The 144,179-nt window shown below is 42.4% G+C and overlaps 4 protein-coding genes across 21 annotated transcripts in view; 2 read left to right on the forward strand and 2 right to left on the reverse strand.

The window, feature by feature from the left end:
- Window positions 1–721: 721 nt before the first annotated feature.
- On the reverse strand, window positions 722–104,212 carry LOC114848352 (uncharacterized). Of its 5 annotated transcripts, none has more exons than XM_029138777.3 (5): window positions 104,074–104,212; window positions 61,752–65,582; window positions 33,726–33,849; window positions 27,670–28,542; window positions 722–4,756 (listed from the first exon to the last, which is right to left on the reverse strand). In XM_029138777.3, exons 2-5 carry the CDS (start codon window positions 65,074–65,076, stop codon window positions 4,186–4,188), a joined length of 4,893 nt encoding a protein of 1,630 aa, XP_028994610.1. In that variant the 5' UTR covers window positions 65,077–65,582; window positions 104,074–104,212; the 3' UTR covers window positions 722–4,185. The 5 variants fall into 5 exon arrangements, with proteins under 5 accessions (XP_028994610.1, XP_028994608.1, XP_028994611.1 ...); XM_029138775.3 differs by lacking the exon at window positions 104,074–104,212 and adding an exon at window positions 90,167–91,068; XM_029138778.3 differs by lacking the exon at window positions 104,074–104,212 and adding an exon at window positions 90,167–91,065 and having other exon boundaries at window positions 27,670–28,521.
- rin3 (Ras and Rab interactor 3) lies at window positions 97,056–118,577 on the forward strand. 11 transcript variants are annotated; one of them, XR_003784426.2, is made up of 15 exons: window positions 97,056–97,575; window positions 99,945–100,521; window positions 101,053–101,161; window positions 101,275–101,347; window positions 102,632–102,723; window positions 103,639–104,650; window positions 109,410–109,584; window positions 109,719–109,890; window positions 110,002–110,123; window positions 110,257–110,443; window positions 110,520–110,651; window positions 111,000–111,166; window positions 115,264–115,354; window positions 115,865–115,985; window positions 116,319–116,457. XR_003784426.2 is itself a non-coding variant. In XM_041069227.2 (15 exons), the coding sequence occupies exons 1-15, from the start codon at window positions 97,490–97,492 to the stop codon at window positions 116,573–116,575; spliced, it is 3,144 nt and encodes a 1,047-aa protein (XP_040925161.1). In that variant the 5' UTR covers window positions 97,057–97,489; the 3' UTR covers window positions 116,576–118,577. The 11 variants fall into 11 exon arrangements, 8 of the variants coding, with proteins under 8 accessions (XP_028994615.1, XP_028994616.1, XP_028994618.1 ...); XM_041069227.2 differs by lacking the exon at window positions 115,264–115,354 and having other exon boundaries at window positions 97,057–97,575; window positions 103,639–103,667; window positions 103,806–104,650; window positions 116,319–118,577; XM_055505851.1 differs by lacking the exon at window positions 115,264–115,354 and having other exon boundaries at window positions 97,058–97,575; window positions 103,639–103,667; window positions 104,556–104,650; window positions 116,319–118,577.
- Window positions 118,578–141,252: 22,675 nt separating this feature from the next.
- Window positions 141,253–143,837, forward strand: pth2 (parathyroid hormone 2). Its single transcript, XM_029139911.3, has 5 exons — window positions 141,253–141,403; window positions 141,856–141,960; window positions 142,225–142,425; window positions 143,262–143,273; window positions 143,337–143,837. The coding sequence occupies exons 2-5, from the start codon at window positions 141,857–141,859 to the stop codon at window positions 143,503–143,505; spliced, it is 486 nt and encodes a 161-aa protein (XP_028995744.1). The 5' UTR covers window positions 141,253–141,403; window position 141,856; the 3' UTR covers window positions 143,506–143,837.
- Window positions 143,044–144,179, reverse strand: part of tedc1 (tubulin epsilon and delta complex 1) — a 3,213-nt gene continuing 2,077 nt past the window's right edge. For all 4 annotated transcript variants that reach the window (XM_055505769.1, XM_029139908.3, XM_029139909.3 and 1 more), the window contains one exon: window positions 143,044–144,179. This exon is cut by the window's right edge and continues 41 nt beyond it. In XM_055505769.1, coding sequence (XP_055361744.1) covers window positions 143,870–144,179 — 310 coding nt within the window. In that variant the 3' untranslated portion in view covers window positions 143,044–143,869.

A 144,179-nucleotide genomic window follows, 5' to 3' on the forward strand; every position in this document is an offset into this window, starting at 1 on the left:
CAGAATGCCTTAACGCAGCCTTTTTTTTACTCCTTGGTTTGTTAGATTTATTTTAGTCTTTTTTGTTTCCTTATACTTGATTCTAGATTATTTTTGGTGGAGTGAGTTGTAGTTATGAAATAATGTCACATAATACACAGAATGTTTTAAGCAAATTTGTTTATTGTCTGTTAAATTTTCTCTACATCTTATTATTTTACATCAAAAGAAGGGGGGTGAAATGATAGCAAAACATTGTAAATTTATTTTAAGTATAAAGTTTGTCTCACATCCAGTGCGGTAATGTGAAAAGTTAAAATTGGTTTCACATTAGTTCAGAAATAGTAGCAAACCTAGACAAACAAACTGTGTCATCCGACCCAGTAAACCACACTTCCTGAGGTGGCTGTGGAACTAGCACATGGTTTAATTTTTCATGATGGCAATCTCTTTCTCTCCGTTTTTCTGGCCTTATTTAAAGTGCTCTAATTAATCAGCCTTAAATAGATGGACAGACCTACATTGCTAAAATTCCTCATACAGAATTAATGCACAGATGGCAATGTAGGCTGCCTATATATGTCTGCATGGACAAGGACCAAATGGATCTTTGAGTACAAGAACGATTAATTTGTGATTATTAATATGAAAATAATAATTAGTGCAGCTTTAAGATAAACCTATACTGTAATAATTTAAAATAATCCAAAAAAATAACTTACCACAAGACAGAGACAAATAGTCACGTTTCACCAAAAAATTGTCTTTATTTGTGCAAGAATGAATTTCAGCAATGCTTAAGAATACAGCACACAATAAGATTTCACATAAACAATTTCTAATAAGAATCCTTTTTTGGTTTTAATTTTTAATTAATACTAAGCTTTGACAGTGACCAGCATTTACAGTATGAGCAAAATATTACGTGTATGAGTGAATATAACACGATTTTACAAAGGTCAGTTAAAGCTGTGAAAGGAAATTACCATATTATCTCACAGTGAAACTAGATGTCTTGCCATAGATTAATGAGGAAGAAAAATCAAAGACTAATTACGTTCTTTATGTCATTTGGTGTCATTAATCAAGTTTAGCTACACAAAAATCCTTCCAGCTCATACAGAAAAATATGTATAACAATTAATAACATAATACTGTATGTCACCTTGTAATATAGGGTGATTTAATGAATAGGATGTCATCCAGAACCAGTGTGATGTAAGTTGGTGTAACAATTGGTGGTGTTTACCATCAGACGGCTCAGGTTCTGACCTAGGTATACAGCAAGAGAAACTAAAAGAACAGCATGGGTCTCCATGCACCATCATGTGAAAATGCCAGAGCCAGTAAAACATCTGCAAGAAAACTGCCTGAAGCCCATCTGTGGCACTGCAGGGTAAAACAGGCTATGCTAAACTTGTTCTATCATTTTGCAATGCTGTGCTTCCTATACAGTAAATTCAGCAGGATACCTACATTTTGTGGACCAACATCAATAGTATACCTGAACCCGCCCCCATGTAGAAACTGGAAGCAATCACGTGATTATGTGAACACATTGTCACAAAAAATATTACTATGTCGACCTGTGTTTAATCAAATTGCCACAAATGCACACTAATAAAACCTACTGCAATAGTAATTTAGCACAGGGGAACTGCAGTGTAATTGACTGTTGACTGTTCATGTTTTGAAACTGCTAACTGGGGAATGTCTAATGAAAGTGACAAAGTAAAAAGATAAAAATAAATTGGAGGAAAGTCATTTTAAGCCTATATCGCTTATAAACTCAGCCCCAAAACACTCACTCTATTCATTCTGATAGTCAAAAAATGCAGCTTCAAAAATAAAGCAATGCTAATAAACTTAATTCCTTTGTGGATGTGCTTATAGATCCGTGCTCAAAAGCATCAGAAATAAGCTCAAAAAAGCTCAACTCTATGCCAGAACCTTCACTCTCAACATAAATACACAATTAGTTGACCATGACTAAACCTCCTTGAGAGCTGATTTGCCAGTCAAGCTATTACTGTCCACATTAATTTCATAATGACATCAGTTTAATCTTATTGTGTAGCAGAAAATGTTTTGTTAATTTTTTTTAACATTCCCTTCGTCACGTTCATAGAGTAACTAATGTTATACTACTATAAATTCCTCTAAAGAAGGTACATATATGATGTTTAATATCAGTACCACCATTTATTTTGCGACATACAGTAAGCAGCAACAAGACCACTGCTGGGATGACTGCTTCACCAGCCTCCACAGTGCAGTCCCTTTATATTTATCACGAGATTTGCTCAAATAAAAGAGGAGTATATATAGGATTAAAAGGGTCATGGGGGACATTTATTTAGAGCAGGGTGTCCAAACATTTTTCACAAAGGTCCATATGTGGTAAAATGCACAGCCGGTACGTGTTGCCTCACCTAGTTTCTTTAAGTAAACTAAATCAATTAGCCTACAACACAGCAACATTTTTTTAGAAAAATAAGGTTGGCAGCTGCCTCTCATGGAAGCAATGAGAAAATTCTGTGATGTGAGATGTAATCACAAACACAAGACTGACCTTTGGAAACGCAGATCTGATTTCGGACAGTGTCGGGAACTGTGTGACATTAAAAGTGGGCAACTGTGGCTCAAATAGTCAAAGAGTCAAACTTTTCATTTGTGCTTAAAGCTGCGTTATGAATTGGTCTTTGCCTTATAGGTTTGTGTTAAGGTCAGCGTTCAGTAAGATCAACTAAAAACGTCAGGTCTGCCAACCAGAGAGGACCACTCAGCTAATGAAGAGGTCTGTCCTTTTCCTTTGAAAACTTGTCGACCTCTGATCTAAGTGGATAAAACCTCTGAAACGTGGAGCCGTGACTTAGCCAGCGCACTTCTGAATGGTAGAGCAGGGCCCCGTATTAAGCATCCACATCATTTAGGAAGTTTGAATTTCTTTGTGGTGGAGTGCTCATTTCACCAAAAAAATGCAATATCGGCAGGTTTCATGTGCGGGCCATATTCTGGTATATTTTTGAAATTTGCTGCAGGCCAATTAAAATGGATGCAGTTGGCCTACGTGCCATAGTTTGGACATCCCTGATTTAGAGAAACATTTAAAAGACCACTAGTACAAGCCAAAGGTTATCAATAATCTCAGCCATGGTCTCATTATTTATATGAATTATAACAATCTACCTGATAATGTGTCAATGTTTAAAAAAGGTACACAGAAAACCTATAAATAAAACTGCATTTAATATTATTACATGACTGTATAAAAATTAAGCCATCATTTTAAACATCACTCAGGCAACACATTCCACATAATAAACAGAATATAGAATGAATTTGTAAGCATATTGCTCAGTTGTTACATTCACATTTTTGAAATTGATAAATAAAACATTTAAATGCAATGTTACTACTAAATCCCTCTATCATTTGCTCTTCATTGCACACACACACACACACACACTGATTTGCTCTATAATTATCTCAAAGTTCAAAATATATCATTGACACATACTTTGTAAACTTGACTGCAATTATAAAATACACTGCACACTGTTTCACTTTTGTGGGTTTTTAAAAGTAAGTTTAGTACATACATTGTTATGTATGCCCTGAGTCACATTTACATGATTAAATAAAAGCAGCATAATAAAGCAGCCTAAAAGTAATTATGGTGTCCAACTGTAATTATTTTCTATATTATAGTAACTGAATTTAGCTATTGCAATAATATATAATATAAAATGCATGTGGTCTAGTCAAATTAGTATACTGGAAATGATATTGGAACTTCTCTTTAGTGGTGTGTATTTTGATGGTACATTCATATGAATAAAAATTAACAATAGTCTTCACACTGTTTCTATCTTACACAAGTGTTCTGTAGGTGAAAAACAATTCCATAATCTTAGCCTGTAGGTTTCTGATTTGCCTAAGTCTTACTGTCTCACACTGTCTCTATGAAAACATAGAACATTGTTTTATGTGTAAGCAATGCAAAAATTACCTAATTTTTATGGAGCCTTTATTTAAGGTCATAAAAAGGCAATGGCAGCAGCCAGATGCAGATGCAAATTGATATGCAAGAAATCTGTAGTTTAATCAGTATCTCCAATTCGGGGATGATTATCTACCTTTGTGCAACCAACTCAGCTCCAGCCAATGCGTGCAGCCAAACAGTCAAAAAATTATCTTTGCACATTACCCAGAAGATGATGATGATGATGATGATGAAGATGAAGGGGAGGGTGTGTGGGACTTGACTCCTCCCAGTTCCATGACCTTTACCAAAGATGATGATGTCACCTCCTTGTCTTTCCCCTTCCTGCTTCCTGTGCAGACTGACCTTTGGGCTGGTTTAAACTGCCATGTCACCTTCTTTGTTGAAGACTGTTCGCCTATTGTTGCAGCCTTTACTGGTGTACTGACAGGCTGAATTGTAAAGGGACTGCCTGATGTGGCTGCCTTGCTGGTGGCAACCCCAGTGGCCTTCCTTGCTTTTCCACTGTTGTTTTGGGCCTGCTCTGTAAAGAGCTCGCTCAGTACTTCGGGTTCAGTGGTCTCTCCAAACAAATCCCACTCGGGTTCAGAATGGAGCCGTTTGGATCGTACAGCACCAGAAGATTTGTTACCAGCAGCCGAGATTTTGGAAAAGTGGCTGGGATCAGAATCAGATAAATCTGAGTCCCAGTCACTGTCCCCTGCTACTGAGCCACAACCCAGTACTGACAAATCAACAGGGCCAGACCCTGAACTCTCTGAATCTGACTCCCTGGAAAAACACAACAGACAGAAACAAAATAACATTATAGCAACAGCATAACTTAGTACTCGTGACCAAACTGAAGCCTGGCATTTCATTTCATTTCATTTCATTTCATTTCATTTCATTTCATTTCATTTCATTTCATTTCATTTCATTTCAATTCAATTCAATTCAATTCAATTCAATTCAATTCAATTCAATTCAATTCACAAAAAGTGCCAGCAGGGCCTAGTTATCTCAAGGCACTTTACAGGATAAGGTTTATGACCTTACAGAACTGAAATCCCACATACAGCAAGTTTTAAATTATAATTAATTGCAATTTGACAGCAACCGTGCAGAGGAAAACCTCCCTCTCTAACAAGGAAAAGACCTCCAGCAGAACCAGGCTGAATGTGGACGGCCATCTACCTCGACCGGTTGGGGTGAGGGGATAGAAGAGAGAAAGCAAGCAACAACAGAGCACAGGCAGGATGGTATGACCAGGGACTGGGTAAAGGCAGGATGGTTGGATCCACAGCTGCCCATCACAGAAATAAAGCTCTTATATAGAAGAAAGTAGAAGAGCTCAATGTTTAAATAAAGTACCCCAGAATGTCTATGTCTATGTCTACTGCAGCTTAACTAAGAGATGGTTCCTGTTGACTAATAGGATGCCCAGACTTTCCTTTCCCCCCTAAGAAATCCCACAGGGACACAGATTGACTGCCAGGGTGTAAATGACATCCTAACTCAGGTGTTAGCACCTGCTTTAGTTACATAAACAGGGCCATGGCACACTAGGGGGGGTCACGCTGAGCCACTTCAACAAAACCTGTGTAAACCTTTGCCATCTTAGGAAGACATCTACACATGAGTTTTTTCCTTTATTGATAAAAATGAAAAAAAAAACATTTGCAAATAATAAAAGGCATGTGAAACAAACAACGAAACTGAATCTGTGAGGAAAACGGAAAAAACCCTGGAAGTAGCGGATGAATACGCTGGTGTATTGATAAAACACACATGCAAATAATAATACACATTGAGTGAGTACATTTCAATCACTCACAATCCTGGTGAGTCTTGGCACAGTCTCACATTCACAGGCCTGATGAATTGTGGAACACATAGCCATTTCTCTCGAAGTGCATGTAAATGTACGTGGAGCCATAGAGCCAGTCATACAGCTTGTCAAAGACGGTGGAATGGCCCACTTTTGTGTTCTGGCCGTATCTGTAAAAATTACTGCTTTTTTCTCTGTAAAAAACAAACATGAAATAGTCTCTAAAAGTCCCTGAAACAAAATGTTTCTGTGATAGAATTGATGGCACACCTGCTTGTATTCAATGCATGTAAATGTATGTTTTCAGCCACAGAGCCAGTCAAACAGCAGCTCGGTGGAATGACCCACATTTATGTTCTCACCTTTTATTGTTATTTACAAATGTGAAAGACATTTTGTGCTGCTTGTCAATCTTAAAGACCAGGTACGTTTTTATTTATTTTGTTTTTTTTAACAATAGTTTTTACAGATAAAGTCATGACTCAAGTGTGGCCCATTTCCCCATATGTGGGTGGGAAAACCAGAAGGTCTCAGGTTCAAGCCCACCATAGCACTATACCAAGTGTGTCCCGCAGTTTTACCCATACTTTGAGGATTCCAAACCCCCTTTCGTGGAGACATAAAAACAAGTACCCGCATTCAGTTACATTTAACAATGTTGGTGCTTCCAACAACAACCAGGCCTGTGGCAGGTTTGATGAACACAGGTTCACACAGGTTTTGTTGAAGTGGCTCTGTGTGCTCCCCCCTGTGGTGCGTCAGTAACGGCCCTATTTACATAACAAAATCAGCTTTCTACAGGATTTCAGCTACAGCAAGCTGGTCGATCGACTTTGCTGTAGGCATTCTGCCAAAAAAGCCAGTGGACTTTTCTGCGGGACTGCTAGTGCTAACAATAATTACCAGTGACTTGAACCATTTCTAACTATAAGCTTTATCAAAAAGGAAGGTTGATCTTAAAGGTGTGTTAGCTTTTCGAACCTGAACAGGGAGCTGAAAAGGAGCTTGCTAAAGGCACTGCCTCCCATTCTACATTTGAAGACTCTAGGAACCCCAAGTAGACCAGCGATCTGAGAAAGAAGCATTCTATTGGGAGTATAAGGCACTATGAGGTCTTTACGATAAGAAGGAGCTTTATTATTAAGTGCTTTGTAGGTGAGTAGGAGAATTTTTCTATCCTACATTTTACAGGCAACCAGTGCAGAGAATCTAACATAGGAGAAATGTGATCTCTCTTTCCCGCTAGAACTCTGGCTGCAGCATTTTGAATTAGCTGTAGGCTTTTTAAGGAGCTGTTAGGACATCCTATGAGTAAGGAGTAATACTGGTCCAGCCTAGGGGTAACAAATGCTTGGATCAGTTTCTCGAGAGGATGCTTCTAATTTTAGCTATATTTCTAAGATCAAAGTATTCATAGGAAAGTAGGTTCTGGAGATTTGCTTAATATATGATGTGAAAGAGAGATCCTGGTCAAAGATGACACCAAGGTTCCTCACAGTGCAATCTGAAGTTAATTTTATGTCATCCAAGGTAACTACATTGAACAAAAATATAAACACAACATTTTTGTTTTTGTTATTTTGTTTGTTATGAGATGAACTCAAAGATCTGAAACACTTTCTACATACACAAAATAACTAAAATAAAATAATTTCTGTCAATCTGTGACAGTCAGCACCTCTTCTTTGTCGAGATAATATATTCCACCTTACAGGTGTGCCATATGATGCTGATTAGACAGCATGATTATTGCACATGTGCTTTAGACTGGCCACAATATAAGACCACCCTGAAACTTACAGATTTGTTTTGTTGGGGGGTCTGGTGACTCAGAAAAGCTAGTATAAAAAAAGTTAGTATCTGGTGTGACCAGATGTTTGTGCATAACATATGCCTGCTCATATTATAACCTCACCATGGGCCAATCAAATCCACAACATTGACATCCGAAAACCGCTCACCAACATAGAGAAATGGTTAGTTTCTGTATGTAGAAAATGTTTGAGTTCATCTTATAACAAATGGGAGCAAAAACAAGTGTTTTTATAGCTGAGGTGCAGGCTGTTCATTTCTACCAGAAACATAAATAGATTACACCAAACCAATTTCATTACGAAGTATCTGCGTGGTCAAATGTGGCAAGTATTAAGTGCAATGGTTGTTGTGACTCGGCTTCCACGCCACCAGGGGCAGTCTGGTTTCACCCTTTTGGTTTTGTGTCATTGTTTCCTGTCTTGTGTTTCCTGTATTAGTTTGATTGGGTTCACCTGTCTTGTCTGGTATTTAAGGTCTCAGTTTGTGCACAGTCTTTGTTGGTGCATTACTCGTTACTTGTTACTAGTCACATTCTGTGTTACTGGTTACTGTGCCATCGTGCTCTGTCCAGGTTTGTGTGTTTGTTTGCTGATTATGTTAGATACTGTTGTTTACATGTTTTGTGTTTTAGGATAGTAATTTAGTTTCCTGCTCTGCAGTGATCTTTAGTTTACCTGTGAGTTTTGTGTTAGTTTGCATTTGTTTTCTGGCTTACCCTGCATACGCAGCATCCTTAGTTCGTGTTGTCCTCTGTCTGCATGTTTAATATATTAAATCATTATTTGTCAGTCCTGTCTATGGGTCGTGCATTTGGGTCCTACCTCCAGTTTGTAGGTCATTGTAGTCTGTCTCCCCGCTCTAGGAGCGTGGTTTAGAATACCTTTCACCTCAGTTCGACCCTCGTTTTAACCGTTCAGTCTAGTTTGACCCTCGCCTGTAACAATGGTTTCCTATTAAATAAATATAGTTGCAATAAAATCAACACATAACTACTCATTTCACATTCACAGTCCTCTGATAGCCCAGTGGTTATGATGAGTGATTGTTGTTTTGGCTGCTTGAGTTTGATCCCTCACCTTTGCTACATTTATGCAAGTTTAATTTTTTTTTGAAAAGCATAGTTTATGTCTTAGTTATTTTCTGATGCAAAGTTATAAACACTATGTCTATTTTTGCATTTTTGCAAATACATTCTTGTTTTGCTGCTCTTACAGCTCTACAACAGCTCTCTTACAGCTGCTGTAATGCTTGTTTTACAGTTGCTGTAATGGTCAAGCTCGACAAAAGTGAGCTTTCTCTTTAAATTCAAACACTGAAAAATCAACTTGTGACTAGTTCTCATATTTAAGTTTTTAGTTTGTGATGTAACACTGTTTGATACTATATACATAGTTTATTGTATGGCATAGTTACAGTATGTTTGGTTGGGAGTTACATTACAATGGTGGCTTCTGTTTATTATATTCAAATGAGTAATGCATGAGAAACCATGTTCTACTGTCTTTTATAACCTTTATTAGTTTGGTTAAGCTGCCGTTGTGTCATGGACTCAGTCACTGCACCACTGTTCATGTCATTTCCGGTTTTATGTTCTCGTCACTTCCTGCCTCAGTCATTATTAGTTGCTGCCAGCTTTACTTCCTGTTCCAGACTACACACCTGTTTCCCATCTAGACATCAGTAGCCACTACTTAAGCACCACCTCTCACCCCAGCCGGTTGCCAGATTGTCTACGAGCATTAGCCAGCAATCCAACGTTTTTGTATCTATGTTCTTGAAACCCGTGAATGACCCTGCTTCTCCTGACCTTGACTCTTGCTTTGCCTACGATCCTGCCCTGCCGTGAGTTGACCCTAGCCTGTCTTGTGACTACTGCTTCTAACCCTGCCTGTACTGTACCTGCCTACTCTGTGTATCGACCTTTGCCTGCCTGACCACGAGAACTAGTAAACTGCATTACCACCCAGTCTTGTCTCCGCTGTTGCATGTGGGTCCGCTACCTTGAGCGCCGTGACAGTACAATCTGGCCAAACATGGACCCAGCCAGCGCCGAGACCATCCGGACCGAGCTCCGAGCCCAGGCGGAACGAATCCGCAAGCAAGAGGAACAAACCGGAGTGCTGCTCCAGGAGTTAACTCAGCACGCGGCACGACAAGAGGCGCAGGTAAATGCGTATGGGGAACAGCTGAAGCTACTTACCCAGCAACTCGCCGCGGGGCTGACGCCGTCGCCCGCTCCAACTGCGTCCGCCGCTCCGGCTCCGCGTCCTCCTGCACCGAATGTTCATCTGGGAGCTCCAGCGCGCTTCTCCGGAGACTCAGGTGACTGTCGAGCGTTTATCACGCAATGTGAGATCCAGTTCGAGCTGCACGCGCCGAATTTCCCCACCGAGCGAGCCAAGGTGGCGTACGCCGTCTCCCACTTGTCGGGCAGAGCAGAGCTGTGGGCAACGGCCGAATGGCAGAATAACTCCGCCTGCCTGAGCACTTTCGTTGCCTTTTCCCAAGCGCTGAAGCGCATATTTCAGGAGATAACGCTGGGGCACGAAGTGGCCCAGAGATTAACGAGTCTCCGTCAGGGCGATCAATCCGCGGCGGCTTACACCATTGAGTTCCGCACACTAGCTGCGGAGGCGGGGTGGGATTCCACCGCTTGTGATCGACGTTTTCCTAGCAGGATTGGCGCGGCGGGTCAAGAACAGCCTGGCGGCCACCGAGCTTCCATCCGAGTTGGATGAGGTCGTCGCGCTCGCCATCAAGGTGGATCGCCGGTTGTGGAGCAGTGACCGTGAACGCAGGGAGGAGGAGCGGGCCACGCCCCCCCGCAATCCTCGACCGCCGTCTTGCAATGCGGCAGCCCCACCCAACCTGCCCCGGGATTGGTGGAGCCCACAGAAGCGGTTGCGTCAGGATCCGCCGTCGAGTCCATGGAGGTGGGGCGGATTCGGCTGCCCAAAGCCGAGAAGAGCCGCAGACGGGCACTCGGGTTGTGTTTGTATTGCGGCCAGCCTGGTCATATCGCAGTATCTTGTCCAGTAAAAGCCCCCGCTCACCACTAGTCCGGAGGATAGTGGTGAGCCAGTCATCTATGTGTCATGCCTCCGCCCGCCCCATGCCCACTGTCACCTTATCCGCGGAATCTCAGTCTGTCCAGCAAGCAGTTCTGGTGGACTCAGGTGCTGACACCAGTCTCATGGATTCCAGCCTTGTGAGAAGGCTAGGCGTTAGCACTGTTCCCCTACCCGCCTCAATGGAGGCAACAGCCTTGGATGGACACCGCTTGTGGAAGGTAACTCACCGCACCGGCCCTGTAACGTTGACATTTGCTGATAACCACTCCGAGCAGATTCACTTCCACGTAGTCGAGTCCTCCTATCACCCAGTCGTTCTTGGTTACACCTGGCTTCGCCGATACAACCCCCGTCTCGACTGGAGGACCGGAGAGGTGGTGGAGTGGGGTTCCAGCTGCCGCGATTCGTGTTTCGGGGCAGGGCCCGAGACCACGGCGGAACCATCCCCGGAGCCCATCATGGAGGAGACCGATCTGTCTGAGGTACCGGCCTGCTATCATGACCTCCGAGCCGTCTTTAGCAAGGTCAGAGCCACCAGCCTGCCGCCGCACCGGGCACACGACTGTGCAATCAATCTTTGCCCCGGAACCACTCCACCCAAGAGCCGACTGTACCAGCTCTCCGCTCCAGAACGCCAAGCCATGACGGAGTACATCAACCAGGCCCTGGCCGCTGGCCTCATCCGTCCGTCCTCCTCGCCGGCGGGGGCCGGGTTCTTCTTTGTGGGGAAGAAAGACGGGTCCCTGCGACCTTGCATTGATTACCGGGGGCTCAACGCCATCACCGTTCGGGACTCCTACCCCTTACCCTTGCTCTCGTCCGCTTTCGAGCTCCTAGCCGACGCCAAGGTCTTCACCAAGCTTGACCTGAGAAATGCTTACCACCTAGTTCGCATCTGAGAGGGGGATGAATGGAAGACAGCTTTTAATACCCCCACCGGACACTATGAATATCTAGTCATGCCATTTGGACTCACCAACGCGCCGGCCGTCTTCCAGGCTCTGGTGAACGATGTGCTAAGTTCTATGATTAATGTGTTTGTTTTCGTCTATTTAGACGACATCCTGGTCTTCTCTCGGAAAGAAGAAGAACATCGTGATCATGTCCGTCAGATCCTGAGGAAGCTGGAGCACCGGTTGTACGTCAAAGCAGAAAAATGCGAGTTCCATGTCTCCACCATCTCATTCCTAGGCTTCGTGATTTCCCCGGAGGGCATACAGATGGACCCTGCCAAGACCCAGGCTGTGACGGAGTGGCCCGTACCCCAGTCTCGTCGGGACGTCCAACGGTTCCTGGGGTTTGCAAATTTCTATAGGCGGTTTATCTTCCCCTCTTCATGCTCTCACCTCCCCCAGGACAGCCTTCCAGTGGATCCCAGAAGCCAACCAGGCGTTTCTCCAGCTCAAGGCCAGTTTCACATCGGCTGGTGGAGGTGGATGCGTCTGACTCCGGCGTGGGTGCGGTATTATCCCAGCTTGATCCCGAAGTTGAGCGACTGCATCCATGTGCCTTCTTGTCCCGCAAACTCTCCCCTGCAGAACGCAAATACGGCATTGGTAACCGGGAACTACTCGCGGTCAAGGTGGCTCTGGAGGAGTGGCGTCACTGGCTCGAGGGCGCCGAGCAGCCGTTCCTGGTGTTCACCGACCATAAGAACCTAGAGTACATCAATACCGCTAAGCGTCTGAACTCCCGCCAAGCCCGTTGGTCCTTGTTCTTCTCTCGATTCAATTTCCACCTCTCCTACCGCCCAGGGTCAAAGAACACCAAGCCGGATGCCCTATCCCGAGTCCACGAGTCAGGGGAGGAGGTGGAGACGCCATCAACTATCCTGCCCGCATCTTGCCTAGTAGGGGCGGTCACCTGGTCTCACCTGGTATCTATGTTCTTGAAACCCGTGAATGACCCTGCTTCTCCTGACCTTGACTCTTGCTTTGCCTACGATCCTGCCCTACCGTGAGTTGACCCTAGCCTGTCTTGTGACTACTGCTTCTAACCCTGCCTGTACTGTACCTGCCTACTCTGTGTATCGACCTTTACCTGCCTGACCACCCAGTCTTGTCTCCGCTGTTGCATGTGGGTCCGCTACCTTGAGCGCCGTGACACGTTGCACCAGTCTGGTAAATTCTGATTTTGAATTTAAAATAAAGTAGAACAAAAATACATTTGTTTTGAATGTATTTCGATTTTTATGATTTCAGTGGTCAGGTTTATTTAATTTAATTTGAAATTAGTGATAAAATGTTGCTTTGACTTAGCTTAAGATAATAAGTGAAGCCAGTGACTTATAAGTGTTTTTGGTTAAATCAATAAGTTAATTATTGCACTGAGTGTAAAGTTTTAAATAAAGTAGTCTAGCAGATAAGTTGATGCTAATAAAGATTTTAAGTTAACTTAATGTAGTGTATTTACTCAAAATAGACATCTGATTTGACCAAATATGCTTGGGGGCTCACTGACTCAGTGTTTCTACAAACAGGTGGGTAAAACTAAATAAGAGAAAGAAACTAAAACAAATAGATTGCTGTATTCTGACTGTAGATGACTTGCGCTTAATAATTAATAATCATGAGTAATTAAATATGAAGTATCTACTGCAGTCCATAGATGTTATTCAAGGGTTTCTGGTAAAGGTTTATTTGTTTTTCAACTGAACTTTCAGTCAAGGTGAGAATACATTATCATATGAATGTTTGTGGCTCCAGTACACATAGAATCGCGGGCTGAACTCAGTGCAAAGTAAATAAAAGTAAGACCGTACACATGAAAACACAGCAATAGAGATCTGCTTGTTCACGATTTAGTAGAAAAATGGCTCAGATTTATTTGCAACATCTGATTCTCCCACAGGAATAATTAAGTTTCAAAAGCGCTCAGTAGAGCAGAGCTGTCTGTAATGACACGCCCCAGCTTCAGCACATTGAGTTGGCCCACAGAAACACCAGCTGTAACAGAAACTCTGTCTTTCCCTTTACTTTAGAAACTGACATATTTTCTCACACAGCTCAGAAGATATATTAGTCATGTCCAGTGTGTACCCTGCGTCTCACCCGTAGATAGCTGGGATAGGCTCCAGCACCCCCACGGGACTAAGTGGTGGAAAATGGATGGATGGTTAGAAAATTAGAAAAGATTGCCACCACTGAGACATGAAACCGAGACAAAACTATTCAAGTGAAGCAAGTAAACCACTACACTAAGATTTAGGTTGACCAGCACCATCAACCGCATGGGGGAGTGTCTGATGCCTTCCCCCATGGTTACGTATCAACATGTAAACGCTTAATTCCCACCTTGGCTGCACTAGACAAATAGACTGATTCACTTTTATGAATTGCAGCAGAAAAGACTGTCAAAAGCGAACGCACACCTATATCAGCACCATGTCTGTCAGCAGCCTTTTCTCCCACAAATTGAAATCAAATGCTGCATAAGGGAGCGCACACCACCCAGTAAAGCTTGGTCTGTCTATGCATACAGCTTCATATTTTGGTTTTAAACTGACCCATATAATATAATGCTTATAATAAGCAACTAAATTGCTGCTACTCCTCCACCGCAACCTGTACAGTACTTCTAGGAACATTATAGTTGATGGGACTCATTGGAGTTGACTCATTTAAACTATCATATTCATCCTGCGGCAAGCAGGTCTCAGTGAGACTGAACAGTTGTCTGTGATGGTCACTTTTCAGGTCATTTAATAACAGGGATTCATACGAGAGAGATCTGATATTTAATAAACCACACTTTAACTTATTTGTTACTTTGTTTTGTAAAGGAATTGTTTTGATGTTTATTAAATTCTGATAAGTCCCTCCTTTTTGATTTGTTAGTAATGTTATATAGTCGGGGAGAAGACTGTCATGATTTGGGTTTCGTTTCTAGTTGTTTCCTGTCGTCACGCCATGTCCTGTTTTATTTTGTTAACTTCCTGTTCCAGTCAGCTGTCCACTTACCGGTTCTCAGTATCCACACCTGTCAGTAATTATGTAATCACTCTGTGTATTTAGCCACCACCTGTTCCATCGTCCTTTGCCAGATTGTCGAGTTTCTTGAGTGTTCCGAGTTCTTGTGTCTCCTGAGTGTTCCGAGTTTCCCGAGTTTCATTAGTGTCCCGAGTTTCATGAGTTTCGAGTTTCTTCTGTGTCCGAGTTTCCTGAGTTCCCGAGTTCCCTGAGTTTCCTCGTTCCCGTGTTTCGTGTTCCGTGTTCCGTGATCCTCGTGTTTTGTTCCTGTATTGTCTTGACCGTGTATCCTGCCTGATCCTCGTTTGTACCGCCGCCTGTAAAAGAACCTGGACTAACTAACCGACCGTGAGTTTTTGCCGTGACCTCCTGTGTATCAAACCCTGCGTGTATACCGGACTCGAGATTGCCTGCTCCCCTTTGTTCTTATCACTGAATCCTCTTGTGTATGACCTGGACCGTCTGACCTTGCCTTGAGAAATAAACCTGCGTTTAATATCCATCTCGCCTCCGTGCTGTGCATGTGGGTCCGCCGCCTGCTTCGAGTCTGACAAAGACAGTCTCTATATGATATCTACAGATGGAGCACCAAAGACACAATTCCAGGGTATAACCAAAAGGTGGAGCTTTAGTATCTGACCTATAGTTAGTTAGGGTCAAATACCAAGTATAGGCACAGTTCTGAGAACAGGAAATAGATCTGATCATTTCAGTTATACACTGCTAGGGCAGACAGACAACCAGACTGACAGACAATAGTCTGTCTAAACAGTCAAGTAAAAAGTTGAGAAAACTTGAAAAGTTGACTTCATGTCAGAGTTGAATATTGTACTTTTTTTAATCTTAGATAAGCATTGGCAGCTCACGCTGCCATAGCTGCCAAACTACCTTCTGGAGGTTTATCAGTTACTGGGTGTATTAGGTTGGACTTTACAAATGTACCTAATAAGATTCTTAAATTCTCATTCTTTATATTCTGCCATATTCACTTGGATGTAGTGCGTGTCAGTCGGCCTGCTTCAGGAGCTGTTTTAAATAAATAAAAAAAAAGAGTCTTCTAATCAAGTTTAGGTGAACATAACAATAGAGAGCCTCTCACATCCTGATGTGATGTAACCAGATACGTTTGTGATCTACTTAAACAGAAGATTCTTTAGAGATCCACCTCTTCAAAGAGCCTAGTGGTTAAAGCACCCAACGCTGTATTTTTATATTATTTTTATTGTAGAGTACACAAACCTTATGCACTTTCGCTCTACCTGTGGGCCTGGATTACACATTACTGCTTCATACAGCCTGTGGGCTGTATGCTGTGGGTGAATAATAGACTTGATAAATTAATAATAGACTAAAATAATGAACTTGCAGTGAGACTTGGATTTGAAGGGCACTTTTGTCGCAGCTAGCTTGAATACATTTTTAAGAATCTCTTGCCAGGTCACCCCAACTCGACAGACCTCGCTGCAAAACTGTCATTATTCATGTTACTTAGTCACGTTTTCTAGTCATATCCGGTTTTATTTTGTACTACCTTCTGTCTAGCATTCATATCCAGTTACCCAGCTTCACTTCCGTTTCTTGTTAACCTCACCTGTGTTTCATCAGCCATTAATCATTTAGTATTTAAGCACCACCTCTTGCCATAGTTCCCTGCCAGATTGTCTACGTTGATTACTCACTAGCATTCCAGCATTTCTTGTACTCGTGCCTTGTGTTTTGACCTTGCTTCGCCATCGACCCAGCTCTCGCTTTGCCTATGACAATCCAGTGCCGTAAGTTGACCAACCCCTGTACCTTGACCTCGCCTCTGCCTGCTCTTTGTTGGATTCTGATTGCTACCAGCCCGTGTATGACCTTCGCCTGCCTGACCTTGTTAATTAAACTTCTTATCATAACCAAGCCAACGCTGTGCATTTGGGTAACTAGCTTACAATTATTCGGAAGTCTAATTCTGTCTCTTCCGAAGCTACACTTCGGAAGAGAAGCTACACTAGATAACTGTGAAGATAAGCAGTACGTTTAATGAAAAGAGAAGATGCTTGAGTATTACAAGCTTGTTTTGCGACTCTGAGCAGTCACTACCAGATATAAGACAATAATATTTAGAAAAGAGCGGAGAGTAATGCCGTACACACGTAGCAGCAGCAAAACTTTTTTCTGAATTCTCAGCTTTTCCATTAGTGTATTGTGTGAGCTAGAGTGCGTTATGTCACGGCTAATTTTTTCATTTGTTCGTAGTCAAACTTGTCCTCTTTCTAATGATTCTAAGCCAGCAGAGCTTAGTCACACATGCAAGAGTTGCAAAACAAGCTTGAAATACTCATGCATCCTCTCTTTTCATTAAACGTCCTGCTAAACTTCACTGTTATCTAGTGTTTTCTCTGCTAGCTTGGCACCTAGCTTACTTTCCTGCTATGGCTTCCCCCTGTTCCTCTCCCTCTCGTTATGTTCGGTGCTCGGTGTGTCTTATGTTTAGCTTATCCTCTGCTTCCTTTAGTGATGTTAATGGTATCTGTAATAAGTGTACGCTAGTTGCAGGTCTGGAGGCGAGGTTGTTAGACTTAGAGTCTCGGCTTCGCACCTTAAAAAACAGGCTAGCTAGCTAGGCCTTGTTAGCCAGTGTGGAGGCTCCTAGCTTAGGTGCTACCAGTGCCTAAGCAGGCCCCAGGCGGCTGGGTCATGAGTGGGTTATTGCTTGTAAGAAATGTAGCTTTAGACAGGCGGGCACGGTTCACCACCAACTGTTTCACGTTTCAAACAGATTTTCCCCACTCAGTGACACACCCACTGAAAAACCACTCTGATCATTGGTAACTCCATAGTCCGAAAAGTTAGATTAGAAAATCCAGCGCTCATCGTTAAGTGTTTGCCTGGGGCCAGAGCGGGCGACATTGAGACCTATCATAAGCTCCTGTCTAAGGATAAGCGTAAATACGATAAGATCGTAGTACACTTAGGAGCTGACGCCTAGTTACGCCAATCTGAAGTCACTAAAACTAACATTGAGTCAGTGTGTTCGTTTGCCAAAACAATGTCGGACTCCATAGTATAGCCGGCTGTCATCGTTCCACCACTTGTTGTCTGTCTAGGTGGTTCCCTGCAAACGATGTGGGCTTTGTGGCTAATTGGAGCAGTTTTTGGGGAAAACTTGGGCTGATTAGAAGAGACAGCGTCCATCCTACGTTGGACAGAGCCTCTCTTCTCTCTAGTAACATGGCCATGTTGCTTAGCCTCCTTATTCCGTGACAACTCAGAGTGGAGCCCAGGATGCAGAGTCGCAGTCTTACATGCCTCTCTGCATGTACTCTACACCCGCCACCCACTCTTAGTCTTAGTCATCACATAGAGACTGTGTCTGCTCCCGGACCACCTAAACTTTACAGGTCACAAACAAATCAAAGAGAAGTGACTTACTAGAATTTAATAAACTTCAAAAAGGTTCCTCTTACAGAACAAAGTAAAATTAAGTTAATAAAGTGTGGTTTATTAAATATCAAATCTCTCTCATCTAAATCCTTGTTAAGAAATGACTTGATAAGTCATTGAACATCAAATAGATCTGTTCTGTCTCACTGAAACTTGTCTTCAGCAGGATGAATGTGTTATTTTAAATGAGTCGACTCCAGTGAGTCACATAAACTTGCATGTTCCTAGAATAACAGGTGGAGGTGGAGGAGTAGGAGCACTTTATAACTCAGATTTATTAATTACTCCCAAACTATAACTATAACTCATTAAAGCCTCACTTTGAGCCTTTCTCACCCAGACTCCTCCTGCTCCATATTCAAAGTTCTTAACTGAATTCTCTGAATTCTTATCTTTCTCTTGTGTGAGAAAATATGCCAGTTTCTGAAGTAAAGGGAAAGAGTTTTTGTTTGAGCTGGCGTGGGGCTTGACATTAAAGACAACCCTGCTACTTTGAGGGCTTTTATACGTAAATTATTTCTATCAGAAAATGAGATGTTGCAAATGAATCTGAGCCATTTTCCTACCGAATCCAATTTTATGTGTGCTAGAGATTGTTATCCTGCTATTTCATCACATCCCTTCCCCCACGAACAGGCGCATTCATATGATAATGTATACTCCCCTTTTTTGTTTTCTCACCTTGGCTGAAAGTTCAATTAAAAGACACATCAAACCTTTACGAACCCCCTTCAATAACATCTGTTAAGTGCCGTAAATACTTCATTAATTATTTATTATTGGAATAAGTGCAAGTCGTCAACAAGTAGCATCAACTTATCTGCTAGACTACTTCATTTAAAACTTTACATTCAGTGCAATAATTACCTAATTACCATTTAACGAAAAAAAAATTATAATAGTTTAATGACTTCACTTATCATCTTAGGCTAGGTCAAAGCATCATTTTATCACCAATTTCAAATTAAATTTAATAAATCTGACCACTTCAATTCATAAAAATCAAAAGACACCTAGAACAAATTTATTTCTATTCTTCTTCTAGTTTATTTTAAATTCAAAATCAAAATTTACCACACTGGTTCAACAGAGAGCTTTTAATCTTGCCTAACCAAAACAATAATAATAATAAAGGTTATAAAAGACAGTAGAACATGTTTTCTCATGCATTAATCATTTGAATGTAATAAACAGAAGCCCCAATTATATATATATAATTCACTTGATTCTAACCCTCCGCAGGTGGTCTCATCCACTTTCCAAGCTCGGGTTCTCTACCAGAGGCCAGGGAGCTTGAGGGTTCTGCGCAGTATCCTTGCTGTTCCTTGGACTGCACTTTTCTGGACTGAGATTTCGGATGTTTTTCCAGGGATCTGTTGTAGCCACTCCTCCAGTTTGGGGGTCACTGCCCCCAGTGCTCCGATCACCACAGGCACCACTGTGGCCTTCACCTTCCAAGCCTTCTCCAGTTCTTCTCTGAGCCCTTGGTATTTCTCTAGTTTCTCATGTTCCTTTTTCCTGATGTTGCCATCGCTTGGTATTGCCACATCCACCACTACTGCTTTCATCTGCTCTTTATCCACCACAACAATGTCTGGTTGGTTCGCCATTACCATTCTGTCAGTCTGGATCTGGAAGTCCCACAGGATCTTGGCTCGCTCGTTCTCAACCACCTTGGGAGGTGTTTCCCACTTTGACCTTGGGGTTTCCAGTCCATACTCCGCGCAGATGTTCCTGTATACTATGCCAGCCACTTGGTTATGGCGTTCCATGTATGCTTTTCCTGCCAGCATCTTACACCCTGCAGTTATGTGCTGGACCGTCTCAGGGGCCTCTTGGCACAGTCTACACCTTGGGTCTTGTCTGGTGTGGTAGATCTGGGCCTCTATGGCTCTGCTGCTCAGGGCCTGCTCCTGTGCAGCCAGGATGAGTGCCTCTGTGCTGTCCTTCAGCCCAGCCCTTTCAAGCCATTGGTAGGATTTGTTGAGATCACTTCAGTTATTTTCCGGTGGTACATCCCGTGTAAGGGCTTGTCCTCCCATGATGGTCCCTCTTCCAGCATGTCATCCTCTGTTCTCCACTGCCTGAGACATTCACTCAGCACGTCACCTGGCGGGACCTTATCCTTGATGTGCTTATGGATCTTGGATGTTTCATCCTGGATAGTGGCTCTCACGCTCACTAGTCCTCGGCCTCCTTCCTTGCAGCTAGCGTACAGTCTCAGTGTGCTGGATTTGGGGTGGAACCCTCTATGCATGGTGAGGAGCTTTCGTGTCTTAACATCTGTGGTCTGTATCTCGTCCTTTGGCCACCTTATTATTCCCGCAGGGTATCTGATCACTGGCTGGTAGCTGTTTATTGCCTGGGATTTGTTCGTGCCATTGAGCTGGCTTCTTAGGACTTGCCTCACTTGTTGGAGGTATTTGGCTGTTGCCGCATTCCTTGTTGCCTGTTCAGGGTTGCCGTTTGCCTGTGGTATTCCAAGGTACTTGTAATTGTCCTCAATGTCTGCTATTGTTCCTTCTGGGAGTGAGACCCCTTCTGCGTGGATTACCTTGCCTCTCTTTGTCACCATCCTCCCACATTTCTCGAGCCCGAATGACATCCCGATGTCCGAGCTGTAGATCCTGGTGGTGTGGATCAGCGAGTCGATGTGGCTCACTCTTGGCGTACAGCTTGATGTCATCCATGAAGAGGAAGTGACTTACGGTGGCCCCGTTCCGGAGTCGGTATCCATAGCCAGTCTTGTTTATTATTTGGCTGAGGGGGTTCAGACCTATGCAGAAAAGAAGTGGGGGACAGTGCATCTCCTTGGTATATGCCACATTTGATGGATACTTGGGCCAGTGGCTTCCTATTGGCTATATATATATATATATATATATATATATATATATATATATATATATAAGGGTATATGGGAAAGGGAGGCGTCACACTACAGTGATGCACAGTGGCTGGTGGATCTGAGGGAAGACCACAGCAACCTCCCTGAACAGAATCCAGTGACTATCACAGTGGCAGACATCCAACATAGAGTCTCAGGTATGAAAAACTGGACAGAACCTGGCCCTGACATGATCCACGCCTACTGGCTAAAGAAGCTCACTGCAATCCATGAGCGCCTGGCAGCACAAATGAACCAGCTGCTAAGGGATGGGACTCACCCTGAATGGCTAACCGAAGGGCGAACGATCCTGATAATGAAGGATCCCTCAAAGGGCACAGTCCCATCCAACTACCGGCCAATAACCTGTCTCTCCACAACATGGAAGCTCATGTCAGGCATCATCGCAGCTAAGATAAGTGGGCACATGAGTCAATACATGAGCGAAGCACAGAAGGGCATTGGTAAGGATACCAGAGGAGCCAAACACCAACTCCTGGTAGACAGAACAGTCGCCCAAGACTGCAGAATGCGACACACCAACCTGTGCACAGCCTGGATCGACTACAAGAAAGCCTATGACTCAATGCCACACACATGGATCACTGAATGCTTGGAGCTGTACAACATCAACAGAACTCTAAGGGCCTTCATTGCAAACTCGATGAGGTTGTGGAGAACCACCCTTGAAGCCAATGGGAAGCCACTTGCCCAAGTATCCATCAAATGTGGCATATACCAAGGAGATGCACTGTCCCCACTGCTGTTCTGCATAGGTCTGAACCCCCTCAGCGAAATAATAAACAAGACTGGCTATGGATACCGACTCCGGAACGGGGCCACCATAAGTCACCTCCTCTACATGGATGACATCAAGCTGTACGCCAAGAGTGAGCGCGACATCGACTCGCTGATCCACACCACCAGGATCTACAGCTCGGACATCGGGATGTCATTCGGGCTCGAGAAATGTGGGAGGATGGTGACAAAGAGAGGCAAGGTAATCCACACAGAAGGGGTCTCACTCCCAGAAGGAACAATAGCAGACATTGAGGACAATTACAAGTACCTTGGAATACCACAGGCAAACGGCAACCTTGAACAGGCAACAAGGAATGCGGCAACAGCCAAATACCTCCAACGAGTAAGGCAAGTCCTAAGAAGCCAGCTCAATGGCAAGAACAAATCCCGGGCAATAAACAGCTACGCTCTGCCAGTGATCAGATACCCTGCGGGAATAATAAGGTGGCCAAAGGAAGAGATACAGACCACAGATGTTAAGACACGAAAGCTCCTCACCATGCATGGAGGGTTCCACCCCAAATCCAGCACCCTGAGACCGTACGCTAGCCGCAAGGAAGGAGGCCGAGGACTAGTGAGCGTGAGAGCCACTATCCAGGATGAAACATCCAAGATCCATAAGTACATCAAGGATAAGGCCCCGACAGATGACGTGCTGAGTGAATGTCTCAGGCAGTGGAGAACAGAGGATGAGATGCTGGAAGAGGGACCATCATGGGAGGACAAGCCCTTGCACGGGATGTACCACCGGAAAATAACTGAAGTGGCTGATCTCAACAAATCCTACCAATGGCTTGAAAGGGCTGGGCTGAAGGACAGCACAGAGGCACTCATCCTGGCCGCACAGGAGCAGGCCCTGAGCACCAGAGCCATAGAGGCCCAGATCTACCACACCAGACAAGACCCAAGGTGTAGACTGTGCAAAGAGGCCCCAGAGACGGTCCAGCACATAACTGCAGGGTGTAAGATGCTGGCAGGCAAAGCATACATGGAACGCCATAACCAAGTGGCTGGCATAGTATACAGGAACATCTGCGCGGAGTATGGACTGGAAACCCCAAGGTCAAAGTGGGAAACACCTCCCAAGGTGGTAGAGAACGAGCGAGCCAAGATCCTGTGGGACTTCCAGATCCAGACTGACAGAATGGTAATGGCGAACCAACCAGACATTGTGGTGGTGGATAAAGAGCAGAGGAAAGCCGTAGTGGTGGATGTGGCAATACCAAGCGATGGCAACATCAGGAAAAAGGAACATGAGAAACTAGAGAAATACCAAGGGCTCAGAGAAGAACTGGAGAAGGCTTGGAAGGTGAAGGCCACAGTGGTGCCTGTGGTGATTGGAGCACTAGGGGCTGTGACCCCCAAACTGGAGGAGTGGCTACGACAGATCCCTGGAAAAACATCCGAAATCTCAGTCCAGAAAAGTGCAATCCTAGGAACAGCAAGGATACTGCGCAGAACCCTCAAGCTCCCTGGCCTCTGGTAGAGGACCCGAGATTGGAAAGTGGATGAGACCACCCGCGGAGGGTGAGAATAGAGTGTGTATATACATAAACCCACACACACACACACACATATATATATATATATATATGTATATACATACATATATATATATATATATATATATATATATATATATATAGCTCAATCGGTAAAGTCGCAGGACTTGTATATGGGTGGTCCCCGGTTTGAATCCCCATTAGGGCAAATAAGCATCCAGTGTGGGTTTTCGGGCAAGACCCTTCAAGCTACCGCCTACCTCATAATGATGAGAGACAATGAACCACATGAGATACCGGCCAATCAGACGTCGCCCGGTCTAACAAGGTCTGCGTCAGGTGTTGGGAAACTAGAGCGCCTTGGCAAGAAGTGGGCTACTGGAACAAGAAAGAAATGGCTAAGATGCGACAACAGAGAACTGTTGGAATGCTACTACTCAAGTAACCCTAGTCAGAGGGGTTACATGAAAAGAATGTGCGGCAAATGGGAACGGAGAAACCCACTTTCAAGACTGACGGCGAAGCAACTAGTAGCTTAGTGTTCCAACATCCATAACGGCAACTGCTATCACAACTTGAGATTGACGAGGTACAACACAAATGCTACGGCAAGGAGGGGCCAGGACGCCATGTCAGAGGGGAGGTTGCACCATCTCCCCAACCGGAAATTGGGTACGAAGCCCCAATGAGCACAGATACTCTGAGCGAGGCAGCGATAAGATCATGGCGAGATTGAACAGGCAACCCCGAACCCCACTACAACGGCTAAGTGAAGTACCATCAGAAAGTCTCATGGAAGATGTGAATGCAGCACTGAGAGGGATCCCTACCACAACAATCACAGAAACCAATGAGCTGATATACGTTTCAGCATCAGTGATTGTAGAGGTGCTTGGCTATAAGAGATCCATAAGTACATCAAGGATAAGGCTCCGACAGATGACGTGCTGAGTGAATGTCTCAGGCAGTGGAGAACAGAGGATGAGATGCTGGATGAGGGACCATCATGGGAGGACAAGCCCTTACACGGCATGTACCACCGGAAAATAACTGAAGTGGCTGATCTCAACAAATCCTACCAATGGCTTGAAAGGGCTGGGCTGAAGGACAGCACAGAGGCACTCATCCTGGCTGCACAGGAGCAGGCCCTGAGCAGCAGAGCCATAGAGGCCCAGATCTACCACACCAGATAAGACCCAAGGTGTAGACTGTGCAAAGAGGCCCCTGAGACGGTCCAGCACATAACTGCAGATTGTAAGATGCTGGCAGGAAAAGCATACATGGAACGCCATAACCAAGTGGCTGGCATAGTATACAGGAACATCTGCGCAGAGTATGGACCGGAAACCCCAAGGTGAAAATGGGAAACACCTCCCAAGGTGGTAGAGAACGAGCGAGCCAAGATCCTGTGGGACTTCCAGATACAGACTGACAGAATGGTAATGGCGAACCAACCAGACATTGTGGTGGTGTACAAAGAGCAGAGGAAAGTCGTAGTGGTGGATGTGGCAATACCAAGCGATGGCAACATCAGGAAAAAGGAACATGAGAAACTAGAGAAATACCAAGGGCTCAGAGAAGAACTGGAGAAGGCTTGGAAGGTGAAGGCCACAGTGGTGCCTGTGGTGATCGGACCACTGGGTGGTCTATCTTGAGCATTACATCAGCTGCTGAACACAGGTAAAAGTCTTTTTCATGTATTTAAAGTAGTCCAGGTGGAGCGCATTTACCAGTACAACTATAGAAATTCTGAGGCAGGTTGCCAGTTTATCCATCACCACACTTTTAATTAGCTTTCATGGCTTACATGGATACATGTAGTTGCTTCCATGAAGCAAAGACATGTCACTAAGTTAGCTAACATCTGACTAATAGTTCATGTTCAGTTAAACAACATTTTCTACTGCTAACAAACGTTCCATGAAGCAAAGACATGTTTCTAAGTTAGCTAAAGCGACTGATAGGTTATGTTCAGTTAAACAACGTTTTTCACGGCAAACAAATGACCCAGGAAGCAAAAACACGTTCGCTGACATGTGACTTACAGATCATGTTCAGTTTAACAATGTTTTTCACGGCAAACAAATGTCCTATGGAGCAAAAACACGTTCGCTAACATGTGACTAACAGGTCATGTTCGGGTAAACAACATTTTCCACTGCTTACAATTTTCCTAAACCCAAAGTGACTAGTGTTTAACTTAATGCTAACGTTAGTTAGCTAACAGAAAGGCTACACTATTCAGACAGTAGGAAAACACAGCATGTTCTTTTGGTTTCTTACCTCTTTTTCTTCATCAGATTAGCTTTTTTCAGCTTTTGAGTTTGGCTTTTTGTGATCATTTTGTCAGCTTTTTATTTTTTGTCAGCTTTTTATTGTTGTCCAAATTTTTAGGCGTGAATGACTCGACACAATAGACTATAAAAATGAATTAATTAGGAGTGAACCGCACCCGTTTAGATTACACTCAAAATGGTGTGTCCCAAAATGAATCTTTAAAATTACTTTTTCTAGGTATTTATATTAAATAAACTGTGACCCAATTCACAGAAATATGTGAATGCAATACATCAGATGTTAGAGTGGTGGGCCCCATGCCCTATTTTCTTTAATTGTAATCGGTGGGGGGGTATAGCTGCCATACAGATTATATCTCTGCAACCATAAGGGCTGAGGTGTAATTATTAGTTTATGTGTTACTGGTGAAAAGTTAATGAACTTGGAAAACAAAAAAAGAAAAATTCCAACCTCCGACTGGTATAAATGCACCTACATTATAATACAACCCCAGTAAACTGAGGCCAAACCTCTTTAAAAACTTTATAGGGTTACAGCACAATTTATTAACATAATCTCAACTAAGAAATAATTATTATAACACTAAGAAGAACCAAATTACAAAGGTCTTTAGTAGTAAAGTCATGCAAACTCTAATTTTCTAAGATGTAAAACCCATAATATTTTCATTTTTATACATATAAAAATGATTAGTTTGAAGAAAAGAAGTTTTATCAGTACATATCTAATTGTTTTTATAATTATAATACTGCATTTAATCTACAAAAAAAACTTCATATAGCCACCAGGCAGATATAGAGACCAGGTTTGAGTTGGTTGAGTTCCGTTGCCTAGGAACGTCACACACCACAAGGGGCTCGGATTCCGGCCAATGAGGTATCTTTAGACGCGTTAGAGTCTAACCAATCACGCTGTACCAGCCAACGCGTGATTGACAGAGCCGGCAGCCAATGAGACTGAGCCAAACGCCGACAGAATTTACAGGGAGCAAATTACTGGACGTCGTGTCCTGACGTTACTAAGCTTTAGCCTGGCTCTACGGAAGGCCATCAATGTTTAGCTCGATTGGTTAGTGACCCAGGAAGTAGTTTAAATGGAAATTATTATTTATTTTGGACTTTATACGAAATGTAGGGCGATAATGAAACTAAATTCGAAGCTTTCAGATACTTACTGACGATCTCTGGCACATATCTTGCCGCTTGCACTGTGTACCATGGCATGTCGCACGTGGTTAGTTTCATTAGAATCTCAGCTTTCATTTGAGCCGTAGGTTATTCACGTTGCATAAAGTTTCGTAGCGGCGGAGCCAGAAATGCGTCACAAGTGAACCCCCCCCACCCCCCTGCTGACCTATCGCGTATCTGTGTTTTTGTTTATTACTGGGGCTGTGTTTGATGTATGTGAAAGATATTTACTGTATACATCATTAAAGCCAAAATGTTCCTGAATAGTTTGGTGTATGACATGTCCATATTCCTTCATAATTAGTGTATTTGTTCGTGCGTAAAGCTAAAAAACAAAAAACTACAAGTCTCAGGACCTTGGGACTTGTTAAGAGAAACCTGTTATTTAAAGACACAAAAAAGCTGAGTAGAATGAAAACAACAATGCTTTGCTGCAGCACAGGTCTGTCTTAAACTAGACAGAGCAATTATAACTTTGCAGTGAACAGAAAATAACTAAGACATCAACTATATTTCTCAGGGGAAAAAATTAAAGTTGCATAATAAGAGCAAAGATGAGAAATCTAACTCATGCAGCCAACAGTCACTCAGCTTAACCACTGGGCAGTCTTAGAACATGGGAGTTGGGATGAATAGTCCTGTTTCAGTGAAAAGCTACAATGTAAATTAAATTGTGATCCTTGAAATAACATCTCAAACAGTTAAAATTTTATCAGTTTGCCTTTTCAGTGCTGCATGTGTGAACAAACTCTCCACAAGGCACATTTGAAAAAGTCTTCCCTTGTATTCCATAAGTAAAATGCTTTTAGACCCCAAAGCCTGTTTTCTTACATTTGCCACAAGGCTCTACTGGGGGAGATAGGTTAACTGCAAACAGCAAAATTTATTTGCACTAGTGTACACACACAAATACACATACCTTCCACTGTAAGGTGTGGATCCTGCAGGGCCCACCAACAGGCAAGCTGGAGCAGCTAGGTAGACAAAGCTATCAGTGCACAGAAAGTCCCCTTCCTCTGGTTTTTGTGGGCTGAGATGACTTGACTTGGAATCCTTTTCTGTATTTGACTTAAAGTGTGTTTTCATGGTGTCCAGATGTTGCTGCTGACTGTTTGTATTTGCGTCAGTGGAAACCTCTTTCACTCTGGTAACTTCACCCAGAGGGGCAGGTCCTGCCGACACAGCAAGATAAACAAAACTATCTGACTGAACAAAGGGATCTAAGTCACCACTGTCCAGTCCTGGGCTTCTGATTGGTTTCTGATTAGGATCTAGAAGATGTTTAATTGTTTTTTTTGTAGGAGACAGAGGAAGCAGGGAGTCGCACCCCCTGAGGATCACATTTTTCCTTAGTGGTATTTCATCACATTGTGGATTATTCTGAGTCAGGCAGCCCTCAATTTCTGCGTGTCCTAGTTTAGGTTCTCCTCTTCCATTTCCATTTTTCCCTCTTCCTCCATCTCCCTCCATCCTTCTACGCTCTGCTTTCTCTCCTTTAACCTCCCCTTCTATGTCTTGAGAGGTAGTGTTAAGAAGAGATGGATAGCACCACTGCAGCTCTGCACTCTCCTCTCTCCCCCATTCCTTTAAAGCATCATCCCCATCTTTCTCCAGTGAAGTGGTGCTGCTGCCTAGGTCCGAGCCACTGATTGGCTGGTCACTGTCAGAGCCGGCGTCCTCCTGGCTCTGATTAGATAAGGCGAGGAAGACTCCACTGGAGTCGGACTCTAGAGTCAGGTTGGAGTCTGGAGAGCTGTCCTCTTTAGTGGAGCTACAAAAAAGACAAAACAGACTGCTACAGCATTAGGCTTATGAAAAGCCTGTGACTTTAATTCTCTCTGTCTTTAGTTACCACACAGTTTTAGCTTTTTTCATACTTTTCCGATAGCCAGTGATTTGTTGTTGTCATCGCTCATCTTCCACATGAGAAAAACGCAAACTGAGGCAACTGTGTTCATACATAAACACACAACGTATAATGATTACTTGGGATCATTATAGTACTAATAGACACAATTAAAATGGCTATAAAGTGGACAAATATTTGTCCGTGCATTTATGGTAATTTTTGTAATAATATGTACTGAAATTGTTTTACTAGTACACAATTTTTTCAGCAGCAACACATTGAATGTTTTGTAAGGAGGAAGAAAATGCATTTCATGACAGATGTACTGTATGAAGATGGCTGATTTGCTTAGTGGATGACCAACATACACATGCAAATTATATTATACACAATTTGCAGCATTTTGATTGTTTCAATTGAAAGTCAGCTGGAATAAATTCAAATCACTAAATAAGAAAATAATCTGAGAAATGTAGGAATTACTGAAAAAGACAGCACGTTAACGGTGGCAACATATTTTCACTGCTACTGTTTTGGCACATATGCTGGGTTCATTGCCAACCCATTTATTCATATCACTGACAAGTTTAATTGAATTTGTATTTGTTATCCTGATGTCCATGCCATCCATGTGTTATGCTCATGTCCATGCCATGTAGTATCCTCGTGTCCATGCGATGTACTATTCTAATGTCCATGCCATGTACTAGCCTTGTGTTTATGTGTTCATGCCAGGTATTAGTTTTGTTTTATGTTGCTAGCTCACTAAGTTTGCCTTGTTGCTAGCTCGCTAAGTTTGCCTTGTTGTATTTTGTTTCGCTAAAGGAGTGTTTTTTTTTCAGCAGCTCCACGCCCTGTCTCATGCCCCGCTGCAGCTCCACGCCCTCTCTCATGCCCTGCTGCAGCTCCACGCCCTGTATCATGCCCCGCTGCAGCTCCACGTCAGTTGGTCCCTGCATCTGTTTTCCGGTTCACACCAACCCCAGGTCCCGCCACTGTCCTGCCCAAGCTCCAGCCACAACACCTCCAGACTCCTGGTGGTCTGGTGGAGACCACGTCCACGCCTGCCACAGGATAGATCCTGTGTCAGGATCCATCCTGTTTGTTTTTTTGTTTGTTTTTTTTTCCCTGCACCACACCTTCTCCCTCACCATGCCATCAGCTCAACTTGCCACATCTGCACTTCCCCTCTGCCTGCCTTCAAAGACTCCTGCAGCACAGCACTCTGTGCTGGGTCATTGTCATACTAACACCCTGCCGTTAGTTTTGCCATGTGTTAATGCTGTTCACAACAAGCCTTAGTTCATTGTCCATGCCATGTTTTAGTTTAGTCTTGTTGCTTTGCCATGTATTAGTATTGCCATGTGTTAATTCTGTTCACGCTAAGCCGTAGTTCATTGTCCAAGCCATGTTTTAGTTTAGTCTTGTTGGGGGACCTCATCTGTCAATCTGTTATTAACAGAATTATTATTAAGGTCCCACATGCTCAAACAAAGGAGGCACTGCGGCCTGCATGTAATGTCTTCATCCTGATAGTAGTGAGTGAGAAGAAAGAACAAAGAGATTTCAAATCTGAGCGCCAAAACCAGGAGCCAGGCTGGGGACCCATACCTGGCTCCCTTGCTGAGACATCCAACTCCTGCTGACACAAGCAACAAACGGAGAAGAAACTTGGACGTCAGCCATCCTGATTGGACCAAACAATAGGACAGGCGTGACCAAAAACACGGTTATAAAAGCCGCTGTGACCGAAGACTCGTCCCTTATTCTCTTCCACCCTCCCTCTTCCCTTGTTCTCTCCGACCTTGTCCCGTCCCTTCGCTTCTCGCCTTCGAGACCACTACAGACCTTTCTTCTCTCCGTCCACCTGGAGCTTCCCTCTGCACCGGCATGCCCGAAGCCTCCACCGCAGCCAGCAGCTGAACTAACGGGGACGTCGTCACAGAGGACAGGCCTGATCACCCATCTACTTCCAGCCACCCGGCAGGAAACCGCCAGCTTAACCGCCTTCCCGCTGCCACCTCAGCTGATCACGACGCAATCACCTCGACGCACACCTGGACCGGACCGGACCATAACAGCGCAAGCACGCACGCACGCAACGCCGGATCTTCTCACCAGGATTGAGCAGTAAGGCAGAGGCATTCTTCTAAGTCTGAGCAGAGTAGAACTCTTAGGGGATCAGTAATTGTTTTATTGTTGTGTTGTTTTCTTTTCCTGAACACGCCATCCGATCACTGTGTATTTCTGCGATCACGTGACTGTAACGCTATTATAGATCTGCGTGAATCTAAGAGGTGCACATTGAAGTGTTGTAATTTGTGATTGTGCTAGCTTAAGTGCTTTATTGTGGTACTGTGCGGTGCTCTGTTTCTGCTGCGTCCACGCCAAGCGCACATTTCAACCACTGCACGCTTCCACGAACACGTGACTATATCACCGAATATAGCCCCACGTGTTTGTGTGACTGCAAGCCTTATTCACGCTAGTTCGACTTCACACTACTTTTCAAAGAAGCGTTTCTTTCCCTGTGAGCACCAGACACGCGCGCTCCATTCAAAGGGCTCACCTCATCTTACCACGCCTCTAAAGGGGGGCGCGCTCTCCCTCCTCCTTTTCTCTCTCTCTCTCTCTCTCTCTCTCTCTCTCTCTCCCCCTCTCACACACACACACACGGTATCTCAGGTAACTCGCATTCACATACGATACGTCCAGACGAACACATTATAGGATTAAGTTGTGATTGGCTCATTTATTCAAGATAGGGTTGACACTGGAGTCAATATTAATTGATTAATAAAGCGCTCATAATTTAATTGGTCGTTGTCTGTGATTATTTGTATATGGTTTTGCAGCACTGGTAAATTAAGTCACCTATGGTACAAAGTTCACCCTTCAACTAACTTAAATACAATTGAGACTGTATTGGCTATTCCAAATTGGTTATTGGTCCCTGGTAACAGGGTGGTGACCTGTAAATTAAGTAATTATTAATTCAATTAATAATTATTAAATCAATAATAGGTAAGTGTTTCACTTACCAAACTATAGACTTTGTCATACAGTTTGATATATATATATATATATATATATATATATATATATATATATATATATATATATATATATATATATATATATATATATATATATATATATATATATATATATATATATATATATCAAGGTTTGTGAATGTAAATTATAAACATAATTTGTATCTCCACTCAGGATATATAATTGGTGCAAACCTGTGTAAGGTTAATCAAACTCAGCCTTTTTGAGACCAGGTGGTGTTACTAATTCATTTGGCACTACCATCACCCTAACATTGCCCCAACAGTCTTGTAGCCTTGCCACGTATTAGTTTTGTGTTTCTGCCATGTGGTATCCTCGCGTCCATGCCATGTGGTATCCTTGCATCTATGCCATGTGGTATCCTCGCGTCCATGCCATGTGGTATCCTCGCGTCCATGCCATGTTTTACCCTCGCGTCCATGCGATTTACTAGCCTTGTGTTTGTGTTCATGCCAGGTATTAGTTCCCCGTCCATGCCATGTGCTAGCCTTGTGTTTGTGTTCAAGGCAGGTATTAGTTCCCCGTCCTCGCCATGGTGTGTATGTTTTCTGTTGCTAGCTCACTAAGTTTGCCTTGTTGCTAGCTCGCTAAGTATGCCTTGTTTTTTGTTCACTAAAGGAGTGTTTTGCGTTTTGAGTTAAAAATAAACTGTTCTTCATGAATTCCTGGCCCTCACGCTACTCTGACTTGGCCCGGACTGACTTTCATACCCTTGATCCGCCATTTTGCGTGGCGGATCATGACATGCTGCAATTAATGTGCTGACTCACACACCTAAAATATCTAATTATATTAAATCAAATAAAAAAAAACTAACCTTAACAACCGGTCTTCATTTACAGTAAACTGAGGATGGAATAGTACTGCGGCCCAGTGCAAGAACATCTACAGTACAATCACTGGTAATCAAATCCAGTTATTTCTGGCATTGATTTTGTTTTTCCCTGCGATAACACCCCCCCCACCCTAAAAAGGTATCACATACATAAATGCGTTGTTGTTGAACTAAGATACCAAATAAGTTAATATAATAATTATACAAGCACAGGACAATGAAATGCAGCTTAGCAGTTAACCCGAAGTGCAATAAATAGTGCAGAATAAACTTATAGACTTATTACTCTTCCCTAGACTACTCCTCCCACCCACTGTCTTATGAAGCATTTTTTGAACAGATGTTTTTGCCATTCAAGGCTAAAGAAAACAAAGCCAGCAGTATACCATGGCAATTTTCTTCCACTACATGAATGCACCAATTGGCAGAGCAACAGCTATCCCCATTGCAGGAAAAATCTATGTACCAAAAGGTGTAGGTTTGGTTTGCACTTTTCATACATACAAAATGCCAACAAAATTCACTGCTTAAGCCTGGACAGTGTAAAAAGGGCTTGACAAAACACAAATGGAAGGCTGACACAGTCTATGACCAGTGGAGCAGAGGGAGAATAAGATTATATTCAAAGGTTTTGCTAACTATGCTTTTTGATACCTTTTTTATACAATAATATTTAGTAGTAATTGGTACTGATAGGGGGTGCAGTGGGCTAGCACTGTCGCCTCACAGCGAACCTGTGTTCGATTCCTGGGGCGGACAGGGTGCCTTTCTGTGTGGAGTTTGCATGTTCTCCCCGTGCTCACGTGGGTTCTCTCCAGGTCCTCTGGGTTTCTCCCACGGTCCAAAAACATGCATTAGGTTCATTGTTCACTCTAGATTGCCCGTAGGCGTGAGTGTGTGTGTGATAAGTCCCACAGGATAAGTGAAGTTATTGCTAATGATCTGGTAATTTTATTCAGTTCTAAGTCTAATTAAGTCTAAGTCTAATTGTTTATAAAAGTGTCGAATACTGGCAGATTGAATATTATATCTCGAACTGTCTGGGTACACTAAAGCTACATACAATTCTTTTACATACATTTTTGTTAATTTTAAGCATTGGATCTAACTCGGTTTTGCCAAATATCCAAAACTGGAGGACTTACTTATACAATAGCCTGGAATTGAGGTATCATTGTAAATGTATTGTGATAGAAAATTGTGTACTCATCACCTTGTGCCAACATTGGTAGTCCCAGTAGGTTTAGTTGACCACCCAGCAGAAGGTCTATCTGTGGTTGGAGCTGGTAAGGCTGCAGCACTGAGCTCCAAACTGATCTGGGATCTGCTCCCTACTCCTAGAAAAAATAAAGAAATCTGGTTGAATTAATAAAGACAAATATTACATATAATTGAAACACTATTGTTTACTTCCCAGCCATTCAAAGGTTTGGGTTTATTATCACAGCCAGTGGGTCATTGTTTGCCATCTTCTTCAACTGTTGTCATATTCGTTTTTGACTAGAGCATTTCACAAACGGTCATACACACACATTTGTATGATTGGTTATATTATGTTATGGTCCCTGCCCTGGTCTCCCTCTCCAATCACAGCACTCAAGCAATCTGATCTAATTTCTCCACCATGTTGTGAAAAACAATGTCATATTTTCTGAGTAGTCAGGTAGGTCAGTCCCTAGCCTTAGCTCCTGTTCCTTTGGAGATTATTTTACAGTAGAGTTGGATTTGTAATTTTTGAGTTTATATATTAGCTTTTCTTGCCCTCCACTCTCTCAACCACCCCATGTCCTGTATCCTCTGCCTCCCCTGGTTCACAGCCTTTTCGTGTTTCCCGTGGTTTAGTTCACTGGCTTCTGCAACTTTACATCTTGTGATTGCTTCAGGTCACTTCCTTAACCAAATTATGATCCTGTTGCTGACCTACAGTCTGCTCATCCACCATCTTGTTCACTACCAGTTCCAGTTGCCACTGCTGCTTCAACAGGCTCTGTTGCTGGTTCATGGCTCCTATCTATGCACGTTCCCTCACTGCTACAAGGCACCATTAGACTCCACAGCCCATTCACAGCAGTCGAGAGGTGGCCACCACCGTGCCTGCCCCTACCAGTCCAAGGAAGACTGCCTCCATGCTTGTGACAAGACATTACATCTCTGCATGCTTTGAAGAAGCAGGGAGTAAAAGATATTACTGTACAAATGCAGCGGTTAATTTTTGCTGATTCCAGTCGACTTACAGGCGCTGACCCTCCTCATACCAGTGCGTTTTGAGCCAGTTATCAGCAGCCCCCTTCTTGTGCTGTCTGTAGTAGGTGTTAAACATGCTAAATGGGCCACCCCCGTTTTTAGCACAAATTATGGAATTCCAGAGTAAAACCAAAAGGTGGAGCTTTGATCACAAAAGCTTACTGTCTGATCTGTGTAATCAGGGTCAAGTACTAAGTATAGAAGCAGTTCTAAGAGCAGACCTTAGAACTGATTGCGTGATATCACACACTGTTTGGTAGATAGACAGACAACAGGCACCTTACAGCCTCAACTGAAAAGCTGACAAATTGCAACTTTGTAAATTTGAATTCATGTCAGAGTTGTACTTTATTTATCATAGACAAGCATAAGAACAGCAGCTCACAGCTGCCAAACCTGTGGAAGTTTATCAGTTACTGGGTATATTGGGTTAAATTGGACTTTACAAATGTAACTAATGAGATCTCTAATTTCTCATTGTATATATTTGGTCATATGCACTTGGATGTAGTGTATCTTCTGCATGCTTCAGGAGCTGTTTTAAATTTAAAAAGAGCAGTTTACTCTTCTAAGCAAGCTTAGATAAGCATAACAATAGAATCCTCCTTTCAGACAGAATGGCCAATATACAAACCAGGACAGACTGGTTTTGCACTAGCGCCTTCTCCCAAAAAGAAGAGTCCTGCAGTGTTACTGTTTGTGGCAGTTGGCCTTTCGCTCCTGTGTTTTTTGTGGGTCATCTCATGAGTTCATTTTCTGCCTGTGCTCTGTAATTAGTTGATGCCATACACCTGTATTTAAGTCATGCCTTTTGGTTTTGAGTTTGCTGGTGTGTTAACCCATAAGCAGTAAGTAAGGCAGTTACGTCCCATGTTACAGGTCCCTGATCATACAGCTTTTCACTCTAAAGAATATTGAACTTCAATGTCTCAGTAAGGTCTTTGTAAATTTTTTTTCTATGAAACCCTTTAGATCGTCCACACTGCCCTTGTCAATGTGTGGTTTTCACTCCCCATCAATAAAAGCACTGTTTTATGGGTGTCGCAAGCGAAGCTGCTCGCTACACCTCAAAGCGAAAGCGCATACCTTCCTTGTTGTTGTTGTTGTTTAAATGGCTTCATGGATCACTGCAGGGTTAGGATACAATAGGTGGCAGTAGTGTGACTTTGAGAATGCAATCCAACAAAATTCTCCACAGAACACGACCCACTACAGGACTGCAAGACAATGGCAAGCTGGTCCTGTAGCGTAGTACAACCATACATCTACGATCCCCAATCTGACCCTGAAGCTGAAGAGGAGGCTGTTGAAGTCACCACATTTTGGCTGATGCAAGATGTGTCTCATTGGTAACGTTGCATTTACTTCAATTTATTTAATTTATGTAATTTGCAAAGCAACTAGCGGTTGCTAATGCTTACGCTAAATTTTTTGGTCTTGCTTGTGCTGCTGCTCTGACATAATTTTATTTAAAGAATGTGCATTAATATTTATAGCAATCACTGAATGACATACCTTGGAACAAAAAGCATTGGTTCAAATTATATATTGACCTAACATATTTTTACTGCTTTTAGTTTTGTTTTTTAGTAATGTTTTTTGATCATTCTTGATAAACCTGACAGTAATATGTCGCTGTATCTGAAGTGGTTACAAATATCTAGTCTACAGAGGTTAGTGAGCTGGTGCTGGGGATTCCTAGGGTGAAGTATCTGAGTTGCCATCTCTTCATGCGTGGGTTGTAGATCAAGGCAGAGTTTCCTGATGGAAAAAAAACACTCACTGTATGTTGGATTTAGACCACCTGTGGAACAACTCTTTTACCAATTGAGTAGAAAGGTGTTTTTTATATTTTATATATTTATATATTTACACATGCTTTTTCCTTATGGCCGGTTCACCTGTATAGCTTACCATATTAGAAAGAGAAAAACATGTAATATCAATACTATGATTTCCTGAATAAAAGTGTTTTCCCCTCACAAAACAGAGTTCAGTGAAATACGTAATAGTTAAAGCCAACTTTATTGTCAACCAAAAAATGTACCACTACTTCACATTCCAATGTGCAATGTATAGGTTACTGAGTAAATTAGGAAGCCTAGGGGTTTGAGGAAAGAAGCTTTTGCAGGGCCTTGCAGATGAAATGCTTGATGGAGGTAGGGTAAACAGACCATGTCCTGGGTACGAAGTAAACTTGGTTATGTTGGACATTTGTTTCTGCAACAGGACAGGTATAGTTGTAGACAGAGGAGAAGGGAGATGTGGTGATCCTTGTTCTCATCACTATTTAGAAGACTGAGCGGAAGCATTTCTCTACCAGATGGAAGCTGTGGCTGTCCTCACCATCACCTCATAAAAACAAAAGGTACTGCAATCAGAATTGTAGATTAGTGAAATGTTCAGTATTATGTAGGTCAAAACCTTCTATTGTAACAATACACAATACCATACAAAAAATTAAATCAAACAAGAGGACAGGCCTGCCTGTGCTAAAACAGATAAACGGTTGTTACAATTCAAATATAAAATCTAAACAGTCTATACCAATTAAAATTAAAATTTTCTATTGCTGTTACTGTTGGTACATACAAATGTACATACCTTCACTCCTGAGCTGGGCAGCAGATGTCTGTGTACCAACAGTCTGTAGAGATTTCTCTGTTTGACAACCTCCTTGCATGTGGGTAACTGGGATGTGTCCCCCTACAGTATAGAAAAAGACAATGTTACATTTACTGTAAATTGTATTGGTCCTACAAATATAATGGCTATGGTAAACAAGCTATAGGTAACTGACCAGATAAGCAGCTGTTATTGTAGAGATGTGACTAATTAGCAACTAAGCTTGCAACACAACACAGTTACCATTCCAACTTACCATGTTAGAATTTGATAGAACAATGATATAACCCCAAATCACAAGTTGATTTAGGCTGTGACACAGGACAGGGTGATCACAGACATTACCATGTTTATCTGCAATATCTTAGTGTAGTGATCACCCAGCTGTAGCTCTAAAGTGCTAACGGCTAACGCAACACACAAATAAGAGCGGGACAGGACAAAAAGCTCAATCCAGTGCTTCCTGCCTGTAGCCGATCGAAGGCCCAGAACTATTAGCTGTTCCCCACGCAGGCGTGTGATTGCACCAACTCAGAGAAGCACATTTGAAAGGGACAAAGGCTCGGTTAACTGGCTGTAGCCGTTAGCAAAGCTATCTATTAGCTTGACTCACATGGGTTACTACATTTTAAACAGACCAACTAACATATTAAGACAGGGATGTCAAACCTTAACCAGGCCTTTGCTGGTTTTCCAACTCTCCCTTTTCCAGAGCCTGCTAATTACCTTGATCAGGTGTGTTAAGTCAATCCAAAATCAACTGACACACCTGTTCAAGGTAATCAGCTGGAAGAGGTGGAAAACCAGCAGGAACACTGGCCCTCGAGGACCACAGTTTGACACGTCTGTATTAAGACATCACAAGTATCAAGCATGTACTTACTAGGGCGAGCTAAATCCACCACTCCCTACTTGTGGCCGCTCGAAGGCCCATAGTTATTAGTTTCCCCCCAGGTGTGTGTGTGATTGCAGCAAAAGGACAAAAAATCGACCCACCGCTCCCTGCTTGTAGCAGCTCGAAGGCCGATAGCTATTACCTGTTCTCCGCACAGGTGTGTGGCTGCAGGAACCCACATAAGCACATTTGAAGGGGTCAAAGGCTTGGTCGACTGGCTGTAGCTGTTAGCATAGCTAGATATTAGCTTGTCTCACATGGGTTACTACATTTAAAAAGACAAACTAACATTTTTAAAACATTAGTATAAGTATCAAGCATGTACTTACTTCAGTGAGTGGATGACTGACTGTAGGAACAGATCTTTTTTTCAACAGGAGCCGTGAAACAAATCCAGCATTGTACGCACCCTCGTTTGAAATGCACATACGTATAAATGCTGAAGCAGTGTTTCTGGCATCGGTCCGTTTAACATAAAGTAACCCACAAAGTCCTTACTTGATCGCTTGGTAGAGTGAATAGGCTTTGGTGTTGCCTGAAACACCCAATGACTGAACTATTTCTATTTCAGGACTTGCCATGCTCGTCTGTTCACGTTTAGTGAAAAGGGGGAAATGGCGGAAGTCAATTTTTGGTTCGGTATCATCGTGTGGGTGGTGGTTCAGGATTTGCAGGGAGGACTCCTTAAGCTGTGATACGGGAGGAACGGTTTCAGAGTAGGAGGAGGTCTTTCTCCATTGGATGGAGTCTCAAAATTTGAAAGAAGGGAGAAATGCACTTCTACCGTGCTCAATGTGTGTAAATGTGACCCATAGAGCCATAGAAAGGCTCCAGAATGCCTAAAAAGTGGATTTTGCATGATCTGTCCCCTTTAAAAATAGAAAGATTGACGATGTGGAGATTTTGTTTCTTTCTGATGTCTGTTCTTTTTTGTATCCGGTTAAGGGTCGTGATTGTCATTTTAGATTAGAGTTTTGTTTGAGTTTAGAGTTTTGTTTGCCCGCATGGATGGCGCGTTAGTTTAGTTCAGGGTCGAGAATTTAGTCAATTACCTGCATAGCAGTGATGTTTAGTTCTTATGTTTCATGTTAGAGCTGAGTTCTGCCTTGCAGTGAGTTTGTGTTTAGTTTCTTACCTGAAGTTTGTAACACTGTTACCTGATTTGATTTTGATTTAAAATGAAATACATTTGAATTTAAAGGATACATTTGTTATACATGACTTAAATGAAATAACAACTTATCAATGAACTAATTTGTATGTAATATGTAACCAAAACAACAATTTAGAATAGTTTATAATCATCATTCGAGCAATATTACATGCCTTATATATGCCAGATGAGCATTATTCTGTGCAATGCCCAACCTATTCTACAAAACAAAGTTGTTAATCTTTCTAGAAATAGTATTTATCAATCATCAAACATATGCATAATGTTAAATATTAGGGTCAGAGGTTTTTATGTTGCTGAAAAATTAAGTGCCAAAGGCAAGACTCAAACCTAGATCTTTGAGTTTGAGCCTTGTCAAATGCCTTACCATTCATTTGTGCATCACACAGGTTAAGGGTGCTCACCCCCTTTGAAGCTTCTTCCTAAACTAGCTTCGCTGTTCTTTCTTCTGTGAGCTGTTTAACAAGAACATTTCCCCAATGTAGGATCAGTAAATACTATTATATATAAAACCAAGTTTATTAGAATAAGTACAAAAATATGGCTGTTTTTTTTCTTTAAACAGACTGACATAGAATGAACATTAAACCAATGTTTTATGCCTTAAAACTACCTACCAACCACTAGCATGCCTGGATTTTTTTTACTCCCCTCATGAACCTAAAGGGCAGTCAAAACTCTGCGAAGGTATACCTGACATCCTAACTCAGGTGTGAATTGCTCCCTTTGTTACGTAAAAGGGCCACCACAGGGGGGAGCTGAGAGCTGTGGTGGGGGGAACTGACCGACTTCAACAAAACCTGTGTGAACCTCTGTTTCACTTTGCCATCTCAGAGAGACATCAACACACCTGAGGTGTTTTCTTTTGGGACATTTGTTAATAAAAAAAACATTTTTACACAAATGCAAATAATAAAAGGCATGTGACCTAACCAAAAACACACACTAAATAAACATGACAACAGAAAACCCTGGAAGCAGCGGATGAATAAGTAAAAATTATTAATACAAAGTGAGTAAATACATTTCAATTACTTACTGCTCTTTTCAGAGCAAAAAAATATACTTTGAAAATATACCCAGGCCAAGGATTGAACCACCAATCTTTGGATCGCAAGACAAGCGCTCTACCAAGTGAGCTATGACGCTAGCAACAATGACCCAGCCACTCTGGCTAAGCTATTGTTGTTAAATACATTTACATGCATTGAATACACGTGGGCGCGCTCTCCTTTCTGTAACAGAAACACACAGGAGCAGACCAGCAACTTTTTTTCTTTTATGTCTTTTTTTTCCACAGTGAAACATACAATAAATTTTACTGACAGAGTCAGAACTCCAATGTGGCCCATTCCAGCACTTGAGAGAAGCAGCTTCACTCTCTCTGTGGCTGAGCAGACTCATTTACATGCATTGAATACAAGTGGGCGTGCTCTCCTTTCTGTAACAGAAACACACAGGGACACACAAGATTTTGTGCTTCCTATTGACAAACCTTAGACCTATTGGGCCTTATTTGGCCCTATTGGGCCCCACAGTACCAGTGTTTTTGCTGTGTGTTTTCATGTCTCCATGAGAGGACCACAGCACAGCCTGTGACAGGGCTGGTAAACACAGGCTCACACACAAAATTCTGTGCTTCCTTCTGACAGACCTCAGACCTTTTGGGCCTTATTTGGGCCTATTGGGCCCCACAGTACCAGTGTTGGTTCTGTGTGTTTTCATGTCTCCATGAGAGGACCACAGCACAGCCTGTGACAGGGCTGGTGAACACAGGCTCACACACAAGGTTCCGTGCTTCCCTCTAACAGACCTATTGGGCCTTATTTGGGCCCCACAGTACCAGTGTTGGTTCTGTGTGTTTTCATGTCTCCATGAGAGGACCACAGCCTCTGTCAGGCCTGTGTCAGGACTGAGAAACACAGACTCACACAGGTTTTGTTGAAGTGGCTTAGCGTGCCTCCCCCCTGTGGTGCGCAGGTAACGGCCCCGTTAGCAGAACAATGGCAGCCGATCAGGTAAGGCAGCGTACGAATCGACTGCCTCGTAGGTAGTCCTCCCAAAGTGAGAGTTGGCTGCTCCGTAGGCAGTCTAGTGTTAACAAAACTATCAGTGAATTAATGTTGAAGTTTAGCATTGATTTAATAACATAAAAAAGATCACACTGTATCTTAATCAATGATTTAGTATTGAAGAATCAACTAAACCTGCTTTATGTGCAGCAAGAGTCTATTCTAACTTTAAAGCAGAAAAACACAGCAGTTTTGAATAAAACTGTAAAACAATAATAAACCACATTGATATTTTATTTAATAATGAGAATTGAAGCATTTTACTACTTACTTACTACTGGACTTATATTAGCACTAAATTTACTTGACCATTTTCCCAACATGCCAGAAATGCCTAACAACTGACACAGTCCAGAAGCTTCTTTAGTCTGAGGAAAGTTACACACATTAGTTCAACTTCACTTCACATTTGTAAAGAACTGGCTCGTTGGGGGGACAAAACACTGAGTAAGTGTGAAGAACCTTCTTCCAAGAAGGACACAAACTGTAGAAGCTACAAACTCTTCTGCTGCAGATTCAGTTGACATGAGTCAGCTGTCAGACAACCTCATCTGAGTCATGGGAACTGCTTAACAAGAAAATCCATCAGGGTTACATCACTTTAAAGATTGCTGTCAAATCAAGGCTTTGTTAACATTATGCTGTATGGGGGAATTTAGTGTCTGTATATAGGTAACCCTCACAGGACCAACAGCCTAGTGGTTAAGGCACAGAAGCTCTCAACTAGAGATCCCTGGTCTAATCATTGTCTCTGGTGTCTTTTGTTTACCACGTGTTTAGGCTTCACACCTGTAAAGAACTGGCTGGTCAGTAGTGATGGGAAGTTTCGTTCTTTCAACTGACTCGGATCTTTAAGTCTCATTCAGTAAAGTGAACGAATCATTTCGAGTCAGTTATTCATTTCGTTCATTTACAGCAGGTGCCGCTGTGGGCGTTGTAATAATGGCTGCGGTTCTCAAACACTATATACTGACCACTAGCAATTCAAACCATATGAAAACCTAGCAAATATGCACTACCTTAACCTGACTTATGTTCTGCATCTTCCCTGCCATTGTTGTTTAACAGCGTGACAGTCACTTGGTAGCAGAAGGAACGAACTGGAGCACTGGCTGCACGCTACATAGCCTACGCGGCTCGGCTGTCACGTGACAAGTGAACGAACGAACAAACGACCCATGGGAACTAGTCCCAAAAGAACTGGTGCTGAGCTGTGAACGATAACGAACGAGGCAGCCAGGCTGCCTTTTACATGACAGCTGGTGAAGTGAAAGTAAAACTTATTTTGACAATTAGTGAGACTTTTAACACTAGAACTACTAAGGGACGTACACCTTTACATATACCCCTAACTACGGCTGGGTGTTCACTTGTCCGCCACGCTCCAGCTGGCACCCTGCCAAGAGCCGCTTTTGTTACGTAAAGAGGGCCATCACCGACGCTCTCTGTGGGGTGGGACGCGTGGGCTCGCTGACCCTGCTGCTGCCTGCAAGGCAGAGCAGGGTTCCTACTCATGTTCCTATGAGTCTAAGGGTGACATCCACTGTTACAATGTTCCACCGCTATGTGCTTGGATTTACAACGTGAAAGGACGAGTGTCATTGTTGCGGTCTCACCGAAGGAAGCAATAAAAAACATTAACAAGACAATAAAACAGTTTTGCTGCTTTGCTTATTTACAAAAAAACTAAATAAAGTTCACACATTATTTCACTGTAACGTTACTAAAAATTGCAGAAAAGACGACAGTACACCGCTCACCCATCTAGTTTTAACAAATGTGCAATTAAAAATATATTATAAACCAAAAAAACGCTTGAAAGCGTTTCGGTTTTATATTCCATTTATTTCGTTATTTCCCCTTTCACCAGTACCACATAATAAGTCATTGCAGAGCTACAGCCATGTTTCACCAGCCGCTTTCGGCAGTGAGTCATAGACGGACGTTGTTCTGCCCGCTTTCATGTAGACACGGAACTCTTCACAGTTTTGTCAAACATAATTTCGTTATTCATATACAACAACATGCAAATGCTAAAAATTACTGAAAAGATGACAGTACACCCATCTAGTTTGGATGAACAGAAAACGCTTGAAAGCGTTTCCGTTTTATATTCCGTTTATTTGGTTATTACTCCTTTCACCTGTACCACATAAAGTCATTGTAGAGCTACAACCATGTTCCTACAAAGTTAACCAGATGTTTATTTCGTTATTTCCTCTTTCATGTCCGTCTGGTGAATGAAAGTGGGCGTGGCCATCCACGTCCCAGAGCGGTGACACTGGGGGAAGGGGAACGCGCATCAACACGCAGGACAAAGATCTGCGTTTCTCTGCTGCTACAGCCTCGGCTGCGTTGGGTTGTTAGTGTCCCTTTCACCTCTACCACATGAAATGTGTTCCTACAAAGTTGATCAGCTGCTTTCAGAATCAGAATCGTTTTTATTCACCAGGTTTATTTTTATTTACAAAATATAAACAGAAAACGCTTGAAACGTTTCCGTTTTATATTCCATTTATTTAATTATTTTTATTCACAAAAAAATCCCATACGCTTTGCACTGTAACGTCACTAAGAATTAGGAAAAAAGACAGTACACCCATCTAGTTTTAACAAATGTGCAATAAAAAATTTAAACAGAAAACGCTTGAAAGCGTTTCTGTTTTATATTTCCGTTTATTTCGTTATTTTCCCTTTCACCTGTACCACATAAAGTCATTGCAGAGCTACAGCCATGTTCCCAAGAGGTTCACCAGCCGCTTTCAGCGTGACACACGCATGGACGTTGTTCTGCCCGCTTTCATGTAGACACAAAACTCATCAAAGTAAAAGAGCTCAGAGCAGCATTTGCAATTACATGTATATTAATAACGAAATAAACGGAATGTAAAGTAAAATGCTTTATAGAGTTTGGTGTCTACATAAAAGCGGCTGGTCAACTTTGTCAACATGTGGCTCCAGTAAGTGGGGGAATAACGGCCCAAAGCAACAGGCTGAAAGAGGAGGCTGTGGCAGAGGAACACAGGTCTTTGTCCTGTATGTCGATGCGCCCAGCCCGCACAGTCAGCGCTTACCTTTGCTACGGGACTGATAACCCCGCCCACTTTTATTTATCAGACAGATATGAAAGTGGGGATAACGAAATAAACGGGATGTAATGTAAAACGCTTTCAAGAATTTTGTCTACATCAAAGCGGGCAAATCACATGTGAACGTTTTAATTTTTTTGTAAATAAAAATAATGTTTGCCCTGTTCAAACCTGGGGAATAAAGACGATTCTGATAGCAGCTCAAGATCAACTTAGCAGGAACACATTTCATGTGGTAGAGGTGAAAGGGAGACTAACAACCCAACGCAGCCGAGGCTGTAGCAGCAGAGAAACGCAGATCTTTGTCCTGCGTGTTGATGAGCGTTTCCCCTTCCCCCAGTGTCACCGCTCTGGGACGTGGATGGCCACGCCCACTTTCATTCAACAGACGGACATGAAAGAGGGAATAACGAAATAAAGCTGGTTAACTTTGTAGGAACATGGTTGTAGCTCTACAATGACTTTATGTGTTACAGGTGAAAGCAGTAATAACGAAATAAACGGAATATAAAAAACGTTTTCAAGCGTTTTCTGTTTATATTTTTTATTCCACATTTGTTAAAACTTGATGAGTGTACTGTCATCTTTTCTGTAATTTTTGATGAAGTTACAGTGCAAACAATATTTGAACTAGTTTTGTAAAAAAACAAAGCTTCGCCACATTTGAGAAGGATCTAAAACTGTCTTATTGTATTATTGATGATGATATCTTAGTGCTTCCTTCGGTGAGACCGCAACAATGACACTCGTCCTTTCACGTTGTAAATCCAAACACATAGCGGTTGAACATTGTAACAGTGGATGTCACTCATAGACTCATAGGAACTGTGCAGCCTTGCAGACAGGAGCAGGGTCAGCAAGCCCATGCAACCCACCACCTAGAGTGCGTCAGTGATGGCCCTCTTTACCTAACAAAGGCAGCTGTTCACAGATGATTCAGGGTCTCAGCTAGCCGAGCAGATCATTTGACCACCTTCTAGTGGGAATGGGTATATTTAGAAAACCCAGTAGTTCTAGTGTTAAAGCAAAATGTAACCATAAGTTCCCTAAAATATTTACCTGGTGCATTCACCAATGCACCATTTATCTTGGCCAAAACGTGATATTATTATTATTATTATTATTATTATTATTATTATTATTATTATTATTATTATTATTATTATTATTATTATTATTATTATTATTTTAGGGCAAAGTATAATACAATTAACATGTTAGTAGAATTTTCAAAAGTATTTATGAACACACTTTATCACTCTTTACGTTATATACACAATTAAACTACACATATCTACAAGAATTAAAGACCTCCATATAATTATGATTCCATGAATAAATAATGTATGTCGGCTGTCAGGTGGCAAATAACTAAACATCAGAAATCAGACATCGCTCATTTCCTTGTTTATCAGTCCACACAGCACCGTAGCTGAGCCACAGCTGTGACGTGACAAAAGAACAAACAAACGATCCATAAGAATCCGTAGGAACGAATCAGGAACAAACTAGAGCGCTTGCTGCTCTACAGAGCCTGCGCAGTTTGGCTGTCACGTGACAAAAGAACTAATCCGTGCAACCAGCTGCTGAAACCAAGCAAATATGTTAAGTAAACAATTTGTGCAAAATAAATAAGCAGGGAACACATTCATAACTAAACAACTGTTGTACTGTGGTTTACCTTGGAGATTGATACTAATACCAATAATAGTGTTAAGGTCTCTGCACATACTCATACAAACATATACATACATATATGCATTGTTATACATATCCCATACTACTTAATATTAGTCATGACATACAACACAATTTCCATATTCACACATTATTGATAATGTGATATTGGTAGTGATAAGTATCAGTAATACTTACAGTTGGGTTTAGAAAGCCTGTTTATCAGCTCAGGTGTTGAGTATCCCACTACAAGGTGAGTAAAGTTGTAGCTTAACATTGTTGATGTTGGTGCATAAACAATGCCACTTGTGAAAGCCAGGATGATGGGAGTAGCTCGGCCATTACACCCAGCCAACAAGCAGAAGACAGAATCCTAGCAACCAATAAAAGCAGCAATTAGCCCACACACCTTCAGTTGCAGGGGGGCAGGTGTTGCGACCCAAACTGCCCACATAGAGCCCCCCAGGCAAAACTGCAGCAGCCCTAGAGACAGCACCCAAAGCCAGAGTGGGCCACCTTGGGTAAATGCTGTCCGTCCCATGAGAACCAGGGGCAAACCCTTCCCCCGGTCCCCCGAGTGGGACCCACCCCGACTCCACCACCCCTACACGAGTGGAGCGGGGCCTACCCCATCGGCCCAATCATATCCTCTGTCACCAAACCAGGCCCGCAGCACAAGGCCAGCAATTCGTGGGGGTCAGCAGAAAAGAGACCACCCAGGCAGACGTTCAATGTAGCCCGGGCGGAAAACCGGACCCCCCACACTTCAACCAACCGCACCACACGCATACATACTCACACAAACACAGACGTACACACACACCCACACGTACATCAACACACACACACACACACACACACACACACACACACACACACACACACACACACACACACACACACACACACACACACACACACACAACACACACCATAAACTCTCTCCCAACAAACTAGTCAATCATACATGAACCCATGCACTCGCAGGTACATTCTTGCACCCACACCATTCGCTTGATCTCATTCGTGGGGAGGGTAGTGCTGCCCATGTGGCCTCAAGCAGAGACAGCAGCTCCTCCCGAGACCCCCCCACCCGTGAGAAGCAGAGGGCAGCGGAAAAGCCACCCCAGAACCCTGCAACCCAGCTTGGACGTGAGTGTGTGGAACTAGAGTGCACTGAAAGTGGGGAACACCTCCAGGAGCATGACCGCTGGCTGACGGTGTGAACCCACAACTGGCCTCAGCCCCAGGCCCCAGTGAAAGAGCCCAACCCCCGGCCCTAAATGTATGTGTATGTGGCTAAGTATGAGGAATTTCAGCTGTATTAAATATTTCCAGAACTTTGAGATATTTGTTCATCTCTTGAAATCAAAACAATTTTATTGCAATGTTTAGCCATCTCGATTTAGCTATATGCAAACCTTTACCCACTTCCTTTATTTTCAACAGTTCTTCAATTACAGAAAATCGTTTTCAAGTTTCCTCAATTTCAGATTCACCTGGTTCAGCTTTTTCTGCAAATATTTAACTGTAAACAACTCTTCAAGCTGAAGTTGTAGCTGAAGTCTCTTCAGGTGAATTCATCCATGCTCTAAATGCTTCAGCTACTTTCAGCTATGTTTTAAATGTTTCAGCTACTTTCAGCAATTCTTCATCCACACATTCAGCATGAAAGCATTCACTGTGCATTTTCCTCTGGAATGTCTATGTAGTTGAAAATAGTTTTCCATTCATTTCAATTGAGACATTTTGATGAAAAAATACCTTAATATAGTTATAACTTAATAACTCGACAAATATGAAAGATATTAAAAAGTTAAATGAAAGCACACTTTTTTATAAAAAGCGGAATATTGTAATATTTGAATGGTCTCTTTAGCTGCAGGTATGCTGGTATACTAGTTTGATGCAAAAAAGTACGGAATAATAATAACTAGACTAGATAAAGCATTTCCAGAGCAAAATGCATAGTGAATGCCTCCATGCTGAATGTATTCCTGAAGAATTGCTGATTTGGAGAAGGTGGGGGCAATTGTAATATTAATTAGCAGTCATTAACCAACCAGAGGTATAAAAGTGAAAAATAAAGTTAGGAAATTAACTCAGCGCTTTTATCTTAAAGGATATGAAGTAATATTGCTATTTTTAGCTAAGAATCTGGATTGGTGCTTTTGTTTTGAAGGAATATGGCGGAAGCATGTGAAGGCAATTGCTAAACAGTACAATAGTCTTATTAACTAGTCATAATAAACCCATTCAAAGTAGAAATATTGCTATTTTTAGCTAAAGCTCTAGATTGGTGCTTCTATTTTTAAAGGATTAAGTGTGTAGGCTTAATATTTAAATTGTAAAAAAAAATTTTAATAACTAGTCACAAATACGCATTCAAAGGCATGAGTAATGCTATTATATGACATTGATTTGTCCTTTTATTTGAAATGACTTGTATGTGCTTAACAAACAAAAAGCTTAAAGTTGCAATAGTTTGACCTGATGCAAAGGTGAATATGCTAATACAACATTATCCATCAATCATAGGTAAACAGGGCTGAGAAAGGACAATTAGGTCAGTTAGGGTGCCAACAATGACTCACTATTGACCATTACGCTTTGCGCTCGAAATCTGCATATGTTGCTGAATGATGTAATGTTGAAGTTATTCCTTCAGAAATGCTGAAACGATAAAACCAATAATGTAGTTGAGACATTAAAAGGTATAGCTGAATACATCTATATTTGAAAAAGGACAAAGCTGAAAATCTTTGGATGAGTAAAAATTGTTTTAAATGCTAATAGCATTAATATCTTATAAACATAATTGAAAAAAAAGGTGAAAACTTTAACAGGGTTAGGAGGGTGCAGAAATATTGCTAATAATATGACAACAAAACCGTAATGGTTATCAGAAAAAATAACTTCACTTTAAGAATGCCAAGGCTTCAATAAACAATTCGTGTGAGTTTTATGTTTAAGAAGTGAAAAACATGGCCACACGACACCAGACCTTAATTTGCTACTACTTCCGTTTCTAGCCTCACCATGTTCCACGTTCATTTGTCATGTGACTTCACCAGCTGCAGTTAGTTTGTCATCAGCCTCCCTCTACTTAAGCTCCAGTACTCACCTGAGTCATTGCCAGATTGTTTCTAGCGTTTCTGTTCCGTCTTTAACTTTGCCGCCTGCCTTGTCCTGTTGAAACCTGCCTATCCATGTGAGTTTAGACCACTGCCTGTTTTCAACGCTGTCTGCTTAATCCTTACATGTACTGCCGCCTGTCTCTTAGCTGTGCGCCGACCATTGCCTGTACCCTGGACCTGTCTCTGTAATCAACCAATCTGCTGTTCTCGAGCTGTGCATGTGGATCCGCCATGTTAACTGCCCTAACATGCGCTTTTCCTCAAGAGCCTCACAGACAAATGCAGTAAAGTCTCAGCGTTTTGCGGCAGATACAAGTAAAGATAGATAAAACTAAAGTATAGGTTTAATGGCTTAGCCAGGCACATCATTAGAAACTGACTACATTAGAAAAAAATATGTTCATAGAAAAAACTGTGGCTGTAGTGACGAGTTCAGGCTTAAAATAGCCTAAAGGATGTTGAAGTGGTTAAAGCTGAAAGAAGACAAAGCTGAAGAGTATTTGAAAAGTTGTTTCCATTCATTTTGATGGGAAAAAAAGTTGGAAAAAGGTCAGTATTTCAAAAAGTATAAAATATATCAACTAGAAAAATTGAAACTCCCTTTTACTTAGAAGGCTGAATATGTTGATAGTTGAATGGTTTCTGTAGCTGAAAGTATGCAGGAGTAGTTAAGTGCCGAAACATGTACGGGAGAACATTAATATGCTACTATTTTAAACATTACAACAACTACCGTATTTTGCGCACGAAAAGACGCACCGCATCAAAAGGCGCACCTTCAATAAATGACGTATTTTAATTATTTTTACATATATAAGGCGCATCGCATCATAAGGCGCACCTTTAATAAAACGCTTCGCATAAGGCGCTAAAGTAGAGGCTGGAGTTACGGTGCGTTATGCATCCATTAGATGCATAACGCATCCATTAGATCAGGGGTCGGGGACTTATGGCTCGCGAGTCACATGTGGCTCTTTTGACGACTGCATCTGGCTCTCAGATAAATCTTAACTTATATTCCTTAACACGATATGTAAGAAATAATTCCGCTGGAAATCACAGTGTTAAAATAACGATCACACTGTAACTTAGAGCTTTAGCTGCTTGGGCTGTTTCCGCAGAGATTTTGACTCTTACAAAGATCATCGCTGTATGAAACGATGCCACACTCTGTGATATTTCCTGACAATAGAACGCTAGTCACGCACAGAGAGAGAGAGAGTGTGACATCCTCACTGCAGAAAGGATCTGTGTTCACACAGACACAACAGCGCTGAACCAAACAGGTGACAGCGTCTTAGCAGAAGTGGAGCGCATTTCACTTTTCCTGCGTTTTACTCGTTTTTAATTAATTAAGTGCAAATAAATCTTGTGCTTATCAACGATTAGCGCCAATTTGTGATTTCAATAAATATACTTAAAATATTTTGGTCCTGTGGTGTGCCTCGTGTGTGCCTGACTGATGGATGCGTTATGCATCTAATGATTAGCAGTCAGATAGGTCAGTCAAACTTTATTAACAAGAAAACAAAACAACAAAGCAACAAGCAACAAGAACAATAATAACTCTGTAAACGTAAAGCTCACTTTCTCAGTTCCTTATCTAAAATCCCTCGAAAACTTCTTCTTCCGTGTCCGAATTGAACAGCTGGGCTATTGCGGCATCCAAAACGCCTGGCTCCGTCTTATCAAAGTCATCATTAACCGAGTCAGTGTCGCTGCTGTTGTCTGGCAGTTCGGTGACAATTCCTGCCTTCCTAAAAGCTCGGACCACAGTTGTGACTGATATACCAGCCCAGGCATTTACTATCCACTTGCAGATATTAGCATATGTCGTCCGGCGCTGTCTCCCCGTCTTGGTGAACGTGTGTTCGCCTTCGGTCATCCACTGCTCCCACGCAGTTCGCAGTCGAGCTTTGAATGCTCTGTTGACGCCAACATCGAGCGGCTGGAGTTCTTTTGTTAATCCACCCGGAATGACGGCGAGCACTGAATTAGTGTGCTTCACTTGTTTTTTGACATGCTCGGTGATATGTGCGCGCATGGAGTCATAGATCAATAGGGACGGAGCTGTGTGAAAAAAACCACCCGGTCTCTTCACATAAATTTCTCTCAACCACTCACTCATCTTTTCTTCATCCATCCATCCCTTCGAGTTAGCTTTTATGACAATGCCAGCTGGAAAGTTTTCTTTCGGCAAGGTCTTCCTCTTGAAAATAACCATGGGTGGAAGTTTGTGGCCATTAGCCTGGCAGGCGAGAACTACAGTGAAGGACGTTTTCTCATTCCCTGTGGTGCGAATATTCACCGTACGTGCTCCTGTTTTATCCACAGTGCGGTTTACAGGGATATCGAAGGTGAGTGGAACCTCGTCCATATTGATGATATGCTCTGGCTGGATCTTTTTTTCAGTTATCTTGTTTCTGCAGTATGTGCGGAAAGTGGCCAACTTTTCCTGATAATCAGCTGGTAGTTGTTGTGACACAGTAGTGCGCGTACGGATGGAGAGATGACGTCGTTTCATAAAACGGAAGCACCAAGAAGGACCGCCTCTGAATTCACTGATGTTATGTTCGCGAGCTAGCGCTATTGCCTTCATACGAATTGTGACTGTACTAACACTTCTGCTTGCTGCTCTTTGTTCAGCAACCCACTGTTCAACTTTGTCCTCTAACTGTGGCCATCTCGCTTTGTTCCCGCGGAAACTCTGTGTTGTCTTCTTTACTTGGCGGAGCTCATCCTCATACTTCCTCCACTTCCTCGCCATTGATTCATTGATATTAAATTCTCTCGCTGCTGCTCTATTGCCGTGTTCTTGTGCGTGGCTTATCGCCTTGAGTTTAAACTCAGCGTTGTACGCGTGTCTTTTGGTAGGAGCCATTTCAGGGTATTTACAAAAATATTAAAATGGAAATGAAACGCCAGTTTCCCGGTATCCCAGCATGCACTGCGCACTATTACGGGGGAAAATCGAGTCGCGGCTGCTTACCGTAACTGAGACCTGTATGCGTTTTAATACTGGGCCATATACAAGACGCATTGTATTATTAGGCGCATGATCAGCTTTTGAAACGATTGAAGGCGTTTAGGTGCGCCTAATCGTGCGGAAAATACGGTAAACAGAATGAAGAATGCCTTTATTAGTCCCACAGCGGGGAAATTGCACCTCACAACAGCAACAGGACAGAAAACAGAGAGAAACCATAAAAACACACATTCATAAACAGAGCACACATCCATAAACAGAGCAAATGTACGTAAAAGTTCTGATTGTAGAGTGTGACAGCAGCAGGTAGGAAAGATCTGCAATATCTCTCCTTCACACAGCAAGTCTGTTACTGAAGCTGCTCTCCTGGTCCATGAGTGTGTCTGATGCTGTGTCTGAAGTCTGACATATGGGGGGCAGTACAGACTCCTCTGGGGCCCCAACACTGCAGGTCAGAGTGTCAGACACACAATCCCTGGCTCTCACAAACTGAGACCTTTTTGTGAGGTAGCTCATAATCCAAGGTCCCAGGTTCAAACCCACCAGAATACCAAATGTGTCCTTGAGTAAAACACTTCACATTAGCTCCCTGGGTGCCACACTGCGACTGCCCAATGTTCCCCTCGAGGGATGGGTAAAAGTGCAGAGGTTAATTTCCCCAGTGTTCAATTATTATACTTTCGGCAATTTTACATCAAAATCCTCCAAATTCCTAAAAAGCACCAATTCAAATCTTTAGCCTATATAGCACTTGTTCTGCTTTCGACTGGTTATTTATGATTAGTTAATGAGACTATTTGCTATCTGTTTAGCAACATGCGCATGCTTCCCCCAACGATCTAACTTTTCTTAATTCAACTACTTCCTCTGCTGCTACTGTTACCTGCTTTTAATGTTTCCACAACTTTCAACTATTCTTTCAGAATAGTTACTTTCTTGAACTCTATTTAGCTGTTTTGATACATTCAGTTATATTTCATCAAATCCAGCAAATCTTTACATCAGTTCCTTTGCTGGTTTTTCAACTCTCCCTTCCCCAAAGCCTGCTGATTACCTGGATCAGGTGTGTTTAGTCAATCAGCAGCTGGATAAGCTAACTGACCTGTTCAAGGTAATCAGCAGGGAGTGTTGGCACCGGCCTTCGAGGACCACAGTCACCAAATATGGTGCCCCTGGGTTTCAAATGACTGAGTATATGACTATAGACATGTTTAGCATCAAATTAAACAGCAAAGTCAGGGCTACAATACACACTATATAATCATCTGCATCAGACACAAAGATATGTTAAACCATTGCTATGTAGTTAGCATTATAGCTAGCCCTGGGCTAGTTTGCGACCCATTAATGAGTCTACCGCTGTGATACTTGTAACTTGCAACACACACAAACAAATGAAAGCTGGAATCTAAGGGTATGCATTAAGGCATGTTGCTATCACAGGTGGTGAGTTATGAGCCAAAGAATGACATGCGCTAAGCTAATCGCTAGCTGAATAAATGTACACATTCAAAAATCATCACAAAGTCCATATTACTGACAAACTGATCCCAATCTCTCTGATCCTACCTTCTGGGAGGTTGACCACTCACTCTGGTACTCTGTCACTAAAACTAGCATTGTGCTGGTGTGTTCATTTGCCAAAATAATGTCAGACTCCATTTTTCTCTGAACCCCTACCCAATGTGATCAGCGATGACATGTTTAGCTGGCTGTCATCGCTCCACCGCTGGTTGTCCAGGTGGTGCCCTGCAAACGATGTGGGCTTTGTGGCTATTTGGAGCAGTTTTTGGGGAAAACCTGGGCTGATTAGAAGAGACGGCATCCATCCACCATCAACGTTGGACAAAGCCTCTCTACTCTCTAGTAACATGGCCATGTTGCCTACCCTCCCCATGATGTGACAGCTTAGTGTGGAGCCCAGGACCCAGAGTCGCAGTCTTACACACCTCTCTGCATGTTCTCTAAAGCAGTCACCCCCTCTTCCTCTTAGTCTGTATAGTTTAGGTGGTCTGCTCCCCGACCACCTAAACTATACAAGTCACAAACAAATAAAAGAAGTGACTTACCACAATTTAATAAACATCAAAACGATTCCTCTTACAATACAAAGTAACAATAGTAAATAAAATGTGGTTTATTAAATATCAGATCTTGTCTAAACCCCTGTTATTAAATGACTTGATAAGTTACCATCACATATATCTGTTTTGTCTCACTGAAACCTGGCTGCAGCTTGATAAATATGTGGACTCCAATGAGTCACATCAACTATCATAATTCTAGAAGTACAGGTCAAGTAATTTATACAATTTATACCTCAGATTTATTAATTACTCCTAAACCTAAAGATCGATAGAGCTAACTCATTTGAGAGCCTCATGTAACCCAGAGGTGCTTTTCGTGATAATTTCGCGAGACCAATTGAACGATCCAAGAGGCAGGTGAGGTTCATGACTGGGCTATCGATGTTGCATTCAGCAAAGCTGCATAATTTACTAATATGCCTTCTAGAGCAGATATTTGCTGAAAATCGAATAGGACGTGTGACATTAAACCGGGTAATTTGTGAGTGGTTGTTCTGGTTAAAATGCGTACCATGCTAATGTTAGCTCTTGTTACCAATGGGCTTTTTTTTTTCACCTGTTTGAGTGTGTTAGCTTGGTGCGGGCACTGGTTATACACTCACTATTAGTAAATTTTAATTATAATGATAACATTATTCTATAATATATATATTTTTTGGCCATATGGATTATATTATATTGTGGTTGTTGTATTGAGACGTTTCATACTTGTAAATATGAGCTCTATTGATTATTACTGAAATTGTTGGGTGTTACCATATAACACGATTTAATTACGCGCGTACTTATAATTTATTTGAATGTTTTATCGGTACTAATATTTGGCTTAGTTCTATACAGGCCAGGATTTTCTTAGGGGTGCTATAGCACAGATTCAAGTTGTTGGCGGTTTACCCCATTACCTGCCTGGAGGGTTAAAGGTCCCTGCACATGCAAAATTCACTTTTTGGACATTCTAGTACATTTATATGACTCCCTGGTTCACTCCTGGTGTGTTAGAAGTACGCCCCCTACTTATTTAAAATTTTTCAGAGTTTATCCAATCCAGTTTAAGAACCTTTGTTTCAAATTTGGCGGACTATGTACGTCTGCATTCTATTGACCACTCACAAAACCAGCTTCGGCCCCGCCCAGACAAACCTGGACCCCTAAATGTACCTGCAACATTGCGTTTCGGTCACTGACTGTCCACTCTAGCATAGTAGGTGGCGGTAATGCACCTTTCAGTTGGTTGCCACCCGCCATTTAAAAGACAAAAGAAGAAGTCACTCACTGTGACACAAACTGACATGAGGCCATTAGGGTTCAGAAAGTGCTCCGTTGTTGGTTGTTCCAACCAGCATTGCAGCCTTTTCATTTTACCAGCGGAGCAAGAAAGGAGAACTTTATGTTATTTACTTGTAAATGTACCAGTGCCAGCACCGCTGCCTAAATGCTTATTCGTGTGCGGACACCATATCACCTCCATCTGCTTTAAAAACGACGGTATATTTATTACTGGGCTTGAGGTTGAAGAAGTGCCTGGTCCACTTGCTGCTTCCCCAAATGTAAGTAGATGCTTGATATTTATTTATTGTATGTACTCCAGTTTTTTTGTTTATAATCTAGATTCCCTTCTGTGTAAGGAATGCTAATTGCTAGTACAGTTGATGCTAACAGCTACAGCGACAGAGAGAGACAGTGTTGCAAGGTGCTGCCACGCAATTTGGATGATTCCAAGCCTCTCCAGCATTCGTCCGGTTCGAATCGTGTGATATATGGTCCTGAGGTCATTCACTCAGCTCACATTTTAGCTTCTAGCGTCATGTAAGCCACTAGCGCGACGGTTGGCAGCATTAACGGCTAGCGCTATCCTTCAGTGCTAGCCTCCACATGACATTCAGTCCAACTTGGGTATGGCTGCGATAGTAAGTTGTGAGACTCAGCTGTGTTTCTAATTACTACCGAGCCTGTCGTGTGTATGTCATAGCCCAAGTAGACCTGTGAATTTGGGTTATGGCAAGTTCTATCTAAGTCTAACATGTATGTTGGTGCTGTCTTCTCGTATGTGTTGCTTATCTAGTCAGCTAACTGTAAATGTGACTGTTTGTTTTACAGGCTGACGCATGCAAGGTAAGGCGAGGAGTTTGCTTCTCAAACTGACACGCCACTACAGTCTGTGGAAACACAGCTACCTTGTAGAAGAGTTGTTGCTCACCTCAGGAGCAAAGGTATGTACATTTAACAGCAGTATGTTAATTTGTTGGCCAATAGGCAGTTTTATTTGACTTGTTTTTGAGACTTTGGATTTCACATTTCAGTAGTTGTAGTATTTATATTCTGATCTATATTATTGTCTATATATTTTTACTCTGTATACAGTTGGTCACCTTATTTTGGTATTTTTGGTCTGTTAACGGGTAATTTGTCATTTGTAATTTTAGTGTTATGGTGCTGATTATATGGAAAAGTCTTGCTGGACCCAGGTCATTATATGGAGAACCCTAATAACACCCCTGTCCCACCGGCCCTATGAGCAGAATTTGAGCAACCAGACAGAAAGGAGGTCATTAATGTCATGCCAAGATTTAACAAACCATCAATATAAAAGCTAAGTTGAAAACGTGTTTGCTCCAAACACCGTTGCAACTGATCTAACTACCGCTATATATTGCTTACATTTGTGACGGTTGTGAGATACATAGGAAATACTGGACATTTCATTAATCTACTATTCTATTCTCTATACCTTCTAGAGTGTCAAGGAAAACAGCTGCATCCTCCATCTGTACAGCAGCTGCACTGCTTACGATGTCTTCCAAAACGTGATGAAGACAAAAAATATCCTCACATCTCCTCAGCCAACTGCCCATGACTGTACCTGTTCCACTTCAGAAACTATGCTTTCAACATAACTATGAATCCTACCCATTCATTTTGTGGTCTGCACATTGAACTGTGAAAGTAACTTATCCAGCATTGGTTGACAATAAAGTTGTGTTTGACTATTGCTGCTTCGCTGAACTATTTTTAGGTGGGAAAACAGACAGATGTTTTATATTATTTCAACTTTTATTGAGGTATTGCCACAAAAACAATAATTTAGGTATTTCACAGGTGGTCTAAGTCCAACATAGGTGCCTTGTCCCTCAGGAAACACTGCCCTGATCCAGATCAGGTAAGGTGGGATGACAACTTGGACTCTTCACCCTAGAAGTCCCCAGCACCAGCTGACAAGACTTCTCTAGACTAGATACCTGCAACGACTTGAGATACACACAGACATAGTACTAAAAAAACAATAACTACATTTCTATTAGTTATATATTAGCACTTTATATATCATACACCTTACTAAAAGCAATTTAGTAAAAAATATTAGCAAAAAAAATATTAGGTCAATATGTATTTAGAACCAAAACTATGTTGGTAAACCAGAGTTCCCAGGTACGATTAATGTGTAAATAGTAAAATGTTCTAAAATTGTTTATGAATTTCTGAGATACTGATTTATTCCATGCATGTGTAATTGTCTGATATACTGTATATTAAATGTGTTCTGTAATGAATACACATTCAATCATACTGGCTCCAGTCCTGGATCATCAACCATATATGACAGTAGGTTTGGCAACTGATTCAGGCGTCTTGAGGTAAGCTTTATCGAAATTTTAATTAATTAATAAAAGTAATAAACACCTGCAATATCTTGACGGCAACAGTTGCTGTCACACCATGCCTCTGTAAGCATTCACTGTTCCCACATTGGCACTTAATTACAGACAAGTACGGCAAAATATGTCCCAGCTGACCCCATTATGGAAAAATTATTTTGACAGCAGCAGCACGAGAAAGAAAAAAATATGTAAAAATGAGTTTATATTAGTTTATCGAGCTATGCTCCCAAACTACAGCTAATACAGCTAATCAAGTTGCGTAATATATAAATCATTAAATTAAATGTGAATTTAGACGTACTTTGCGTCGGTTGCGGTGTAACCACTTTAACCGCCTCCAATTCAACTGCAGTGTCAGATTTTGGATCAAACATATGGTTGAACTCCACTACAAGGACGAGGTAGCCAGTTTCGCTGTTACGGTGGATTCAGTGACCGTGACTTTTGATCCTCACGGCGGATCACGGCTATGCGCTTCCTCAAAGGGGTGTGGCGATCAACTTCGCTTGCAACACACCACTAAAACAGAGCGTTGTGGACGAGAGCCTAAAACACACATTTTCAGACAGGCCGTGTGGGCAATCTACAGAGCTTTTTGGCATAAAAAGTTACAGACACCTTACTAAGACATCAAGGTCCAATTCTTTAGTGTTGTTAGCATGAAAAAAGCGTGTGCATGGACCTTTAAAGTTCTTATGCATGACATGAGATGGCGAGCTACAGTCGAGGACTTGACGAACGGCAGAGAGCATGGACCTTGCCTCCCTCATCTTCTGTTGGTGCGGTAGGAGGCTTGAAGGCCAAACTCCTACACACACCTCACATCCAACTGAGGCTTGATCTGTCTCCGGCATTATGGACATAAGTTACTCATGGGTTTCTTCATCGGATTGAACTTGAGTTGTAATTGTACATATTGTAAATAGAAATAGACGGTCACTTTGCACTCTATGATGTCGTCTTGGTGTGTTTGCTGTACCCCTCGAATCCTCCCAGAGGCAAGCCCTAGGTCTTCTGTTTCGGCTCAGTAATTGTCTAGCACAGAATTTGCTTCTCGCATGCTACACTCACTCTGAGCTTTTTTTTACCTAGACTCTAAAACTCAGAAGCTAGTTGTGTTTTGTATTGTTTAACGTCCTCCTGTCCCATATTCAGAGTTCTTAATGGAATTCTCCAAATTCTGACTTAGTTCTACAGATAAAATCATTGTAGTGGCAGACTTATTAATAGAGGCTATTGGTTTTACGCAGCATGTAAATGAAGAAACAGTGGCTCCTCTGAAGAAGTAGTCAGTCAATCAAAAGAGGTTAGCTCCATGGTATAACTCATAAGATCCACAGCCTAAATGGCAATGGGTGCGTCGCCGACTAAGGAAACCTAAACCTGCTGTGGGATGAAAAAATCAGGATACTAGTCTTGTTTTAACCACCAGGTGGCACAAAGTTGCTTGGAAACGTCCAATGCAGTACAGCGAAACTGTTCATTACTACTTCTAACATACATATATCACACCAAACATATTTTATTATGAAGTATCTGCTCAAATGTGGCAAGTATTAAGTGCAACACTTTCCTACTAACCTTTTTTCCCACATAAATATCCTCACGTTCATATTAATTTACTCTCCATGACTACTTATTCCAAAATCACATTTCTCTGTCTTCTGATAGCTCAGTGGGTAATTTTTACGGATGGGAAGTTTGGTTCTTTTAACCAACTCGAATCAGGAATGAACTGGAGCACTTGCTGCTCTCTACAGAGCCTGCGCGGCTCTGCTGTCACGTGACAAGTGAACAAACGAACGATCCGAAAGAATCCCAAAAGAACATTAGTACTTGGTGCTCGCCACAGAGCTGTGAACAAAGAAACAAAAACAATTAACTAAACATAGAAGCCCAAGCTGCCTTTTACGTGATGGCTGGTAGTGAACAAGTGAATGGAAAACTTATTTTGACAATTAGTGAGACTTTGAGACTTTTAAAGCAAAAGGAACAATATATTAAAATGCTAAAATATAAAAATATATACTAAAATATTTACCTGGTGCATTTATCTTGGCCAAAACGTGACATTATTATTATTATTATTATTATTATTATTATCATATTTGATGATTGAGTATACAAGACCACAATTTCAACATGATGGTATAATGTTTGAAAGTATTGATTTACAAACACACTTTACATTATATACACAATAAAACTGCACACATCTACAAGAATCCGAGACCAATAATTAATTCCATCCATCCATCAATTCTATGAATAAATAATGTATGTTGGCTGTCAGGTGACAAATAAATAAACGCCAGAAATCAGACATTGTTCATTTCCTTGTTTATCAGTCCACACAGCATCATAGCTGAGCCACAGCTGTCACCTGACAAAAGAACGAAAGTTCCATCAGGATCCGTAGGAACCAACCAGGAACGAACTGGAGTGCCTGCTGCTCGCTACAGAGCCTGCGGCTGTCACGTGACAAAAAGAGAAATTCTTGAGTTAGGATGCTCAGTTGAGTGAGTTCTGAACGAATTATTTCTGTTTCCTGTCCTGCTGACTGAGCTTAAGCAGCTGCTGCCATGTGGCAAGAGATGGTACTGCATGGAACTGAACTAGTCATTCATTGAGAGGACTCCTTAGGTTTTTTTATCCATTACTTTACATGCTTGCTTGTACAAAACTTCCAGTTTTTTCTTTTGCATTTTGGACAGCCTGAGATCAACTGGTTAACACAGTTTATCAATATGTGCTTTGAAAGAAAGCTGAGAATCTATTATTAACCCCAGATATTTATATTGGTTTACGATTTGTATTTTTTCAGCATTAATAAATGTATATTAGGGTCAGTTGACATTTGTTTTAGTGAAATACATGCCTACATTTTTTGAAATATTTAGTTGTAGATAGCAGCCCTGTAACAAATGTTGAGACACAAGCCATTATTTTACAAATTTTGGCAGTAACAATGTTTTTAGTACAACCGTGAACAAAGACAACTTTGTCATCGACATACATTAAGCATTCAGCTTCAGGACAAACAGTAGGCAGATCATTAATATAAAAACTAAATAGAAAAGAAGGTGCAAGTACTGAGCCCTGGGGGACTCAAGTCTATGAAAATGAGATCTACAATTATTAACTGATACAGATTATTTTCGGTTATGCAAATATGTTTGAATCCAACTCACAGCCTTATCAGAGAAGTTGAATTTTGAGAGCTTGGTAATGAAGAATAGAAATAGCCACACATGCACAGTATATCTTTGCAACCATACCCTTATGGTTGCAAAGATATACTGTGTGCATTCATAAGCAGTGCATTCATACAGTAGTCATTGCATAGTAAATATATAGTTTCTTTGCTGCTTTTTCTAGGTTAGATGATTTCATTATCACAAACAAACAAGAAAAACAGTTCTTCTAAACATATATATAATATATGTTATGTAAATATTTATGTAATTTATATATATATAATTATATCTGTAAAGAGTTCTCCTTAATAATACTGTTAGTAGATATTCACAAATGTAGTACATTATTACAAGGACCAAGATGAAATTTGGAATTGAAAAAAGGAATTAAAAAATCTACCTGTAAGAGGAGCGCCTTTCTCTTTCTGGGTCCCAGGGTGTGTTTGGTACATGTCACACTGTTCTCGGTGTGGATCTGGCAGTTTTTGATACAAATCTTGGGTGTCCATATGGGGCTGAGATAGGTCTAAATGCTCGAGATCAGAGTCCAGCTCCCTGGCCCTCCTTTCTAACTCTGTCAAGCTAAGCTCAGAAGCTGCTGAAGAAGGGGGATGAGAGCCCCCAAAGCCAACTGGTGGTCGGAGGAGAGGCCAACGCTGCAGGGATCCTGAAAAGGAATCCCCATCGCTTCCTCCCTCTGCTCCTGTTTTTTCCCAACCATCATCCCACAAAGTGTTGACCATCTCAAGAACAGAATCCCAACTCTCCATTCTCCCTTCTTCCCCACATATCTGTCCTTCTACTACCTTCATTTCACTTTCATCATTCTGTATTCTAGCCACTACTTCCAATGCTTGTTCCTGCCAGTCTTGGATTTCCTCCTTAATTTTTATAACTTTGACTTCCACCTCATGAGATTTTATTTCTGTATCCTTCTCTTTTTTCATTTGCTTATATTTATTTACATTTTCATGGAGCTTTTCTTCAACTCTTATTGTTTCTCGTTTCTCCACCAGCCCCTTGCCAACAGCATCCTTCTCTTTTTCTTTGCTTAACGTTTCCTTTTTTTTGTCCTTCTCATTTCTCATTTCCTCTTCTCTCTTGTCTTGATTTTCCTCATCCCTGCCAGTCATTTCCTTACTCTGCTCTCCTTGTTTCTCCTTGCTCCGAGACCTCCAAGTTTCCTCCTGCTCTCTGCAAACCCTCCAGTGCTCCAAATTTTGCTCCTTCAGGGAAGCCCTTCCCATCAAACCTGCTCCTTGTCCTTTTTCAGAATGGGAGGGCTCCTTTAGTGAGCATCTTCCCACCATACTTGTAGAGTTCATTATGTTTGTCAGTGGGGTGTCTGAGAAGATGCCTGGATGAAGGTGGAGGTGGGCATGTGGACGCCTTTTCTCCAATGCAGATAGGACAGAAGGGAGTGGAGGGAGAATGGGTAGGTTGTGGAGTGCCCCACCCTGTCGAACAGTCCTCTTTCTGACAATAATTCGGCGAGGCCAGGTTGACTCTATGCCTTCAGCAGGGCCTGTTGACTCAAGAGCTTCAAGACCTTTGTTTAGTCGTGGACTGATGACACCTGGTTGCAGCCCTGTGGCCGTGCCTGGTCGACTCCTAGAACTAGACTTAGATGATTTGGACTTCTGAGATCTAGGTGATTTCTCTGTGTGGTTAGGATCTATCTTATATCTGACCAATGTTTTTTTCTCAGAATTACTTTTAAGGGCTACCTCAGGTTTATCCCCATCCTCAACACTGTCCCGGGCTTTGCTGATAGTCCCTGCTTCTTTGTTACCCTTTTCTGTTACTTCCTCAGGTCCAAATGTTAAAATAGTCTTAACTTCTGTCTCAACCTTAGCTTCTTTTTTAGCCTCTGATGCTAATCCAACATCAGTATTAACATCAGCATCTATTTTATTTCTGTTTTTCACCTGTTTTGAAGTAAGTTTATTCTCAACCTTATCCTGAGTCTTTATTACTGGACCAAATAGATCTCCTATTTCACTTTTGACTTCAACCCTGTACTCAGTGTCAGTTAAAGGTCTAGCCTCTGAACTATGTTCTTGTTTCGTTGCATTATGCACATTTTTATCTTCACTCTTTCTTATCTCATGTTCCTCCTTTACAGCTAGGCCCACATTTTTTGTCTGTATCCCAGCTTGCACTTTTCCTTCCAAATCCCGTCCCCCTGGCCTTGTTTTCACTTGGGAGCCCACTCTTTTTTCAGACCCAATTTTAATACTGGCTCCACAATCATATTTGTTCTGGTTTTCAGCTCTTTGGTGTTCCTGTATTCCAGCTCTAATTTCAGCCTCTGACATATTTGCAGTCCCACATTCATTTACCAGCCTTGGTCCAGATAAACTATCCACTAATACCAACCCCACACTTCCATTGTCAAACCTGGAAACCATTACCCCACCTATACCTTCATGGCCAATTTTTGTCCCTGTTCTGTTTCTTCCTACAGCGCAGGTTCCCATTCTAGGGGCAGCACTGGGAGATGGTGAAGGTGAGGGGTAGGGGAGCAACAGAGGTGTTGTATCTAAAGCCTGGTCAGGCTCTAAAAACACAGAGTCTGAATGCAGAGGAATGGTTCTACCATACCCAAAGGTACCAAAAGTAGCTGTTTCCCTTTTCTCCCTTTGTCTTGCTTTCTCCCTCTCCAGCCTCCCCCTCTCCCTCTCTCTTTCCCACTCTCGCTGGGCCCATCCTCGTTCCATTTCTCTTTCTCTTTCTCTCTCCCACTCCCTTTCTCGCTCACTTCGACCCCATCCGCCTCCTCGATCCCTCAAGTCCTGCTCAAGGTCATGAGCAGACAGTTGGACCAGCGGGGCACGGTAGGGGGATCTTCTGAGCTCATGTGGTGGTGACAGCCTAAGGCTCTGTGTCTGGGAGTAATGCCTTGGCTGAATGACATGAGGAGGGGAACAGCGCAAACTCTGTGTCTGACTAGGGCGAGGTTTAGCAGGAGAGAAAAAGACGGGGGTATGGTACCCTGAGGAAAGTGGTGAGCCAGAGAAGGGAGAAATAAGAGGGGAGGTGAGAGAGGAGGATTGCCCTCCAGGGGGAGGGTAATGTCCTGGATTCAGGTATCCTCCTCCTATGTCCATCATGTCAGTTGTTGTAAGCTCCAGGTGTTTTGGAGGTGTCAAGACTTTCCAGGAATGCCGTCCATCTCTGCTCTTTGTGCTGTCTCCATGGTGATGATGGCGGTGATGGTAATGATGATGTTTTTTGGATGAAGAAGAGGACACCCCTGGCACTGAGAATGAGGATACAGATGGAGAAACTGATCGATTAAAATGCCCTGGTGAATGGCAGGCTCCACCTTCGGTATCTTGACCCCCAAGCTTCAACGAGTCATAGATGGCTCTTTCATCCAGTCGCCGCACAAATGATGGGTTTGGAGTTAAATTGTGTGGCTGTGCATCAAACATATCACCTGGGGGTCTGCTTAGCCTAAGAGAGCCACTTGCAGAGTAGCTAAAGCTCCCTTCACCTCCACTATCTTGCCGTATTGAACCTCCATGGTGGTGGTGATGACTGTCGATCTGTTGATTGATACACACTGTATCATAAATAGACCGTTGAGGTATGTAGCCATCCCCATATCCTCCTTCAACCCCCCCTTCTCGCCTTCCCACCCCCCCATTTCCAGCTCCATGTTTCTCCAGGCAGCAGGAACTCTTCCTGAAACACCCAGGACGGCTTAAAGGCTTGCCCATGATTGGCTGGATGGCTGATGGTGGGAGGGGTTGGTGGGAGGCACGTGTGAAGTTTGATGGGCGAATTGTGAAGTTTCTTAATTCACTTACTCAGTAAAAAAATATGAAAAACTGCTCTCGGAATGTACAAAACATTCAAAAACTGGAATTCTGACAACCATGGCAGTAGGTGAGTAAAAGTTGGAAAGTTGTTGCATTTACTGTAAATATACTAAAGAATATTTCTGAGGAGCCAGGACAATCTTGAGATTAGAAAAATCCTCTTGTCAAAAGATCCATGACACCGCCTGAATATTGTAAAAACATGTTATCCAGTTGCTTGGAAAATATTACAACCAGATTTAAAAGCAAAAAAAAATGAAGAAGAAAATTTTCCTTCCCACCGTTCCCTGACATAACTTTATTTGTATTTATTAAGTCTCTTAGTCAGATAGCATCTATAAAATAGACAATGGATGAGGAGCTAAATCCTTTCAAAGTATCTCATCTGGCTTTGTTTGTTGATTCTGTAGAAAGAAAGAAAGAAAGAAAGAAAGAAAGAAAGAAAGAAAGAAAGAAAGAAAGAAAGAAAGAAAGGAAGGAAACAAAAATGTATATTATTAACTGGCAAGGACTAAGTACTAAACTAAAAAGAGGACAGTGTATAACTGTCTGGTCATGTGAGGGGGATTTGTTAAGTAGGTTCAATTGTTCAACAAAAAAGCTAAGAAATTTCTCAACGCCATGAATTCTACTTTGTAAAAGTACAATTCATGGCGTTGAATATTGCTCCTTTATCATAGATAAGCATAATAACAGCACCTGCCAAAGCTCTGCTTTGTATATACATCAAAACTACCTTCTAGACACATTTATTAGTTACTGGTGTTCACAGTTGATCATAAATAGTGTAGAGACCATAATATATAGCATTTTTCAAACTTTGATTTAAAGCTGTCAAACTGTCAGCCTCCCCTTTTCCACGCTGAAAGTTCCACGGTCTCTGAGGTTTTCATGCAAGAAGTTAGAATATAGATGGCACCGGCGGCTCAGCTCTGGTCAAACAATACAGCGCTTGATGTCTAGTAAAAGTGAAAGACTCTGCGAAGTCTGCTACAACCCTGACACAATCATGTCACACTGTTAATGAGTACAAAAGCCCGGGCTCTTGGAATCACACTCAGGTGTGAGGCTGCAATATCTCTAGGACCCCCATCTCACCACGTCTTGGGGTCGTTTTTTATTCACATAAGAGACTTTTTTTACGTTTGAATTAATTAAAAAGTTTACTTGTTCACTAACAAAAACTGTGACAACCCGGACTTTCTGAAACTAAATAGAATAATTTTTCAAATACAAGTTTACCGACTAGTTTGTATGCTAATAACGGCAAGTATAAATTTGTGAGTTTACTCGTGCACGAAAAACTGTGACAACTGGCTATTTCTGAAACTAAATTAAGATGTGTATTATTTTTCAGCTATAAGTTTAACGGTTCCTCGCATTCAGAGCGGCGTATATGTTTACGAGGTAAGTGTAAAGTCTCTCCCGCTTTTGGTTTGGGTTTTTCTTTGAGACACAGCAGCATAAATGTGTTAAAACAATATCTTACAGCGAGATTGTGAGATTATGAAGCATAGTTACAAAAGTATGATACTATTTAGTTTGTGAATAAGTCTATTCTTTAAAAGTTTATCAGCTCCGGAGGTCTGACCAGGTGGCGAGATCCGCCTTCTCTGGTTCTCTTGTCGCAGGTAATTTGAATAACAGAGGTAGAGGCAGGATGTCCTTTTTGAGCTAGACCTGTAGAAATGGCCCAGAGTGGTCAAAGCAACTCAGGTCTTTTCACCAAGACCCAAGTTTGGGGCCGCTCCAATTGAGTCATTGAGGTAGTTTAGTCGCTGAGGAACTGGAATCCTTGTGAGTTACAGATCCTGATCAGAAGACCCTTCAAGCATGATTTTGAGTTTTTTAAACACTCAACATTTGTGGTCAGCACTGCCCATGTGTTTATTTTGCCAGTTAAATTATTCTCAGAAGACAACTTTGATATAAGTAATATTACTTCAAAAAATCTTTAACACTCCTTGAGCTTCAGGCTGTTTGCCAGGATCAGGACCTCTGATAGTCTTGTAACCTGACTTAGATGGTCAGAAGACAACTCCCCCTGCACTTTGCTCAATTATCTCCTCCTTGTGGCAGCACATAAACAACATTGGCTAGTCATTGTACCTGCAATAAACCAGAAATATATATAGCAGAATATAAAATGTGAGGAGATTTAGAGTTGTCTTTTCTCAATTTATTTAATCACAGGCAGTCTGCATGAATGTATACTACATTTTGATTTACAGCATATTCTCATCATAAAAAAGACTTTTCTAAAAGTTTATGTATTTTAAACAGTCCTGTAGGTTAAAATATAGTTTTGAGGCTTAGGCTTTGCACTATATTCCAACGATAGATTATTTTTTCAAACACTAAATATAATTTAACAAACAAAAAAAAAACACTTTAGTAATCTACAGTTAAAAACTTACAGTGACATATCTGGCATTTGAGGGCCGACTTGATTGTTTCCAACTGACCTGGTAAGTCCTGTGCTGAGATGACCCAGCTCCTTTAGGTTGTTGGAAATGCTTGGCAGTGCTTCTACTGCCAACACAACCTCTATCACCGAATGGACTCATTAGAAATGCTCATCTGAGACCGTTAAGCAATTTTACCTAATATTTATTTCAAGATACATCGTGTATCTTTGTGTAAGATTCATTATCACATTTTGGATCCCTCCTAGGGTTCAATGTTTTAAAAAAAGGTCACTCACTGAAGGTGAGTCCAAACTTAAGACTGGTATTGTGTAACCCAAAAGCAGAGGTACTGTATAGTTTAACATCAACTTTAATAAGTGTGGCCAACTGACAATGTTGCTATAATGGAAGTGATCAGATTATTATCTGTTTTGTCCTGTGACATCTCCTTAGCAAAAATTATTTTTATTACTTTTCTTAAATTATCATCCACTCTTCAGCTGATGTTAACTGAAATTATCGGAATTATCTCAGTATAAAGTACCAACAGTACAACATACAACATGACACAAATAATTTGAATAGTGCAGTGAGGGAATTAAACCAGGGAGGTAAATTAAAATAAAGTTATGAACAGACTATATATGGTAGAGTGAAGTGGGTGTACATGTATGTGAACACTGGAGACAGTTGGTTGCCACAGTGCCTCAGGGTGGAGGCGGAGTCAGAGTCTGGGCCTGCAACTTTCCGTGAATTCAGTTGTTTAAAGAGTTTGTTTACATCCCCCTCTTTGATGAGGAGAGGTGTGAGGGGGTTGGGGGACACTGAGGTGTAAAGCTGTGTGGGGGGATCAGGTGGGGCTGTGGGGGGAGGCTTGTTGCTGGACAATAGCTGGGGGGTGAAGGTGTTAGGACTGTCAACTGCCTGATCAAAGCGGCAGTAGACAGTCCTGTTGGTGGCAGACCTGAAAACATCCCAGTCTGTGCAGTCTAGGCACTCAGCTTCACTGGTCCACTTCTTCCAGGTCCTCACAAACGATTTGCAGAGTTGCACCATGACGGCATAATAAGCAACGCTGATGGTGGTGTAGCAGTGGTCTAGTACAGTCGTAGCACTTAAAAGTGTCAGCCTTTACTGCGATTCGTTTTCATTTTCAGCGCGGTATCACCTTGTTTTTACCGCTTTGGAGCGTGTGTTACGTCTTTTTGGCCTATAGGTGGCGATCAGCCCCCACACTGGCCCCTATGATGCTGTACTAAGATCATGTTATATGGGCCACGTAGAGCAACATGACAATGTCTTGATGATGGAATGGTTAGTGTACTGTTTAACAGTCTTGACCCGTCAGTTTGAATCTCGGTGGGAGCAGAAGTTGTAATTCCTAAATAATGAACGTTGTTATCTCATTTTTATTTTTTGGCCTACAAGATAATAACAAATGACTAATAGAGCTGGCTGCCTGTATTATTTAGCAGACGATTGTAGTATTTAGTATAGTAGTATTTTCAAGTTATGGCAGTTCAAAACCAAAATAAGCAGCTGTATGCTTAGACAGACCGAGTGTGCGCTCCCATGTACAACGTTCAATTTTATTATGATAATATTCTTACGGGAGAATCAGATGTCACAAATAAATCTGAGCCACTCTGGATTTTGCCAACTTTGAAAGCTCTGGTAAATAAATAAGTTTTATGAAGAGTCCACAGTCTGTGGCGTTCTCGTGTGCTCTGGAAGAGCGTTCCACAGACCCGTTGCAGCTGAGCGAATTGTCCGATCTCCTCTCGAGTTTTGTCTTCGGCTATATGGGTATAAAACAGTCCTTATTACAGACAGAGCAGTTCGTTTTCGCTGATTTTAGTCAACTGTCAGTGCTCTTTCCAGCGCTGATCACACACTTATCACACCCTCATGAGCTGACTGTCAGCAGCCCCCCTCCTTGGTCTGAGGAAGGTGTTAATAATGTTAATGAGGCCACCCCTATTTTAGTACCAAAGACGCAATTCCAGGGTAAAACCAAAAGGTGGAGAATAGAATAGAATGCCTTTATTAGTCCCACAGCGGGGAAATTCCCATCAGCAGCCAGGTTACCCGGCGCTAGTCCGACAGTGGAAGCAATTGCGGTACATACAAGTGGCACACAGTACAAGTGGAAACCTTGCTGGAATTTTTTCTTGGGTTCATCAGGACAGATAGATAAGGTCGGAGAGCAGACAGTGAGACTGTAAGGTGGGGTGGGAGGGGGTGTATCTGCATCAGTGTAGTGAGGTGTTGTTTATAGAAGTATGACCGAGGCCGATCAAGATGTTTACATGTCAGTCCAACAGTTGTCCTTGAAGTGAGTCACAACAGGGGAAGAGGATAGATAGAGGCACAGCTGGTGAGCTAGATTGGACCCGGGAAGGGAGGGGTGAGGGAGAAGGGACAGAATAATACACAGCCAATTCTAATACATTTTAACAATTCATGACTAATTTGTCTAGATCAATACTTCAATCGGTCAGAACTCAGGGCTTCATCGCCTCTTGTGGGACCATGGGTCACCCGTGACATCTCCTCAAGCCTGTCGGACAAGGCTGTCACCATAGTAACCAAGTGTTCAGTCTGTCTGCAGATGTTATCCGTCTGTCTCCTGTCTTCCTCCGAACGGGCTGAGATCTTATTAGTCAGTCCTGCAATCCGGGCATCCGAACGAGCTGAGATGTTACTGACCAAGGTCGCTTGGTTGGTTGGCTTGGGTCGCTTGGTTGGTCGCTTGGTTGGTTGGCTGACTGACGGTAAGCGTATCGCGTCACTTCCGGTTACTGAGGTTTGCTGCCGCTGTGTGTGTACAGCGTTACTCTCCGCTCTTTTCTAAATATTATCGTTTTATATCTGATAGTGACTGCTAAAAGTTGCAAAACAAGCTTGTAACACTCAAGCATCTTTTCCTTTCATTAAACGTCCTGCTAATTTACACTGTTATCTAAGTGTTTTCTCCGCTAGCGTAGCTCCTAGCTTACTTTCCTGCTATGGCTTCCCCCTTTTCCTCTCCCTCTCGCTCTGTTCGGTGCTCGGTGTGTCTTATGTTTAGCTTATCCTCTGCCTCCTTTAGTGATGGTGATGGTATCTGTAATAGGTGTATGCTAGTTGCAGGGTTGGAGGCGAGGTTGTTAGACTTAGAGTCTCGGCTTCGCACTTTAGAAAACAGGCCAGCTAGCCAGGTCCCTTTAGCCGGTAGCCGTAGAGAATCCAGCGGTCATAGTTAGGTGTTTGCCTGGGGCCAGAGCGGGCGACATTGAGTCTTGTCTTAAGCTCCTGTATAAGGATAAGCGTAAGTTAAGCTAAGTTAAGCTAAGATCGTAATACACGCAGGAGCTAATGACGCCCGGTTACGCCAATCGGAAGTCACTAAAACTAACATTGAGTCGGTGTGTTCGTTCGCCAAAACAATGTCGGACTCCGTAGTTTTCTCTGGACCCCTCCCCAATGTGACCAGCGATGACATGTATAGCCGGCTGTCATCGCTCCACCGCTGGTTGTCTAGGTGGTGTCCTGCAAACGATGTGGGCTTTGTGGCTAATTGGAGCACTTTTTGGGGAAAACCTGGGCTGATTAGAAGAGACGGCGTCCATCCCACGTTGAATGGAGCCCCTCTGCTTTCTAGTAACATGGCCATGTTGCTTAGTCCCCCCACTGCTTGACAACTCAGAGTGGAGCCCAGGACGCAGAGTCGCAGTCTTACACGCCTCTCTGCACGTTCTCTACAGCCGCCACCCACTCTTAGTCTTAGGTATCGCATAGAGACTGTGTCTGCTTCTCGACCGCCTAAACTATACAAGTCACACACAAATCAAAGAGGAGTGACTTACCAGAATTTAATAAACATCAAAACAGGTCCTCTTACGGAACAAAGTAACAGTAAGCTAATAAAGTGTGGTTTATTAAATATTAGATCTCTCTCATCTAAATCCTTTTTAATAAATGACTTGATAAGTGACCATCACATAGATCTGTTCTGTCTCACTGAAACCTGGCTGCAGCAGGATGAATATGTTACTTTAAATGAGTCGACTCCAATGAGTCACATCAACTATCATGTTCCAAGATGTACAGGTAGAGCTGGAGGAGTAGCAGCAGTTTATAAATCAGATTTATTAATTACTCCTAAACCTAAACATAGTTATAACTCATTTGAGAGCCTCACTCTGAGCCTTTCTCACCCAGACTCTAAAACTCAGAAACCAGTTGTGTTTTGTATTGTTTACCGTCCTCCTGCTCCATATTCAGAGTTCTTAACTGAATTCTCTGAATTCTTATCTGACTTAGCACAGATAAAGTCATTGTAGTGGGAGACTTTAACATTCATGTAGATGTTGACAGCAACTGTCTCAGCACTGCTTTCAACTCCTTAATAGACACTATTGGTTTTACACAGCAGGTAAATGAACCCACTCATCGTTTTAACCACACCCTAGATCTTGTCCTGACATATGGGGTTGAAATTGATCATTTAATAGTTCTTCCCCAAAACCCTCTGTTATCTGACCATTTCTTATTAACTTTTGAATTTAGCACAACTGACCCTATAACAGCTGGAAAGAAATGTTACTATAGCAGATGTTTATCTGACAATGCTGTTGCCAGATTCAAGCAGATGATTCCATCATCTTTTGCCTCAATGTCTTGTAGATACACAGAGAACAGTCACCTTAATCCCTATGAACAGGTTCACTGTCTTGTAGATGATGCTGCAGCTTCTCTACGTACAATGTTAGACACAGTGGCTCCTCTGAAGAAGAAGACAGTAAATCAGAGGAGGTTAGCTCCGTGGTATAACTCAGACATCCGCAGCCTAAAGCAAAGGACTAGACAACTAGAAAGACAGTGGCGTTCCAACAAAATAAATGTAAACTGCATTGCATGGAAGGACAGTCTAATGAAATATAAAAAAGCACTTTGTGCTGCTAGAAAAACATATTATTCCTCCCTAATTGAGGAAAACAAAAACAACCCCAGGTTTCTTTTCAGCACTGTAGCCAGGCTGACAAAGAGTCATAGCTGTATTGAGTCTACTATCCCCTTAAATATCAGCAGCAATGACTTTATGAACTACTTTACTAATAAAATTATCATCATTAAAAAAAAACATTCAGCAGCGACTTCTTCCAAATGACAGAAAGCACTGTTTAGATCCATCAACTTTAAATTTATTAAATCCTCTGTCTTACCTAGACAGCTTCTTCACCATAACTCATATGGAGTTAACCTCAATAATTAACTCTTCCAAGTCGTCCACTTGTCTTTTAGATCCAATCCCAACCAGATTACTCAAAGAAGTTCTACCTTTAATCAGCTCATCCATATTAAATCAAATCAACCAATCTTTACAACTAGGCTATGTACCACAGGCTTTTAAGGTGGCTGTGGTCAAACCTCTATTGAAAAAACCAACCCTTGACCCTGGACAACTAGCCAACTATAGGCCCATTTCAAATTTACCCTTTATTTCCAAGATTCTGGAAAAAATCGTGGCTAAACAATTATCTGACCACCTTAGTGGGAATAACCTATATGAAGATTTTCAGTCAGGATTTAGAAAACATCATAGCACAGAGACAGCTCTGGTTAGAGTCACTAATGATCTTCTATTAGCTTCGGACAATGGTCTAGTTTCTGTACTTGTCCTGTTAGATCTTAGTGCTGCATTTGATACAATTGATCATAACATTCTATTACAGACACTAGAACATAGAATCGGGATTAATGGAACAGCATTGGGATGGTTTAAATCCTATTTGTTGAACAGATTCCAGTTTGTTCATGTTAATGATAAATTCTCCACACGCACAAGGATTAGCTATGGAGTTCCACAGGGTTCTGTGCTGGGTCCAATTCTGTTTAGCCTATACATGTCTCCTCTAGGTCAGATTATTAGAAAGCATTCTATTAATTTTCATTTTTACGCAGATGATACTCAGCTATACATGTCCTTGGAACCAAATGAAACAGATCAACTAGTCAAAATTCAGGGTTGTTTAAAAGACATCAAATCCTGGATGTCCCAAAACTTCCTTCAACTAAACTCAAATAAAACCGAGATTCTTATTGTTGGGCCTAAAAATCTGAGAGAGACACTATTGAGTCAGATAGCCACCCTGGATGGCATAACATTAGCTTTAGATTCTACTGTGAGGAACCTTGGTGTCATGTTTGACCAGGATATCTCTTTTACATCATACATTAAACAAATCTCCAGAACCGCCTACTTCCACCTTAGAAATATAGTTAAAATCAGAAACATCCTCTCTCAGAGCGATGCAGAGAAACTGATCCATGCATTTGTTACCTCTAGGCTGGACTACTGTAACTCCTTACTCATAGGATGTCCTAACAGCTCCTTAAAAAGCCTACAGCTCATTCAAAATGCTGCAGCCAGAGTTCTGACAGGACTTAGAAAGAGAGATCACATTTCTCCTACATTAGCTTCTCTGCACTGGGTGCCTGTAAAATGTAGGATAGAATTTAAAATTCTCCTACTCACATACAAAGTACTCAATGATAAAGCTCCTTCTTATCTTAAAGACCTCATAGTTCCTTATGCTCCCAGCAGAACACTTCGTTCTCAGAGCGCTGGGCTACTTGTGGTTCCTAGAGTGTTTAAATGTAGAACAGGGGGCAGAGCTTTTAGCTACCAAGCTCCTCTCCTCTGGAACCAGCTCTCTCTTCAGGTTCGAGAAGCTGACACACTCTCCACCTTTAAGATTAGGCTTAAAACCTTCCTTTTTGATAAAGCTTATAAATAGAGATGGTTCAGGTCACTGGCAATTATTGTTAGTCACAGGAACCATCTCTTAGTTAAGCTGCAATAGACCTAGACTGCTGGGGGACTTAATTTATACACTGAGCTCCTCTGTTTCCTTCTACCTCCTCTGTCCCATAACCTCCCATCATTGTCCCATGTTTAACTAACCTTGTCTCTTTCTGTCCAGTAGTTGTGCTTCCCCCCCCCCCCCCCCCCCCCCCCCCCACCCCCACTCTTTCTCCCTCTCTGTCCTCACCTACAGGTATCATTGGACTCAAAGTTTGGTGTCTGTGATGGGCAGCTGCGGATCCAACCATCCTGCCTGCATCCAGTCCCTGCTCCTACCATCCTGCCTGTGCTCTGTTGTTGCTTGTTGTTGCTTGTTGCTGTTGCTGTGCTTTTCTATCTCTCTATCCTCTCACCCCAACCGGTCGAGGCAGATGGCCGCCCACATCCAGTCTGGTTCTGCTGGAGGTTTCTTCCTCGTTAGAGAGGGAGTTTTTCCTCTCCGCTGTTGCTGTCAAATTAAATGCTTGCTGTATGTGGGATTTGTTGGGTTTAGTTGTGTGAGGTTTTAAACCTTACTTTGTAAAGTGCCTTGAAATAACTTTGTTGTGATTTGGCGCTATATAAATAAAATTGAATTGAATTGAATTGATCAGTCCCTCAATCCAGGTCATCCTCTGATGCAAATCATCCGAACGAGCTGAGATGTTAATTGTCAGTCCTTCAATCCGGGCCATCCTCTGGTGTAATTCCGTCAGCCGAGTAACCATGGCCCCCATCGGCGTTTGTAGCTCCACGGCCGCTGGACACGCCAATGAGCCAGCCGCAGATTTTCCAATCTTTCCAATCTTCCGATAAAGCAGGGCACCACCAAAGCCAATCATGAGTAGCCCTGTTATCAAAGTCCAAAATATGAATAGATCCTCTGCATCCTTGATGGACAGAGGCTCCAGACACACAGGGCACCAGGAAATTCCACGCGTCCCGCACGTAGCCGGAGGCAAAAGTCCCCAAGGAGCAGAGTGGTTCTCCCGGAGATTCTTTCCTTTGTGAAAACATTTTGTCCAACGCGCTGAGTGACCAATTGATTAGCTCCATGTTCAAAAATGTTATTCCAGAATAGCAGATCAGGGTGCTCAGAAAAAGACAAGACAAGGACACTGCAAGCAAAAGCAGAGTGGGAGCAGAGAGAAAACACGGCTGCACTCCTCAAGAGGCGGAAGTAGAAATTTTTTTAAATTTTAAATTTTTTCAGCTTTACTATCTGACCTGTATACCTGTACATCTGACCTGGGTCAAATACCAAATATAGGCACAGTTCTGAGAACAGGACATAGATCTGATAATGTCAGTTCTACACCGTTTGCTAGGGCACACAGACAATAGTCTGTCTAAACAGTCAAGTAAAAAGTTGAGAAAACGAGTCTAATGGTTAAAGCACACAACTTCCCACCCCCGATTTTTTAAACAAACCGTTTTTGTTAGTTGGTGGTTTAATATAAGAAACCTTTATATACTGAAGCCATGAACTTAAAGGGGTCATGTCATACAAAATCCACTTTTTAGACATTTTGGAGCGTTCCTATGACTTTATGGGTCACATATACACACACTGAGCACGGTAGAAATGCATTTCCTCCTTTTTTCACATTTTGAAAACGTAAATTTTCTCATCCAATGGATAGAGACCTCGTCCTACTCTGGGACGGTTCCCCAGTTGTCGTCAAATTGGTAGGAAGTTCTCCCTGCAAATCCTGAACCACCACCCCCATAATGATCCTGAACCAAAAATGGACTTCCGCCACCCCCTCCCTCCCTCACTCACCTTGAACAGAGGAGCACGGCAGCGCCCAAGTCCTCCCATAGAAATAGTTCGGTTCTTGGGTGTTTTTACCAACACCAAAATCTCTTCACTTTACCAAGGGTTCAACAAGTGAGGACTTTGTGGGTCATTTTTATTTTAAACGGACCGGTGCCAGAAACACTGCCTCAGGATTTATACGTATGTGCATTTCAAACGAGGGTGCGTACAATGCTTTAGATTTAAGACACTCATGAGGTTAATGTACTCTTTGTCTCTCTCTCTCTCTCTCTCTCTCTGTCTCTCTCTCTCTGTCTCTCTCTCTGTCTACCACTCTATTCTCACCCTCCGCGGGTGGTCTCATCCACTTTCCAAGCTCGGGTCCTCTACCAGAGGCCAGGGAGCTTGAGGGTTCTGCGCAGTATCCTTGCTGTTCCTAGGACTGCACTTTTCTGGACTGAGATTTCGGATGTTTTTCCAGGAATCTGTTGTAGCCACTCCTCCAGTTTGGGGGTCACAGCCCCCAGTGCTCCGATCACCACAGGTACCACTGTGGCCTTCACCTTCCAAGCCTTCTCCAGTTCTTCTCTGAGCCCTTGGTATTTCTCTAGTTTCTCATGTTCCTTTTTCCTGATGTTGCCATCGCTTGGTATTGCCACATCCACCACTACGGCTTTCCTCTGCTCTTTATCCACCACCACAATGTCTGGTTGGTTCGCCATTACCATTTTGTCAGTCTGTATCTGGAAGTCCCACAGGATCTTGGCTCGCTCGTTCTCTACCACCTTGGGAGGTGTTTCCCATTTTGACCTTGGGGTTTCCAGTCCATACTCTGCGCAGATGTTCCTGTATACTATGCCAGCCACTTGGTTATGGCATTCCGTGTATGCTTTTCCTGCCAGCATCTTACACCCTGCAGTTATGTGCTGGACTGTCTCAGGGGCCTCTTTGCACAGTCTACACCTTGGGTCTTGTCTGGTGTGGTAGATCTGGGCCTCTATGGCTCTGGTGCTCAGGGCCTGCTCCTGTGTGGCCAGGATGAGTGCCTCTGTGCTGTCCTTCAGCCCAGCCCTTTCAAGCCATTGGTAGGATTTGTTGAGATCAGCCACTTCAGCTATGTTCCGGTGGTACATCCCGTGTAAGGGCTTGTCCTCCCATGATGGTCCCTCTTCCAGCATCTCATCCTCTGTTCTCCACTGCCTGAGACATTCACTCAGCACGTCATCTGTCGGGGCCTTATCCTTGATGTACTTATGGATCTTGCATGTTTCATCCCGGATAGTGGCTCTCACGCTCACTAGTCCTCGGCCTCCTTCCTTGCGGCTAGCGTACAGTCTCAGGGTGCTGGATTTGGGGTGGAACCCTCCATGCATGGTGAGGAGCTTTCGTGTCTTAACATCTGTGGTCTGTATCTCTTCCTTTGGCCACCTTATTATTCCTGCAGGGTATCTGATCACTGGCAGGGCGTAGCTGTTTATTGCCCGGGATTTGTTCTTGCTATTGAGCTGCTTCTTAGGACTTGCCTTACTCGTTGGAGGTATTTGGCTGTTGTCGCATTCCTTGTTGCCTGGTCAAGGTTGCCCTTTGCCTGTGGTATTCCAAGGTACTTGTAATTGTCCTCAATGTCTGTTATTGTTCCTTCTGGGACTGAGACCCCTTCTGTGTGGATTACCTTGCCTGTCTTTGTCACCATCCTCCCACATTTCTCGAGCCCGAATGACATCCCGATGTCCGAGCTGTAGATCCTGGTAGTGTGGATCAGCGAGTCGATGTCTCGCTCACTCTTGGCGTACAGCTTGATGTCATCAATGTAGAGGAGGTGACTTATGGTGGCCCCGTTCCATAGTCGGTATCCATAGCCAGTCTTGTTTATTATTTGGCTGAGGGGATTCAGACCTATGCAGAAAAGCAGTGGGGACAGTGCATCTCCTTGGTATATGCCACATTTGATGGATACTTAGGAAAGTGGCTTCCCATTGGCTTCAAGGGTGGTTCTCCACAACCTCATCGAGTTTGCAATGAAGGCCCTTAGAGTTCTGTTGATGTTGTACAGCTCCAAGCATTCAGTGATCCATGTGTGTGGCATTGAGTCATAGGCTTTCTTGTAGTCGATCCAGGCTGTGCACAGGTTGGTGTGTCGCATTCTGCAGTCTTGGGCGACTGTTCTGTCAAGCAGGAGTTGGTTTTTGGCTCCTCTGGTATCCTTACCAATGCCCTTCTGTGCTTCGCTCATGTATTGAGCCATGTGCCCACTTATCTTAGCTGCGATGATGCCTGACATGAGCTTCCATGTTGTGGAGAAGCAGGTTATTGGCCGTAGTTGGCTGGGACTGTACCTTTTGAGGCATCCTTTATTATCAGGATCGTTTGCTCTTCGGTTAGCCATTCAGTGTGGGTTCCATCCCTTAGCAGCTGGTTCATTTGTGCTGCCCGGCGCTCATGGATTGCAGAGAGCTTCTTTAGCCAGTAGGCATGGATCATGTCAGGGCCGGGTGCTGTCCAGTTTTTCATACCTGAGACTCTCTGTTGGATGTCTGCCACTGTGATAGTCACTGGATTCTGTTCTGGGAGGTTGCTGTGGTCTTCCCTCAGATCCACCTGCTACTGTGCATCACTGTTGTGTGACGCCTCCCTTTCCCATATACCTTTCCAGTACTTTTTAGTTTCCAGCCTTGGTGGGTCTGCTCTGCTGTTATTACCCTGCCATTGAGAGTACACTGTCACAGGTTGTGTTGCGAACAGCCGGTTTATTCGTCTGGCTTTGTTGTCTCTGGTGTATCTCTTTAGGCGGCTGGCCAAGGCTTGTAGCCTTTGCTTGGCAGTTTTGAGTGCTTCAGGTATGGGCATCTGGCTGTACCTCTTAGGCATCGGTCTTTTCATTGCACCTCTCTGGGCCTCTGTGTGCGGAGAATGTGCCTCGCACATTCTCCGCACATTCTTTTCATGTAACCCCTCTGACTAGAATTACTTGAGTAGTAGCATTCCAACAGAGCCTTGTTCTCGCATCTTAGCCATTTCTTTCTTGTTCCAGTAGCCCACTTCTCGCCAAGGTGCTCTGGTTCCCCAACACCTGATGCAGACCTTGTTAGACCGAGCGACGTCTGAGCCGGTATCTCATGTGGTTCCTTGTCTCTCATCATTATGAGGTAGGCGTTAGCTTGAAGGGTCTTGCCCAAGGACCCACACTGGATGCTTATTCAGTCTAATGAGGATTCGAACCGGGAACCACCCGTATACAAGTCCTGCGACTTTGTTTTTTATATGTGTATATATGTAAAATTGGAAGCTGAACGGTGCGAGCTCCCACGTGCAGCGTTCGATTTGTGGCAGACAAGCTACTGTAACCCTAACTTCTCGCTGTTGGTAAGGGCAACAATTTTCTTTACCTGGTATTCTTCATTAATGCACCACACAGCAAGACAGCACGGCACATGTACACTTTTTACTTCATGCCGCACTTATCCAACGCGCGTCACCTTTTTCCTGGCCCCCGTCAACAAGGGCAGGTAGGGACTAATGTTAATTACAAATAAAACCACAGTAGCTGAAATGCCACGTTTCCCAAACATAAAATAAAAAAAATAAAAAGGTATACTAACTAAGGTTACACTATTACAATTTAAAAAAGTGAATAAGGATGATCTAGACCAGAGATCGGCCACCGGTAACACCCACGTTTTCAATGAAAAAAACAAACACTGGGAGCCGCGGAGGGCGGCAATATTATATTATTTGAGAACATTCAACATTTGTTTTTTAAACCAAAGAAGACATAAAAGTTAGGGCTCAGGGGTTTAACATTTTATTTTTTATTGACAGAAGATCGTAGCAATTAACAGCATACCTATTTAGTCCTCGTTCTCTTGTATATGGAATACGAGCAATGATCAAACGTAAGCGTCATGTAAAACTATAAAAACTGTTCAGATCGTTTACAGACGATAAAACACTGTCAAGGCATCGACAAGGACAGCTAACTCGCTTTTCCCTGCTTCAAACAGCTACTGAGAGCAACCCGTGCGGCATCAACTGTCAATCTGGAATTCATTGGTTCAGACGCTTTAAGGTGTGTGAGCTAGGGATGAGACATCAGCAGCAACTGAAGAGCGACTGAATAGAGTTGATGTTCTCCCTGCTGACAGGCGCATTCATTTGATAATGCACGTACCTTGGCTGACAGTACAGTTGAAAAACACACTGAATCTTTATCAAACCGTCCCTGAATAACATCTATGAACTGCAGTTTCTTCCTTGATTATCCATGATTATTATGGAAGAAGTGCAAATCATCGCCAGTCCAAATTGTGCAATTAATTTTGTGTTTACAATAAAGGTAATAAATAATAATAGTATTTTCATTTTAAAATGCACTGCATATTTTAAACGAATGTCGAAGTGCTACAAATAAATTAGACCAGAAAGCTACAATAAATACATACGTTTACTCTTGCACAGTAAACATGTAGAACAAACTACTGGCTACATTAATGAATCTTAGACCTGCAGCTGATCATGCGCCCGATGCTGCCCAGTCTCCTACGGAGCTTTGTCCCGGAGCTGAGGTATTTCTCACCTGCTGATCGAGTAATAGCAACACATTAGCATGTCTATGCGCCTCTATGAAGTACAGGGGGAGGGATGTGAAGTTTGCCTTTGTGACTGTGAGCAAACATGAGACAAACAACAGCTTGGTCAAACTCAGATCCAAGTCATCTGAGTACAAAACACATCACATATCATTCGATCTCATGTTTCATTCGAGCGGCAGTCTGGAGCTCTCTGCTAAGACTGCTGCCCCGCGACCCATCCACGGATGAGCTTCGATTAAAAATTAAAAGCAGAAGTTTTTTGTTTTTTGTTTTTCTCTAAATAAAAAAAACATATTAACTCCAATTCAATGTCTTTTTGTAAAAAACAAATATTTTTGCCTGGTTTATTGGTTTGTAAGGCAGTGCTTTGATTAAAATACGTCTGTCGCTCATCGGAAGAGAAACGAAAACGCCGGTGAAAGTGGCTGGATGGACGGATGGGAAATGAAAATGTTGAAACGTACACGGGCGGAATATGTGATCTCAGCCACTCAGTTACAATGACACGCACAGTCAAAGCAAGTCAAACTGCAGTTCTGCAGACACAGAGTAAACACGTAGGAACAAACATGTTGCTGTAATGCGTCGCTGTTGATCTGCTGATTTCTGGCGTCCTGTCAAAATTACGATCGACAACGGCTGTAGAACAAATTCCTATGATTATTAGGGTCATTTACGTAAAGTCTACGACAATTGGAAAACATTCATTAACAAGTTGTGGAAGTTTAAAACTCAATAAGTGGCTGTAGTCACAGATGGACTGCGCTCAACGTCTTTACTTGGCCATGTGCATTCAAATTATATTAATTAAACCGCGACCCATAATCATGGAATTATGTGAAGCCAATATGTTGTATCAGTTGTCAGAGTGGTGGGTGTGTACATATTTTTAAGAGACGCCTGCTATTTAAAGTCGCAAAAACACTGAGGAGAATGAAAACAAGAACGTGTTGCTGCTGTGGCGCTGCCTGTTTTAAACCACACAGAATAATTATAACTTTGCAGTGAACAGAAAACAGCTAAGCCATCAACAAGTTGTTGCCCTTCACACTCCCCACGTATGAGCACACAACAGATACTTAATAGTAAAAACTTAATAGTAAAATAGGTCTGTTGTAGCACTTCTAAGCGACCACCTTTTTACCGCAGTACGTGCGCGTCGCCAGCGCGCCACGGGTGCATCCCCGGCTAAGGATTTTTAATCCTGCGGCCAACTGAAAAAAATTAGGGTGCTAGTCTCGTGTTAACCACCAGGTGGTGCAAAGATGTGAGGTCCAACTGTTCATTTCTATCTTTGTCTGCACATTGAGCACAAAAAACGATGTCATGGTATTGTATCATTAAATGTAGAGTAGTTAATTTTGAAATATTATAGATTGTTATGCGTCTTTGCTCACTAGTGCGCTAGTGTTTTTACAGTTTCCAGGCCAGCCGAGAGACACAGTCCCTCCTCCAGCCAATCCAATAGAATAATATAAGTATAATAACATAAAATAGGAATCTATATTTATTCATCAATCTGTGTTATAAATGTATTTTATGTGTATATCTGTACTCGTCTTCTGGTTTGTTGATCATATGGAAAAAATACAAAACAAACTTCGTTTCAGCTCGTAATATTAATTAACGGAATTCAAGTGTTGTTGTTTTTTGGACACAACGCACGGAGTTGGATTTAAAGCTGATTTTTTGTTTTGAGAAAAACGCAGAGAACGAAAAACTAAGTCGTTGTCTTGTTAGAGCAGCTTTTAAGTTCAACCAAACTCTTTATTTACTCAGACCGCAATGACCTATAGTTTGCTCTGACTCTGAATGAAACGTAAGAGCCCGAATGACAGATGATGTGTCCAGGTAGAGCTTAACCGGAAATGTATGCTTGTCAAATGCAGGCAACAAGAGAATCGGGGAAGTGGCGTCACCATCTGAAGCAGACAGTGATGTGACGTTCCAACGATGGTGCTGAGGAGCCGCTTATTCATAGGCAGATGACTGGGATCAAGTTGTCAATACGCGCTAGTGTTTGTTGTCAATTGCTGATGTCGCTGCTGTCTTTATACAGTATGTCCTCGTGTTTAAGTGTCGGGTCCGTGTACGTTTTAACGGTTTGATTTTCCCCTCCAGAATAAAATCTGGGAAGACGAGAAAACACGTTGTTTTAGAACATAATAAACCCGGAGGACCTGTTAATGTGTCTGAACAGGCTCCCAGTAAGTCCAGTTACTTCGTATTGTAATGAGAACCCCCACCATCTCATTTAAAAAGGACAAACGGCATTTATTCAAAGCAGCGTGTTAAAAAAGAATAAACAAGCTGAAAACGGTGTTTTCAAAACCAGACACATTATTGGATTTAAAGCCCTTTCCCGTTTTCTCGTTTCGGGGAAAAACGTATCGACTGTGGCATTGGAGCATTTTGCCAGAATGAGCTTTGCCAAGATAGGACACTTAGTTTCCAAACCGCGACCTAAGCGTCCCCTCAAACTCCACGTTTGGGGAATGATTTCTAGGTGGGGACCAGGACCGATGATTATTTTCGAGGGGATTATGGATAGACAGTTTTTCGTGGAGTCCATAATCAAACGCACAGTGGGGCCATATATTAGAAAGTATATTGAAACACGGCATCGGTTTTTCCAGGACAATGACCCCAAACACGTCGCTGCAAGAGCCTGTCTGGAGGCGGAATGAATCAGCTGAGTGCGCACACCGACGGAGTCCCCTGATCTGTTCTCCTACTAATTAAACAACATCTGGCTTCTAAAACCAATGGTCTTTTTTCTTATACTCCTGACATTAAAAACCTTTCACTTCACTGCTTTTAAACGCAGTTCTTCACATAAAATGTGTAAGAGGATATTATTTAATATAAATAAATACATTGTATTAAATCTTTCTCTATGGCGCGTCAGAACGTCAGGACTCAGCAGATCAACAACGCATTAATGCAGCAGCTGGTTTGTTTTACATGTGCTTATTATGCACGATAAATGTTAACGTTTTTCACTGAATGAAAACGATAATAACTCCTGCTCTGCAGCATAAACCACTTTGACCACTTTTAAGTTGGTCAAGTTAAACAGTTAAAGCAGTAAGACATAGTCAATGTGTCTTTTAAACGGAAGCTGCATTATTATACTTTACCGTAATGACATTTACCACAATATCTGCAGAAAAACACAGGCAACACAGTGGATTTGGAACTCGCTTCGCGCGAGTTACGGCGTCTGATGTTGATTCAGTTGCAAAGCAAACTTCACATCCCATCCCCTACTACGTATTGGCACAGAGACATTAACATATTGTCTCCACTCGGTCAATAGGTGTAAAATACTTTAGCACCGAGACAAAGAAAAACTACATGGGAGATCGGGCAGCGTGATCAGCTGCACCTACGTAGCTGTGAGACGCCAAAACCTTTCATTTGACTTTTTTAAATGCTCTTCTTATGGTATTTCACACAAGTCTGGCAGACTACCACTGCTAACTTGTAGAGAATATCATATAATAAAAATAAATAAATTGTAATAAACTCTCCATCCACGTCCCAGAGCAGGGACACTAGGGGAAGGGGAAACACACATCAACACGCAGGACAAAGATCTGCGTTTCTCTGCTGCTACAGCCTCGGCTGCGTTGGGTTGTTAGTGTCCCTTTCACCTGTACCATATGAAATGTGTTCCTACAAAGTTGATCAGCCGCTTTCAGAATCAGAATCGTTTTTATTCCCTAGGTTTGAACAGGGCAAACATTATTTTTATTTACAAAAAAACTTAAAACGTTTACATGTGATTTGCCCGCTTTGATGTAGACAAAACTATTCAAAGCATTTTACTTTACATTCTGTTTATTTGGTTATTACCACTTTCATCTGTGTCTGATAAATAAAAGTGGGCGGGGCTATCAGCCCCGTAGCAAAGGTAAGCGCTGACTGTGGGGGTGGGCGCATCAACATACAGGACAAAGACCTGTGTTCCTCTGCTACAGCCTCCTCTTTCAGCCTGTTGTATTGCAAATGCTGCACTGAGCTCTCTTTTACTTTGATGAGCTTTGTGTCTACATGAAAGCGGGCAGAACAACGTCCATGCGTGTGTCACGCTGAAAGCAGCTGGTGAACCTCTTGGGAACATGGCTGTAGCTCTGCAATGACTTTATGTGGTACAGGTGAAAGGGAAAATAACGAAATAAACGGAAATATAAAACAGAAACGCTTTCAAGCGTTTTCTGTTTCTGTTTTTTATTTTTATTGCACATTTATTAAAACTGTACAGTCGTTTTTTCGTAATTTTTGGTGACGTTACAGTGCAAACCGTATGGGATTTTTTTTTTTTAAATAAAAATAAACCTGGGGAATAAAAACGATTCTGAAAGCAGCTGATCAACTTTGTAGGAACACATTTCATATGGTACAGGTGAAAGGGAGACTAACAACCCAACGCAGCCGAGGCTGTAGCAGGCAGAGAAACGCAGATCTTGGTCCTGCGTGTTGATGCATGTTTCCCCTTCCCCCAGTGTCCCTGCTCTGGGACATGGATGGCCCCGCCCACTTTCATTCACCAGACGGACATGAAAGAGGAAATAATAAAATAAACAGCTGGTTAACTTCGTAGGAACACGGCTGTAGCTCTGCAATGACTTTATGTGGTACAGGTGAAAGGAGTAATAACGAAATAAACGGAATATAAAACGGAAGCGTTTTCTGTTCACCCAAACTAGATGGGTGTGCTGTCATCTTTTTCTTAATTTTTGCATTTGCATGTTGTTGTATATGAATAACGAAATTAACAAAATCTATGTTTGAAAAAACTGTGAAGAGTTCCGTGTTTACATGAAAGAGGGCAGAACAACGTCCGCTATGACTCACTGCCGAAAGCGGCTGGTGAACCTCTTGGGAACATGGCTGTAGCTCTGCTAAATAATACAGGCAGCCAGCCCTATTAATCATTTGTTATTATCTTGTATGCCAAAATATAAAAATGTTCAGTAATTACCACTTCTGCTGCCACCGGGATTCAAACCCGGGGTAAAAAATTGACACATCAAGGCTGTTAAACAATAAACAAACACCTATAGGCCAAATAGACGTAACACAGCATGTTACATGCAAAGAATGTGCGGCGAATGGGAACAGAGAAACCCACATTCAAGACTGACGGCGAGTCTTGAATGTGAGTCAGCGAGTCAGTGTTCCAACATCCACAAACGGCAACCGCTATCACGAGGTGCAACACAAATGCTACGGCAAGGGGGAGCTAGGACGCCAGGTCAGAGGGGAGATTTTACCATCTCCCCAACCGGAAATTGGGTACGAAGCCCCAATGATCAGAGACACAGACACGTCAGGGACACAGACACGCTGAGCGAGGCAGCGACTGACCTGAAAGATAAGATCATGGCGAGATTGAACAGGCAACCTCGAAGCCAACTACAACGGCTAAGTGAAGGGCGAATGATCCTGATAATGAAGGATTCCTCAAAGGGTACAGTCCCATCCAACTACCGGCCAACAACCTGTCTCTCCACAACATGGAAGCTCATGTCAGGCATTACGGCAGATAAGAGGGTTAATACATGAGCAAAGCACAGAAGGGCATTGGTAAGGATACCAGAGGAGCCAAACACCAACTCCTGGTAGACAGAACAGTTGCCCAGGACTGCAGAGTGCGATACACCAACCTGTGCACAGCCTGGATCGACTACAAGAAAGCCTATGACTCAATGCCACACACATGGATTACTGAATGCTTGGAGCTGTACAACATCAATAGAACTCTAAGGGCCTTCATTGAAAACTCTATGAGGTTGTGGAAAACCACCCTTGAAGCCAATGGGAAGCCACTGGCCCAAGTATCCATCAAATGTGGCATATACCAAGGAGATGCACTGTCCCCACTTCTTTTCTGCATAGGTCTGAACCCCCTCAGCCAAATAATAAACAAGACTGGCTATGGATACCAACTCCGGAACGAGGCCACCATAAGTCACCTCCTCTACATGGATGACATCAAGCTGTACACCAAGAGTGAGCGAGACATCGACTCACTGATCCACACCACCAGGATCTACAGCTCGGACAGTGGGATGTCATTCGGGCTCGAGAAATGTGGGAGGATGGTGACAAAGAGAGGCAAGGTAATCCACACAGAAGGGGTCTCACTCCCAGAAGGAACAATAGCAGACATTGAGGACAGTTACAAATACCTTGGAATACCACAGGCGAACGGCAACCTTGAACAGGCAACAAGGAATGCGGCAACAGCCAAATACCTCCAACGAGTAAGGCATGTCCTAAGAAGCCAGCTTAATGGCAAAAACAAATCCCGGGCAATAAACAGCTATGCCCTGCCAGTGATCAGATACCCTGCAGGAATAATAAGGTGGCCAAAGGAAGAGATACAGACCACAGATGTTAAGACACGAAAGCTTTTCTTCATGCATGGAGGGTTCCACCCCAAATCCAGCACCCTAAGACTGTACGCTAGCCGCAAGGAAGGAGGCCGAGGACTAGTGAGCGTGAGAGCCACTATCCAGGATGAAACATCCAAGATCCATAAGAACATCAAGGATAAGGCCCCGACAGATGACGTGCTGAGTGAATGTCTCAGGCAGTGGAGAACAAAGGATGAGATGCTGGAAGAGGGACCATCATGGGAGGACAAGCCCTTACACGGGATGTACCACCGGAACATAACTGAAGTGGCTGATCTCAACAAATCTCACCAATGGCTTGAAAGGGTTGGGCTGAAGGACAGCACAGAGGCACTCATCCTGGCTGCACAGGAGCAGGCCTCTCTCCATTGCTCGTAGGTGTGAGTGTGTATGTAAATGGTTGTTTGTCTCTGTGTTGCCCTGTGATGGGCTGGCGACCTGTCTCGCCCATAGGCTCCAACACCCCCGCGACCCTGCATATGGGATTAATTGGTTTAAGTGCGTAATTGAGACTACTTTACAGTTCAGCAAAAAATCACACACATTTCCTTACACATTTTTACTGGGCTTAATGTTAAATAAGGGCTCTGTTCCATGGTCAGTGGGGGTAAAACTCAGGGAAAAGCACTGCAGAGGACGCACAAGAGAATACACTGGCACAGACGCTGGGAAACACACACTTGAGGAAAAATTAGAGACACAAGGAGATGAAGAACAGCAAGGCAAGCAACAGGACAGCAAATGAGCGGAGAGGATTTGTTCTATGCAATCAAACGGCAGATGCCAGTTACTATTACAAGCCATAATTGGGGAGTGTAGACAGCACACCTTTTCAAAAAAAAAGGGTCGAAGGCCAGTGACTCACTGAAAACGGCTTTGCGACTCACTTGTGAGTCCTGACCAACCAGTAGAGAATTAATGTTCTAGAGCACCGTTTGCCTTTACTGATGCGGCTCTCCTGGTATTGGCTGAATTCTTCTATAAAGTGAAGTCTATTATTTCGTCAGCCAGCTATAAAAATTAGCCAAGGACACAGCTTCTGCAGAAGACTTTGTTGTGCTCTCTGACGCAGACTTGAAGCTCTGGAGCCATCAGATCCTCAAATACTGCTCTATAATAACAATCTCACTAATTGCTAAACTAAATGTCCAGCCACTAGCAGGCTATTGACTTGGCCTGCTGTTCTTTAAAAATTTATCAAAATTTGTTCAACATCATCACTGCCTGTCAATTTCTCAAGCCTGCATTCCTGAAAAAACTGAACCGATGTAAAGTTAATCCCACTTTACTGTATGAATTTGACTGGGGTCAAGAGTCTTAGGAATGCTCAGGTTCTGAAGTGTTCAAATCCACATGGCTTGGCTCAGATCCTGTTATATTCTGGACTTCCACATCCAGTGGTATAAGTGCAAACTTATGTTCAACAGCCTTGAACTGCTTAGCTTCTTGTTTAAATTGCTCTTTTAGCATCTGTTGGTTTGCCAGGTGTGAATGTAGACTGTTGGCCATGTCTGAAATCTATTTATATGTCCACCTGGCCACCAGCCACCTCGGGGTAATTGTAATTTTTAAAATTACTAATGCAATTCAACCACTGACCAGAATAATGTGCTCTGATGCTCAGAGTGAGCAAATGAGTTTAAGTCTGAAAAAATATCCTTCATTATGTTAATTTGCCCATTATTCAAGCCACTTTTCCCAATAAAGGGAAGATTTGTTGGAGCTAATTCCCAGCTGTCTATGGATGAATTCTAGGAAACCCCTGAACAGGTTGCCAGTCCATCACAGGGCCAACACAATGGAAGCAGACACCTATACACACTCACATCTGAAAGCATATATTAAAATGATGGGAGGGAGCTAAACTAACATATCAATGTGGATAACATGCAGGCTTTACGCAGAAAGGGATCAGGATTCTCTGTCTGAGACAACAGTGCTAGAGGAGGAAGAATGGCAGAAACCTCATGTTTAAATTATTTTTATATGTTGTTAGTGAAGCCATCAAAAATTGCCAATCCAAATACAAATCTGTATTTTCCTTTTAAGGACATGCTAAACACTAACCGAGAAACCATTAACATAAAATATACAATAACATCTCTTGTTCCCTGGCCAAAACATATGTTTGTATGTTGTTGAATAAATATGTAAAGGTACAAAGGTACAAATGTAATATTTGCATTTGAATTAAAAATCACAGTTGCATTTAAATATGCATTTGTCATTTCAAGAACATTAAAAGTCCTGAACCAAGACCTGAAAATAGAACTGGTAATGAAACAGGAGATAAACAGGAGAATTATTTTCATGGTGAAGGTTCAGGTCATAAAAATTTCCCGGAAGTAGGCATAGTTGAAGGAAGGTACTACTTACAACTAATACATCACTGCGCTTACACAGTGCGTATGGACTTGTGTAAGGCAAAGAAATTGAATATTCCACATATTTTGTTAACCCACTGCCAGAATTATTAAATCAATATATAAATAAATATCAAAAAATAAATAAATACAAAATCTATTCCAGTTGTGGACAGAGTAATCTAAACGTAGGTAGAGAATGACTCTTTGAACTTCTGTGTTATGACCCAAGACATAAATTTTTTGGGTCAGAAGGCTTTGCAGCAAAGATGAAAGAGACAAATTTTCCTCATCATATCGTTTGCATGCATTAGCAATGCTTTCATGGCTAATTAGTTCAGCTGTTCAAAGAAGCCTTTTGACGGTTGAGAAATCATTCCTAGCCTCACCATCTCCTCCTGCATCATTTCAGTGTTTATCTTTAAGCACCTTCTCTTTCATCATTGCTGCTGCCACCTGCTCTATTTTACCCAGATCAATAGAAGAGCAAGAACCTTATCAACATGGCCTCAGCAATAAAATGGCATTAATCAATCCAGACTAGCGAACTCAGTGGAATCCTGCTAATGTGTTGTCATTCTGCCTCAAATCAGCATCCCAATTTGGTTTTCTTACCGGCATCTCTGCTCCTGTTGTTTTTCTCTGTCTCTCTTTGTCTCTGTCGTTTTTCCCTTTTTCTGTCACTTGTCTCTCGAGCTCTCGCTATCTCTCTACTCTTCCCTCTCTTCCTCCCTCTGCTGTGAATCATGCCTTCTGTCAGAGGAAGGAATTTTTGACAAGCGTGTTCTTTGCCAACCAACACACCAACGCAAACCCTCCTCCTCCTCCTCTCTCTTTCACTTGCTCTCCCTTACAGCTTTTTCCTGCTCAGTTCAGCCTCCTTCTACCTCTCACTCCCTCACTTCACACAGCTTCAGGGCTTTAAGAGCTTTGGAGCTGTAAAGAGACCAACTTCTCCTCTCCATCTGCCTCCTTTTTCTCTATTTCTCCAGCTCATCTATCTTTTTCATCTCGCTTTTAATATCTCTTTGCGTTATTAGATTTTTATGTTTTTCTACCCTCGTTCTCATCCCTTTCTACATTTAGTTTGACTTGAGTGGGTTACCCATGGAAAATCATGACCGTCAGACATTAGAAATTAGGTTAAAAAAAATATTAACGACTGTCTGTCTGTCTGTCTGTCTGTCTATCTATCTATCTCCCACACAACCTTTTCATCACTGGCTCTCTATCCCTTTTGTAGCCCTCACAGTTCGCCCTCTACCTCCCACTCTTCACCTCAGCGTTAATGCAACACGCATCACTGTGGAGGTGGCAGAAACAGTGAGAGTAACCGAGAATGCCAGAGCAAGAATGGATACTCACATACTCTGCTGTACAGCACAATTTAAAAGCATCGTCATCAGGACCACCATTTTACCACATAAAGCAGTCAGTCTTTTATCATTAGGAAATTTTAAAGCAATGAACAGAAGGAACATTATTCTGCAGACTAAATGACAGCTGAAAAAAAACAAAAACCATCCAGCAAGAGAATATACTGTACAGACATCTTTCCTCTTCATCAGAAAATTTATTGTGTAAATTGTTTTCTCATCAGTAACTCACTAAGCATGTAAATAAAATCATGCCCCTAAGTGGCTATTCTTTCTGGAAACCGCATTTCATTGCATTGTAGTCGTACTGTAATGTAATGACAAGTTAAATCTAATCTAATCTAATATGATTCTCTAGAAATTGCACCATTATTATATGGTGGTATATGAAACAGGCAAAGCAGCACTAAAAGGCAAAATAAGATCCCACTTAATCCATTAGAGAAAGTCTTTAACAAACCTATATTGTAAAAAAATCGCATGATAAAACATTAGACACATATCTACAAAATCAAATATACACAGAAATCAACAACATAGATATGAACATCTCCACCCACCCTTCCAGCTACAATAGTTCACACTTTCACTTATCAACAAATCTCATACATATATTATCCATCCATTATTATCCATTATATCCATCATATACACACACACACACACACACACACACTCTATTCTCACCCTCCGCAGGTGGTCTCATCCCCTTTCCAAGCTCGGGTCCTCTACCAGAGGCCAGGGAGCTTGAGGGTTCTGCGCAGTATCCTTGCTGTTCCTAGGATTGCACTTTTCTGGACTGAGATTTCGGATGTTTTTCCAGGGATCTGTCGTAGCCACTCCTCCAGTTTGGGGGTCACAGCCCCTAGTGCTCCGATCACCACAGGCACCACTGTGGTCTTCACCTTCCAAGCCTTCTCCAGTTCTTCTCTGAGCCCTTGGTATTTCTCTAGTTTCTCATGTTCCTTTTTCCTGATGTTGCCATCGCTTGGTATTGCCACATCCACCACTACGGCTTTCCTCTGCTCTTTATCCACCACCACAATGTCTGGTTGGTTCGCCATTACCATTCTGTCAGTCTGGATCTGGAAGTCCCACAGGATTTTGGCTCGCTCGTTCTCTACCACCTTGGGAGGTGTTTCCCACTTTGACCTTGGGGTTTCCAGTCCATACTCCGCGCAGATGTTCCTGTATACTATGCCAGCCACTTGGTTATGGCGTTCCATGTATGCTTTGCCTGCCAGCATCTTACACCCTGCAGTTATGTGCTGGACCGTCTCTGGGGCCTCTTTGCACAGTCTACACCTTGGGTCTTGTCTGGTGTGGTAGATCTGGGCCTCTATGGCTCTGGTGCTCAGGGCCTGCTCCTGTGCGGCCAGGATGAGTGCCTCTGTGCTGTCCTTCAGCCCAGCCCTTTCAAGCCATTGGTAGGATTTGTTGAGATCAGCCACTTCAGTTATGTTCCGGTGGTACATCCCGTGCAAGGGCTTGTCCTCCCATGATGGTCCCTCTTCCAGCATCTCATCCTCTGTTCTCCACTGCCTGAGACATTCACTCAGCACGTCATCTGTCGGGGCCTTATCCTTGATGTACTTATGGATCTTGGATGTTTCATCCTGGATAGTGGCTCTCACGCTCACTAGTCCTCGGCCTCCTTCCTTGCGGCTAGCGTACAGTCTCAGGGTGCTGGATTTGGGGTGGAACCCTCCATGCATGGTGAGGAGCTTTCGTGTCTTAACATCTGTGGTCTGTATCTCTTCCTTTGGCCACCTTATTATTCCCGCAGGGTATCTGATCACTGGCAGAGCGTAGCTGTTTATTGCCCGGGATTTGTTCTTGCCATTGAGCTGGCTTCTTAGGACTTGCCTTACTCGTTGGAGGTATTTGGCTGTTGCCGCATTCCTTGTTGCCTGTTCAAGGTTGCCGTTTGCCTGTGGTATTCCAAGGTACTTGTAATTGTCCTCAATGTCTGCTATTGTTCCTTCTGGGACTGAGACCCCTTCTGTGTGGATTACCTTGCCTCTCTTTGTCACCATCCTCCCACATTTCTCGAGCCCGAATGACATCCCGATGTCCGAGCTGTAGATCCTGGTGGTGTGGATCAGTGAGTCGATGTCTCGCTCACTCTTGGCGTACAGCTTGATGTCATCCATGTAGAGGAGGTGACTTATGGTGGCCCCGTTCCGGAGTCGGTATCCATAGCCAGTCTTGTTTATTATTTGGCTGAGGGGGTTCAGACCTATGCAGAACAGCAGTGGGGACAGTGCATCTCCTTGGTATATGCCACATTTGATGGATACTTGGGCAAGTGGCTTCCCATTGGCTTCAAGGGTGGTTCTCCACAACCTCATCGAGTTTGCAATGAAGGCCCTTAGAGTTCTGTTGATGTTGTACAGCTCCAAGCATTCAGTGATCCATGTGTGTGGCATTGAGTCATAGGCTTTCTTGTAGTCGATCCAGGCTGTGCACAGGTTGGTGTGTCGCATTCTGCAGTCTTGGGCGACTGTTCTGTCAACCAGGAGTTGGTGTTTGGCTCCTCTGGTATCCTTACCAATGCTTCGCTCATGTATTGACTCATGTGCCCACTTATCTTAGCTGCGATGATGCCTGACATGAGCTTCCATGTTGTGGAGAGACAGGTTATTGGCCGGTAGTTGGATGGGACTGTGCCCTTTGAGGGATCCTTCATTATCAGGATCGTTCGCCCTTCGGTTAGCCATTCAGGGTGAGTCCCATCCCTTAGCAGCTGGTTCATTTGTGCTGCCAGGCGCTCATGGATTGCAGTGAGCTTCTTTAGCCAGTAGGCGTGGATCATGTCAGGGCCAGGTGCTGTCCAGTTTTTCATACCTGAGACTCTATGTTGGATGTCTGCCACTGTTATAGTCACTGGATTCTGTTCAGGGAGGTTGCTGTGGTTTTTCCTTCAGATCCACCAGCCACTGTCTATCACTGTTGTGTGATGCCTCCCTTTCCCATATACCCTTCCAGTACTGTTCAGTTTCCAGCCTTGGTGGGTCTGCTCTGTTGTTATTACCCTGCCATTGAGAGTACACTTTCGCAGGTTGTGTTGGGAACAGCCGGTTTATTCGTCTGGCTTCGTTATCTCTGGTGTATCTCTTTAGGCGGCTGGCCAAGGCTTGTAGCTTTTGCTTGGCAGTTTCGAGTGCTTCAGGTATGGTCATCTGGCTGTACCTCTTGGGCATCGGTCTTTTCATTGCACCTCTCTGGGCCTCTGTCATTTGGCTCACTTCCCTCCGAGCTGCCTTGATTTTTGCCTCCAACCTTTGTTTCCATGGTGGGTATTGTTTCTCATGGCTCCCATGGTTGCTCTTATGTGAAGCGTATATCAGCTCATTGGTTTCTGTGATTGTTGTGGTAGGGATCGCTCTCAATGCTGCATTCACATCTTGCATGAGACTTTCTGATGGTACTTCACTTAGCCGTTGTAGTGGGGTTCGGGGTTGCCTGTTCAATCTCGCCATGATCTTATCTTTCAGGTCAGTCGCTGCCTCGCTCAGCGTATCTGTGCTCATTGGGGCTTCATACCCAATTTCTGGCTGGGGAGATGGTGAAACCTCCCCTCTGACCTGGCGTCCTGGCTCCCCCTTGCCGTAGCATTTGTGTTGTATCTCGTCAATCTCAAGTCGTGATAGCAGTTGCCGTTTGTGGATGTTGGAACACTGAGCTACTAGTTGCTTCGCCGTCAGCCTTGAATGTGGGTTTCTCCATTCCCATTCACCGCACATTCTTTGCATGTAGGTACTAGGGTTACTTGAGTAGTAGCATTCCAACAGAGCCTTGTTCTCGCATCTCAGCCATTTCTTTCTTGTTCCAGTAGCCCACTTCTCGCCAAGGTGCACTGGTTCCCCAACACCTGACGCAGACCTTGTTAGACCGGGCGACGTCTGAGCCGGTATCTCATGTGATTCATTGTCTCTCATGATATGAGGTAGGCGGTAGCTTGAAGGGTCTTGCCCAAGGACCCACACTGGATGCCTATTCGCCCTAATTCGAACCGGGAACCCCCCGCATGCAAGTCCTGTGACTTTACCGATTGAGCTATCCAGCGAGCTATATATATATATATATATATATATATATATATATATATATATATATATATATATATATATATATATATATATATATATATATATATATATCCTGTGGGACTTCCAGATACGAGAAAGGAAAAAGCCGTAGGGGTGAATGTGGCAATACCAAGCGATGGCAACATCAGGAAAAAGGAACATGAGAAACTACAGAAATACCAAGGGCTCAGTCTCATCTCAGTCCAGAAAAGTGCAGTCCTAGGAACAGCAAGGATACTGCGCAGAACCCTCAAGCTTACTGGACCCGAACTTGGAAAGTGGATGAGACCACCCACGGAGGGTGAGAATAGAGTGGTATATATATATATATATATTTAGTATTGTAGCCAGCCGTGGCGTTTATTTGGTTGTATACAGTAGATGTTCATGGGTGGCTTAGTTTATTGTGCATACAACATGGCAACATGTTAATAAAACTGTGTGATAATGTTATGATAGGATACAGTAAGTCACATCTGTGGAGTTTTGTGTGATTGACAGAGACTAAGTCACACTCCCTATTATTATGCTTGATCGCTGTGTGAGCTCAAGTGGGATTTAGTGTCTGTGTGTATGTGAGACATGAGGACAAGAACAAAGAATATCTGGGTTACAGTAACAATAAACATACACATTTCCATTTCCAAGCCAATAGTGAAATTTCCTCAAAATCAGCCCAGCTGGGTGGATCCACATTTTATTCTAGAGCAGGTAAGACACCATAAAGCTTATTAGCAAAACATTTTTCTGTCTGTTATGCTAATTACAGTGATAGTTTAATTTCCCTCAAAGACTAAGAGCTTTAGCAACATTTTGTGAGAGTCATGCTGAGTTGCTGCATCCATCTTACTCAGATATTACAAAATAATGAGTGTAATCTGAGCAAGGTTCTCACCAAATCTTGCAACCAACTCTTGGTAAACAAATGAGTCACCAAATTCTTAATGTCTGTTTCAACTAAAATACGATTAGCTGCAAACAGAAAGCACATTCAAAAGTAGAGGAATAGTTAGAATGTTAACCGGTTCCTAACTGGCGAGGCTTGATAAGACAGGTGAAGGGTGGAACCCAAATGCAACGACCCAAAACTCAGAGCTGAAATTAACAGTAATTTTATTAAGCATATAACACACAAACATTAACTCACTGCTTGACAGGACTAAAGCTCAAAACATAAAGTCAGAACTAAAAATCACTGCTTAGCAAAAAAACTAACTACAACTAAAGACAGCACTACTACAGGCTAAACTACCAAACTAAACACAAAGACACCATGAAGTACAAACCTTGGCACAGGATGGGAGATAGGACATTAACGAGAACACAAACCCCACATCTTCAGAAAAACTTCTTTGATTACTTCTGACATAATAGTCATGCTTACGACTTGACAAACTCAAAATGAATGTTAATAAACACAAAAGAACAGGTGAAACAAATCAAACCAGTAATAGGGAGGACACTAAAGAAAACAAAACAAGAGCGCCTCTAGCGGTGTGAAGGGCTGATTGTGACATAGAAATCTTTTGAGCAGCATCACAGCAGGCTTCTGGGACAGCATATGTTGGCCTGTAACTGAGACAAATGTTTTGTAAACTATATGATACTACACATATAATATATTACATATTAATGACAGTCATTTGCCTGCTACTGTCTCATATTTTCACAAGTAATACTTTAATAAGCATCTTTTCAGTGACAGATGCAAAGTTGCAATCACAGAGTTTTTTTAGTTGTATTCAGATAAAGTAAAGAAATGCTAATGTTTACTGTATGCTGTGTAGTCTAAGCAACCTTTTGTAAACAAGGTCACCATAGGAACTCTGGCTAACAGCCAAATTCAGACTTAATTTGTTAAGAAGTGTGCAGAATTTATATTATCATACATTATATGATTTCCTGAAAAATCACTTAACATGTATTTTACTAGTGCTAATATTCTACCATCGCCCTTCAGTGTGTAATGCTTTATAACATGGCTCCCTCCAGTGGCTCCTCTCTGCTACAAGGGGAGTTGGACATTCCATAGTTTACATGAAGTAGCATCTGGAAGGCTTTAAAGCAAAAGGGAGAAGAGAAGAAGGGAGAGGAGGAGACTGAGGAGTCTGCTGAGTGTGGGGACTTTCAATAGTTTGAGCATAAGGAAATGCAGGACAAATATATACATTAAACAGTCTCCACATAAAAACATTACTACAATAAGAGAATCAACACTAGACAAAAAAAGCATCTTTGTAGAGACATAATCTTTAAGAAGATATGTCATAGACAAAAAAAAGGCAGGGGAAGTCTGACCTACAGTAAGTGTTCGGCCTCTTCCTGCTTGACGTTCACCTCAGGAAGTAGCGGCTAAAACCGAGGGCAGGACTGAAACAAAGACACATATTTTCCCTTTGCCTTTTAGATTCTCCTTATTCAATCTTGCACTGATCAACAAGCGGTAAAAAAGGAGAGGGGCGGGGTTTTCAATGGAACTCAGAGAGACAGAGTGGGCAATCGAGCAGCCAATCTTTGGAAATATAATGGAAGCAACCGTTGATTCTCAGGACATTAGGTGAGTTTGTGAAGGATCTGTGAAAGTATACTGTAGCTAAGTGAAAAATTCAATGTAGGCGGCGTAATCTGTTGGGGAATAAAAAAAGTTATAACTGCTTTGAAGGGGAGGGAGACTTTGGGTTGAAAGTCAGACACCCAGAAGAGGAAAAACAGATGTTGATGACTCATTGACTAATATATAGGTCACGAGCTTCTCACAGTTCTTGGGATATCCTGATTTTATGTTGCCTTAAACATTTTAAAAACACAGTTAACATACACATTAATTACTAGATTAAGACCTACTGAAGTATCTTTGACTTGACTTATCTTTTGAGTAAAAGTGAGCACTTGAAGAAAAGGCAGATCAGATTCCTTAGATTCTAAGTTATGAAGAAAACTGAAATCATGTTTGGTTATTTAATTCACATTGGCATAAGCTTGATGTCTGATTATTCTTTGGCCACTGAAGTATGTCATGTCAAAATGAGTTTGCTTTTGAATACCTTTGTTAAAGCTGGTGGAAATGAGTGACAGTTACTGTGCTAATGCTTTCCAACCTCTCAAACTAGGGGTCAGTTTGTGTAGATCTTATGGCATTTACATTTATTCACATAATCATCATTCATAATTTGTTTTTTTGTTTGAAACATTGTAATAGTGGTGTAGTATTCATTAAATCACAAGGTAATAGTGGTAATAGTGCATCATAGTTGTAACAATAGACGTAATATGTTAGTAATAACAAGGTTATCAGGTAACATTTTTAAACCTGGTTGCTCCATGTTAAAAACGTTTTAGACGGCTAATATGGCACTGATTAAATTATCACGATACTTACTTTAGATGATCACTTTTACATCACTATTCACTACATTCACTATTACATAATTTATCTTTAACACCCCAGATAGCATAAAATAATGTAGAAATCGATAGTTTGGAGAACTTCCTTGAGCTTTTACAGTTTGGTGTCTAAATTCTGAGGAGTTTGTTCTCCCACAGTCTGAATTCATACATATTACTGTAGGTTGGCTGGTGTAAATAGAGAGGTGGTGGTTGTCTTTGTCGATATTGTGATGCTGTGCTGGACTGCTGTTTTGTCCAGGGTGTACTGCACCTTTTGCCCAATTGACAGCTGAGAAAGTCTCCACCATGCCTGCAGCATAGAGGTTGAGTAATTGAGTAAATGTGAGGGCATGATCTTAGTGAAAAAAATGTTGTCAAAAAATATGATCAAGATTGCAGGAGTTAAAATTCACTGTTCTGGCTCAAAGGGCACAAGCAATAATTTACAGCAATCACTTTGTGATGCACAACACAAAGCAGAATCTAGTTTAAATTGTATTCAACGTTAAAGTACATTCAGAAAACAGGAAGTAAGTACTATGAACAAAACTGGTAGCCGGAAGCCAGTGCATCAAAGCTAAAATTAGATGTGGTGAATCACACTGTAAGCAACTTCTCTTTCCGATACAGGACTAAAGGTATGGTGCACAGGTTGCACCAAAATGGCTTAGAAATTGGTACAAATACTGTAAAAGTTAAAAAAAATCAGCTTTTCACTGACAGCACAATGAAAACGGCACACAACCAGCCTTCAATGTCAAAAAATATTTGTAATGTTGATACAACATTTAAACATGTTTAAATTTTTATTGCTAGCGTTTAATGCTCTAACGTTGTCTGCAAGCAAATAACGTTGCCCCATCAACGTTGATTCACCTTTCAAAATCAAAATCAATCCAATGGTTATTCAACCATAATTATGATGTTGATGATTCAACGTTGAAATTTCTGCTGAAATAAAAGTGAATGATTGTCATATAAAAGCAAAACATTTGTATATTGAATTTATTAATTTTGTGTCATTTATCTTGGGAATTCTTCCCTGAAATGTAAACAATTACATAATATACACACATACACACAAATGTAGCAATCACAAACTACTATTATTTGGGGTGGCAATGGCTCAAGAGGTAGAGCAGTCACCCATGAATCACAGGACAAGTGGAACAATTATGTGCTCAGCTTAAACTGACTAGCAGGTCTGCCACCAGTGAATGGTGTGAATGTGTGTTCAAATGTATGAATAAGAACACAACTTCGGATGTTGTCACCCATAACAAATGGGCTGATCAGAACTTATCAGCCCATTCGTATGGGCTCTGCTCTACCTACTCGCTAACAGCTAGCAGCTAACTAAGTTGCTACGTTCAGTGGCTTCGGACGTGTCCTAAGCCAGTGTTCAGTGTCCTAGTCAAAGGGGACAAGTCCAGATCTGTTGACCATATGCTTGTTTCAGAGAGGAAACTGAAGGTCAGACTAAATCTAAGCACTCTCCACACATTATCCGTCTTACATTTTGCAATTTTATCTTTACAGCCACACAAGCCCAGTGTCAGGAATACTCAGTACTCCATCCATCCATTCATCTTCTCCCTTATCTCCACCTTCCCTTTCCTCCCACCCTCCATCCAGGCCATGTCGACCCAAACATCCACCGAAGACCTCTTATCTTCCCTCTCGACCTCCTCTACCTACATCTGCTCCATTGTTACTTTCTCCTCCTGTATCTAAACCTCCTGCCCACATCCCCACCAAATCTGCTCCTCTCTTAGTTTCTCCTCCTCTCCCTTCTAACCCTCCTTCTCTGGCTCTTCCAACTACTCTCTCTCCTACTATGGTATCTATTTCTCCTCTACTTTCTCTTCAGGCAAGTGTCTCCCATGATCTTTCTCCAACATCTACTCCTGCTGCTCTTCCTCTTTCACTATCTTCTACAGCATCATTTGCCTCCTCCTCCCTGCTTCCTCCACCCCTCCCTGTCATGCCACCATTCTCCTCATCTCCTCCATTGCTAAGTCCCATAGATTGCCTGCTTGGAACCACTTCAGTATGGCAGCCCAAAGGACTTAGCCTACACCAAATTAATATAATATTGGAGAAGGAGAACGCTGGGGTGAGACACACGCACACACACGCGCACACACACACACACACACACACACACACACACACACACACACACACACACACACACACACACACACACACACACACACACACACACACACACACACACACACAGAGCCGGTGATTTGTCAGTAATGCATAATTTTTTTATTAAAAAAAACAACTTAAAACCTCTTTGCATCATCTGCTCGGGCGGCATTTGTTTTATATATTAATATGAGATACACACATTTATTATTCCTACTAACATCTAAATTAAAACAGGAGGACACACCTTTAATTTGCCTTTTACCCAGTACCCAGCTTAGTTTCAGAATTAGTCAGTGACATCTCATCTAAGCTGTTGAACATTTACTAGCATTAATCATCCTTTGTTTCATGCTATAAGGACTTTTTTAATAATTGTAAATATTTTATTTCTGTTGTTCCAGATATTGTATGTTTGTCTAGTTTAACATGTTACTGTCACATACTTGTCCTCCTTTCTCACATTAACTACTCATGTTGACATTTGCAGGTGTTTGTCGTTCACACAGAGGACTATAGTATGACTGTGTCAGTACGCCTCCCTGATGAGCATAAGGCACCACTTGTACACAGTGTGATGGTCAAACAACACAAGACATGTATGTGTTTGTGCACCCTCTGACTTTTAGGGGCTACAGTCAACAAAATAGAGGCTTTCCATGCATAATCGCAAATTTGAACAGTTAGTGATTGAGTCATGTTTTTGTCTCAGTTGTCCATTTAGATGGTTCCTCTCTGGTCTTTGATGACATCTTCAAACTGATCTCCTTCTACTGTGTCAGCAGGTAGATGTGCATTTAGTTTTTAAGTATTGTAATTACAATCATGTGCAAAATTTAGTACGTTGGCATAGACAGAAGTTCAAGGTGACTGAATGACTATAAGGGGTCATGGTCCTGTGGCTGCAAAGCAAGCTCAAATCATCACCTTACCACCATGCTTCACAATGATGTATGAGGTGTTTCTGCTGAAACGGGGTTTTGGCTTCACAAAACAACTTTGCTGTAACTACTCTGTAGTTACAAAAAATTCAGAAAAGTCAGTTACTAAATTTTGCACATGACTATTCTGTATACTGACTTGAAAGTTTATTATAAATGGCTGGAACGAATATAGCCCAATACCATACAGCAATAAATCTTCTTGTCATAGTATTTTACACACCTAATTACTATCTAATAGTGGTAATTTAAAATACACAATGACAGTGCAAAGCAAACTAAATTACCATTTCTCCTAATAAAGTATCAACTTCATAAAGTGAGATTTAGTACAGCTAGGATCAAATAAAGTGTCAACTAAGTGTATTATATAAGTATTATATATGCACGATGTACAGCACTACTACATGTGCACAGTAAATTATTAAATACTATGCATACACAACTTTAGTATGCTGTGCATGAAGCCTTTATCAAAGTATGTATCAATACATTTACTTACAAGATATACATACTGGCCACTTATATGTTGTAAAGATCTGTAAGAAATGTGATATTTCTAATATATGATCATTATAGAGGTCAATAGGTAGTGGTATCAGACTGGAATGCATTATTAGTATTATTATTTTATTTATTCTGGCATTCATTGTGGACAAGCAATGTAAGAATTTCATTGTACAGGGAAACCTGTACATATGACAATAAACGCTTGAACTTATTAGGAGATGGTTTTAATGTTTTAACCCCCTCATTCATTTTAAATATGGTGACCTAAACACAAGAACAGAATCTTTGCAATAAAGCAAAGTGCAAACTATGACCTCAGCAATCACCATAAACTAGAATTATCTTATCTTTAGTAGAATTACTTTCTGACAGACCACCCTTAAAAACTGAGAAATAAATAATTTAGTAATAAAGTAATAATAAATTAAATAATAAAGTAATTTTAAATTACTTGAGAGTACACATGCATACCTAGTACTTTATTATATAGGTATACTCACTGAGTACTTTGATCAGTGAGTGTTGAAACACATACACACATACACAGTCAGGGCAAAGGCAGGTTGTACTCAAAATACACAGTATATGTAATGCTGGTCATATGAATCTACCAATTAGGGACATCCTGGCTGTTACACTGATGCTACCTTTGGCCATTGCCACGGCAACTAAGCGGGAGGAACTGGAGACCATCTCTGCTATGGGTGCAGGTAGATAAATCTACATTAAAGATAGTACACCGAATGTGGGTCACAGCAAAAGGTAGGATACAGTAAAAAGAGAGTAAAATTATAAAATTAAGTTTAATGAATCAGAGTACTTTGCAGAAATTGATAAAGGTTAATGTAAATATGTAAATCAATGTGATAACAAAAAACTAAATTCTATGGCAAACTATGGCAAACATAGTATTACTGTAGTGTAGTACAGAGATAAGAAATTCTTATTTATTGCAAGCACTAATGTCCAGCACATATTGTGTAGGCAGTATAATGTATTTATGAATGAATATATAGTATAATATATTTTATTTCTATATTATTTAGCATATCCTATTACATTTTACCATTTTAGATAAAGGCAAAACAATTTGACATCTTGCTGATTAGCATAGCTCTCTATGACGACTACAGTAAATAATCAGCAAAAGGTATAAAGCTCACTTACACATTCTATCGAATGTGGTTAATTTGGGTATCACTTGTAGAACAGACAGATAGACTTTCTATATGTGCCTGTTAGTTGTGTGGCAATCTCACTTCAACTGCAAGAATCAGGTCTATTAAATGCACCTAAATAAAAATCTGTCCCTATCTTAACCCACAGACCTTAACCTTTTTAAATGTATTCTAATCAAATTGCTTAGTACAGTCAATTTACACTGGCTAAAGCTTCTGCATATACTTAAGCCACATCATATAAGGCTTATGTCATTATTATTGTTCTCAGTATTTAGAAAGTGAATGATGCGCAAGTGCTGTTTTAAAAGGTCACCATTAAATATCGGAGTTCAGCAACAAAATAACAACAATGTGCAATGTGAGACTGAAAAACTACCAATCAATTACAATGAATCTAGTTACAGAGCACAGCACATCTTGATTAACACTCAGTGTGTGTTGCAGATTTTTGGACATCTGATCTCAACCAGAAGGTAAAAAAACAGGACCAAGATTTGGATCAATGTTACAATACATCATATTGGTATATCAACCCAGTCCCAGTAGAAATGTGCTCTGACATTGACCCCAACATGTCTTCTACCTGCACACATGGGGTCACCAATCAAAAGAGTACATCCTCCCCACAAAATGGAGAAACTCCACAGACGGTTGCTCCAGAGGTCAAAGGTCAGATTCAGAACAAGCCAGACAAAGAGATGAAATACAAACGCCCACCACCCCGACCTCCCAGCTTGGGTTCTAGTTCTGGGACAACCCTTCTCTTCTTGGCTCCTTCCTTAAATCAACCTTCATCTTCTATAACTAAAGCAACTGAGAAAAAAGAGGATGAAAAAGGAGTAGGGGCGAAAGAGAATAGGAAGGTAATGTTAACATCACCTTCATCAAGGCCTCCCGTTTTCCTGCAGAGCAGAACTGCTCCCCCTCTGCCTCCTGCTCCACTTTGTTGCACTTCACGCAGAAAGAGCACCGTCACGGAGGTAGGAGAAGATACGGGAAGAGAGAAGGAACAAAATCCTGCAAAGAAAACACAAAAATTGGGGGGAGGAGAGAAGGGAGAGGCGAAAACAGGAAATAAAGCAAGTCATGGTGAGTTGGTGGAGCAAGACAACAGCCACCAGCAACAAGAGGAGGAGGAGGGAAAAGCGGACAGAAAAAAGAAAGGGGAGAAGAAGGAGGAAAAGGTTGCAATAAAAAAAGAGGAGGAACAAATATCCGCAAAACAATCTCGTCCAGTTCCACCACCAAGAAAGAGACCACCAGAAACACCTGTGTGCCCCAGTCAGAATAAAGGATTAGCCAAAAGCCCCCCTTCTTCCTCACAAATGGGCTGGCCAGATGTGTCATTGTATTCTCCACAGGGGGGTGCTGCAATAGGAACTGATGCAGACTCCTGTTCTACTAGCAGCACAGAAGAAGAAGCAGAGTCACTTCAGGAACAGGAGCAAAACCACAAGTAGGTTTGAATTTTCAATTTGCTGAGGCCCACCCTTTAATTCTGTCTTTCCAAAGCTGCCAATTCTTGTATAATAAATATATTGTGTTTACAATAGGTTTGTATAGCAAGCATGTAAAAATAAATAACAAGTATAAAATACACTACATGATAAAATTAAAAAAATGTTCATCATATACAAATCAACCTACACGGCTATCAGTTACATTGCTTTATTGCAGAGTGTAGATTATTTAGTCATTTTAGTATGGATGGATTTAGATTGTTTAGTGATGACGAGCAGGTCAGTCAGTTTAGTGGATGATCTCTGGATAGTAATGCAAAAACATATAATTCAAACATTTATTTAGGATTACTGTAGTTATTTGGTGTAAGTGGCATATTGAGGTGTAACCAGAATTTAGCACAGACTTTGTTTTCAAGAAACTGTGATAATTTAGTTGCATGTACTGTGAATCACACTGAGAGAAGGAAGGGTTGCAAATGTTGAAAATGTTCTTTAAAAATGTCTTAAACATACGTGTTTTTTGATTCTTAGGGTCAAGGTTACTTAGGAAAGCAACAATAAACACAATACTTGCCACACCCTATTACACAGGGCTAGAAGCTACTCACAGAAACCACCAAATACCAGTGAATTTGAAATCCAGGGTTTATTGTACACAATACTTTGGATTGGCAAACCTATCAATTACTCAAACATGGGAAAAACCCATACCTAATGACAGTGGCAGTAAGTGTCCTAGTGGACTAGTGTAATGGTAAGTAAAACTGCAGATCACTGTCGTGCCAGAAAACAATACGTAAATAACAGAAATTCACTGGAGCTTCCAGGAGGTAATAAGTAATGAAAACAGAGAACATCAATACATGAAACAAGAAACCAATATATCAGTCAAGGTGTCAGGTTTTGGTTTTGTTTCCAGTTTTATTTTGAAAGGTCTGAGTTTTCATCCATGTTGTCATGTTCTAGTTCCTGTTGTATTTTTATAGACTTCCTGTTTCTCCCAGATCACCATGCACACCTGTCAATAATTTAGCAATCAGTCTTCTGTATTTAACCACCAGTACTTACCATAGCCAGCTGCCTGATTGTTAAGTTTCCGTACCACTTTCCAGCGTTTCCAGTCTAGTCACCTTGTGCAAGATCATGTTTGTTTTCTGACCGCCGATTCCTGCCTGTCCCTTGACTGTACCTTCGCCTGGATGTATTTGGCTCTATCATGTATGACCTGGACTGTTTGTGACAACGATTACTGGAATAAACCCTGATTTTCTCACCACCTACCTTGTGTTCTGGCACTGTGCATGTGGGTCCGCTCTCTGCCGCATCCTGACAGAACAATCAGACTTGGACCCAGCCAGTGCCCAGCCTTCACCCAGGTCAGTGACCATTTTTGTTTTTCTTTTTCCTGTCTGTTCGGCTCCGTGCACAAACCTCTCACCGGAGTAATGGAATTTTTTTGCCCGAGTTTACCAGAGGATATTCGCGAGGACCTCGAAAGGCTGGCCAGAGAATACGCGGAAGCGTCCAGTCTTCCTGCCCGGCTCTGCATAGTCAAACTAGGCATCGAAATACTAGAGGACGAGTTTTGGTGGCGTGAGTACCCCGGAGTGAAGGCGTTCTTTGACAGGCTCCGGCTAATGCGGAGGGACTTGGCACGCTCCCTACACGCATCGTCTGTTCGTGTCGCTGCCGCTGTTACTGTCGCCGCTCCGGCGGTTCAAGCTTCCATTCCTGTCGCCGTTCCGATGGTTCAAGCTCCCGTTCCTGTTGCCGCTCCGGCGGTTCAATCTCCCGTTCCTGATGCCGCTCCGGCAGTTCAAGCTCTTGTTCCGGTCGCCGTTCCGGCAGTTCAAGCCCCCGTTCCTGTCGCCGTTTCGTCTGCTCTAGCCCAAGCTCCGGACTCCGCTGTCTCTGTTCGCCACGCGGACCCAGCCACGGAAACCCAGCCCGTGCCGCTCCCAGCGCTTCAATCGACAGTCAGTCATAGGCGCTCCGGACGACGTCGGCGGGGGCACGGTTCCAAGGTCCAGGGCCCAGAGGCCTCGGTCGCTGTGTCCGAACCGCTCTCTTCCCCGGCAGAGGATCTCTCCGGCCCGCTGGATGACTGTCCCACCGCCATAGCAGGCATCCCGGACAGCGTCGTTTAGCAGATCCGCCTCCACTGTACTCCTCCGGTTGCATTCCTTTTCGCCCACCTTATGAACACCGCTGATTCGACAGCTGACCAGGGCACAAGGGAATATCTGTTTGAGGAGGCAGCCGCTCTTGTCCTGAGGGAATCTGCCCTGCGTGAGGCCCTGGAACTCCCAGGCCTGCAGCCAGCAGCCACATCAGTTCCTGCGCCCCTGTCAGGTCAGTCATGTAAAGCTCAGATCCCAGATCAGCCATGTCAAGCTCAGACCCCAGATCAGCCATGTCACGCTCAGGTTTCAGATCAGCCATGTCACACTCGAGCTCCAGTCCAGTCTTGTCATATTCAGGTTCCAGTTCAGCCTTGTCACATTCACGTTCCAGTCCAGCCTTGTCACATTCAGGTTCCAGTCCAGCCTTGTCATGTTCAGGTTCCAGTCCAGTCTTGTCGCGCTCAGGTTCCAGTCCAGTCGTGTCGCACCCAGGCTCCAGTCCAGTCTTGTCGCGCTCAGGCTCCAGTCCAGTCTTGTCGCGCTCAGGCTCCAGTCCAGTCTTGTCACGCTCAGGCTCCAGTCCAGTCTTGTCACGCTCAGGCTCCAGCCCAGCCATGTCACGTGCAGGCTGCAGTCCAGACCTGTCACGCTCAGGATCTAGTCCAGCCGTGTCACGCTTAGGATCCAGCCTTGTCCCAGCCAGGTGACAAAACACGTTGGTCAAGTGCAGCCCTTGCCCAGTCAGGCACAGTGTCTACTCCGTCGAGCTTTACAGTCGCAAGCAGCACTGTCGGCTCCAGAGAGGAGGCCGCAAGCAGCACTGTCGGACGCCATCCCAGTTTTAGTTGGCTCCAGTGAGGACGCCATCCCAGTTTCAGTTGGCTCCAGAGAGGACCTCATCCCAGTTTCTGTTGGCTCCAGAGAGGACACCATCCTAGTTTCTGTTGGCTCCAGAGAGGACGCCATCCCAGTTTCTGACGGCTCCAGAGAGGACGCCGTTCTTGTTCCTGTCGGCTCCAGTGAGTGAGCCATTCTTGTTCCTGTCGGCTCCAGTTAGGAAGCCGTTCCCTTTCCCGTCGGCCTCCAGGAGGAGGTCGTTCCAGCTTCGGTGCCCGTCGGCCTCCAGGAGGAGGTCGTTCCAGCTTTGGTTCCTGTCGGCCTCCAGGAGGAGGTTTTTCCAGCTTCGGTTCCTGTCGGCCTCCAGGAGGAGGGGAAGCAGAGTGAAACAGAGAGACTGCTGTATCATAGAAGTGCAGTAGTAAGACAGACTAGTACTCGACAGGTTACCAAAGCAGAGTTAAATAAACATGTTGATGACCCGAAATAGTCCACAGCTGGTCAGGGCAGAAAAAAAACTGGTGAATGATGGCAGCTTGCCGGTCCATATCCACCTAGGGCTTGGGGAGCTAAGCTGTGACAAAACTCTCCCAGAATCTGCATTTTAACAATTGTCATTTACACATTCCCATAAAAATGATGAGTAGATGCAATCCAAAACAGCAAAACATACAGTTTCCCTCTCTGCCATTAAATCCTTTTCACTATCTTATCTGTCAGTCCACACAGAGAAACACCCCCTCTCAAACTTACTATGAACTATATTTAGACTTCCTAATCAACCAAATTATAAACATGACCTCCCTACAACACCTGGGCATGCTCTTGATGAGGTCGTGGATGGTCTCCTGAGCGATCTCCTCCCACACCTGGACCAAAGCATCTTCCACCTTCTGGACAGTGGTGCAACATGGCGTTGGTGGATGGAGTGAGACATGATGTCCCAGATGTGCTCAATTAGATTCAGGTCTGGGGAACAAACGGGCCAGTCTGTAGCATCAATGCCTTCGTCTTGTAGGAACCTTTGACACATACAGCAAGCCTTTAACTGTAATTAATTACATTTGACAGCAACAGTGGAGAGGAAAAGCTCCCTCTCTAACGAGTAAGAAGCCTGCTGCAGAACCAGGATGGATGTAGGTAGCCATTTGCCACAGCTTGCATTGATGTGCCATCCTGGATGAGCTACAGACTCCGTCCCATGCTACCACTTGAATAAAAGCACAGCCAGCATTCAAAAGTGACCAAAACATCAGCCAGAAAGCATACAGTAGGAACTGAACAGAAGTGGTCTGTGGTCCCTACCTGCAGAACCACTCCTTTATTGGCGGTGTCTTGCTAACTACCTATAATTTCCACCTGTTGTCTATTCTATTTGCACAACAGCATGTGAAATTGATTGTCAATCAGAGTTGCTTCCTAAGTGTGCAGTTTGATTTTACAGAAGAGTGATTGACAGAGTTACATTGTTTAAGTATTCCATTTTTTGGGGCAGCGTATGTTTTGGGTGGAGACTCTAGCAAGCACAGGGAGAACATGCAAACTTTACACAAAAAGGTACCTGGTGACCCTGAAATTTAACCCAGGAGCGTCTTGCTATAAGGCAAAGTGCTAACCATCAAAACACAACAACACTTATGTTAACAAAAGAAAAAGGTACAAAATAGGTAGAAAAGGGTATAAAAACTGACAAATCACTTGACAAAGCCATGACAACTTAAAAACAGTGTTAGGCCCATCTTGCCTTCAAGGAATGAGCATTAGATTTTTTTTTTTTTGTATTTCCTTTCAGTCGTCCTACAGAAAGCCACAAAGCAGCAATGAAGAGAACTTCCACCACTGTTATGTTGGACCGAGCCCGCTATCGACTGTCCACTGTCCTCACTGGCCTTATCAGCCATGATCGTCGTCTCACACAGCGCATCGTGGAAATGGCCAGGGCTCCTACAAGCTACATTGGTAATCTGGTGGGTATGGCAAGCACACACTCACGCTATTTTTGTCTGGGTAACAATAATCAACTAATACAATCAAATCAATCAATCAATAATCAAATAAAAATGAACTGAATGAAATTATAGCTTTTATATTTTGTATTTAGGTAAAGGAGCACCGTGCTTTCACCCTGGAGACCATGTCAAACCACTTAACCTCTACAGAACTGTTACAGGAGATCAGACAAATGATGACTCAACTCAGAAGTTACCTGTTGCAGAGTGCAGAGCTACAAGCCTTGTTGGAGCCACAGCATCAGTATTCACAAGACAAAATAGGTAATTGTTTAACCAGCTAAAGCTTGTTCAGGTTTTGTTACAATTCCAATTACTATTTAAATATAAGAAACATCTGTAACACTTATGAATGTGTGTGCTGTATCTATGCAGAGAACATAGTAGAAGCTGCAATGTGTAAAAGTGTACTGAAGCCACTAAGGGAACCGATTTACCAGAGTCTGGAGAAACTGCACACAGCCAATGGCAGCCTCAAACAACTGGCCCAAAACCAGGTTGGGAACTTGAAAATATTATTTAGTTATTACAAACATTACAGTTGTACTATATGTATTATGTATAGCTAATACTATAGAACAGTTATATTTATATCAGCAGCAGTAGCACTATTGATGGTTTGTATTTCAGTCTGTTGTTCTAGGCAGTACAACGACAGCATTAGGTATAACCACAGCTGTCCCCGAGGCCTCTGCAATGGAAAAGATCAGCATCAAACTCAACAACCTTCATCTGGAGTATTCTCCTCAGAAAAAAATTGAGCTGCTGTTAAAAGCCTGCAAGATCATTTATGATGCGATGTCTGTGAGCTGTCCAGGTAAGAACTCAGCCCTCACCTCTAAACACAGATTCAGTTTGGGAAAGGTTATCATACATTGTGTATGTGTGTTTAGGGCGGGCCTATGGTGCTGATGACTTCCTTCCTGTAATGATGTATGTCCTAGCTAGATCCAATCTGTCTGCCTTGCAGCTGGATGTTGAATATATGATGGAGTTGATGGACCCCTCGCTAACACTAGGTGAAGGTACTGTACACACAAATACAGTTATTGAAAGCCAAAAACAATGACTGCTGATACAAAGTATTCACCACATATTTGTTGGTGGTAAATTAAGTACTGCACTCCATTTAAAGTATAAACGTATGAGCTCAAAAACTACAAAAAAAACATTGATGCACTATTATGTTCATTAATGTAATATTGTAGCTGGAAAAAGGTTACTTGGTGTAATCTAAACATAAAATGACAATACTTAGAATAATACACTATTACAATCAAAATATCTCAACCATTCTATTTAAGTGATCACACTTCTTCTTTCTGTGTGTTATTTACATTGCTCATCATACCTTGACATGTGTTTCTTTGCAGGTTCCTATTATCTGACCACCACCTATGGGGCTCTGGAGCACATTAAAACCTTTGACCAGCAGAGGTCAGCAACACGGCAGCTCAGCAGAGAGGTTCAAGACTCTATCCACCGATGGGAAAGACGACGCACACTCAACAAAGAGTCCATGTCCCAAGGATCTGTTCGGGTAAATGTACATAAGTATTGTAATGTCCAGCCAGCACACTGTGTAGGGGGTGGGAGGTGTTGTCTAAGATAGAGAGGAGTTTGACCAGCATCCTCCTCTCAGCTACAGCATGTAGGGGGCCCAGCTCCATCCCCAGAACAGAGCCAGCACTCCTAGTCAGTTTGTCCAGTCTGTTACTGTCTGCTACAATTATGCTGCTGCCCCAGCACAGGGGCACATTCAATGTTAATGCAGATGATACTCAGCTATATAGGTCTTTGAATTTTGACTAATTGATCTGTTTCATTTGGTTTCAAAGTTGTTTAAAAGACATAAAATCCTGGATGTCCAAAACTTCCCCTCAACTAAATTCAGATAAAACTGAAATTCGTATCTTGGGCCTAAAAATCAGAGAGACATTATTGAGTCAGATAGCCACCCTGTATGGCATAACATTACTGTAGCTTCAGATTCTACTGCAAGGAACCTTGGTGTCATCTTTGACCAGGATCTCTCATACACTCATACACATCATACATTAACATGTCATGTCTTGGTCATAGTTCCGGTTTTAGTTTTGAAGGACTTCCTGTTTCACTTAGACAACAGCTGCTCTCATGCAATCACCGGTCCACGTCAGACACACCTGCCAGTAATCAAATAATCAAGCTCCAGTATTTAAGCTCCAGATCACACACCAGTCACTTGCCGGATTACTGCGTGTACTGTAAGAATTCTGGTGGCGTGAGTACCCCGGAGTGCAAGTGCTCTTCGAGAGACTCCAGTTGATGCGGAGGGATCGCCTGCCCGCATCTCCGCAGCTGCTCCTGTCGCCGTTCCGTCGGCTCAAGCTCACGTTCCTTACGCTGCTCCATTGACTCGAGCTCACGTTCCTGTCGCCGCTCCGTCGGCTTCAGCTTAAGTTGTCATGGCAAGAAACAGAAACTCATTCCACGCCAGTCACGGAGACTCAGCTCGTTGTCACGACGTTGGCGGGGGCATGGTTCCAAGGTCCAGTGCCAGAGACCTCGATCGCTGCGACCGAACTGCCGTCTTCTCTGGCAGAGGATCTCTCTGGTTCTCCAGACGACTATCCCACATTCATCGCAGGCATTCCAGACAGCGTCCACCAGTGGATCTGTCTCCACTGTACTCCTCCAGTCGTGTTCCTTTTCGCGCACTTTCTGAACACAGCCGATTCAACATATGAAGAGAGCAAGAGGGAGTACCTTTTCCAGAAAGCGGTCGCTCTCATCATGAGAGAACCTGCACGGCGTGAGGCCCTGGTACTCTCGAAGCTGCAGTCAGCAGCTGCTTCAGTTCCTGCGTCTCAGCCTGTTTCAGTTCCTGCGTCTCAGTCTGCAGCCATCACTGCCCTGATCTTAGAGCAGACATCTTGCCACGCTCAGGCTCCAGCTCAGTCACGTCACGCTCAAGCTCCAGCTCAGCCATGTCTTGCTCAAGCTCCAGTCTCGCCCCAGCCCGGTGGCACAACACGCCGGTTAAGTCCAGTCCTAGCCCAGTCGGGCCCGGCTTCTGCCCCATCAAGCTCAGCGGCTGCACGCAGACCTGCCAGCTCCAGAGACAAGGCCGCATGCAGCCCTGTTGGTCCGGTAGCAGTGGCCAACTCTGTCCCCGTCGGCCCTGAGGAAGCAGCTGTGTCGCCCTCCGCTGGTCCTGGAGAGGTCAGTCTGATCCTTGTCGTCCCGGAGGAGGCCGTTCCTGCCCTATTTCCTGTCGGCCCTGAAGGGACCGTTCCTGCCCCAATCCCTGTCGGCCCTGAAGTGACCGTTCCTGCCCTTGTCAGCCCTGAAGAGGGGAGGTCGTTCCTGCCTCAGGCCCTGTCGGCCTCCAAGGGGAGGTCGTTCTTGCCTCAGGTCCTGTCGGCCTCCAAGGGGGGTCGTTCCTGACTCAGCTCCTGTCGGCCTCCAAGGGGAGGTCGTTCTTGCCTCAGGTCCTGTCGACCTCCAAAGGGGAGGTTGTTCTTGCCTCAGGTCCTGTCAGCCTCCAAGGGGAGGTCGTTCCTGCCTCAGTTCCTGTCTGCCTTCAAGGGGGGTCGTTCCTGTTGGCCTCCAAGGGGGATCGTTCCTGTTCCTTCGTCTTCACGTCCGTCCTCGTTGATGGTTCTGGTTCCGGTGTCTCGTCGGTCCTCATCTCTGGTCCTGGCTCCAGCGCCACGTCTGCCTACTGTCATATCTTTGTCATAGTTCCGGTTTTATTTTGAAGGACTTCCTGTTTCACTCAGACCACAGCTGCTCTCATGCAATCACCGGTCCATGTCAGACACACTTGCCAGTAATCAAGCTCCAGTATTTAAGCTTTAGATCACACACACCAGTCACTTGCCAGATTGTTGCGTGTACTCACCACTTTCCAGCATTGTCGTATAGCTTACCTTGTTCCTGATCCTGTTCTGAACCTTGTACTCCTGACTCCTGCCTGCTCCTTGCCTGTACTTCAGCTGTGGAAACCCGGTAATGTACCTGACTGTTCTGACCTAAAGAAACGCTGATCCTTACCTGTACTGCTGCCATGATTATCTGTTGTCGACCTTGCCTGTCCCTCGATTTGGATCAGCCTGCTCCTTTTGTACTGACGCTGAAAGCTCACCTGTGTATGACCCTACTTGCCTTGACCACGATTGTGCCAATAAAGAACCAGCTAAAATACTAACTTGTCCGTGCAGTGCATGTGGGTCCTACATCTGCGTAATCCTGACTTTAACCAAATCTCTAGAACTGCCTACTTTCACCTTAGAAATATAGCTAAAATCAGAAGCATCCTCTCTCAGAGCGATACAGAGAAACTGATTCATGCATTTGTTACCTCTAGGCTGGACTACTGTAACTGCTTACTCATAGGATGTCCTATCAGCTCCTTAAAAAGCCTCCAGCTAACTCAAAATGCTGTAGCCAGAGTTCTGACAGGACTTAGGAGAGAGATCACATTTCTCCTACATTAGCTTCTCTGCACTGGCTGCCTGTAAAATGTAGGATAGAATTTAAAACTCTCCTACTCACCTACAAAGTACTCAATGATAAAGCTCCTTCTTATCTTAAAGACCTCATCGTTCCTTATGCCCCCAGCAGAACACCTCGTTCTCAGATTGCTGGGCTACTTGTGGTTCCTAGAGTCTTTAAATGTAGAATGGGAGGCAGTGCCTTCAGCTACCAGGCTCCTCTTCTGTGGAACCAGAGCCCTGTTCAGGTTTGAGAAGCTGACACACTCGCCACTTTTAAGATCAGGCTTAAAACCTTCCTTTTTGATAAAGCTTATAGTTAGAGATGGTTTAGGTCGCTGGCAATGACTCTTAGTCACAGGAACCATCTCTTAGTTAAGCTGCAATAGACATACTGTAGACTGCTGGGGGACTTAATATATACACTGAGCTCCTCTGTTTCCTTCTACCTCTTCTGTCCAATAACCTCCCATCATTGTTCCATGTTAAACGGACCTTGTCTCTTTCTCTCCAGTAGTTGTGCTTCTACCCCGCTCTCCCTCTCCCCCACTCTGTCCTCACCTACAGGTATCATCGGACTCGGAGCTATGTGTCTGTGATGGGCAGCTGTGGATCCAACCATCCTACATGTGTCCAGTACCTGGTCCAACCATCCTGCCTGTGCGCTGTGGTTGCTTGTTGTTGTTGCTGTGCTTTTCTCTCTCTCTATCCCCTCATTCCAACCGGTCAAGGCAGATGGCCGCCCACATCCAGCCTGGTTCTGCTGGAGGTTTCTTCCTCTTTAGAGAGGGAGCTTTTCCTCTCCACTGTTGCTGTCAAATAAAAGGCTTGCTCTATGTGGGATCTGTTGGGTTTAGTTGTGTAAGGTCTTAAACCTTACTTTGTGCCTTGAGATAACTTTGTTGTGATTTGGCACTATATAAAAAAATTGAATCTGTCCACCTTTTAACAGTTTTAATGGTGACAGGCTGCTTTTGAACCAGAGGTGTGTATTGTGGCAGCAGTGATCTGACCTTCCCTTAGATCTATCTTTAGGTTTAACTGCGGACATTTTCATTTGAGCTCAGTTATATATTCTTTAGAGAAAACAGGAACGTTACTTTTGCATTTAAAGTACATGGTTCAACAAAAGGTTGCCCTGCTCTTCACCCCAAGACAGAGTGAAGATGACAGGAAACCTGAGCAGAACTGTCCTTCTGTCCAATGCAGAAATCTGAAAGCTGGTATACTACATACATGCTCAAACATAGGTATGCACAAAATGAATTATTACCAGAAACTCACACATAAACGTCATGACTACATAAAATGATTAGTATTTTAAAATACAACATTATAAATTTAGAATATAAAATTTCCCATGCAAGGGGCATTGAGGATCAGTCCAGTCATATGCTACGCTTAAATACAACATAGTTAGAACACTCACTCACTATTTTAGTTGCTTATTCATCACAAGGGTTGTAAGGACTGTGCACATGCTGGCGTGGAATAAAGTATGTTAGACACTCCTAAGGACAATTTAGATTCCCCAATTTCATGTGTACTAAACCACTAAACCCTTCCCCAGTATGCTTGTAATACACAATTAATAAACATACTTAACGCTGTTCCTACAGTATGTACTGTATGGGTAAAATCAGACAGAAAGTGGAAGGTCAAATCTGTCACACTTAACACGAGCACACAGAAACAAGCTGGCATGTGTATGTCCAATATTTTATGCTGTAAAAAGTATGTAACATCTCTTTGTTCTTTAGGACTTTCTCACAGTGTGTTGTCCTGACATTGAAGCCAATCCAAAAACCCTGGGTGTGCTCCCTAATACAACCATCCAACAGTTGTCTGAGCAGTGCACTACACGCTTTGAACAAAGTGAAGGTCTGAAAAACTGCACAAGGATATTTATGCCATACTATATACTATACATTCATTTTCACCAATCAGTCATTAGCATTTCCTTGTTGTACACTTATTTGATTAAAACTGTTTAAACTAATTACACATTTAGAAAACGTGGCCATCCACTTTTTCATAATACTGCAAAGATTAAATACAGAGAGCTGAAGTAAGGATGTAGTGAGCCTAGTTTGACATAAGCATTTGATTTACTTTTGGGGACAAGAGATGAAGTAACCTGACAATGTTCATAACTGACACATCTGTACAATCTCCAGGTAATATCCATTTATTTTGTTTCTTTCACTCTGCCAGAATCCTACACACTTAGTGTGTATATAGATGGTCTCCACCAGCCCCTGGCCCCTACAGAGTTGGCCCTCAGTGTGAAGAATAGCTGCCAACCTGGAACCTACTGCTTTGTCTACCACCCAATAGGACAGTCCAACAACAAACCTAGTCGCACCTGCCCCAGTGACCCACCCCCAGCTCCACCTGCAGAAAACCTAATCACAGCCAACACACGTCCTGTAGCGCCAGAGGCAGAAGAGGAGATTCTGATCGAGTTGTAATGGCACAGATCAGCATGCAGTTTTTCAAACCACAAAACAAGAAGAAGAAGAATGTTTAATCTTGGACTAAAATGTCTGGTTGAGATTGAAATGCAAAGCATATAGACTAGTGCATTCTCAATTTCTGAACAGATGCAACAAGTCTATCAAATTTACTTGACCTCAAGTCTCTAACTGGTTTGTTTCCATGTGCATTTCAAAAGACAGCAGAGGCTAACAAGAGGCTCCAAAGAGACTTTTTTTGTCACATCAAGGGTTCTCCAACTCCGAGGACTGGATGAAAGCATAGGACTTTATATAATCCATAATATAATAATGCACATACAGTAACTGCTCATATTCATACTGTATATACTCTGTAGTACTTGATGGTACTCTCTGTGACACTCCAGACATTCGCTCTAAACATGTGTAGACTGTATGTTACTAATTATCTGCTTTAGATTTATAGTGATATAACACTATAATCTACTATATTACAGAAATTCATTGTCGATATTACTACCAGTATTATTTTGTGATAAATAATTCCTGTTATTTTAAATGAATGAAGCAGCAACATCATAGCAACTATATTTGATAATATTTTCATTTTACTTACCAAATTCCAGTTAAGGTTGAAGACATTTCATTCCACATTTGTTTTGTTTTTTTATATTGTATGTTACCTATTGTACTGTGGGTCAATCTGTAGGGTAGTAACCAGAGTTGGTGGTCTGACTTTCAGTTCTGCCTGATTCCTAATTAAAACACACAACTTTGAATCTTACAGTAGATTCTTAAAATGTGTGGGCACAAACGTTTCCCCAAATGGTAAAATATATTTTGCTCTATTTTAGTTCATATATTTTAGCCATTGTAATCAACTACTGTATATGCTGATCGAAGGAAATACTACAAATAGAGAATAATGGGTTACTGTAGGCGTCAGGTTTTATGGTAATGTTTTATGGGGGGCAAAATAATTACAAAAAAAACTAACAAATCCTTTTTGCATATGTATTCCTATGACTCAGTCAATGTAGAATTTATAAAATTACACCTTAGTATTTTTCTGTAGATTAATAGTGGATTCTGACAGAAAGATTACTTATTATACTGGAGAGGAAACAGTGACATGCAGTCAGGGGATGATTATGATAAAAAAAAAATTCCACTGTGCACTGATGTGTTATAAATGTATTTTCTGTCAACATTCACTCACTATTTTAGCTGCTTATTCCTCGTAAGGGTTGTAAGGACTGTGCACGCATGCTGGAGTGGGATATGCTAGACACTCTTAAGGACAATTCAGATTCCCCAATTTTATGTGTACCAAACCACTAAACCCTTCCCTGGTATGCTTATAATACACAATTAATAAACATACTTAACGCTGTTCCTATGTGCTGTATGGGTAAAATTAGACAGTAAGTGGAAAGTCAAAGTCAGACTAAACACTACCACACAAACAAGCTGGCATGTGTATGTCCAATATTTTATGCTGTAAAAAACATTTTTTTTCATGTGTATTCTTTAGGACTTTCTCACAGTGTGTTGTCCTGACATTGAAGCCAATCCAAAAACCCTGGGTGTGTTACCCAATTCAACCATCCAACAGCTGTCTGAGCAGTGCACTACACTTGAACAAAGTGAAGGTCTGAAAAACTGCACAAGGATAGTTACACCATACTATACATTCATTTTCACCAATCAGTCATTAGCCTTTCCTTGTTGTACACTTATTTGATTAAAACTGTTTAAACTAATTACACATTTAGATAATGTGACCATCCATTATAATACTGCAAAGATTAAATACAGAGAGCTGAAGTAAGGATGTAGTGAGCATAGTTTGACATAAACATTTGACTTACTTTTGGGGACAAGAGATCAAGTACCTGACAATGTTAATAACGGACACATCTGTACTATCTCCAGGTAATATCCATGATTCTTATTTCTGTTTCACAGCTTGTCACCAATTTAATGTTTGCAGAATACAGATACTTTCTACAACCTGCCTAATGTGTGTGTGTGTGTGCGTGTGCTATAATTACTACCTTTGGTTGTGCAAATACTGCAAAAGAAAACTCATTAGGTGAGCTAACAGTTGTTTGTTCTGCCATCCTTTAACATGGAATCGTCACTCTGTAGTAAGACAACAAATGATTTTTCAATTTTACAAAAAATAACTGAACAACGCTAAGTAAAAAAAAAACAATAAAGTCCTTGAAAAGTAAATTTTGATCTTGATCTCATCTCAAAATAGAAAAAATACACCCCTCTCATTTTTTATATCTGAGCAAACACACAAACTCCTTGAGCAATCCCTTGGACCTCTGTGAGCGACATCAGACGTGTATAATATGGTCATGCCAACATTGCATCCATCTAACTTGCTGGGTTTATTAATGTCAGATTACAGCATTTACACTTCTGTTTGAATACCAAATACAATAAAATGTAAACTAAATGTAAAGTGGTAAGGTGGGGGATCAAACCTTCTCCTTTAAAGGTCAACACTCTACAACCTGAGGTCTTTGAAACTTAAAAAAAAAGATTATATATTTGATTAACCACTTCTTCCAAACTTCACCTTTTTATTTAATTATAGGAGTTTCCATCGTCCAGTCACACTCTGGGTTTGACAAAATAATTTTCAAATATGTGCAATTTCATTGTTACTGATACCACTTTACTTTATACGACACACACGTGGAGGCACCCACGTACAACAATACTTTGAGTTAGAAGGGAACTTTTGAAGACGCAAATATTTTGTTACTTACAAAACAAAACAAAAGCTTCAGTGACCGAAGCGAGCAACTATCTGACTGACTGCTCATGCTTGGGAATGAGAAAAGTGACTGTTTGCCAGAAATCGGTTGCTGTAAGTGTGAGCTGCTGATTTCTGTCTCAAATTGCCATAACCTGTAAATATTATGCTCTACACGTTTTCTAGTGGTTGTAGTGATGCCATGTCATTTAGATTTTGCGTAAACAACCACAATAATTATCGTAATTCTCATTACAGCGATCGTCGATCGTAACTGACACTAGGACAAACATTTACATTCAGACTTTTGCACATTTAACTAAATTTGAAAAAACATGTTGTCTCATTTAGTTAAATGTGAGAAAACTAGTTATAGGTGCTCCTTTTACATTTGGCACCCCATACGAGTGACCACCAAGTTATTTTACCACATTTATGTCGGCATGTTTATATCTGAGAACAGTCAAACCAGTAAGATGCTTTCATGTTGCCAACACGTGATTAGAGCCAAAATCTTTGTATTTAAAACTAGAAAAAGTAATTTCTCGAGAAATTACGTGGGAGAGCTGATCTGCTGCCGCAACGATGACAAACGCTGATTAAGCTGCTGACGTCAAAAAAGTTGACTACGTCCAAAAGTTGACTACGGCAAAGCGATGAAAACGAGAAAACGTTGACAAAGAATAAAACGATGACAAAAGATGGCGATTAAAAAGATGACCAATGTCATAATAGGACAAGATTAAAATATGACAATGATTCAAAAGTTGACCAAGGTAAAAAAATATATCACAGATTAAAAAGTTGACCAGAGTGCATTGTTGACAATCATAAATAAGCTGACTAGCTTTTTAATTTGAAGAAAGTATTTGTAAATAATTACCTGTGGAATAGTTTAATAACTATTAAAAATTTACCAGTCAGAAACAAAAATCTTGCCATTTAGGGTAATAAATTACATTGGTGCTTTTATTTTGAAAGGATTTAGAGGTTGTGTGTGAGTGATTACTAAACTATAAAATAGTCATTATATAGTCATAATATTTCATTCAATAGCAAGAATAGCCCTATTAAAGCAAAAGATTTAGATTTAGCACTTTCAGAATAAAAGCACCCTAATAAGTTTGAGTGGCTATTTACTGAACTCTAAAGTAGTCTCTATAACGATTGGCAAGTATTCAGAACCACAAATTTTCTAATCAATCTTGCCATTAAAGGTAATAAATTGTAATTGGTGCTTTTATTTTGAAAGGATTTAGAGGAAATGTGTGGGGGTAATAGCGTAACTGTCAATTAGTCTTTAAATAATCATAATTACCCATTCAAAGGCAAAAACAGTGCAGTTAAAGCTAATAATTGGCATTGGTGCTTTTATTTTGAAAGGATTTAGAGGAAGCATGTGTGGGTAATTACTAAACTGTTAATCTATCTTTAAAAAGTCATAATTACCCATCTAAAAGCAGAAATACTGCTATTAAAGCTAATTATTTGGCTTGGTGCTTTTATTTTGAAAGGATTTAGAGGAAGTGCGTGCTTAATCACTACACAATCCAATAGTGTAGTTGAGTAATCAGTAATAAGCATGGAACTGCTCTGTACACTGAGCATCAGCAGTTTGACCTGTCAGTCAAATCTGCAGCTGCGCCGTCGCCATGGAGACAAAAGGCGGGAAAATCAGGCTCACTCTGCTCTGTAAAAGCAGAGTTTCACCCTGTATAAACAGGCTTGTTCCAGCTAAACCATAATAGTTATCACAAAGATTATTTCATTTTTCGAGTCCCAAGGCTTCATTGAGCAAATGGTGTGAATTTTATGTTTGAGGACAAACGTTTGTAGCCACAGTCGCAATTTCAAAATATGTCTCCTCCTTTTTTTTTCTCCAGACGTCTGCCAAAAATTATCATTAGAGTCTATGGGAGAATTTCAGGATCTGTCTGTGCTTTGAGGTCGATAGCGACTAAAGTATAAGTCTGAGGGTAAAGCCAGACACATCATTAGAAAGAAGACAAGTATGACTACGATTTAGTGAAATAATTACGTTGATAGAGTAAAAATTGTGGCTGTAGTGACGAGTTAGAGACAGAAGTTCTGTCTTAAAAAAGCGCACATTCTCACTGTAGCTGTGACATCACGCACTCTAAATGACCCAATACACACTAATGGAAAAGCTGAAAATTTAACAAAAACCACACCATATTTAAACGCTCACTAGTCGAAAAGTATAGAAGATACGACAACGCTGATTTACAAGGAGAAAGTTGAACGATGATGGACGCTTTTGAAGTTGAAATGACGTTTCTACGCCAAAGTATGACGATGACAGAAGCTGATGAAAAGAGGGAAGTTGACAAAAAGTTGAACGATGATTCCCATAGACGACCATTATAAAAAAACGATGAAAAAAGTTGAATAACGTTAAAAGTTGAAAAGCTGAAAACATAAAAAGTAATAGCCCACATCTCCTAAAGATGACACACGTTTAGAAAGTTGAACGACGATTCTACGATGAAGCGTTAAAAAGTAGATAGCAATCAAAAAAAGGGCGGAATAAGTAGAAGAATAATAATAATAATAAAGACCGAAGATAACAATAGTGTGAGAGCTGTTCAGCTCTCCCACTAATAAGGCAGAAAATCTAAATCATTGAGCTCTGCTTGGTTATATTTACATACTTAATAAACATCCATTTGACATGACAGCTGTCTGTTTCAGTGGAGACCAGTGGAACCAGCAAGATCCTGGTTTTATGTTGCCTCAAAGTGATTGAAGCCTTTATCTGTTTACTGAAAGCTTCATTCTGCCTCATCATAAGTTCATGGATCTTTTTAACTCCATTGTCCTCTGCTGGGTTATATTACAGTATAATCAAATATATTGGCTGTAATCACTTTTTGGCAATGTGATCTTACTGGTTTAACTGGTCTCAAACATATGTAGAAAGAGCTCTATTGACTTAAAATGAGGCAGAAATAAGCTTCTGATTAAAAGGTATTGGCCGCAATCACTTTTTGGCAACATAAACACAGCATCTTACTGGTTGTACTAGCCTCTGACAGGTACAGACAGTGGTCAAGTGATGCTCTTATAATCTGTTTATACAAACGAGAAGAGCCCCATGAACTGAAAATGAGGCAGAAAAAATGTCATGGAAAGATGGTTTGTTCCTAATTATATTATATGAGTCAAAGTCATGTGTCAAAGTGCACTTGTTCTTTGACCCCGAATGTCAAAGTGCACCTGCTCTTTGGCACTGAATGTCAGAGTGCACCTGTTCTTTGACCCCAAATGTCAAAGTGTACCTGTTCTTTGACCCCGAGAGTTAGAGGTCCGCTGATCTTTCATCCTCCGTGTTAAAGGGGCGTTGTGATCATTAGAACGCCGCTGTTATGTGACACGTTCGCTAGCACAGTTGTTTCGAATGAGCCACGATTATAAGGAATTGATTGTAGTCAGAAAAGCCCTCTTCCCCTAGACACACCCACCTCGCCCCTCACATCCCCGGGAATAAATAGAGACCCTCTGCTCCAGTCCTTAGCAAGTAATTAACCAAGCAAGCAACCAGGCAAGCATGGCAACTCACACCTCCACCCTCCCCAACCCAGTCGGTGGATAGCGCATGCTATGACGGGGATGACGATGGTGACACCGCTTCCACATCAACGTGGATCAGCGACAAGCCCTCTCTGGAACTGGGCTCAGATGGGTGCAGCGTTTATGACAGCGAGGAGGAGATGGATGAGATAGCCGCGTCCCCTGGATCGATTACGTCGGTGCTGTGCGAGGGCCTCCATCCCATCCCGGAGGAGAGCGGGGACGAACTGAACTGACGAACCCCCTGCTGAGGCTGTTTGTGAACACTGTAAAGACCTTTGCAACGCGGGTTCTCTACATTGCAGTTCACGACTACATCGAGTTCATCTGCAATGGCTGCCAGACCTCGCATCCCAACCAGCTGCAGCACACTTGCCTGTTTGGAGTACCCAGGTACTTTCTGGAAAGATATTATGAAGCTCTAAAGAAGAGGGTTCTGACCAGCAGCTTCGTCGTGGCGGCGAGGGGCCTGCTTGAGAAATACAACATCCGTGTGTCGGCGGAGAGTGTGCTACAGGCCGGGGAAGCTGTTCTGCACAGCCTAAAAGATACAGAGAATGTCGTGGAGGTTCTGGGAGATATACAAGATGAACTGGAGGACGGGGCTATGTCAAAACACGAGCAACATGACCTGCATTCATACTGTATCTACTTTTTGCCAGTACTTTTTTGTGTAGTCACATGTATTGTAATCACATTGTATGCATTTATCCATTTTTGTATAAGCGATGTAACATTTATTTTTAAAAAAATAGATAAAACCTTGTGAATTTGTAAAAAAAGACTACTCATTACTGAAGCGATTGAATAACCTTATAACGAAATAAAAAGTGTTTTCAAGTAAACTTGAAAACTTGATGAAGATTTATTACAACGTGTCTCATCCTGGCAGTTATGGCGGTGTGGCTCCTTTACACAGAGCCGTAGAACAGGATTCTGGCAAGGAAATTAGTGTGGATCGCATCAAAGAGTTTTTAGCAAAACGAGACGCGTACACGCTGCATAAGCCTGTAAGGATCAATTTGCCCAGAAATAGGGTGTTTGTGTCCAGACCTCTGAACCAATTTCAAGCCGATCTCTGCGACATGCAGGCCCTAGCATCGTACAACGACGGTTATAAATTTCTGCTGACCGTTTTTGATGTATTCTCTAAAAAAGCGTACATTATGCCTAATAAGAATAAGGGTGCAAAAGAGGTGGGGACCGTTTTTGAGTCCGTTCTTGCCGAGAGTGGAATCCCTAAACGTATTCAGACAGATCAGGGAAAAGAGCTTTACATGAAGCTATTTAAGGCTCTGATGAAAAAACATGAAATCACGCATTTCAGCACATGCAGCAAAGTTAAAGCGTCGGTCGTGGAGCGCTACAATAAAACTTTAAAATATAAACTGTATCGTTACTTTACGGGTAAAAACACCCTGAGATATGTGAAGGTTTTGAAGCAAATTGTCAAAAGCTACAATAATGCGTATCACTCCAGTATTAAAATGAAACCCGCTCAGGTGACGTCTGAAAATGCTTTAGAGGTATTTCAGAATCTGTACGGCTCCTTTCCTTTGAGAAGGCCTTAAAGATGGATTTTAAAGTAGGGGATATTGTGCGCGTATCGAAGATGAGAGGCGTTTTTGATAAGAAATATACCCAGGGGTTCACCGACGAGCTTTTTAAGATAACAGAATGCGTTCCTAGGATACCGCCTTTTACGAGGCAGAATTGCAAAAAGTGACGGTGTCCGGCGACAAGGTGTTCAAAATTAAAATATGGACGAGGATGGTTTTTACATAACCCTGTCGTCCAACGCAGGTGTTGAGCTGTTCCCGGACAACATGCACTCTGTATTTCGTGCTGATCTGGCGCGGCATATCGATTTAATGTCATACATGCATACATGGCCAATACCTCATGGCCTCAGCTATTTTAACTGGATGCATACGACCCTGTTTGAACCCTCAGAGAATCCGGAGCACCCCGCCACCGCAGACGAGGCAAAGCACAGGGTGAATCGAGAGCATTTTGGATATGGGTCCTACAACAGAGAGAGTCTTATGAGGAAGCTGAACAACAGGTTTAAAAAGCATAAAATGGACGTTGATCTAGGGTATGAAACACACACGCATTACTTGGAACGGCAGTGGGCGCTATAAACTCCAGTTTCCTGAGTCTGTGTGCTACGCGCTGGGTGTTGAAAAGGACCCATGGATTACAGCTCTGATTACAGCTCTCGCCACACCCGGCTGATTTAAAGTGCGGATTTTACCATTTATACTGTTATTCGGATATAGTGAGGCACCAGGTGGTTGGTGACTCGTTCGCTCCTCTCCTGCGCTGCGTGATGGTTAAGGGTCAATACAGAGACGTCATCACAAAGACGTTCAATCCTCCGCACTACCTGCCGCTGTCCAAGCACCATATAGAGAATGTCTACATGGAGATTCAAAATCAATCGATCAAAACAAGACCTTCAAATTCGCATATGACAAGGCGATACTCATGCTGCACTTTAGGCCCGTAAAAACATGACGCGCCGGGGTTATAATGCGGACCCGTATAGATTTGTCAGCTATTATGACAATCAGGTGGGGTCCGGCCTTTCAAGCTTTGCCGGCAGTACACTAGAGGCATAGGCTCAATGTTTTCCAGACTGTTTCATTTTGTAATGCCTCTGGTAAAAAGGGGATGTAACAGCGGCCGCTAAAAACATAGCCACCGACGTCATGAGCAAAGCTGTAAGCAGGTTCGCCGGCGTCGTGAAGCCGGTTCAGCTGTTGCTGGGAGACCAGATACATTTTTCTGGAGGCCATCTAGCGGCGGCGCGTGCAACCACCTAGCGACGGGCTGGTATCAAGCCGCTCACCAGCTGACCCAGGATCGGTAGCGCGGTCGTGAGTAGCAGAAACAGAAACCCACCTTTTTGAATAAGCGCTCTCTTTGTTGCTAGAGCGGTGCGTTTATCGGCCAGGATTCTGAGGCTGTGTCGCTGTCGTTTCAGCTTGTTGTACTGATTGCTGGAGAGTGCAATGTTACCTTTGAGGAGGTTAAACGCTAGCTCGCAGATGGTTTTAACAAGATCGGGCGAGAAGGCGGCCAATAGCGCTCTGCTTTGCCTCGTTGGGCTTGAAACCAATACTTTTAGGAGGGGGAGGTTGCGTCTGATACGCTCAGCCATGTAACACTCGCCACAGCTTTCTAGAACGCTTTACTCTTCACTCTACTCTTTTTAGGTAGAAATAGACGTTGTTTTTTTAGGTGTATTGACGTACTCGCTCTAAAAAATACCAGAGTGCTTACACCCTAAACATGTTTTACTCAGGCTGAAAACTACTCTTATTTAAGACCCATACTTGCTTTTTTAGGTCGAGATCGACGTTTTTTAAGGGGTATTGATGTACTCACTCTAAGTAATACCAGAGAGCTTACACCCTAAACGACCCCAACAAATAGAACATCCTCCCCCCTTCAAATAACAAACCAACTCCAATTCATATAAAATATGACAGGATGGTCCCACCCCGGGATGAGACCTGATAGCTTGCATATTTGGAGCGGCGCCATCCTCAGACTCGTTTCAAATAACAAATCCATTTAAATGACAAATGACCGAAAGGCATCTGAATCTCTATGCATGTGTGTGTGTGTGTGTGTGTGTGTGTGTGTGTGTGTGTGTGTGTGTGTGTGTGTGTGTGTGTGTGTGCGTGTGTGTGTGTGTGTGCGTGCGTGTGCGTGTGTGTGTGTGTGTGGTGGAAATGGCAGATGAGAGAGTTGTCCTTTTGTGCGATTTATTGAAATAATAAAGAAAATAACAAATAATGATGAAAGAAAATCAAAAAGCCAGCTGGGGAGATTAGAACATACACCACAGAGTTATAATGCTGAGATCACTCCGTTCTCAGGTTGTGTTTGCCTTTTTAACCATTCTCCCAGCGCCTGGTGGAATCTCCTTTTTGCACTGTGGGTGAAGATGTTTACATTCTCACTCCTGCCAGTTTCAAAGACGAGACGCATTAGGTTTATGACTTTGAGCCTGTTGAGAGATCAGATAGGAAAGAGCCAGAGACCGGAGGTAAAAGGCAGACGCAGACCATAAACAATCGGTAAGTCAAACACAACATTAGATGTCAGCACTTAATGTGCGACAGAACCTTGAGAGGGAGAGAGATTGTTTGTCTAAGAATGTTTAGGGCTGAGCCTAATCAAGTACGAAACATGAAGTATGAAACATGTGTGTGTGTGTGCCTAAATGCCATATGAATGCAGCCCGAGACTGTTGACCGAGATCAACGATGCAAGGGTATATGCTTTGCAAGTTGCAGATGCTGTTGTCATAGACCAAGAGCATACTCTAATACTACAAATGCAAGAACCTGTTTCAAAATCTGAAACCGAACAGCCCTTAGCAAAGAGCCTTGGACTCCCTACTCCCGGAGCACCCGCCACAGGATGTCACAAAGGACGTGGTCGTATGCCTTCTCCTGGGCCACAAAACGCATGTAGACTAGTTGGGCAAACTCCCACAAACCCTGAAGCACCCTGCTGAGGGTACAAAGCTGGTCCAGCGTTTCTCTGACCAGGCCGAAAACCACATTGTTCCTCCTGTATCCAAGGTTCGACTATCGGCCGAATTCTCCTCTCCAGTACCCTGGCATACACTTTCAGGGAAGGCTGAGAAGAGTGATCCCTCTATTGTTGGAACACACTCTCCTGTCCAGAGGAACTGTCCCCCTCGTCCCCGCGATGGTGCAAAGGCGTGTCACCCAAGACAGCCCCACAACATCCATAGACTTGAGGTACTCAGGACAGATCTCATCCACCCCTGCTTACCGAGGAGCTTACAAACTACCTCGGTGACCTCAGCCTGGGTGATAGGCAAGTCCACGTCTGAGTGTCGAAGGGGTTGAGAAGATCCTCAAAGTGCTCCTTCCACCATCCAATAACATCCCCAGTTGAGGTCAACAGCTCCCCACCTCCTGAAAACAAAGTTGGTGAAGGGCTGCTTCCCCCTCCTGAGGTGATGAAAGGTTTGCCAGGATCTCTTTAAGGCCGAGCGATAGTCCTCCTCCATGGCCTCCCCGAACTCCTCCCGGGCCCGATTCTTTGCCTCCACAATGGCACGGGCTGCAGCACGCTTGGCCTGTCGATACCCATCAGCTGCCTCAGGAGTCCCACAGGTCAATCAGACCTAGAAGGACTCCTTCTTCAGCTTGATGGCGTCCCTTACCTCCGGCGTCCACCACCGGGTTTGAGGATTACCACCACGACAGGCACCAGAGACCCTGCGTCCACAGCTCCGAACGGCCACGTTGACAATGGAGGCGAAGAACATGGTCCACTCAGACTCTATGTCTCCAACCTTGACTTTCTCTAGCTGGTACCGCTCGACCTCCTGCACAAGCTCAGGCTCCTTCCCCCCCAGTGACGTAACATTCCATGTCCCAATAGCCAGATTGGTTATCCAGGGATTGGGTCGCCTAGGCTCCCACCTTCGGCTGCTGCCCAATCCTCTTTGCACCACCCCTCTACGCTCCTCCTGCGGATGGTGGGTCCACCTGAGGATGGTCCCACGTCACTCCTTCGGGCTCCAGGCACACGCATGAGAGCCCCAACCCCAGTCCTTGCTGGTCTTTCTTTCATAGGGGGGTTAATGAACCGCTCTTAGTCTGGCCCATCACCCAGGACCTGTTTGCCTTGGGAGACCCTACCAGGGGCAGTTAGCCCCCGACAACATAGCTGGGGTCATTCAGGCACACAAACTCCTCCTCCACGATAAGGAGGTGCTTCAAAGAGGAAGAGAGGACAATGGTTGTCTTTGCCTGATATACTCCCTCCTAAACCCAAGGCCAGAGGGTTGTGTCTCTCTGTCTGTTGAGCTCCTTTCTCTCTGATAGTCGGACGCCAATGATGCAGGTGTGAGAATGTAAACATCTTCACACACACGGCGACAGGGATGAGATGGTGCATGCAATTTGATTGGACCAGGCAGATATTTCACCGTAGTCTAACAGAGGGGTTAAAAGGCAGAAACGACTTGAGGATTTTGGGCTCTTTGCATCCCACCTTCATGGCGTATGCTCTGATCTCCCCAGTTAGTTTCTGGTTTGTTGATGTGTACGATCAACATGTTTTTATTTTGCTTTCCACATTATTTTTATTTTCCTTTAATTTTATAATAAATCACACAAAAAACAACTCTCTCATCTGCTTGTTCATGGGAAATTTCCACCACAGAAAATAGTATCAAAATATATGGCATGAATCACTTTTTAGTAACGTGAAACAAGCATTAATCTGGTTCTACTGAGAGTTTGATGAAGTTAAAAGAGGCAGAAATAAGCTTCTTATTAGAATCAGAATTGTTTTTATTCACCAGGTTTGCACAAGACAAACAAGAAATTGCTTCCGGTCATCTATGTCTTTTCATACCCTCATACCAAACAGTACTTATTTACATATCAATTACAGTTATATACACACATTATTTGCATAAAGGCAAAAAAATAGAATAAAATAAATAAAAAATGCAACACACGTTTTTACTGAGTATTTTACTGACACACCGGGACAGTCTGAGCACCAGAAGAGCAAATGTCTGTGGCAGATGTATCTCTTGCACCGATGACACACATTTGTTTTGCTGTCCCTTGTGCACGGACAAATTTGACCCCTTTTCCTCTTGTCCTTTTGCGCCCGGCCGCTAGCGGCAGAACCAAGGGCGTCGTCTTCTCCTCCGTCACCCTCATCGTCCCCGTCGTCACCCCAGACGAGGTCTGCGGTGAGAACCTGCCGCTGCTGTTGCTGCTGCCCTGAGTCCAGAAGAGCAGGAGCAGGAAAAGGAGCGGGAGGAAGACCCACATGGGGGTCCCGAACCCCCTTCTGAAACTTAAGCACGAGCGAGGCGGATGCTTGGCTGCGAGGCAGATGGCGCCTTCTCCGGATAATAGGAGTCAAGAGCCCCTTGCCCAGCTGCTCTAGGAACACCCTCCTCTTGCTGCGGTGAAACACGGCCATGGGCCAGCACTCCGTCTTTCTCCTGGCTTGTTCTTGCGAACCGTACCGAGCATGGTGAGCTCCCTGCGCAGGAGCCGCTGGGCCAGTTCATAGGAAGTGAAAAAGTTGTCGCACGTCACGTTGCGAGGCCCCACAAGCCCTTCGGTGACGTCCAGCAGGACCTGCTGGCACTGCTTTTTTTCAGAAGCTCTCTTCTCTCCTCCTCCTCCTGGTTTGCCGGTGTAGAGCTGCATCTTCCAAGTGTAACTTCGTCAAACGCAACCCATAATTTAGGCCGTATTTTGCTGGCTTGCTAGGCATGTACTGTCTGAAAGAGAGAAGGAACAACCTACAAAGCGCCAAGGGCAAAAAAAAAGATTTAAAAAAATTTAATTAAAGTTTTTATTTTACAGACAAAAAAGCAAGCGTGCTATGCATGTATTTTGTGCATTTCTGTGTGTCTGCGTGTGTGTGAGTCTGCTTTGCTTGTGTTTTCTGCATGTCTGTGTGTGTGTGTCTGCTTTGCATGTGTTTTCTGCATTTCTGTGTGTGTCTTGGGGGAACCAGTTACTCGTCCAACAGCCGCTCCACCCACGCGTCCCAAATCTCTCTTACGGCTGCCAGCTTGTCCGTTGCTCACCTGGCGATCGATTCCAAGATGACGGCCTGAGCCGCAGCGTACTCTGTCTCGCTGGGTCCTTTGCCAAGCCAAAGTCAAGGTGGCTACACTTTAACTTTTGTTGCATACAGTGTTAGTTTTATGTGCAAGAGAACCAATTAATTCGGTCTATTGTGGTCATAATCGACGTGGAACATAGTCTCTTCGGCTGTGAAGTCGCTGGTGGACAGAGCGTCGTGCCAAAGATACGACGAAGTAAGTTAAGATCGTTAGCCACTATGGCGCTTGGACTGGCAGCCGCATGGGTTTTGCTAACGCTAGCTTGACACGATGTATTACGACACCTGGATTGCTGAGAGGCGTGTGATCTGCAGTTGTGCCGAAGCGTGTGTGTGTTGTGTGATGCTTGAGCCTCTGGTGAGTAAAATGCTGTTACTAATGAAAACGAAAGGTGGAATGTGCGGATGCTAATTATGATTTAAATGGGGAGCTAAAGATGCTAAATTCATGGGTGTTACAAGTATATGTGTGTGTGTGTGTGTGTGTGTGTGTGTGTGTGTGTGTGTGTGTGTGTGTGTGTGTGTGTGTGTGTATATATGAAAATGAAGACTGCTTATATTAAGATGGTTAAATACATTTTTTCTCTTTCTGTTTTATTTTGGTGATAGAATGGGACAAGTGTATAGCCATTTTGTCAAATGTAAATATTGAGGGACATGTTCAGTCCGAATTATAAATAGCAAGAATGGTTATGATTGTTATGCGGACATTGTTGTAACCCTCTGTTGGCCTATTTGGCCGGGTCTTTTTCTTTCCCGTTTGGATCTCCTTACTCTGAGGATCAAGTAAAGATCTCGTCTGCTGGGATTCCTCTTGGTCCTGAAGATAAAGAGGAACTTCAGTGGTCGTGGCGAGCCATCCAAAACCACAGATTGTGACTTGGAGTAGGAAGTTTCTGTATTAATGGTAAAAAAATGTCCCATACTGCCATTGATGTGTCATTGATGTGGTTTTAATACAGTGCACAAAAATTTCATCTGCATGTCAGAGTTTTACTCTTCCTCTCAATGTACGTTGCTGATACCCCTTTCTCCTAGAGCGAACTCAGATTTCTGATTCACTGGTTCATAAAACCTATACCTGTATCACTTAGTTATTATCCTGGACAGTAAGAGCTGAAGTGGGTTACACACACACAAACACAAGTTTCCAAGTTGGATGATTTTTCCACATTGGAGGATCCTCCTGGTGGGAGAAATTGCCAGGTTGGAGAACTTTCACGTTGGATGAAGTGGAGAACGGTTCTGAGTTCTCTGGAGGTGAGATGATTTTGGTTTGATGCCTCTGGTGTGATGGAGAAAAAGAAAAAACAAAACAAAACAAAATAGGGTTGGGGTCGGTTGGACCCCGGTCTGCCTTGCCACCTTCCCATGGTCATCCACATACAAACCCCACCACCGCAAAGACAGAAGAAGATGTCTACTCTCCTCGCCCCTCTAAACTGAACAGAGCTCACCGACATGGACGCAGAGACCAGAGACGCCCGCAGAGACCCTGTCTAAAGAAACTGGAAAAGCGAGAGACAATGACAAGTTCGCTGTCTGGCGCGACTGCCGTGCTAACATCTACTCTCGCAGACCCTGGGGAAATTGGGCGCTCCTGAATGTCTCCTGGGAGAAAATGGGGTCCTAATGAGGAAGATCTGGGCCTCGCCTGCCAAGGGCCTGCTGCATCTGTTTCGCTCGCATGTTACATCACGTGAGGGAATTGTTTTGCTGGCTGATCGCGGCACTGTTCTTTGGGGTGCAATCAAGCCGGTAAGGGGACTGAGATTTTTCTTTGTGGTGGTTTACAATGGAGCCTAAAAGATCATCTTCAAGCCAGTGGCTCGCGACAACCAGGACATGGACACCACCACCTCAATTTGGACCGACCTTTATGGGATGTCGTCGGAGGCTGATTGGTGATGTTACAAAGAAGAACCGTGCCAAACTTCTGACTCCCTCCCCAGAAGACAGAGTGCACTTCGAGGATCTGTCTGGCACAAGGTTGCTGAGGGAGGTGCGCAGCGCGATAACGGTACTGGGCGACACCTGGTGGGGGCTGTACATTGATCCGAAAAAGCTGCCTGAGCTGAAGGCGAATGCGGGGATCGTCTTTTGTTATATGGGAGTTGTTATATGAGAGTCCCATTCAAGTCTGTCTCTTAGCTTTTGGCTTACATCAATGGTGTATTGAGCTTCTCCCTATGCCTGCCTCTGTCGTTACGCGTACAAATTAAGATTTCCAGACACGTTTGGATTATGAATGCATAATATGAATTTTAATATGAATATGAATATGAGTGAATATAAATGCATTGTGTACCCCTTTCTTTAAATACTGTTTTATATCCAATAAATATTTAGCATTTAATCAAAAGTTCTGCCTATTTGTTTTTTTTACCCCTCATAATATAATAAAAATCAAATAATGCTGCCTGTGGCAGGGATGGAGGTGTGGCTAACAGATCTCGCAGATACACCTGTACTACCTCTCCTGACAAACTTGTAAGTGTTTAGCTGCTCGCCACACCCCTGTGCGGAAGCGTGTACCTTTTTTTTAAAAATTGGCTTCATGGATACGAGCCACTGCACGGTTAGGATACAATAGGTGGCAGTTACATTATACAAATAAATAAAAGTTTGAGACCATAGCTGAAATAATATAAATACATTTTACACTGTTTTTGTCTTACTTGTGCTGCTGCTCTGACAAAATTTTATTTAAAGGTGCCTGCACATGCAAAATTCACTTTTTGGACGTTCTGATGTTGGGGGACCTCATATGTATAATCTGTTATTAACAGAATTATTATTAAGGTCCCACATGCTCAGACAAAGGAGGTACTGCGGCCTGCATGTAATGTCTTCATCCTGATAGTAGTGAGTGAGAACAAAGAGATTTCAAATCTGAGCGCCAAAACCAGGCGCCAGGCTGGGGACCCATACCTGGCTCCCCCGCTGACACAAGCGACAAACGGCGGAGAAACTTGGACGTCAGCTGGAAGAACTTGGACGTCAGCTGTCCTGATTGGACCAAACAATAGGACGGGCGTGACCAAAAACAAGGTTATAAAAGTTTTCGGCCATTGTTCTCTCCGACCCTGTCCCGTTTCCCCTTGTTCTCTTCGAACCTCGTTTCCCTTGTTTTCCCCGACCCTTGTTCTCTTGTTCACTTCGTCCCGGTCCCTTCTCTCCTCGCACACGAGACCACTGCAGATCGTTCTTCTCTCTGTCCACCTGGAGCTTCCCTCTGCACCGGCACGCCTGGAGCCACGCCACGTCGTCACAGAGAACGGGCCTGATCACCCATCTACTCCCAGCCACACGGCAGGAAACCGCCAGCGTAACCGCCTCACTCGCCGCCGCATCAGCTGATCACGACGCGATCACCGCGACGCACACCTGGACCGAACCGCAACAGCGCAAGTACGCAAGCACGCACGCAACGCCGGATCTTCCCACCACAGGATTAAGCAGTAAGGCAGATGCATTCTTAAGTCTGAGCAAAGTAGAACTCTTAGGGTACCAGTAATTGTTTTATTGTTGTGCACACGCGCACAGCTGTGCCATCTCACCACGCCCCTAAAGGGGGGCGCGCTCCTCCTTCCTCCTCCTTTCTCTTTCTCTCTCTCTCTCTCTCTCTCTCTCTCTCTCTCTCTTACACACACACACACACACACACACACACACACACACACACACACACACACACACACACCCCTCTTATCTCAGGTAACGCGCATACACATACAGTACGTCCAGATGAACACACCATAAGATTAAGTTGTGATTTGCTGAGTTATTCAAGATAGTGTTGACACTAGAGTTAATATTAATTGTTTAATAAAGCCTTCATAATTTAATTGGTCGTTGTCTGTGATTATTTGTATATGGTTTTACAGCACTAGTGAATTGAGTCGACTATGGTACGGAGTTCATCCTTCAACCAACTTAAATACAATTGAGACTGTATTGGCTATTCCAAATTGGTTATTGGTCCCTGGTAACAGGGTGGTGCCCCGTGAATTAAGTAATTGTTATTTCAATTAATAATTATAAAATCAATAATAGTAAGTGTTTCACTTACCAAACTATAGACATTTGTCATATAGTTATATATATTTAAGCTAATAACCAAGATTTGTGAATCTAAATTATAAACATAATTGGTATCTCCAATCAGGAGCTATAAATCCAATTATTATAATTTGTGCTCCTCGCATATCCCCAACACTGGTACGTTTGTTTGACTCCTTGGGTCAGTATGCCCCCCTATGCCCTCCCCTTTGAGAGTTTATCCAATCTGCTTTAAGAACCGGAACCCTAGAAGTCCCCATACACCAGCTGACAAGACTTTTAGGCTTGATACCTGCAACGACTTGAGCTACACACAGACTTAGTACTGTCAAATTTATGAAAAACATTCACTACATTTGTATCAGTTATATATTAGCACTTGGTATATCATACACCTTACTAAAAGCAATTAAACATATATTAGGTCAATATGTATTTAGAACCAAAACTATGTTTGTAAACCAGAGTTCCCAGGTATGTTATGATTAATCAGTAAATAGTAAAATGTTCTAAAACTGTTTAATTCCAGAGATACTGATTTATTCCATGCATGTGTAATTGTCTGATATACTGTATATTAAATGTGTTCTATAATGAATACACATTTGATTATACTGGCTCCAGTCCTGGATCATCAACCATACATGACAGTAGGTTTGGAAACTGGTTCAGTCTTGAGGTAAGATTTATCGAAATTTTAATTTAATTGACAAATAAAAGTAATAAACACATGCAATATCTTGACGGCAACAGTTGCTGTCACACCATGCCTCTGCAGGCATTTATCGTTCCCACATTGGCACTTAATTACAGACAAATACGGCAAAATATATGCTGCAGCTGAAGACCCCATTATGGAGAAATTCTTTTGACATAGCAGCACGAGAAAGAAAAAAAACGTGTAAAAGTTAATATTAGTTAATCAAGCTATGCTCCCAAACAGGCTGTAGTAGTGTTATAAATATTCTGTTAATTAATTCAGGCTACTTATTGGCAACCATTAGCAGCCACTAATCAAGTTGCGTATTAAACAAATCAATAAATTAAATAAAATGTGAGATTGCCAGTTAGTTGCCAGTCTAACCACTTTAACAGCCTCCCATTCGACTTTAGAGTCAAATTTTGGATCAAACATATGGTTGAACTCCACTACGAGGACGAGGTAGCCAGTTTCACTGTTACAGTGGATTCAGTGACCGTGACTTTTGATTCTGGTGGCGGATCACGGCTATGCACTTCCTCAAAGGGGTGTGGCGATCAACTTCACTTGCGACACACTCCGAAAACAGAGCATTGTGGATGAGAGCTTAAAACACACATTTTCAGACAGGCCAGGTGGGCGATCTACAGAGCTTTTTGGCATGAAAAGTTACAGACAAGTTACCGAGACATCAAGGTCCAATTCTTTAGCATTGTGTAGCATGAAAAAAGCGTGTGCATGGACCTTTAAAAATGTGCATTAATATTCAAACCATCACTGCATGACCTACCTGGGAACAAAAAGCATTGGTTCAAATTATATATTGACCTAACGTATTTTTACTGCTTTTAATTATGTTTTTTGATCATTCTTGATAAATCTGACAGTAATATGTCTCTGTATCTGAAGTTGTTACAGGTATCTAATCTACAGAGGCTAGTGGGCTGGTGCTGAGGATTCCTTGGGTGAAGAATATGAGTTGCCATCTCTTTATGCATGGGTTGTAGATGAAGGCAGAGTTTCCTGATGGATAAAACACTAAAACACTCACTGTATGTTGGATGTAGACCACCTGTGGAATAACTCATTTACCATTTGAGTAGAAATGTGTTTTTTGTGTGTTAAAGCCAACTTGATTGTCAACCAAAAAATGCACCACTACTCCAAAGCTAGAACCAACTGTTATCTTCATAATTTAATGTGGAATGTATAGGTTACTGAGTTAATTAAGGAGTCTGGGGGTTTGAGGACAGAAGCTTTTTTAGGGCCTTGCAGATGAAATGCTTGATGGAAGTGGGGTAAATGTCCTGGGTACGGAGTAAACTTGGTTATGTTGGAGATGTGTTTCTGCAGCAGGACAGGTATAGTTGTAAACAGATGACCACAGAGATGTGGTGATCTTTGTTCTCATCACTATTTGGAAGACTGAGCGGAAGCATTTCTCTACCAGATGGAAGCTGTGGCTGTCCTCACCATCACCTCATCAAAACAAATGTACTGCAATCAGAATTGTAGATTAGTCAAATGTTCAGTATTATGTAGGTCAAAACCCTCTCTAATGTAACAATAAACAATACAAAAAACTGAACAGTGTATACCAATTAAAATTAAAATGTTCTATTATCTATCTAACTGTTGGTACATACAACTGTACATACCTTCTCTCCTGAGCTGGGCAGCAGATGTTTGTGTGCCAACAGTCTGCAGTGACTCTGTTTGACAACCTTCTTGCATGTGGGTAACTGGGATGTGTTCCCCTACAGTATAGAAAAAGACAATGTTACATTTACTGTAAATTGTATTGGTCCTTCAAATATAATGGCTATGGTACACAAGCTATAGGTAACTGACCAGATAAGCAGCAGTTACTGTAGAGATGTGACTAATTAGCAACTAAGCGTGCAACACAACACAGTAATCATTCCAACTAATTACGTTAGAATTTGATAGAACAATGACATAACCCCAAATCACAAGTTGATTCAGGCTGTGACACAGGACGGGGTAATAACAAACATAATCGCGTTCATCTGCAATTTCTCATTGTAGTGATCGTCCAGCTGTATCTCTAAAGTGCAAAGGCCTAATGGCATGCTAACGGCTAACGCAACTCACAAATACGAGCGGCAGCACATGTCAACAGGACAAAATCTCGATCCACCGCTTCCTGCCTGTCGCCAATATAAGGCCCATAGGTAATAGCTGTTCCCCACACAGGTGCGTGATTGTACCAACTCAGAGTAGCACATTTGAAAGGGAGAAAGGCTGTGTTGACTTGCTGTGGGCGTTAGCAAAGCTAGCTATTAGCTTGTCTTACATGCGGGTTACTACATTTTAAACAGACCAACTAACATATTTAGACATCACAAGTATCAAGCATGTACTTGCTACAGCGAGCTAGATCCACCGCACCCTGCCTATAGCCGCTCACAGGCTGATATCTATTAGCTTTTCTCCACACAGGAGCCCATATAAGCACATTTGAAGGGGACAAAGGCTCGGTCGACTGGCTGTAGCCGTTAGCATAGCTAGCTATTAGCTTGCCTCAAACATGGGTTACTACATTTTAAACAGACAAACTAACATTTTCAAACATTATAAGTATTAAGCATGTACTTACTTCAGTGAGTGGATGACGGACTGTAGGAATAGATCCTTTTTTTCCAACAGAGGCAAACAAACAAATCCTGCATTGTACACACCCTCGTTTGAAATGCACATACAAATAAATGCTGAGGCAGTGTTTCTGGCACCAGTCCGTTTAAAATAAAAGTGACCCACAAAGTCCTCACTTGTTGATCCCTTGGTAAAGTGAATAGACTTTGGTGTTGGTTAAAAAAAACTCAACACTTTCTGTGGGAGGACTTGGGCGCTGCCATGTTCGTCTGTTCATGGTGAGTGAGAGGGGGGGAAATGGCGGAAGTCCAGTTTTGGCTCGGTATCATTGTGGGGGTGGTGGTTCAGGATTTGCAGGGAGGACTTCCTGCTTCTGTGACGACAAGGGGGGAACGGTTTCAGAGTAGAATGAGGTCTGTCTCCATTGGATAAAGTCTCAAAATGTAAAAAAAGGAGGAAATGCACTTCTACCGTGAAGTAGAAGTGAAATGTGACCCATAGAGTCATAGGTACGCTCCAAAATGTCTAAAAAGTGGATTTTGCATGATATGACCCCTTTAATACCAATGATCAGTTGGCCTGTGGCAGGGGTGGAGGTACAGTGCAGGAGGAAAGAACCTCGGGAGGATGCTGGATGGGTAGGGTTCCGAGGGCTGGGGTCGCGCAGGACCCCGGGAGGCTGCCGAACAGGCCTATGACGAAGACGAAGGGAGAGTTGACCCAAGCCGCCATGGATCCTGCGAAACGTAGGTGTCTCGTGGCCAAAAAGGAACCAAAAGTTTCATAGATTGTCTCGTGGGTCAGTCTGACCCCCTTGAAGGCTGCGTGAGGGTAAATATGTCAGATGTTGTAAAGTCAGGTAGTCTACACCCAAGATATGATCGTGCTTTACCTGTTTGAATTATGTTTTTATATTTCATTTTTAGCTGCTGCCATGTTCATTTTATGCTTGCAGGATTGCACCTACATAAAAATTGAAATTAAATTCTAATATTATTACATGAGTTTTGGGTAACTTTTAAAAACCTAATTAGATTGGTGTAATAATTGCTCTCCATAAAACGTACTGGATTATTGAATTATCATTACTTTACAAATCCCACATCAACCACAACAGGAATTGTAAAAATTGACAGACATAACATTGCCCTTTTGATTCATACAAACATCTGTATTTTATGCTATGCTGTATTTTATACTAAAGTAACTCCTTAGAAGAATGAAAATTTACTTTACAAGTGAAATATAACAATCTAACATTATTTAGTAATTAGTTACACCGAACACTGTATGATTAAAATGTAAACTTACGCATTGATTCTGGCAGCTATTTTATAGTTGCGGTGCACGTGGTTAACTCTGAGTCCATTAACTCGGAGTTGCTTAAACCAACTCTTCTCAGCTGTTCTGAAACCGAAAACTCCAGGTTTTCAAACTCAGTGTAAGTCAACTCAGACTTCAGGTTTAAACTCAGAGTTTGTTAAACCTCCTTCGTGAAACGGGGCCCCTGGCAAGCTCCTTACAGACCAGACAGCTCCTCCCATCACACTGGTTTACACAAATGGCACTGTTCATGCACCCACGTCTGTCTCAGCTTCTGGGTAAACAAGGTTAAGCTACAGTTTACTAACCTTGTAGTGGGACACTCAACACCTGAGCTGATAAACAGGCTTTCTAAACTTAGCTGTAAGTATTACTGGTACTTATCACTATCAATATCAATAATGTGTGATTATGGTAGTTGTGATGTTGTATGTCATGGCTATTATTAAGTATTATGAGATTATGCATAACAATGCATATGTGTATGTATATGATATATGTATATGTTTGTGTGAGTTGCTTAACTGATTTGTTTGGTTTCAGCAGCTGGTTGCACCACCACCCCCACCCCCCTCACGCACACACACCCCAAATGCAAAAACTCAACCTGTCCACTAACACAGCAACACACACACACACACACACACACACACACACACACACATACACACACATATATATATATATATATATATATTTCTTATATACGTCCATCACAATATTGTTGAACTGCTGGACAAAAAAAGGATGAGAATAAATTGAAAAGAACACCATTGAATTTCCTCTGTTTTTTGTCTGCTGCTATAAAATTAACATTCTAAACATATTCCTGTAATTAAAAATACACCAATTGCCAGAAGTCCTAGAAGGAATATGATAGTAGAGTTTTAGCTAAACACCTTTGCATTGTTTAAGGTAAAGTCCAACTTTTTGACCTTTTTTCATCGTTTAATGTTATGACCACATGTTAAATACAAAAGCAATTCTTTGATAGGAGAATATAGGTTGTGTGAGATGACTCTTCTGTGTCTGACACTTGTTATTTTGTCTAACATCAGAGAGCTGCAGAGCCATTGTTAAGACCAGCTGCTTCCTGACCGCAAGTCATTATTTCCAAGCACAGGCAAAACAATGTCCTTAAATGGTAAAGAGGTTCCTGTATGCTAACAAATGCCACAGAATTTCTACCTTTGCATCTTTTGTTTCACATTGCTTCAATTGGCATTGGAGAAAATGTTTTCTTACTCCTGTTTTTTTACCTGGTGAGATGATGTATGGTTATTTGTGGAAGACTTCTTAAATCTGACATGCTAATAAGGTAACTCTTTACAAAACACTATTTTTACCTCCCACTGTGAATAAGAGAGATGCCAGAGAACATCTTTAAACCACATATGTCTCTACAGTGTATTTAGATCCAAAACAGCTTTGGGATTAGCTCTACAAATCAAAAAGAAAGTTGATATTGCCACTATATGTTTACCATCAAAACCACAGTTAGTAATGAAAATGTATTACAGTATATCATAATGTAAGATATAATAAGTATGGTGGAAAATAGCATTAGAAATACATTCATAAATGTCAATTTTCCACTGTAACCATTATCAGTCAGTTCCAGAACCTTGGAAATGTCTACTTTACACGATTTGCATTTGTGGTAATACAAAGGTAATACAAAGAGTATTCTACTATAGCCTATCTTTGAGGCAAAGTCTGTATCAATACATTTGATGCATAAAAGGAAAAAAAGGGAGTCTGGGAAAGGAAATTCACCATTGTCACTAATAAGGTTCCTGTACCACAGCACCATGAGTAAGTCTTTGAAACAAGACACTAACAAGCTAACAGCACTTCCTCTTGCATGCTAAACTCAAAGTTGGTTTGATCTGGTGAATGGTATGTTTGCTTGTGAACATGTGTGGGTGGTTCAAGGGGGTGGACGGTAAAGCACTCAAGTCCTGGGTATATAAATATGTAAGCCAAGTATCTGGTGGACCTCCTTTGGAGGTAGTTCAGCAGACAACATTTTCCTGCTTGGGTGACGGCTGACCTAGAACCTCTGTAGTGTGAGTTCTTCTGGATAAAAACAAACATATCAACGTTCCCACATAAGGAGGTAAGAAACCTGTAGCTGCCTAAGAGACTTTAGAAACATTTCTTACCAACAACCTTCCACGTAACTTGTTTTTTAACTGTGTTTGGAAGAATGCATTTGTAGTTTTGTTTCAAAAATATTGTTGCATAGTGATTGCAGCTGCCAAGAGCTGTCTCACAGTTATGAAACCACAATTATTTCATTTAAAACGGTTTAATTTGTTTAAGAAAGTAAATAGTATTGTAGTATGTAATGTAGTATAATAATAGTATTAGGGTCTCGTTCCTTCTACACAAAATGTGTACAAATTTGATGAGTTTCTTTATCCTAAGTGAACATTGCTTCTCTATTTAAACTTTAACTGGTAACTTTTAATTTTTAATTATTAATTGATTGATATGTTGATATGATCATTATTTGTCATTTATTATTGATCCATAAGAGGATGTACACATAATGTTCTTTTTTTATAGGATGTCTATACTACCCATTTTTCCCTTTACATCCATTGTGTCGCTTTGCATTCTAAGTATGACCTTAGTGACATCTGGCTTTCCTCAGCCTCCACTACCCCTCAGGTGATTACTTACTAACCTTATTAAGATGTTAGGATGCTCTGTGGAAGTTTTTAGATGTGTGTAAATTTGTAATATTAACAGATTTATATAACATAAATATAACATATAAAACAGAGTAATGAAATTTAAATGAGTTATATATATATATATATATATATATATATATATAACTATATGTGTGTGTGTGTGTGTGTGTGTGTGTGTGTGTGTGTGTGATTATGTAATGTTCTAATGTAATTAATGATTGTAATCTAACTCTAAAAGTTCTGAGGATTCAAATGAAACTAAGGCGACTAAAGACGACTGGGATGTCCTCTTCCCCTCCATCTCTCTCCGTGACTGGAGCATTCAAATGATGACAGCACCCAGCCTTGGAGCCACAGCCAACAAGGCAAAGCTGATGACAGAGGCATGGCTTTTTGCCCCAGAGAGACCTGAGGCAAGGTATTGCAAATGTATAGCTGAGCCCCAAAATTATTCATACCCCTGGCAACTTCTGACTTAAAGTTACTTTCATGCAACAAGCATTTGTTTTGGGTTCTTTTTGGCCGGAAATGACACAGGCTTTTCCCCAAAAGATAATATGAAGAAAGAAAAAAAAGACAGTAAGATATTATTCACCTTGTATGCACACACAAATAGCGACATTTTCTATAGTATTCATACCTTCGCAATAATCAATAGAAAAGCCTTTATTGGATATTACAGAATTCAAATGCTTCTTTTCCACAATGATGCCTCTTGTACATTGCCTTATTATCTTAAGAGAAGCAAGTCTTATTTCCAATCAGAAAAAAATGGTTGCATAAAAGTAACTTAGTAACAAGAATTTGCCAAGAGTATGAATAACTAATAAATGATGAAATTGTGCCTATTCCAAAATCAAACTATTTACACAGATTTGAAATATCATCTCTCACACCTAAAACTTTTTTTTAACATTTGCAATAACATCTAGTACTCAAAGAAGTACAGCCGTACACTGTTACTTACAAGATGATTCCATGTACTGTATCATAGCATACATGGAGAAAGAGTTGAAATAAATAACCGATAGTGGGAACCAAGAAACAATATGAAGGCCACTACTCAGAGATTTTAATTACTAGACTAATTACAAATAGCTAGGGATGTTTTAACTTATATACATATTGTGTAGTATGTAAGTTTATATAAACAATACTATTTTAAGTTTCAGAACAGTTTTTATTTTGCAGTGACTTTGGAGGCATCTTCTGAATACAGTACAATCACTCTTCTTGATTACACTTACTAAGTTCCTACCTGAACCTATACTGTAGTAATGTTGAACAGTACCTGGATTGTCCCTGTCAATAATCCCAAGGTTTTGGTTTGTATGTTTGTGGCATGGAAAGGGCCTGGCCTGCTGAATGGTTGTCACTGGGACCTGGGATGGCGAAAAGAAACATGGTGGTAGCTGATGATGCAGCCTTCAGAGAGAAAAGTAAGCTCCTCACCTCCATGGAAAGACAGAAGTGGCTCAACTCCTACATGCAGAAACTACTGGTGGTTAATTCTTCATGATGATTTACATTTTAAAATAATTTTACTAGAGAATCACTCCCTAAACTTAACACTAGCAGAAATATACAGATTCAACAACCCTCTAGTCAGTATGTAGTATGAAGCCTAGACCCAGGATTTTCTATTCTTTGTTGTGGTGTTTTGTCAGTCCTGTTCCAACTGTAAGTTTATTGATGTTCTATTCTATAGTTAAATAATCAACTGAAAATGTTGTTGTTTGTTTAAAGATACACATAATAATAGTAAAAAAAAGACTTAATGTCAAAGTTTCTGTATTGGACTAAATTAGACTGCAAGTGTACTTAATAAAGTAGCCAGTGAAAGTACAAACATTTTGAAATACAGACATCTTACAGGTTACTTATTATTGTGAATTTTGAGCATCAAAGAGGCTAATAGTATGTTGTAGCATCATCCTGTTGGCCTGTCTCTGCTGGTCCCTCCTTTGCAGCAGCTGAGCCTCTGTCTCAAGAAGTACCCATGCAGTCTTAGAAGGTTGGAAATCCTCTGTAGTCTTGGCCCAGTTGTGGAGTTCCTCTGATGGGTAGCGGTTGAGTCTGACTGGCTTCTCAGCCTGAAGTCTGGCTCTGTAGGAGTGGGAGAAGGAGGGTAGAAGTGGAAGAGAAATAGGAAGACAGGGGGACGTGTCCAAACCTTCCTGCAAATTCGTCCTT

Source organism: Betta splendens, chromosome 22 (genome assembly GCF_900634795.4).
Source record: "Betta splendens chromosome 22, fBetSpl5.4, whole genome shotgun sequence".
NCBI lineage: Eukaryota > Metazoa > Chordata > Actinopteri > Anabantiformes > Osphronemidae > Betta > Betta splendens.

Coding starts and splice junctions, on each gene's coding strand:
- LOC114848352 (XM_029138777.3), bottom strand. CDS start 65,076: ATGGGCAAGCCTTTAAGCCGTCCTGGGTGTTTCAGGAAGAGTTCCTGC. Junction 28,543..33,725: donor ACTACCAATGTTGGCACAAG/GTGATGAGTACA, acceptor ATGCTGTAGCAG/TCTGTTTTGTCTTTTTTGTA. Junction 4,757..27,669: donor TCCACACCTTACAGTGGAAG/GTATGTGTATTT, acceptor GTGTTTTTCCAG/GGAGTCAGATTCAGAGAGTT.
- pth2 (XM_029139911.3), top strand. CDS start 141,857: ATGTCTATACTACCCATTTTTCCCTTTACATCCATTGTGTCGCTTTGC. Junction 141,961..142,224: donor CAGCCTCCACTACCCCTCAG/GTGATTACTTAC, acceptor TAACTCTAAAAG/TTCTGAGGATTCAAATGAAA.
- rin3 (XM_029138781.2), top strand. CDS start 97,490: ATGGAACTCAGAGAGACAGAGTGGGCAATCGAGCAGCCAATCTTTGGA. Junction 100,522..101,052: donor TGGAGAAGGAGAACGCTGGG/GTGAGACACACG, acceptor TGACATTTGCAG/GTGTTTGTCGTTCACACAGA. Junction 115,986..116,318: donor ACGCTTTGAACAAAGTGAAG/GTCTGAAAAACT, acceptor TCACTCTGCCAG/AATCCTACACACTTAGTGTG.